The sequence below is a fragment of the Salmo salar genome, chromosome 05 (genome assembly GCF_965601325.2).
Source record: "Salmo salar chromosome 05, fSalSal1, whole genome shotgun sequence".
Lineage (NCBI taxonomy): Eukaryota > Metazoa > Chordata > Actinopteri > Salmoniformes > Salmonidae > Salmo > Salmo salar.
In genome coordinates this window covers 70958027-71102205 of record NC_138295.1, presented here as the reverse complement: position 1 = coordinate 71102205, position 144179 = coordinate 70958027, and the positions used below count along the sequence as shown (strand labels likewise).

General features: G+C 42.2%; 7 protein-coding genes and 2 pseudogenes across 12 annotated transcripts; 4 read left to right on the top strand and 5 right to left on the bottom strand.

Moving 5' to 3' along the window:
* Positions 1 to 2836: 2836 nt before the first annotated feature.
* Positions 2837 to 4810, top strand: LOC106598364 (trypsin-1-like). The gene is given in 7 exon segments (XM_045718693.2): positions 2837 to 2932; positions 3113 to 3263; positions 3399 to 3649; positions 3869 to 3945; positions 3947 to 4006; positions 4359 to 4460; positions 4642 to 4810. Coding segments are annotated over 7 exon segments (765 nt in total). The 5' UTR covers positions 2837 to 2856; the 3' UTR covers positions 4690 to 4810.
* Positions 4811 to 11595: 6785 nt separating this feature from the next.
* Positions 11596 to 12740, top strand: LOC123743046 (interferon-gamma-inducible GTPase 10-like; annotated as a pseudogene).
* A 642-nt stretch (positions 12741 to 13382) lies between these two features.
* On the bottom strand, positions 13383 to 15560 carry LOC106605700 (trypsin-2). The gene is made up of 5 exons (XM_014201596.3): positions 15440 to 15560; positions 14913 to 15066; positions 14330 to 14589; positions 13870 to 14006; positions 13383 to 13761 (listed from the first exon to the last, which is right to left on the bottom strand). Exons 1-5 carry the CDS (start codon positions 15501 to 15503, stop codon positions 13612 to 13614), a joined length of 765 nt encoding a protein of 254 aa, XP_014057071.1. The 5' UTR covers positions 15504 to 15560; the 3' UTR covers positions 13383 to 13611.
* A 4457-nt stretch (positions 15561 to 20017) lies between these two features.
* tryp (Trypsin) lies at positions 20018 to 22113 on the top strand. Its single transcript, NM_001140895.2, is given in 7 exon segments — positions 20018 to 20078; positions 20366 to 20522; positions 20899 to 20997; positions 21138 to 21236; positions 21238 to 21302; positions 21527 to 21663; positions 21802 to 22113. Coding segments are annotated over 7 exon segments (750 nt in total). The 5' UTR covers positions 20018 to 20038; the 3' UTR covers positions 21955 to 22113.
* A 101-nt stretch (positions 22114 to 22214) lies between these two features.
* LOC106605677 (E3 ubiquitin-protein ligase CBL) lies at positions 22215 to 43675 on the bottom strand. The gene is made up of 12 exons (XM_045718690.2): positions 42460 to 43675; positions 35305 to 35451; positions 33806 to 33962; positions 27733 to 27854; positions 26777 to 26914; positions 25513 to 25732; positions 24372 to 24524; positions 24108 to 24263; positions 23915 to 23973; positions 23439 to 23522; positions 23152 to 23216; positions 22215 to 22867 (listed from the first exon to the last, which is right to left on the bottom strand). Exons 1-12 carry the CDS (start codon positions 42834 to 42836, stop codon positions 22743 to 22745), a joined length of 1803 nt encoding a protein of 600 aa, XP_045574646.1. The 5' UTR covers positions 42837 to 43675; the 3' UTR covers positions 22215 to 22742.
* Positions 43676 to 49060: 5385 nt separating this feature from the next.
* LOC106605697 (uncharacterized) lies at positions 49061 to 74345 on the top strand. 2 transcript variants are annotated; one of them, XM_014201592.3, is made up of 9 exons: positions 49061 to 50143; positions 50624 to 50786; positions 64504 to 64612; positions 68223 to 68424; positions 71805 to 71893; positions 72073 to 72153; positions 72413 to 72580; positions 73261 to 73366; positions 73447 to 74345. In XM_014201592.3, exons 1-9 carry the CDS (start codon positions 49492 to 49494, stop codon positions 73944 to 73946), a joined length of 2070 nt encoding a protein of 689 aa, XP_014057067.1. In that variant the 5' UTR covers positions 49061 to 49491; the 3' UTR covers positions 73947 to 74345. The 2 variants fall into 2 exon arrangements, with proteins under 2 accessions (XP_014057067.1, XP_014057068.1); XM_014201593.3 differs by having other exon boundaries at positions 49063 to 50143; positions 72076 to 72153.
* Positions 74346 to 74425: 80 nt separating this feature from the next.
* Positions 74426 to 85564, bottom strand: LOC106605698 (mitochondrial import receptor subunit TOM40 homolog; annotated as a pseudogene). The gene is made up of 10 exons (XR_014392388.1): positions 85438 to 85564; positions 84781 to 84992; positions 78110 to 78177; positions 77817 to 77909; positions 77608 to 77709; positions 76101 to 76206; positions 75752 to 75874; positions 75574 to 75650; positions 75163 to 75265; positions 74426 to 75004 (listed from the first exon to the last, which is right to left on the bottom strand). The product of XR_014392388.1 is annotated as a mitochondrial import receptor subunit TOM40 homolog (transcript).
* A 2011-nt stretch (positions 85565 to 87575) lies between these two features.
* LOC106605696 (putative ATP-dependent RNA helicase ddx6) lies at positions 87576 to 102988 on the bottom strand. Of its 4 annotated transcripts, none has more exons than XM_014201590.3 (13): positions 102793 to 102988; positions 100137 to 101200; positions 99929 to 100033; positions 99679 to 99808; positions 98930 to 99076; positions 96370 to 96464; positions 96022 to 96144; positions 95714 to 95842; positions 90720 to 90836; positions 90537 to 90600; positions 90355 to 90456; positions 90004 to 90215; positions 87576 to 89716 (listed from the first exon to the last, which is right to left on the bottom strand). In XM_014201590.3, the coding sequence occupies exons 2-12, from the start codon at positions 100374 to 100376 to the stop codon at positions 90007 to 90009; spliced, it is 1461 nt and encodes a 486-aa protein (XP_014057065.2). In that variant the 5' UTR covers positions 100377 to 101200; positions 102793 to 102988; the 3' UTR covers positions 87576 to 89716; positions 90004 to 90006. The 4 variants fall into 4 exon arrangements, with proteins under 4 accessions (XP_014057065.2, XP_014057066.2, XP_014057064.2 ...); XM_014201591.3 differs by lacking the exon at positions 102793 to 102988 and adding an exon at positions 102732 to 102753; XM_014201589.3 differs by lacking the exon at positions 102793 to 102988 and adding an exon at positions 102270 to 102619.
* A 12699-nt stretch (positions 102989 to 115687) lies between these two features.
* Positions 115688 to 118213, bottom strand: LOC106605676 (meprin A subunit beta-like). The gene is made up of 6 exons (XM_082974940.1): positions 118086 to 118213; positions 117775 to 117953; positions 117299 to 117517; positions 117045 to 117200; positions 116664 to 116888; positions 115688 to 116578 (listed from the first exon to the last, which is right to left on the bottom strand). The coding sequence occupies exons 1-6, from the start codon at positions 118211 to 118213 to the stop codon at positions 116043 to 116045; spliced, it is 1443 nt and encodes a 480-aa protein (XP_082831066.1). The 3' UTR covers positions 115688 to 116042.
* Between the last annotated feature and the right edge of the window lie 25966 nt (positions 118214 to 144179).

Here is a 144179-nt window from a genome sequence, read left to right as displayed (position 1 = left end):
ACCTTGTCAACTCAGGGATTCGATCTTGCAACCTTTTCGGTTACCATTCCAACACTCTAACCACTTGGCTACTTGCCACCCAATTTGCAACCAAGCTTTAACTTCCTTACTGATGTCTTGAGATGTTGCTTCAATATATCCACATAATTTTTGTTCCTCATGATGCCAGCAATTTTGTGAAGTGCACCAGTCCCTGCAGCAAAGCACCCCCACAACATGATGCTGCCACCCCCGTTCTTCGGATTACAAGCCTCCCCCTTTTTCCTCCCAACATAACGATGGTCATTATGGCCAAACAGTTCAATATTTGTTTCATCAGACCAAAGGACATTTCTCAAAAAAATACAATCTTTGTTCCCATGTGCAGTTGCAAACCGTAGTCTGGCTTTTTTATGGCGGTTTTGGAGCAGTGGCTTCTTCCTTGCTGAGTGGCCTTTCAGGTTATGTTGATATAGGACTCGTTTTACTGTGGATATAGATACTTTTATACCTGTTTCCTCCAGCATCTTCACAAGGTCCTTTGCTGTTGTTCTGGGATTTATTTGCACTTTTCACACCAAAGTACGTTCATCTCTAGGAGACAGAATGCGTCTCCTTCCTGAGCGGGGTATGACGGCTGCGTGGTCCCATGGTGTTTATGCTTGCGTACTATTGTTTGTACAGGTGAACATGGTATCTTCAGGCTTTTGGGAAATTGTTCCCAACGATGAACCAGACTTTTAGAGGTCTACAATTTTTATCTGGCTGATTTCTTTTGATTTTCCCAACATGTCAAGCAAAGAGGCACTGAGTTTGAAGGTAGGCCTTGAAATACATCCACAGGTACAGCTCCAATTGACTAAAATGATGTAAATTAGCCTATCAGAAGCTTATAAAACTGTGACATAATTTTCTGGACTTTTTCAAGCTGTTTAAAGGCACAGTCAACTTAGTTTATGTAAACTTCTGACCCACTGGAATTGTGATACAGTGAATTATAAGTGAAATAATCTGTCTCTAAACAATTGTTGGACAAATTACTTGTGTCATGCACAAAGTAGATGTCCTAACCAATTTGCCAAAACTATAGTTTGTTAACAAGAAATTTGTGGAGTGGTTGAAAAACGGGTTTTAATGACTCTAACCTAAGTGTATGTAAACTTCCAACTTCAACTGTGTATTGCTGCTACAGTATACTATTGAACACATTCTGTTATGTTCTAATGAGACAAAATCCTTTTGGCTACTGGTACATGGTAACATGCTAACAAAATTATGACTCTGGACAAATCTTGGGGTTTGAAGTGAGCTAGGTTGAGTTCAGTTCGCTTCAACAGTTGCTATGTTATGTGACTGTTTGTACTGAACCAGATGTTTCCTCAAAATGGTGTGCACCGTTTTTCAACAGCCTTTGAGGCATGTTTGCTCCTGTTTGCTGGGTGTTGCCTGATCAATATGGGTGTGACCATTTATAGACGAAAAACTCATGCAGCACAATCCATATATATGGAAATCGCCCTCTGGGCCACCGTAATCACAACTTTTTTTAGCTGGTAATTTAGTACAGTACCATTTTTGTCATACTTAACACATGCCTGGGTTGAACATAAAGCTGGGGTTACGGTTGGTTTTAGTGTTAGTGTTGAGGCTTCGGTTACGGTTGAGACAAATTAAGTTATTATGAGTATGTTAAATGTTTATTATGATTTGGATAAACTGATTGATTGATTTAATTATTTTCAGTTGGGTAAACTTGTTATTTTGAGAGATGGATACATGTATTATTCTTGTATTATTCTGACTTAACTCAATATCTCTACTCAACAACAATATTTCAAATTGAGGTTGGTAAACGTATTGGGCTAGATTTGAGCTGGGATGTTGACATGAAGTTAGAGTTAAGGGTTAGGGTTGAGTCGTGATCTGGACAAAATTAGTTGGGGTTAAGGGTTGAGCTGGGGTGTGGACATGTGGACATGAAGCTAGGGTTAGGGTTGAGCCAGGATGTTGACATGAAGCTAGGGTTACGGTTAGGGTTGAGGGTTAGGGTTTGGGTTGAGCAGTGATGTGGACATGAAGCTAGGGTTAGTTAGGGTTGAGGGTTAGGGTTGAGCAGTGATGTGGAAGTGAAGTTTTTGTTAGATTTGGGGTTGAGCAGAGACTTGGACATGAAGCTAGGTTTAGGGTTGAATCTGTGGTTATGGGTAAGATTAGAGTTGAGACAGGGTGTAGACTTTAATCTACTGTCAAGGTATATTCATACCTAATATAATACATTACACTACCCAAGTGTGTGCTTATTTTGAGTGTTTTACTGTATACTAACTACATACAGTATAACTTATGTAAAGAACTCATGGCCCTAAGGTATTCAAAGTCAAATTTTAAGACAGCCTTGAATGACTTTCCAACAAAACCCCTTAAACCCAGTTTACTTGTTTACAAAGCTAAATTTGGCCTTGTGAGCAGCAAAGCTGTGTTTGTCAACTTTTCCAAGAGAACACCAATGTGTGAACCACACAGCTGTGTTGCAGTCATGTTAAGGTCAACATACAGTCTGAACTGCATAGAATACTGGTCATCTCAAACTGGCAGTTGTAGTGTACTGTACATTTATCACTGTCTCCTGTAAGAAATTCAATCAAATCCAGACATCAATAACCTGCACTTAAATGTACTGGGACTAATGACAACATATATTTAGCTTTCTGCTGCCTTTAGGGTCAACTTCATACCACACCATGATGGAAACTGCTGGGTCATAATGCTGACCTTGGCAGTGCACCTTTTGCCTCTGATTGGATTTCACCTGACCAATCAAACAGTTCCATTAAACGGGGCGGCACACCCGATTCCGCATATATACCAGGGGTGCAGATGAACCCCTTTCATCGACAGGATCATACAGCAACCATGATTTCTCTGGTCTTCGTTCTGCTCATTGGAGCCGCTTGTGAGTATAGTAATGATCATAGAATAAAGAACAGGACTGTTTTAATGATACTAACATCACAAATGTGTTTCTTTGACGTTATTAAGAAATATGTTGTTGTTGTTTTATCATAGTGCTATGCTTTTCCATCTCAAAAGCTGAGGTAATATAGCTAAGAATGTGCCTACTCTCTGTATACAGTCGCCACAGAGGACGACAAGATCGTCGGAGGGTATGAGTGCAAGGCCTACTCCCAGGCCCACCAGGTGTCTCTGAACTCTGGATACCACTTCTGTGGTGGCTCCTTGGTCAATGAGAACTGGGTTGTGTCTGCTGCTCACTGCTACAAGTCGTAAGTAGCCTACCATTTGAACTACTAGCAACATATTGAGTCAATAACAACTAGCAACAACTTGATAAGCTTAACTTTTACAAAACTAAAGGACACAAGTGAACTCCACATTCACATGAACTCTCTCTCTTTCAGCCGTGTGGAGGTGCGTCTGGGCGAGCACAACATCAAGGTGACTGAAGGTAGCGAGCAGTTCATCTCTTCATCCCGCGTGATCCGTCACCCCAACTACAGCTCCTACAACATCGATAATGACATCATGCTGATCAAACTGAGCAAACCCGCCACCCTCAACACCTACGTGCAGCCTGTTGCTCTGCCCACCAGCTGTGCCCCCGCTGGCACCATGTGTACCGTCTCTGGATGGGGCAACACCATGAGCTCCAGTGAGTGCAGAACCTGGGTCAAAGGTTACATGTGCCAGTTGGTCATTGACATGGTGACTGAGTGTGTTTACAGGCATAGCAAATGTAGACCTACTATTAAAAACACTGTTATTATGTCTAACTATAACTCTCCTCCTTCAACCTTCCTCCCTCCCTCCCTCCATCCTTCTCTCTCTCTCTCTCTCTCTCTCTCTCTCTCTCTCATCCCCCTCCTTACAGCTGCTGACAGCAACAAGCTGCAGTGCCTGAACATCCCCATCCTGTCCTACAGCGACTGTAACAACTCCTACCCTGGCCATGATCACCAACGCCATGTTCTGTGCTGGATACCTGGAGGGAGGCAAGGACTCTTGCCAGGTACTTACCACGTACTTACCACACTGACCTCAATTCAGTGGTACCAATGATGACTTTAAATGTACTTTTTCAATTGATTAGAAATTGAGAATGAAATAACCAGTTCATATCACTTGTCTCCCTTCTTTCTCTCTCTCTCTCTCTCTCTCTCTCTCTCTCTCTCTCTCTCTCTCTCCCCTTCCTCTATCTCTCTCTCTCTCTCTCTCTCTCTCTCTCCCTTCCTCTATCTCTCTCTCTCTCTCAATCTTTCTCTCTTTCTTTCTTTCTCTCTCTCTTTATTTCTCTCTCTCTCTCCCTTCCTATCTCGATCTCTCAATCTTTCTCTCTCTTTATCTCTCTCTCTCTCTCTCAGGGTGACTCTGGTGGCCCTGTGGTGTGCAATGGTGAGCTCCAGGGTGTTGTGTCCTGGGGTTACGGATGTGCTGAGCCCGGTAACCCCGGTGTCTACGCCAAGGTAAGACAGAAAACCGGTTTTCCTGTTGTGTTTGAGGAAAACATGAAAATACATACATCACTGTGATATCCCTTGGTTTTCTGAAGGAAAAAGACATTGTCTATAAAACATTGATTGATGGTTCTCATGTTGCCTCCCATTGAGTGTGTCCACTAATGTCTCTCTTCTTCTCTTCCTCCAGGTTTGCATCTTCAATGACTGGCTGACCAGCACCATGGCCTCCTACTAAGTCTGATCCTAGCTTCGGTCCTCCAGCACGGTCCCACAACTCTACAACATCCTGTGCAGTTCAATATCCACCTTATGCGCTGGACATTAAATACTAATGACAAATAAAGCATTTAACATAATTTTAGTTACTGTGTCTATTCTCTAGGTATAAAACTATACAACTATTAAAATGAATAAACTGTAGAAGGTACTTCTTACATGCATGCAGCATAGAACACATGTTCATGAATGTAGTAGTGCAATAGTATGTTCTGTATGTCATCAAAGGAGTGTTGATTGCAAGTGGAATGTCTCAATTTGTGTTGGTTCATAAATGCTGTAATTATAACAGCTTAAAACCTCTTGAGGATACCCTAGGATAGGGGGCGCCACAGCGCATTTTGAAAAAAAATCGTTCCCATTTTCAACGGCCTACTAATCAAACTCAGAAGCTAGGGCATGCATATACTTATTATATATGGATAGAAAACACCCTAAAGTTTCTAAAACTGTTTGAATGGTGTCTGTGAGTATAACAGAACTCAAATGGCAGTCAAAACCCCGAGACCGATTGAAACAGGAAGTGGAATTCAGAATTGTGGACTCGACTTCTCATCTTTCCCTATAAATCACACCGTTAACCATGGTTCAGTGAGCACTTCCTATTGCTTCCACTAGATGTTGCCAGTCTTTTCACAGTGGTTTGAGCCTTATACAGTCGAAACTCAGTGAATGAGACGCGTTGGAAATTGGTCACAGGGGATGGGCCATAACCATTATGACGCCGGCGGCCATGTCTACCCCCACCTTTGGAAACGGTTTTAAAGGCAATGAAATCATCCCCCTCGAATCTTATTGGCTCTCTTGGTGTTACAGGCCCTGAAGATTAATGTTTTACAACGTTTGACATGTTTGAACGAACCTACAGGCGGGAGAATCTCATTTTATCCGGAACTTCAGCCCTGCGCTTGGAGAGAGCCATAGGACGCGCTACCAACAGCAGGCTAATGGAACGTGAAGTATGGACTTTTTGACCGAAAATACATCTGTTGTGGACCTGGGATGCTTTCTGATGAAGACAACTAAAGGTAGGTGATTATTGACAATATTATACAAGATGAGATGTGACATGCGATTGTTTCCAAGATGGCGCCGAGCTCTGTATATTAGCTCATTTTCTGAGTATCGCATCTCCTTTTATCGCAAAGTGTGATTACCCAGTAAAGTTAATTTAAAATCTGGTATGACAGGTGTTCTCAAGAGATATTCATCTATAAATGTTAGATTGACAATATAAATTTAAAAAATCGTTATCGGATAGTAATTTAGGGAATTGTAGCATTGTTTACCGGGACGCATTTGAGGGGAAATTATTTAGTCAACGTCAGACGCCGATGTAAAATGCTGTTTTTATATATAAATATGACCTTTATTGAACAAAAGAATGCATGCATTGTATAACATGATGTCCTAGGGGTGCCATCTGATGAAGTTTGTAAAAGGTTAGTGCTGCATTTAGCTGTTTTTTGATTATATGTGATGCAAGTGGTTGGTCGGAAAATGGCTATGAAGCTGCTTTTTACGATGGACTCATCTAACATAATCTAATGATTTGCTTTTCCTGTAAAACCTTTTTGAAATCGGACGACGTGGGTCGATTCAGGAGAGGTGTATCTATAAAAAATAAAAAAATGATTTTTTTTTAATGCTAATTGGCGATATGATTTTTCGCTGGATTTTGATCCCGCTGACGGGATGAGACGCTGGAGAGGTTAAGCACTTCTAATGTACATGTACTGTAGGTGTTTTTAAGGCTTCAATAAACTATAAGGGATAAGTCTGAATACACAATGTATGCTGATAATGTCAAGAAAGTATTGATTTTCAGTTGACCAGATAGAGCATGTTAAAAGAGGGTCCTACCAGTCCCATTTATTTTCTGGCTATCAAGTATTCTAATTGGGAACATATCAAAGAAAACTTGGGTTGCTGATTCTCTGGCTCCACAGAATACAGATTATCTGACTGCACAGACTACTCTCTCTACAAATCATTAGGATTATGTTCATTCTTAATTTGGGTGAACTATCCATTTAACCTTGTAAACTGTTAGGAGGAATTATTTCTCAGTATAAACATCTTTCTATTAGAAATGTCATAGACATGTTCATATTTTCCATAACTCCATGTGGCAACATTAATTATTGGTTTTATGGGGCTATGCCTGTGTAAATGTCAGAGAGAAGTGATCACCTGATGCATAAAAATGGTTACAACTTTGTATTTTCTCCAATGCTCCAATAAATCAAAATGAACTATATTCATTGAAGAGTGTCTTTTGTATACACATTTTATATTGCTGCTACAGTATGCTATTAACATGTGTTCAATAGTGTTAGGCACCTTTAAGGGGGTTTGAAGGCTGGAACGTCAACTATAATGAAAGATAAGATCAGACAGAGGCAGCATACAGGAGCGATATAAAACGTGACTTTAATCTCTATAAGCAACCACCATCTCAATCAGTTCACGTGACAGACAGGAATTTATAGACACAGGTCAGGCATTACCAATCAATGATAATAAATTGGTAATCACACTTGTAGCATATTTCACCAACAACTTAAATGCCCACTCATGTAGTAAAAACGCTAAGGGCTCTATTCAATCAGATCCACTTTAGCAGACATCGGCATAGTCGCTGGTTGTTTTGGTGTTGTTGGAGGTGCAACTGCATTAAAGCTGTCAAATACACAAGTGGCTCCGGCCTAGTGGTTAGGATTTGCCGCTCTCACCGCCGCGTCCTGGGTCCGCTTCCTGGTCAGGGAACTGCTTTTTGGGGCTCCCGAGTGGCGCAGCAGTCTAAAGCACTGCATCTCAGTGCTTGATGTGTCACTACAGACTCTCTGGTTTGAATCCAGGCAGTAACACAACCGGCCGTGATTGGGAATCCCATAGGGCGGTGCACAATTGGCCCGGATTTTGCCAGTGTAGGCTGTCATTGTAAATAAGAATTTGTTCTTATCTGACTTGCCTAGTTAAACCTGCATTTTTTAGACTACAGTAATTCCTTTACTGATTTTTCTTTAATTCTGTTACCGATTTGGTTTTAATCACTTAATAATTCTTAAAAATGTACCCGCTCACAAAAGTATCGCTAACGTAATGACTTGAAAGAATAAGTGAATTCATAAAAAGTATTATAGTAGAACGTGTTTCGAATTTTGACTCTTTGAGCTCAAAAAGTGCCATTGGTAACATGAGTTATCGTTAGATGACTGCTAATAAACTTAGCACTTGGCGACACCTTTTGAGTTTTTACACATTAATGATGTCGATGTACCTTGCTGCTGTAAAGGAATTTTGAAAAGCCACTTTTCAAAAGGCCCCAAACTGCACACTATTACACACTACAAAAGGTAATACTTTACATTACATTGCCCTTATTACTGTGTAATTACTCATGTAATTACACTGTATTAAGTATGAATAATTATTCACTATAAATTACTAATAATTATTAAGTATTGAAATTGTTAGAATGAGTTACAATGCACTTACAGCAGTGAGCCTAACCCCAACTTTAGCCCTAACCCTAACCCTAAATGCAATGCAAACTACGTACAATGCAACAATGGTTAATAATTATAATGCGGGTTACACTGTAATTACAGGAGTAATTACACAGTAAGAAAGGCACTGTAATGTAAAGTGTAATCAACATGTAAAACATACTACATTTGATTTGCATATGAGTTTATATATAAAACATGCTACATTTGATTTGCATATGAGTTCACATATAAAACATACTGCATGAGAATTGCATATGAGTTCACATATAAAACATACTGCATGATATTTGCATATGAGTTCACATATAAAACATACTACATTTGATTTGCATATGAGTTCACATATAAAACATAGTACATTTGATTTGCATATGAGTTCACATATAAAACATACTGCATAAGATTTGCATATGAGTTCACATATAAAACATACTGCATGAGATTTGCATATGAGTTCACATATAAAACATACTGCATGAGAATTGCATATGAGTTCACATATAAAACATACTGCATGATATTTGCATATGAGTTCACATATAAAACATACTACATTTGATTTGCATGTGAGTTCACATATAAAACATAGTACATTTGATTTGCATATGAGTTCACATATAAAACATACTACATTTGATTTGCATATGAGTTTATATATAAAACACAGTACATTTGATTTGCATATGAGTTCACATATAAAACATACTGCATGAGATTTGCATATGAGTTCACATATAAAACATACTACATTTGATTTGCATATGAGTTTATATATAAAACATAGTACATTTGATTTGCATATGAGTTCACCGATAAAACATACTGCATGAGATTTGCATATGAGTTCACATATAAAACATACTACATTTGATTTGCATATGAGTTCACATATAAAACATACTACGTTTGATTTGCATATGAGTTCACATATAAAACATACTGCATGAGATTTGCATATGAGTTCACATATAAAACATACTGCATGTGATTTGCATATGAGTTCACATATAAAACGTAGTGCATTTGATTTGCATATGAGTTGACATATAAAACATACTGCATGTGATTTGCATTTGAGTTCACATATAAAACATACTACATTTGATTTGCATATGAGTTCACATATAAAATATGCTACTTTTGTTTTGCATATGAGTTCACATATAAAACATACTGCATGTGTTTCGCATTTGTGTTCACGTGCCATAACCTTGGGTCAGTTCTAAATTTCAAATTTAAGGCCTGGCCCGAAATCAGAAATAACTTCCCCTTTAGTGAATCCATTAGCTGCTCCTCCCTGTCGCTCGCTCTGCATGCGCTCTGCTCATGGCCGCTCTGTGTCTGTGACTATCAAGCAACAGCTCCACTTGGGCTGCTCTGCACAATGAAGAGACATGAGAGAGCAAATAGCTGTTAGCTACTTTCTGCCACACTTCATTCTTATTTTCTGTGAAATAATCTCTCCTGTCTTATATTTGACGAAGTTGTTATGATCTTAGTGAGATATGACAGTACTGCGCAGCACAGCGCGAGCAAATGACTCAGCTTCGAAATGTTATGATCAATTTATTGATAAACGAGCCCTGTCTGTACCCTAGCTTTGATGAAAAAAACAACCCTGTGTATAATGTCATGGCCTGTACGGGTTCGAGTTGGGTAGCAGAGCTCTTGGTATCATTCATCTGGCTAGTGTCGGACTTCTCACAGGCCTTATTAGACAGGATGGGGATGTCCTCACACTGGAGTTTAAACAGGTTGGACACTGACAGAGACAGCCACACTTTCAGGACCCCCATCAGACCCCCAGTCCCATCGCATCCCATTTTACACCCAGTCTGCATTCACACCAGAATCGGAGTTGATTTTCCCCTATTCAGACATCACACACGTCGCCAGCCTTGGGGCAGGCTGTGGGCAGGGCGATGGGATTGACAAACTTGTTGAGAGTGACAGGGTGGGCCAGCTTCAACAGCAGAATGTCGTGGTCCATGGTCTGGTAGTCATAGCTCTGGTGCCAGTAGATGGCGTCCACAGACAGAGATGATTTGTGAGTGAAAACAGGAGAGAAAACATTAAACAGAAAGAAAATATAATGCACTGACGGAGGAAGAGAGGCTTGAGGGAAAAGATAAGTGAATGTGACCTTAGTACTTCCATAATCCAGCAGTGGGAGGCAACGATGATCCACTGGTCGTTGATGAGGGAGCCTCACACTCATAACCCTGATTATTATTATCATTATTATTATTAACCCTGATTATTATTATAACCCTGAACCCCTGATCCTATTATCCATAGGAGCTGCCACTGAGGGAAAGAAGGATAGGGCGGGAGGGTGAGATGAGATGAGAAGGATGGAGAGAGGAGTAGTGTTCAGAAAGCATGACAGGAGGAAGGTGACAGAAGACAGAGAGTTGCAGAGGTTAGAGATATACAAGATGGGCAAATGGGGAGCATTAACCTTTCAGCGAGACAATAACCTACAACACAAGGCCAAATCTACACTGGAGTTGTTTACCAATAAGACAGTGAATGTTTCTGAGTGGCCAAGTTACAGTTTTGACTTAAATCTGCTTGAAAATCTATGCTGTCTAGCCATGATCCCCAACATCTTGACAGAGCTTGAAGAATGATTAAAATAATAATGGGCTAATATTGCACAGTCCAGGTGTGTAAAGCTTTTATAGACTTAGCCAAGAAGATTCACAGCTGCTTCTAGATTGTTAACTCAGGGAGCTGAATGCTTATGCAACAACTATATTTTAGTTAAACAATTTCTGTGAATCTTTAAAAAAACAACAACATTTTCTTCCACTTTGACATTACAGAGTATTGTGGGTAGATTGTTGACCAAAAAAATTATATCCCACTTTGTAACACAATAAAATGTTCCAAAGGGTATGAATACTTTTTCAAGGCACTGTAAATGCACTGTAATTTTATCTTTAAAACGGCTAAGTCTTCTCTCTGTCTCATGGCAAAATGTGTAGAATTGCAGGAAATGTGCTTTAAAACAGCAAAAAAAATCAGTTCTATAGCAAAATGTGTAGAATTGCAGACAATTCTTTTGAAAACTGGAAAACTTTCTCTGCTGATGCCAAAGAGATAGACCTTTAAACTGTTATTTCCCAGGGCCCAAAACTTGATTAGTCTGGCCATGCATTGCAGAAGTCATAGTAAAAGTCCTTGTATGCTATTTTTATTGCATTCTAAAGAAGTTGTGTTCTGATTATGAGGGGGTCCCTGGTGAATTTGCTAACACAAAAGGGGTTCCTGGCCCCAAATAGTTTAAAAAACGCTGTACTTGACTACTGTATTGTGGTCGGCAATGTTGACAACAGAAAAATTAGATGGTAATTTCAATTAATCAAAACTTTTATGAAGATCCTGATGTCATCTATGAAATTAAGAACTATGACAAGTTTACCCAATCAGAGAATGCAGCCAAGGTCAAGGAAGACCTGGATCTCCTAGAGAATGTGACCCTTAACATGGCTGTGACAGGGGAAAGTCCACTTTCGTTAACGCCTTACTTGGACTGGATGGGGACGAGGGAGCAGTAGAAACCGGAGTGATGGAGACCACCATGAAGGCCATCAGATGCTCCCACCCCACCATGCCTAACGTGAAAATCTGGGACCTGCCTGGTATCGGCACCCCAAACCTTAAAGCAAAGAAGTACCTGAAGGAGGTCAAGTTTGAAACCTATGACTTCTTCATCATCATCGGCATGGTGAGGTTCAAAGAGAACAACATCATGCTGGCCAAAGAGATCCAGAAGATGAAGAAGATATTTTACTTCGTCCGGTCGAAGATCGACAACGACAGCCGAGCCGAGGCATGGAAGAAGAACTACAGGGAGGAGGATTTGCTCTCCAAGATCAGACAGAATTGTGAGGAGAACCTGAAGACCGTAGGGAACCCCAAAGTTTTCCTCATCTCCACCATTGAGCTTGGGAAGTAAGATTTCCAGAAGCTAACCTACGCTCTGGAGGAAAACCTCTGAGAGCACAAGAGGTCTACCTTAATCCAGTCTCTGCCGGTTTGCTCAATAGTCATGATTGAGAAGAAGAGGAAATATCTTTTCAAAACCGCCTTTGCTGCAGCTGCTGGTGTCTCCACCACAGCAGCCGTACCCATCCCTGGCTTCTCAGTGGGCTGTGAGATTGGTGTTATGCAGGCCTTTTTCGGCTTTGGACTAGATGAGAAATCCCTCCAGAGACTCTCAGACCGTGTCAACAAGCCAGTGGGTGAACTGAGCTCAGCGATGAAGTCTCGCTTCGCTGGGGGAGTTGATGGGAAGGTGGTGGCTAGAATGATGCATACAACAGCCATGGTGGCAGCCAAGGCTATCGAAGCTGTGTTGACCACTGTTGTTTTTATTTTTAGTGCAATGGGGATTGCTTTTGCCACTACACTACACCTTCTGCACAAGGGAATAAAAGAGATGGTGGAGGATGCTAAAGCAGTGCTAATGGCGGCAGGCTTGGAATGACAAAAAATGGTCAGACTGAAAACGCCCTGTTCTTCAAGGTGGATGCGGTTACAATGGCTGTACTTTAGATACTGCTTTTCACAAGTAAAATGTCCGATTCATGTCTGATCACTTTTTTTTACCATGACGATATGAATAGAGCCATGAACCCAAGGTTTGAGTTTGTTTACTTAGTTCTAGTGTTGTACGTAGAGTTAGCATCATTATTCGAATTATCATTGTTATTAGCTATAGCATCATTATTAGCATTTGCATCATTATCAGCATTAGCAGTGTGTAGTGCAAAACAATGGAGGATATACATCTGTTAGCATATGTTTGTTAGCATGGTTACTTTTCCATTTAATTTGTCTTTGCCATCTAATTTCCTGCTCTGTACTCTATACCATTGTCATTATTTGATTGTACTAGCAACTAGTAGGTGGGTGCTTAGGAAATGCCAAACAGTGGAAGAGTACCTCTGTTAGCATGCTTATTTCTAAACATTTTATTAGTCTTTGTGTCATCTAATTTTCAATTATTAAATTGTTTGATGTGACTTTAAATATTGTAGTAATCTACCCTGTTATCTAAATCATTGATTGTTTGTGTATTTTTTTTTTATTGACACCGAAATTGTAATAAAAAACAAACATACAGTAGTGAAGTCAAAGATGCCATTTTATTGTCTCTTTGTCTTCCTGCATGTAACAACATCAGCCTTCTATCTCTCTCTACTTCATCTTCTTCTTCTCTCTCTCTCTCTCTATCTCTCTCTCACACACTCTCTCTCTCTCTCTCTCTCTCTCTCGCTCTCTCTCTCCCTCTCTCTCTCTCTCTCTCTCTCTCTCACTCTCTCTCTCTCTCTCTACTCTGGTGTGGAGGGTACAGGCTAGTAGTTGGTGATGATCTCGTGGATCCAGGGCAGCAGGGCACAGACCTTGGTGTAGACACCAGGATAGTTGGGCTGGGCACAGCCAACACCCCAGGACACGATGCCATGCAGCTCTCCGTTACACACCAGGGGACCGCCGGAGTCACCCTGAGAGAGAAACAGAGGGGGGAGAGAGAGATAATGAATGAATATATAAATGAATAAACAAACAAATGAAATGTTCTGTTTGTGAGGTTTAAGGGGTATTCTCCATACCTGACAGGAGTCCTTGCCTCCCTCCAGGTATCCGGCACACACCATGGTATCAGTAATCTGGCCAGGGTAGGACTCATCACAGGCCTTCTTAGACAGGATGGGGATGTCCACACACTGCAGGTTAAATGGGTTGAACACTGACAGAGAGAGAGAGAGACAGATGAGAGACAGAGAAAGAGAGAGAGACAGAGTTGGGGAGAGAGAGAGAGAGACCGAGAGAGAGAGAAGATTGGGGGAGAGAGAGCGGGGGAATGTACAGTAAGTGGTATTCTTAGAAGTAGCTACCCTCTCAAGTAAATTGACTTGCTGATCTCCCATCAACATGTAGACCTAGCGTGAGCTACAGTTTCAAGAAAATGTATTTTAGTTGATTGCATTCAATAACCCATATTTTCTCATCTCATCCCAATCTCATCCTCATTCCACCCCATCCCATACTACACCCCATCTACATAAATACCAGAGTCGGTGTAGATGTTTCCCCATCCAGACACCACACACATGTCCCCGGCATTGGGGCAGGTCGTGGGCAGGGCGATGGGCTTGACAAACTTGTTGAGAGTGACAGGGTGGGCCAGCTTCAACAGCATAATGTCGTGGTCCATGGTCTGGTAGTCATAGCTCTGGTGCCAGTAGATGGCGTCCACAGACATGTACTGCTCCGTTCCCTCGTGCTTCCAGATGTGGTGGTCACCCAGGATGGCAAGCTGACTCCAAGGACTGGAGGGAGGGAGAGAGAGGTTGAGGGAGAGAGAGGTTGAGAGAGAGAGAGAGAGAGAGAGAGGTTGAGAGAGAGAGAGAGAGAGAGAGAGAGAGATGACATGATTTATAAGGGGAAGAAGAGCAGAAAGGGATGAAGGTGAAGAAGTGGAGAGAGGAAGGCAGAGAAGACAAGAAGGAGAGAGAGGGGAAGACAGAAAGTGAAGATAGATGGAAAATTGGAGAAGGGAGAGGAGAAAAAAAATAGAAACCTTTACATGAAGAGGCCTTCGGGAGGCACAGTAAAGGGAAAAGATGGTTGACAGTGACCCTGCAGTACTCACTTCATCCAGCAGTGGGCGGCAGAGATGATCCACTGGTCATTAATGAGGGAGCCGCCACAGAAGTGGTAGCCGATGTTAAGAGAGGCTTGCCAGGGCTGGGAGTGAGCCTCACACTCATAACCCCCCACGATCCTGTCATCCATAGGAGCTGCCGCTGAGGGAGGGAAGGAGTGGAAAGGAGAGGGAGGGTCAGAGGAGAAAGAGAGTAGGATGGAGAGAGGGAGTAGTGTTCAGAAAGCATGACAGAAGGAAGGTGACAGAAGACAGAGAGATGCAGAGGTTAGAGAGAATGTTATATTATACAAGATGGGCAAAAGGAGAGCATTAAGCTGATGTCCACATTGTCTGTAAAAGATGCGAGTCTCTATGCGTGTCTCTATGCGAGTCTCCATGCGAGTCTCTATGCTTTTCTCCATGCGAGTCTCCATGCGAGTCTCTATGCGAGTCTCCATTCGTGTCTCCATGCTTGTCTCCATGCTTGTCTTCATGCGAGTCTCTATGCGTGTCTCTATGTGTGTGTTTGTTACCTGCAGCCCCCAGGAGTGTGAGTACAATCAGGCCAATCATCGTGCTGCTGAGACAAGTCTTCATTCACCAGACTGGACATGTGCACTCTGCGATTCTCTACATTTATACCTTTATCTCAACTGATATCCCTCCACCCTACCCTGCCCCTTTCCAAGTGTCTCGTGCCTGATGCCCCACCCCAAACTCTCCTGCCCCATCATGCCTCATCTTATCGCAAACTCCCCTTCCATTCTACCAGGTACTCAGAGCATGTGTTTATCCCATTCCTCACGCCAATTTCATCATGGCTTTTGAGACATTTTGCTATTGGAATAAGTCACAGCTGCAGCTGTCTCAACCTTGGGACTTTGGACAGAAAGTGTTTAGTGTTGAAACAGTTGTGCTGTTGGCCAGATTGTCAGAGTGGTAGGATCATTGAGACCTCTTGCAACACCTCAAAGAAGCGGGGAAAAAAACTTGTTGTACTTTTTGGGTGGCAGGGTAGCCTAGTGGTTAGAGCGTTGGACTAGTAACCAAAGGTTGCAAGTTGGAATCCCCAAGCTGACAAGGTACAAATCTGTTGTTCTGCTCCTGAACAAGGCAGTTATCCCAGTGTTCCTAGGCTGTCATTGAAAATAAGAATTTGTTCTTAACTGACTTGCCTAGTTAAATAAAAGTAAAAAAAAGAAGGGGAAAGAAGGTAGTAGTTCTAACATCACAGGTGGCCATTTCTCTCACAGCTCCTGATCTATATTCCAGGGCATACCAAGAGTACTAAAGACTAGTAGCAGAGATAAGGAAGGCTCTATGACTAAATGTTGAATACAACCAGACAAAAATGATTTGCACATTTAAAATGTTATGCAATCAGTGCATTCAGATGAATAATTGGTTGTTCTGTAAGATGCAACATTGGGAAGCGAATAGACTTTGTGGGATGAGCACGGGCTGTTAAGTAGCCGTGGTCCTTTGGATACTGCATATGGCCAGCCATGGGTACATGTCCTTGTTTGCCACATGTCACTTCAAAAGGATAAATGTCTGTCACCTTCAGTTTGCCAGCTACTGGTTAATCATCAGCTAGGTGTACACTCCCCTATGTATTTATTTGGGCAGCGAAGATAAAACTTTTAATTTGGCTCTAAACTCGAACATTTTGGATTTGAGGACAAATGTTTTATACACTACAAGGCCAAACGTATGTGGACACCCATTCAAATGAGTGGATTTGGCTCAGCAACACCCGTTGCTGACAGATGTATAAAATCAAGCACACAGCCATGCAATCTCCATAGACGAACATCGGCAGTAGAATTGCCCGTACTGAAGAGCTCAGTGACTTTTAACGTGGCACCGTCATAGGATGCCACCTTTCCAACAAGTCAGTTCGGCAAATTTCTGCCCTGCTAGAGCTGCCCCTGTCAACTGTAAGTGCTGTTATTGTGAAGTGGAAACGTCTAGGAGCAACAATGGCTTAGCTGCAAAATGGCAGGCCACAAAAGCAGGTGTCCAAATATATTTGGTCATGTAGTGTATGAGGTGACAGTACAGAATTTCACCTTTTATTTTAGGGCACTTTCATACATATCTGTTTTATCGTTTAGAAATGAATGCACTTTTTGGATCTAATCCCCCCATCACATATAGTGTATTTAATTTAGTCAAAAGTTTAGTATTTGGTCCCATACTCCCAGCACACAATAACTACATCAAGCTTATGACTCTACAAACTTGTTGGATGCATTTGCAGTTCGTTTTGGTTATGTTTCGGATGATGTGGTGCAAATGATAAATAATGTATTGCGTCATTTTGGAGTCAAGTCAGTTTTATAGTAAGTAAGATGTTCCCAAACACTTCTACATTAATGTGGATGCTACCTTGATTACAGATAATCCTATTACTAGCTATTCAACCTCTCTTTCATGTCGTCTGAGATCCCCAAAGATTGGAAAGCTGCTGCGGTCATCCCCCTCTTCAAAGGGGGAGACACTCTAGACCTAAACTGTTATAGACCTATAGCCATCCTGCCCTGTCTTTCTAAAATCTTCGAAAGACAAGTTAATAAACAGATCACCGACCATTTCGAATCCCACCGTACCTTCTCCACTATGCAATCTGGTTTCCGAGCTGGTCATTGGTGCACCTCAGCCGCGCTCAAGGTCCTAAACAATATCATAACCACCATCGATAAAAGACAGTACTGTGCAGCCGTCTTCATCGACCTGGCCAAGACTTTCGACTCTGTCAATCACCGCATTCTTATCGGTAGACTCAATAGCCTTGGCTTCTCAAATGACTGCCTCGCCTGGTTCACCAACTACTTCTCAGATAGAGTTCAGTGTGTCAAATCGGAGGGCCTGTTGTCCGGACCTCTGGCAGTCTCTATGGTGGTGCCACAGGGTTCAATTCTCGGGCCGACTCTTTTCTCTGTATATATCAATGATGTCGCTCTAGCTGCTGGTGATTCTCTGATCCACCTCTACGCAGACGACACCATTCTGTATAAATCTGGCCCTTCTTTGGACACTGTGCTAACTAACCTCCAAACGAGCTCCAACGCCATACAACACTCCTTCCGTGGCCTCCAACAGCATTTAAATGCTGGTTAAACTAAGTGCATGCTCTTCAACTGATTGCTGCCCGCACCCTCCCGCCCAACTTGCATCACTGCTCTGGACGATTCTGACCTAGAATATGTGGACAACTACAAATACCTAGGTGTCTGGTTAGACTGTAAACTCTCCTTCCAGACTCACATTAAGCATCTCCAATCCAAAAATGAAATCTAGAATCGGCTTCCTATTTCGCAACAAAGCCTCCTTCACTCTTGCTGCCAAACATAACATCGTAAAACTGACTATCCTACCGATCCTTGACTTCGGTGATGTCATTTACAAAATAGCCCCCAACACTCTACTCAGCAAACTGGATGCAGTCTATCACAGTGCCATCCGTTTTATCACCAAAGCCCCATATACTACCCACCACCGCGACCTGTATGCTCTCGTTGGCTGGCCCTCACTACATATCCGTTGCCAAACCCTATGGCTCCAGGTCATCTATAAGTCTTTGCTAGGTAAAGCCCCGCCTTATCTCAGCTCACTGGTCACCATAGCAACACCCACCCTTAGCACTCACTCCAGCAGGTACATTGCACTGGTCATCCCCAAAGCCAACACTTCCTTTGGCTGCCTTTCCTTCCAGTTCTCTGCTGCCAATGACTGGAACGAATTGCAAAAATCGCTGAAGCTTGAGTCTTATATCTCCCTATCTAACTTTAAGCATCAGCTGTCTGAGCAGCTTACCGATCACTGTACCTGTACATAGCCAATCTGTAAATAGCACACCCAACTACCTCATCCCCATATTATTACTTACCCTCTTGTTCTTTTGCACCCCAGTATCTCTACTTGCACATCATCATCTGCACATCTATCACTCCAATATTACTGCTAAATTGTAATTATTTTTGCCTCTAGGGCCTATTTATTGCCTACCTCCCTACTCTTCTACATTTGCACACACTGTACATAGATTTCTCTATTTTTCTTTTCTTTTGTGTTGTTGACTGTACATTTGTTTATGTGTAACTCTGTGTTGTTGTTTTTGTCGCACAGCTTTGCTTTATCTTGGCCAGGTCGCAGTTGTTAATAAGAATTTGTTCTCAACTGGCCTATCTGGTTAAATAAAGGTGAAATATTTTTATTTTTTTAAAGAATGAATGAATGAACAATGATGTTACAGATGGACAAAGGTCATGCCCACAAAACATGCTAACCTCTCACCATTACAAATAACAGGGGAGGTTAGCATTTTCTTGGAGGTATGATATTCATGCATCTGTAACTTTATCACTCATCATTATAACAAAAGTGACTCCAAAATGACACAATACATTATTTACCATTCATTTCTACTGGGCACAACATAATCTGAAACACAACCAAAACAAACTGCAAATGCATGCAGCAAGTTTGAAAAGTCACAAGCTTGATTTACCAGTGGTGGAAAAAGAATTAAATTGCCATTGAGTAAAAGTACAAAGTAAAAGTAAATGCTATACAATGAATTCCTTATATTAAGCAAATCAGATGGCACACTACAACACTCTCAATACTTCTGACACCTTCAAATGGGAGGACTAGATACATAAAGTACTATCATTTTGAAATGGTAAAACAGATATGTATGAAAGCACCCTCAAATTGAAGGTGACATTCTGTACTGTCGGTTTATATAAAACATGTGATCTCAAATCCAAAATGCTGAAGTATAGAGCCAAATGAATAGTTTTAGCTTCACTGTCCAAATAAATACGTAGGAAAGTGTATGTTGTGAAGTGTATGCAGGTGCGTTAAATAAAATATTGTGGCCCTTGTATGCTTGTATGTTTAGGGATAAGGCAGAGTAAGGGGAGGGGGAGGTGATTAGGGTGGTCAGCATGGTAGAGTGAATGTTGTGAGCATATGGGAGGGCAGTGCAGATAGGGTGTGAGGGGTAGGGCAGTGCAGATAGGGTGTGAGGTTTGGGGGAGGGCAGATAGGGTATGTATAAATAAAGTCCATGTGCGTGTCCAGGTGTCTTTGATCAGCCAGTGTTCACCGGACAGACAGACACCATGAGACTGCTCGCTCTGATACTGCTGGTTGGAGCTGCTGGTAATTAAACACACACACACACACACACACACACACACACACACACACACACACACACACACACACAGTACTTTAATATACTCTACCAATTATATATCAAAAACTATTCATAGGGAATATTAAGCTTACATAAAGCTTATAACAGCGTTCAACTTCTTTACCAAACAGGCTGTTTCTATGTGATGTAGAACAATTCTGATGAATACTATTCAGAGTGCAACAATGTCCTCATCTCTCCCCTCTTGTGACCACTCTCTCTGTATGGTGTCTCTCTCTGTGTGTTTCAGCGGCAGTGCCCCGTGAGGATGGTAAGATCATCGGTGGCCAGGAGTGTGAACCTCACTCCCGACCCTGGATGGCCTCCCTCAACTACGGGTACCACTTCTGCGGAGCCGTGCTCATCAATGAGCAGTGGGTGCTCTCTGTCGCTCACTGCTGGTACAAGTGAGTAAGGGTGGAGGGCAGGGGAGGGAAAGGGGGATACCTAGTCAGTTTACAACTGAATGCCTTCAACTGAAATGTGTCTTCCGCATTTAACCCAACTCCTCTGAATCAGAGAGGTGCGGGGGGCTGCCTTAATCGACATCCACGTCTTCGGCGCCCGTGGAACAGTGGGTTAAACGCCTTGCTCAGGGGCAGAACAACAGATTTCGGGCCAATATGGAGGGCTCTTCTATGTCTTCCACAGTGTGACACTTTGAGTCTTATCAAACTGACATGAGGTTTCTCTGTAATCATAGTTGCATCACCCTGTCTTTCCCTTTGTCCTCTTCCTCCTCTCCTTCCTCTGCCCTTCCTCTCCTTCGTCCTTCTCTCTCAGCCCCTACGCTATGCAGATCATGCTTGGAGAGCACAACCTGCGTGTGTTTGAGGGAACTGAGCAGCTCATGAAGACTCAAAACATCATCTGGCATCCCAGGCAAGCTACACCCCACACTTACCCCTTACACATTACTTTAGGGAAGCCATTTTATAACAACCAAACCGAGGCTGAATGGGGTTTTATCACATGACATGATTCAATACAAATCCCTTGGCCTATCTCTCTTCTCTCTGTAGCTATGACTACCAGACGCTGGACTATGACATGATGCTGATCAAGCTGTTCCACCCTGTAGAGATCACTGATTATGTGAAGCCCATCCCGCTGCCCACCAGGCTGCCCACACGCAGGCCTCCCCTGCTCCGTCTCTGGCTGGGGCAACATCGCCACCGGAGAGGAGGGTGAGACGGACCAAATACCCCTGCATTTTACCTTCACAAAACTATAACTACAGAAATGACACCCAAACACACTATACCAAACAAACTTCACCAACATTAATTATACCCTCAGTGCCTTTATCCACACACACTCTAACAACACACGACTCGCCCGGAGAAGAGGTATGACTACGGATAAATGATATTAAATAACTAAATCTCCCTGCCTTTTACTTCCTTCTCAGTAAACATGCCCGCCCGTCTGCAGTGTCTGGATGTGCCCATACTGGAGGATGAGAAGTGTGAGATGGCCTACCCTGGCATGCTCACCCGCAGGATGGTGTGTGCCGGATACATGGACGGAGGCAGAGACGCATGCAACGTACGTACAGTATATGACGCCTTTTTGATGAGCACTTTTACTATATTTGTTGTTTAGTCATTTAGAAAACACAGTGGTACATATTAGGATTAACCTGAATTGATTTCTTACCTCTCTCTCTCTCTCTCTCTCTCTCAGGGGGACTCTGGCAGTGGTCTAGTGTGTTTGGGTGAGGTACATGGCCTGGTGTCCTGGGGTCAGGGCTGTGCCGTGCCCGGATACCCTGGAGTCTACGTCAAAGTGTGTGAGTTCCTCCCCTGGATCGATGAGACCATGAAGGCCAACATGTAACACCCCTAGCTGCTTTCCTCCCTGTCTCTCAGACCTCCACTCCTCCAAACTCTTCCTCTCTCCCTCTCTCTCTCTCTTGTTCTCCTCCTAGTTCAATACTAAAGTGGAATCAGCACAGAGTGTAAGCATGTCAAACACAATAAAGCCTGAAGTTACACTATCTTCCGTCTGTCTGTCTTAAGAACTACACTTTCATTACTATTGCATTTTTATTGGTATGATCAGTGGGGAAACTTCGGAGTCCATTATAACAACTTGAGGGAGGTGCAAAAGTTTTATTTGGGTTTCATGTTTGATCATATTAACATACAACTATAGTATGTAGGCTATATACCGTACTAGCCATACATCCTGGACAAGGTTCTGAGGGACTCTGCCCCACTCTGTAATTTGCAGTCATGAATTAAAGCCTAGGTTTACAACATGTTTTAAGTATGGGGTAAATTATGAGGTAGCATATGTTCAATTCCCTACATACACACATCAAGCCATGAATGAATTTGACCTGTTATTGGAACTGTGCAGCAGCTAACTCTGTTTGCTGTGCAGTAGAGGGCATCAGTGAGTTATTCCATCAGTCTGTCCTTCATTCACTTTGATGTCATTATTAGTAAATTAACAGGGCATTCTCCCTCCATATTAAGGCATACATAAGATACATATACATAAGGTACATAAGATTAATAATGGCTGTTTTTCAGGAACAGTGGAAATTGACCTTTCTTATTCCTATTATCCATCCATTCTTGAGTCAGTCAGAGATGTTGTGCTTATCTTTTCTCCCAGCGTCAGGAGGACATGGTTCTCTCCCGCTCTCTCTGGCTGTACCCGAGCTCTGACGTCCTTTCACTCCTTTCTTTATATCTCTTCTTCTGTTTCACTGAATCTGAGGCCCCTTCCCAGGCTGCTCCACCTTCAAAATAAATGTTATAGATAGGTAGAGAGAGAGAGAGAGAGAGAGAGAGAGGTAGAGAGAGAGAGAGAGAGAGAGAGAGAGAGAGAGAGAGAGAGAGAGAGAGAGAGAGAGAGAGAGAGAGAGAGAGAGAGAGAGAGAGAGAGAGAGAGAGGAGGGGTTAGTGAGGGGTAAACTAACTCTCAGTGTGTGTTACAGTAAGTGAAAAAGACCCTGTAAAATACTTTATTATGGGATAGAACAGCCCTCCACTCCCTCCCTCCCCCCTCTTCTCTGATACTCACCCTCTCCACAGGACTGCGAGGAGAAGGAGCAGGAGGGGAGGTTTGGCTCTGAGACAGAATCCTCACTGTTACACAGAGAACAGAACAACAGCATTCACCACCGTCATGTTTTAACACTTTGGAAAGCTAATACTGTATACAAGGTGCTATACAAATAATGTTTACAATTAAAACATGGTATTTGTGGCCGCATTTACTATTTTATGTATAGCAAGCATATTATTGTGTTACACTAAAAATAAACACACTTTTTGAAGAAAGTCCCATTGGGGACAGGCATGGCTGACCTGTGAGAGATTGGGAGTGTAGGCGGTTGTCTGAAACCCCCAGAATTCTCCTCCTCACTACTAGCTAGCTCCTCCCACTGGCATCTTAAGGGGAGGAGACAGAACACAAGAGCTGTCAATCAAGTTCAATGAGGAAGTACTGTAACCAAATTATTTATATTTAGTTGTGGAACATTAGGTCACACACAAAGTGGTGAGGTTTCAGGTTATTGAGCAAACCATACAAACCAAAAGTGTTTATAAAAAAATGTATTCAGAAAACTGTATGGCTACAGCCAGTAAACATCAGACCAAGGGAGGAACAAACAGTGAGCTAACATTGTTTACATTGCCCTATTTTATTTGTCTATCTCCTAAGCTTCTTTAGGATGTAGGCTACAGTACAAAATTATTTTCTTTCTGACAGACATCTTCCATAAGTCTTAAAAGCCTAAAATGCAGTTATCCATATGCTGCAGTATGCATTTAGATCTCACCTGTTAGTGCTGGCAGTGTGGTGTGTGAGCACTCTGTCTGAGGGAGTGTCACTGTGAGCCTGTGGTAGAATAAGGACACACCTTTACCTGTCTACCGAAGCCCCAGTTATCAGTGAACATGGGTTAGACTTCTTCTTTCTATTGTGGTACTGTTACTATCAATTCTGTAGAGTGTGCATATGAGGGCACTTACAGAACGCAAGTTAGAGTGGGAGTATTTGGCCAGTATATCGGGCACAGAGGGCCGTAAGGGGGCTTGTGGGGAAGGGCAGTGGGAGGAGGTGCTGTGTTTGGGAGGGAGGGGTGGAACGAGGCGAGAGCTGGGGAACTGGTACTCTTCAGATGACATCTGCATCAGAGAGAGAGAGAGAAAATGAGAAAGGGGAGTCAATGCAAGAGAAAACCCCCTGAGACAGAGGCAGTAAAAGAGAACCCCACCCCACCCAACAAAACACACCCTCTTCATATAGGCCAGGTTTTTCATGACTAGCTGTACATCCTCCAGGTCATCTTCCTCTTCCTCGCTGACAGACAGGTAAGGCTCCACCAGGATGGACTCTGTCCCTCTGATGTCACAGCGACAGTATGGGCAGGTGTGTCCATCCGACTTCTGCAACACATGGAATGATCACACCAGGTTAAGCAGAATAAGCATTATCTACACATCTGTACTGTCTGTTAATGTGTGGAAACTCACGTGTCTGTGTACGTGTGTGTATTGTTGTATCAAATCAATTCACATTTTATTTGTCACATACTTCGTAACAACAGGTATAGACTAACAGTGAAATACTTCCGGGCCCTTCCCAACAATGCAGAGAGAAAAATGATTGCTATATGTCAAAAAGATCCCCGGGATGATGCAGTTGGTTCCGTCAAGAGCATTCCTGAGCAGATATATTTCCCATGCTGAAAGGGTAATAGCCATAATAATGGCCTTTCTGTGTGTTATTTGCATGAAGCTACACTTACAGTAAAGCAACTGGTTTAGCATATCAAATGAAGATTGAGCATTCTACCGTAGTTCACTTTGGTAAAAACCGGAGTATTCTGTTCAAATCTATTCTATTGTGTCTTCTTGGCCCCTGAAGTGTGACTGTGACAGTGTGTGTCAGTGTGTGAGAGTGTGTGACCAGGCGAGGAGTGGAAACTCTAAGGGTGAGTCTCCTCAGTGTGAGTGTATCATGAGGAGGACGTACGCTTCAGCTCACACAGGAAGTCCTCACCCACATGGTAGAACACGATGGCCAATAATACAGCTCTACGTGCTGCTACGCCGGTCCACCTACTGATGTGTAGTGGGCTGGCTCACTGACTGACACACAGATGGACAGACTAGCCTACTGACTGACTAACTGACAGATTAACTGACTGACTAACTGACTGACTAACTGACTGATTGACAGGTGGATGGGAAGACAATAACTGTCTGACCTAAAAACAATTCCATACAGCTAACCCAAATTGGCATGCTGATGATATATATGAATAAAAGAGGATGTGGCTGGGTGATGTCAGAGACATTGTGTGAGTGAACGATGTGTGGTTTGGCTTTGAGGGTTTTGTTGGTGACGTCGTCAATGACAGAGTAGGCATACCTGCCATCCTGTGAGGCAGGGTTGGCACAGCAGGTGTCCGCAGGGCTGGATGCGTGTGTCCTTGTCTCTCTCTGTACAGATCTTACACAGCTGGAAGGTACTACCCATCTCACAGTACATCTCATACTCATCCTCTGTGACTTTGACCCTGCTTCTCTGTGCTGGTTCACACAGACTGGTGAGGTCTGGGTTCACATCACGTCCGTCAGGGTAAAGATAGCTGCAGACAAACACAACACAGAATTACACACACATTATGCAAAACGAGTACAGGCCTATGCAAATGTTGTGTGTTAGTGTTGGTCAGCTGTTTGTTCACCTGCACACGCCCACAACTTTTAATAACCCATCAGCGCTCCTGTTCCCAAGTCAAAAATGTTCCTACATTTGGTGTATAATTTTACTGCAAGAAATGCTTAATTCTGCAGGAGTTAATATTAAGGCTATGTGAGAGGCTATAGACGTACTGTTAGTGTCCAGGTTTTGGTTTCCATTGAACCCATTTGAACAGAAGGCTACAGTTCCTTTGACTTGCCATAGGCCTATTTGAAGTCCCCATCTGGTGACTGTCAAATTTGTATAGAGTCTCACAATCATCACACATAAATCACACTGCTATCATCCTCTTTTATCACTTCACAAATCTTTCCCAAACATGACTTTTCTGGCCCTCCCTTTTCTTTATTTTCAACTCTCCATTTCACAGCTTTTCTCTAATTGAATTAAACTCTGGAATTGTCCTTTTTGCCTCCGTGTATTGAAGTGAGCTTTTTCTGCCAGTTACCATAAGTATTTGGTGATTGGCGCGTACACTATTTAGCACTCGTACAGTTAGGCCTTAAAGCTTAGGCTTATGCTCTAAAGCCATTGCCAGAAGGCCTAATATAATTCAATTAAAACCTCAATGTTTGTGGATTTTTTAAGGTATTGTTTTCTCTTTATTGAACTGCCTGCCACCCAGCCACCCTTCATGCACACAATAATTAATGACCCTAAACCCACCCCATAGATATAACCACCTTTTTTTATGAGTCAACCCGCACATCACTAGTGTGTGTGTCAGTGGAGGCTACTGAGGGGAGAACAGCTCATAATAATGGCCCGGAACGACGCAAATGGAATGGCATCAAACACCTGGAAACCATGTGTTTGATGTATTTGATACCATTCCACTGATTACACTCCAGTCATTACCACAAGCCTGTCCTCCCCAATTAAGGTTACACCAACCTCCTGCGGTGTGTCCATGTGTGTGTTTACTCACCAGCCCTCCCTGAAGCCCTGGATGAGGGCCTGGTAGAGAGGTGTATTCTGGGGGATCGTCTGTACGATGCCGCCATCACCAGTCACATGACCAATGGCCCACTGGCCCATCCGAGTGCAGCTCAGACGGAAGATGTAGCTGGACAGAGATACAGAGTTCACGTGGAAACGTCTTTACTGGAGTTCATACAGATTTGACCATGAAATACAGGTAACTGTCAAAATAAAGGAAACACCAACATAAAGTGTCAACAGGGCGTTGGGCCACCACGAGCCAGAACAGCTTCAATGCATCCTAGGAATAGATTCTACAAGTGTCTGGAACTCTATTGGAAGGATGCGACACCATTGTTCTATGAGAAATTCAATAATTTTGTGTTTTGTTGATGTTGGTTGAAAACGGTGCCTCAGGTGCCGCTCCAGAATCTCCCATAAGCGTTCAATTAGGTTGAGATCTGGTGACTGAGATGGCCATGACATATGGTTTACAGTGTTTTCATGCTCATCAAACCATTCAGTGACCTCTCATGCCCTGTGGGTGTCATCTTATGGGGGCATAGCCATAGTAGCCAAAATAATGGGCAAAATAATGGCCTGTCCAGCATTTTTGTACATGTACCCTAAGCATAATGGGATGTCAATTGCTTAATTAGCTCAGGAACCACACCTGTGTGGAAGCACCTTCTTTTATTATACTTTGTACCCCTCATTTCCTCAAGTGTTTCCATTATTTTGGCAGTTACCTCTACTTATCTAGGTATTATTCTTTACTATCACTAGAATTATAATGACAGTGTGTCCTATTAAAAGTAATCATTGCAGATATTGTTGTAGGTTAAGCTACATCTCTTCTCTTTTCTCCGGAGCCCCTCCTATCCCCCTGTTCCTTCCCAGTCATCTACTCTCTCTCGCCACACACCAACCCATTCACCCCCAAACAATCTCTCCTGTCCTCACCTCCCGGGCCGGTGCAGGTAGTTTTGGAGGCGGGCTTTGACCTGGTCGTAGGTAAGGAAGGCCATGTAGCCGGGATGGGTCACTGCCAACTGGTTCCAGTTCCTCAGAAGAGACCTCCAGGGCTGACAGGAGAGGGGAGGACACATACACTATCATTTTTTTTTTTTTGTAACAGTATTTTTATTGGAGTTTCACAATTTTCACCCATATTAAGAGATACAACAACAAGGACAAGGCAAAAAAAAAACGCACTCACTTACACATATCCGTATGTATGCATGCACCCACACACACACCCACACACATACATACACACCCACCATTTTCCTCTCCCCGCTCAGCGCTTCTCTCACCCCATCCCCCCCATTGCGTCTCTCAATACATACATTTAATCAAACATGAACAGAGAAAAAAAAAAAAAATAATTATAATAAAAATAAATAAATAAAATACAAAAAATAAAAATAATTAAATACATGAAAATAAAGAGCTCAGTTTAAACCAAGAAGTTGAGTTCCCCACATGGAACGTACAGTGTAATTCTGAAATACATAGATCACCATTCTAAGAGAATCCTTGCAGCATAATAGCTGACACTTCAGGTTCTAGGTAATTTAGGTAAGGTTCCCATACTTTGTAGAACTGATCTGTCTTAGAATGCAATGTACATGTCAGATATTCCAGCGGTACCCATTCAAATAGTATCTTATGCCAATCTTTAATAGAGGGAACCTTATCACTAATCCACTGTAAAAGTATGTTTTTCCTTGCTGCGAAGGTGAGGATGTTGTAAAGCCTCCTCTTACCCACAGAAGTTACATGCCTACTAGGTAGACCTAACAGTAGAGAGACTGGGTCCAATTCTAGATCGACCCCTAGGATCTTTTCAATTTCTTGCAGAACACCAGACCAATATCTTTGTATTTTGGTACATGACCATAAACAATGTGTTAGGGTGCCTGTATCAGTTTTACATTTAAGACATTGAGGAGAGGAGGAAGAGGGGCTAAAAGCATGTCTGCGATTTGGGGATATATGCAATCTGTGTATTATTCTTAATTGAATTGCTCTAGTACGATTACATATAGATATTGTTTTTGCATATTTCCAAATGTCCTCCCACATCTCTTCATCAATAGTAACAGACAGTTCTTTCTCCCACACTTGTTTCACCCTCTGTGTATCGACAGCGGAAAAGGACCTTAAAGCATCATAAAGCAGACTTACAGACATTTTCCTTTGTGGGAAAAAAAACATTCTTTCAATGACAGACATATCAGGGTTGCCAATTAAGGTGGTGCTCTTCAGAATATAATGCCTTACTTGTAGGAAACGGAAAAAGTCCTGCTTTGGGAGTTGATATTTCTCGACCATCTGCTCAAATGACAATAAAATCTTATCTGCAAATAAGTCATTTAGTCTGCGTATGCCCTTATTAAGCCAAACGTTAAAGCCAGCATCCAGCAATCCTGGAGCAAAATCTGGGTTGTTAAGAATTGGGGTAAGAGCAGAGGTTAGTTTGGACCTTCCCAGGAAACGTTGAACTGACTTCCATACTTTGAGTGTGTTAAGTGTAATGGGGTTGTTACAATGATCTTTTACAGACTTGAAACTTGTGAAAAACAGAAGATCCTGTAAAGGGTATTTTGAAAGAGAAGTCTCAATGTCTAACCAAATAGAGGAGTCATCGTTTGTGATCCAGTCTGAAATATAACATAGGTGGGCACACCACTGATAGAACCTGATATTGGGCAGATCCAAGCCACCCATAGAATTTGGCAGCTGCAATATTGCCATCTTAAGTCTTGGCTTGCGTTTACTCCATATAAAGGAACTTAGCCATCCATTTACATCCTTTATTACCTTATTGGAGAGTAATACTGGGATCATTTGGATTGGGTAGAGTAGCCTAGGTAAAATGTTCATTTTCAAGAGGGATATTCTACCCAACCATGAAATCGGAAGAGAGTTCCAGCGCTCCAGATCCTGTCTTATTGTGTCGAACAAGGGAACAAAATTGGCTTTGTACATTTGTTGGAATTTAGGAGTTACAAATATACCCAGATACGTAAAACCTGAGGGAGACCATTTAAAAGGGAAGGGGGGAGAAGTATTAGGTACAGAGTGAAGGTTACCAAGTGGCATAGCCTCTGATTTAGTGAGGTTAATCTTGTAGCCTGAGAATTCGCTGAATAACTCAATAATATTAAAAAGAGGTGTGATTGAAGTCTCGGGATTAGAAATGAATATCAGGACATCATCAGCATACAAGCTTATTTTATGGTGAACATCGCCAATGAGCAGCCCCTGTATAGCAGGCGTTGCCCTGATGGCCTCGGCCAGTGGTTCCATAACAAGTGCGAATAGGAGGGGGGACAAAGGACAGCCCTGTCTGGTACCTCTGTGTATAGGGAAGCTATTTGACCGTAGTCCATTAGTAAGGACAGCAGCCTGAGGGTCATCATATAAAACTTTCACCCATTTTATAAAGTTGTCCCCCAGTCCGAATTTATTTAGAGCAAAGAATAGGTAAGACCACTCCACACGATCAAATGCTTTCTCAGCATCTAGGGAGAGCACAAGACCATCCATAGCACTTCGTTGGTAGACTTCAATTACATTAAGAAGCCGTCTGACATTGTTACATGACCTGCGTCCCTTAATGAAGCCAGTTTGGTCTCCTTTCACAATTAGCGGCAGTGAGTCCTCTAATCTTGTGGCTAGAATTTTAGAAAGCAATTTTCTATCCACATTCAGAAGGGAAATTGGTCTGTACGAGGAACAAGACTCCGGGCATTTTCCCTTTTTGAGAATAAGTGATATGTTGGCTTCTCGCAGCGTTTGGGGGAGCTGGTCATTTGAAAATGAGTGGTTAAACATATCACGCAATGGCTCAAGGATCAGGCCATGGAATTCTTTATAGAACTCACTACAAAACCCGTCCGGTCCTGGGGCCTTACCATTTTGCAGATTCTTAATTGCGGACAATATCTCTTCCTCGGTAATAGGGGCATTAAGGAGAGACCTCTGTTCTTCGGAGATAGTAGGGAGCTCAATCTTAGAAAAGAAGTTCTCCATTAACTTGGCTGCGTCATTTGGCAGTTCTGAGGCATAAAGATTTGCATAGAATTTCTTAAATGAGTCATTTATCAATTTATTTTCATATAAATGATTGCCATCAGAATCAGTAATAGCTGCAATTGACTGTGAGTCAGCTCTCTTTTTAGCTAGGTACGCCAAGTACTTTCCTGGCTTATCGCCATGTTCATATAGCTTTTGCTTGACAAATCTAATTTTCTTTTCAGCGTCCTGTGTTAGGAGGGAGTCCAACGTTGATCTAATGACTGATATTTCCTTTAATAGGGCAGGAGTGGGAGTTTCAATGTAGTCCTTCTCTTTAGTTCCTAATTCACCCTCTAGTGTTTTTTGCTTTTCACGCTTTTTCCGCCTCTTAGTGGCTGCGTATGACATAATCAGACCCCTGGCGTACGCCTTACAGGTTTCCCAAAGGAGTGAGGGGTTATCTGTTGATTGAGAGTTAATAGAGAAAAATGCCTTAAACTCTGTAATAAAATATGATGTGAATGTATGGTCTTTAAGAATGGTTGTATTCAACCTCCAGTGTCTTGACTGATTGAATGCCCCGTTGAGTTTTATGTCCAGGATCACCTCCGCATGATCAGATATGACTATGCTTCCTATCCTAGCGGATAAAACCGACTGCAGTGACGTCCTGGGCATAAAAAAGTAATCTATTCTAGTCTGACATCCATGAGGTGCAGAGAAAAAAGTGAACTCTCTGTTGGAGGGATGAAAAGCTCTCCAAACATCAGCATACCCCAGATCGTCACAAATAGCCGTAAGTGACTTAGCTTGAGGAGAGAGTGAGGCTATACCACTGGGAAGCTTATCAATAAGGGGGTTCAACAAACAGTTAAAATCTCCTCCAACCACTGCAGTGTCTGAGTTTAATTCTGAAAAGTCTAGAAATACCTTAGTGAGGAAGTCAGGGGGGTGGGCAGGGGGGAAGTAAATATTCATTATGGAAATGCTCTGCCCTTGTAAAGTACCATTAATTATAACAAAGCGACCCAATTTATCTTTCACACACTTCAAGACCTTAAGTGGTAGGTTCTTTTTCACAAGAATTGCTACACCTCTACTTCTGGATGTAAATGATGAGAAAAACACTTGACCATACCCCCCTTGTTGTAATTTCAGATGCTCCTTATCATTCAAATGAGTTTCTTGTAATAGGGCAATATCAATATTTTCTTTTTTCAAAAAGGACAGTATCTTCTTCCTTTTAATGGGGTTATGGCTCCCTCTAATGTTCCATGTACATATACGTAATCTGTTACCTGCCATTGCGCTTTGACCATTCAATATCCAGACTGAATCCTACTGTAAAAATGGGGTGGTACCTTTTTCCATGTGTTGAACTCTCCTCTATCTCACTGAGCGTAAACAAACGATATGAACCCTGAACTCGAACTATACTAAACCCCAAAATTAAACATGAAAAGATCCAAAAGGGGGTTTTCCCACTAGCTAACATGCAGGGGATTTCAACTCTCCAATGTAGACTCTTAAGTCCGCATTGCCACTCAATAGCCTCATCCTTTATATATGTGGAAATTAAAATCAATAGAAGATTGAGGCTATTCCACCTAAAACCAAGCCTGGGCACCAATATAGGTTCACACATATCTCAGTCTGAGCTAAGGCGGCAGTTACTTTAGCAAGAAAAATAATAACAATACGAATGTCACTGAACAGGAGCACATGAGAACTTACACCCCTGTTTCATGATCAGATTAAAAATAAAATAAGACGTTATCCAATGCTGCGGAGGTGCAGTTTAAGGTTATTTACCCGAGAGAGTCAATAAACGCAGCAGCCTCTTCAGATGTGTAGAGTTTTTTAGGCGATCCGTTGACCATAATCTTCAATCTGGCCGGGTACAGCAGTGCGTAGTCGATCTTCATTCTCTTGAGTCGGGCCTTCACCTCATCAAACGCTTTGCGCCTTCGTACAACTGCTGTGGAATAATCATTGAAGAATGAGACCTTTGGACCTTTACGTTGACTACCATCAGAACCGATGTTTCTAGCCGCATCCATGACGCGCTGCTTGTCGGTAAAGTTGTGGAACTTTATAACCACTGGTCGTGGGCGCTGATTGGGACCAGGTATCGGTGCTTGAGAGCGATGTGCTCTGTCTAGCTTCACCCGACCAGCCTTAGTGTCCATTTGTAGGTAGCCAGGGATCCATTCCTCAAAAAATTTTACTGAACGTGTCCCTTCAGAATTTTCCGGGAGTCCCACAACACGTATATTGCATCTGCGTCCTCGATTATCCAAGTCGTCAATGTGCTCCGCCATTTCGCGCACCTGTTTCTCAAGTGCTTTTATCTTAGTGTCCATGGATGTAGTTGAAGTTTCCACAGTAGCAATTCTTCCTTCCGCCTCATCAACACGTTTGACAACCCTCTGTAGTTCAGCTGAATGGCCTGCTATTGCTTCCAGGACCGTTCTTATCTTAACATCGATCACTTTAGTAATGTTATCCGTCATCCTTTGAATCACCAGGTCCATTGTGCCTGGATCTGTAATGCTGTTAGATTCGCTAACGTTAGCTAGCTCCTCCTGCACATCTACATGGATGGCGGTTTTGGTCGACTTCTTAGTAGCTCTGTTGGGCATGTTGTCGGGGATTTTTGAGAAATAGTCGCCAAGACTCATTGTAGGGTGACTTATTTAGCCAATTCTACCACTTTTTCAAGCTAGGAGATTAATGAAAGAATATAAATTTACGAATACCGCGTGAGCTCGCTGAAACACCGTGTTCTCTCTACGGCGCCATTTTGTTCCCCCCTACACTATCAGTTTAAATGTGTTATTGTTTCCACTTTGGAATGTTTTGGCTTTCTTTAGACAGTGGGAGAGAAAGAATGGGATAGACATCTTGGAAAGTGGCAGAATGCATGTTCACTGAACATTATGTGAGGTGTCTAATTAACCAGGATGTAGGGCTACTTAGAACAGGGCTAAGATATATGGATCACATGTACCTGGAATAGCCTGGTGAAGATGTCAAACTCGAACACTGAGATGTGGTTGTTACAGGTGAGGTCTACAGTTGACTTTAGAGCCATGGACTCCATCCCCTCTTCAAAGCCATGGACTCTATAGAGATGCTGCTTAAAACTGCTCCACTGCACAATACACCTAGGAGAGAGAACGAGAGGAGGGGAGGAGAGGGAGAGAGCGGTGGGAGATAAAGGAAGAAGGAAAGTGAGAGAGAGAAAGAGAGTGAAAGTGAGAGGAGTGAAAATGCAAGTGGAGGAACAGAATACTTTTCACAAGATTAGAAAAAAACTGCCTACACCACTGGTCAAATGTTTTAGAACACCTACTCACTCAAGGGTCTTTCTTAATTTTTACTATTTTCTAACATTGTAGAATAATAGTGAAGACATAAACAATGAAATAGCACATGGAATCATGTGGTAAACAATAAATCTAAATATATTTTATATTTGAGATTCTTCAAATAGCCACCGTTTGCCTTGATGACAGCTTTGCACACTCTTGGCATTCTCTCAACCAGTTTCATGAGGTAGTCACCTGGAATGCATTTCAATTAACAGGTGTGCCTTCTTAAAAGTTGATTTGTGGAATTTCTTTCCTTCTTAATGTGTTTAAACAAATCAGTTGTGTTGTGACAAGGTAGGGGTGGTATACAGAAGATAGCCCTATTTGGTAAGGACCAAGTCCATATTATGGCAAGAGCAGCTCAAATAAGCAAAGAGAAAAGACAGTCCATCATTACTTTAAGACATGAAGGTCAGTCAATACGGAAAATTTCAAGAACTTTGAAAGTTACTTCAAGTGCAGTCTCAAAAACCATCAAGCGCTATGATGAAACTGGCTCTCATGAGGACCGCCACGGAAGACCCAGAGTTACCTCCGCTGCAGAGGATAAGTTCATTAGAGTTACCAGCCTCAGAAATTGCAGCCCAAATAAATGCTTCACAGAGTTCAAGTAACAGACACATCTCAACATCAACTGTTCAGAGGAGACTGTGTGAATCAGGCATTCATGGTTGAATTGCTGCAAAGAAACCACTACTAAAGGACACCAATAAGAAGAAGAGACTTGCTTGGGCCAAGAAACATGAGCAATGGACATTAGACCAGTGGAAATCTGTTGGAAAAGCATTCCAGGTGAAGCTGGTTGACAGAATGCCAAGAGTGTGCAAAGCTGTCGTCTAGGCAAAGGGTGGTTATTTGAAGAATCTCAAATATAAAATATATTTTGATTTGTTTAACACTTTTTTTGGTTCCCACATGATTCCATATGTGTTATTTCATAGTTTTGATGTCTTCACTATTATTCTAAATTATTCTAAAAAGTCAAAATAAAGAAAAATCCTTGAATGAGTAGGTGTTCTAAAACTTTTGACCAGTAGTGTATATACAAATAGACTGTTCCTTTTTGTGGAATGTTCTGTCAAGCCCAAGTCCCTTATTCCATTCTAGGGCCACTGTTACCCCACCCAACACTCACTTGTTTCCAAATGCTTGCCTCCAGAACTCTCCGGCCTCTGTCTTAGTCAGCCTAAAGGTGTCGCCTTGAAAGCTTCCCTCGGGAAACATGGCCCTTAGCTCCCAGAGCATGTGACTGAAGAGCAGGGACAGCTTGGTCAAGTTTCTCCTGTGAATAACAGAAAATAACATTAAGCTATTCTGAGCTTTTTACAATGTATCAACTAGGGTGATAAGGGTAGGCTTTCTGGTCCATAGCTTAAAATGCAATAGTGGCAGCTAGAATGAAAGTCAACTTTAGATTTCATAGACATAATGGTTATTGTACCCTCTAACAAGCAGTAATGTTTCCCTCTCTTTCTCTCTCTCTCAGTTAAATCCAATTTAAGGGGCTTTATTGGCATGGGAAACATATGTTTACATTGCCAAAGCAAGTGAAATAGATAATAAACAAAAGTGAAATAAACCATAACAAATTAACAGGAAACATTACACTCGCAAAAGTTCCAAAAGAATAATACATTTCAAATGTCATATTATAAAGTGTTGTAATGATGTGCAAATAGTTAAGGTACAAAAGGGAAAATAAATAAACATAAATATAGGTTATATTTACAATGGTGTTTGTTCTTCACTGGTTGCCCTTTTCTTGTGGCAACAGGTCACAAATATTGCTACTGTGGTATTTCACCTAACAGATATGGGAGTTTATTAATGTTTGATTTGTTTTCTAATTCTTTGTGGGTCTGTGTGATCTGTGGGAAATCTGTGTCTCTAATGTAGTCATACATTTGGCAGGAGGTTATGAAGTGCAGCTCAGTTTCCACCTCATTTTGTGGGCAGTGTGCACATAGCCTGTCTTCTCTTGATAGCCAGGTCTGCCTTCAGTGGCCTTTCTCAATAGCAAGGCTATGCACACTGAGTCTGTACATAGTGAAAGATTTATTTAATTGTGGGTCAGTCACAGTAGTCAGGTGTATGCTCTGTGCCACTGTGTATGCTCTGTTTAGGGCCAAATAGCATTCTAGTTTGCCCTGTTTTTTGTAAATTCTTTCCAATCTGTCAAGTAATTATCTTTTTGTTTTCTCATGATTTGTTTGGGTCTAATTGTGTTGCTGTCCTGGGGCTCTGTGAGGTCTGTTTGTGTTTGTGAACAGAGCCCTAGGACCAGCTTGCTTAGGGGGCTCTTCTCCAGGTTAATTTCTCTGCAGGTGATGGCTTTGTTATGGAAGTTTTGGGAATCACTTCCTTTAGGTGGTTGTAGAATTTAACGGCTCTTTTCTGGATTTTGATCATTAGCGGGTATTGGCCTATTTCATGCCTTATTTGGTGTTTTACTTTGTACACTGGGGACATTTTTGCAGAATTCTGCATGCAGAGTCTCAATTTGGTGTTTGTCCCATTTTGTGAATTTTTGGTAGGTGAGCGGACCCCAGACCTCACAACCATAAAGGGCAATGGGTTCTATAACTGATTCAAGTATTTTTTGCCAGATCCTAATTGGTATGTCGAATTTTATGTTCCTTTTGATGGCATAGAAGGCCCTTCTGGCCTTGTCTCTCAGATCGTTCACAGCTTTGTGGGAGTTACCTGTGGCACTGATGTTTAGGCCGAGGAATGTATTGTTTTTTGTGTGCTGTAGGGCAACGGTGTCTAGATGGAATTTGTATTTGTGGTCCTGACCACTGGACCTTTATTGGAACACCATTACTTTTGTCTTACTGAGATTTACTGTCAGGGCCCAGGTCTGACAGTATCTGGGCAAGATTTAGGTGCTGCTGCAGGCCCTCCTTGATTGGGGACAGAAGCACCAGATCATCAGCAGACATTTGACTTCAGATTCTAGTAGGGTGAGGCCGGTGGCTGCAGACTGTTCTAGTGCCCTCACCAATTCGTTAATATATATGTGGAAGAGGGTGGGGCTTAAGATGCAACCTTGTCTCCCCCCCAGCCCTGTGGAAAGAAATGTGTGTATTTTTTGCCAATTTTAACCGCACGCTTGTTGTTTGTGTACATGGATTTTATAATGTTGTATGTTCTTCTAAAACTCGTCCATCTACTCTTGTTCTGAGAAATGAAGGCTATTCCATGCGAGAAATTGCAAAGAAACTGAAGATCTTGTACAACGCTGTGTACTACTTCCTTCACAGAACAGCGCAAACTGGCTCTAATCGCAATAGAAAGAGGAGTGAGACTGGTGTTTTGCGGGTACTATTTAATGAAGCTGCCAGTTGAGGACTTGTGAGGCGTCTGTTTCTCAAACTAGACACTCTAATGTACTTTTTCTCTTGCTCAGTTGTGCACCGGGGCATCCCACTCCTCTTTCTATTCTGGTTAGAGCCAGTTTGCGCTGTTCTGTGAAGGGAGTAGTACACAGTGTTGTACGCGATCTTCAGTTTCTTTGCAATTTCTCGCATGGAATAGCCTTCATTTCTCAGAACAAGAATAGACTGAGTTTTAGAAGAAACTTCTTCGTTTCTGGCCATTTTGAGCCCGTAATCGAACCCACAATTGCTGATGCTCCAGATACTCAACTAGTCTAAAGAAGAACAGTTTTATTGCTTCTTTAATCAGAACAACAGTTTTCAGCTGTGCTAACATAATTGTAAAAGGGTTTTCTAATGATCAATTAGCCTTTTAAAATGATAAACTTGGATTAGCTAACACAACGTGCCATTGGAACACAGGAGTGATGGTTGCTGATAATGGGCCTCTGTACGCCTATGTAGATATTCCATTAAAAATCAGCCATTTCCAGCTACAATAGTCATTTACAACATTAATAATTTCTACACTGTACTTCTGATCAATTTGATGTTATTTAAATGGACAAAAAAAATTGCTTTTCTTTCAAAAACAAGGACATTTCTAAGTGACCCCAAACTTTTGAATGGTAGTGTATATGTTTTGCTGTTTGTTCTTTGTTATAGAGCCAAAAAGATTGGAGAAGTGGTTCATCCATACATCTCCATTTTGGAAAGATAACTCTTGGTATTGTTGTTTGTTCAGAGTTTTCCAATTTTCCCAGAAGTGGTTAGTTTCTATGGATTCTTCAATTACTTTGAGCTGATTTCTGACGTGCTGTTTCTTCTTTCTCCGTAGTGAATTTCTGTATTGCTCTCTCTCTCTCTCTCTCTCTCTCTCTCTCTCTCTCTCTCTCTCTCTCTCTCTCTCTCTCTCTCTCTCTCTCTCTCTCTCTCTCTCTCTCTCTCTCTCTCTCTCTCTCTCTCTCTCGCTATGTCACACACACACAGGTACACTCATGCTTGTAAAAACAGGATGTCACAGTCTAGCTCTTCCTGTCCTGGTTCGTTTTGTGCCGCAGAAACGTAATTTTCCGTTAGCAACTTGACCAACCAACAAGACACTCAAAGGTTACTGCGTGGCTCTTCTCTTGAGTGTGTGTCTATTATCAGCCTGCCAGGGACAGTAAAGATCCGGCCACAAACCTCTTACTGTGTGTTCCACTCACCGTCTCAACCATTCTCTCATCTCTCTGGCTCTATGGGCAATTGAGAGCAGGACTGAAGTTTCCATGCTTAACTAACCTGGTTGACCATGTTCATTTCTTACTTTCCACCACACTCATTCACTGCATCCTGTCTACAGTTGAGCTCAATGGTGTGTGTAAAGCATAGCAACTTCTTATTTGAAAAAAGAGCTTGAATGGCATTGATACTGTACTTACAGTACAATGTGCCTGCCTCTCACTGAAGACCAACAAGGCAACAGTGCATGTGGCATAGTTACTGGTTTTTGCAATAGACTATTATCACTAATGTAATATACAATATCTACCTTATAGCTGTTACTTATTGTTGCAACAACCGTGGTTAATTGCAATTGTACCTGCAGGGACTCTGCCACTGAATTTAGCTTTATAGCAAACTACTGCATTTTACCCAGGTGTGGGCAGTGTGTAAAAACGTAGAAGAACAGAGAAACATCTATTTTTGTTTGTGTGTTGCTTTCTACAAACAGAGAGGGGTTTGAAGGAGAGTGTGGGCGAGTAGGAGGTGTGAATGTTTGTTTCATGGTATGTGGGTGTTATTAATATAAACTAACAATAATCTGCCTCTCTCAGTTGTTAATTTAAACTTTTGTTATGACAAGGCGTAATGCAAATTAATGTGATTTCATGATACACACATTCTTTAGATTCAGAGAGCAAAATATGGATGACAAGGAGCGAAGGGAATAACAGTTATGTTAAAACTTGCCAGTCCTGCTGTACTGCACTGCACTGAACATGCATCCTTAGCCAAGCCCTGTTCTTCTTACCATTAGTGAGATTCAGCATTTTGGAAAATTACACATAGCTCATAGCTTTTTCTTGACTTCACAGATAATAAAGACTTTTTTGTATTATTGTAAAAATGTTATATGTTTAGCGGTAGATATATAATTGAGGAATATTTGTTTAATTTTCTACTTTGAGTAATTAACAAATGTAAGAAACAATATTTAAAAAAGAAAAAATGTGTAAAGAAGATACAATATTTACATAATGTTGTTCATGATTGTCTTTAAAACACCACCCTGAAACGTCTCAGAGAACCAGACTGCCTTTCTCCATGGCCCGTATATCCCAGAGAGTTGTTGCGATCACCCAGTTTCACCCAGTTGCTATTAGCATGATAAAGCCTCAGGTCCACTTCATTGTCTCTCTGAGACATTAGTAGTCTCAACGGAACAGAGGTTTGGTTCCAAATATTCAGATACACTCAGACACATTTATTTCCAAAATACCCACCTTAAAAACTGCACAACTACTGCACAACTACTAAATAACTAAATGTATCTGCAGTAGCACGAACCTAAATGCCATATTGATTCTGCGTTTATGTTTTAAGAAGCCGACTTGAAGGAACTGGGAATGGTCATTTTTGTCTCGCTGGTACTATAACTGGATGTTAATGGTTGCTCAGGTCTATTTGTGTCATTTTGGTTCTGCTCTGTCTCTGGCTGTGCTCCATAATTCACTTACTGTACATATCAAGTCTAATGCTAACCAAGTCCTTATGAATTTGCCAATCCAATACCATGCATTTTAATTTTCCTAGTTGACCTTAGTTACTTGAGAATTGATTTGAATATTGGCCATTGAGAATATTGGCGGAAAGTCTGTGTCATGGTGCTGGTGGAGTCAGATATCTCGGACATGTGCCCTGCCCTTGACCCCACAGCTGATTTATTTGTCTTAGTAAAGGTCAGCCCAGAACGGAATTGTTTTCGGGTGAAAAAGACAACATCCTAAAATGTACTCTAAATCAATGGTATCCTCAGGGTTCAATTTCTGGTATAGTACAATAGTCTTGTAGCCTACAGATGCATAATGTTTTTTGAGTAGTAATTGTTTCGCTTCTGTGGATATAAAAAAGTTTTAATGTTTATTCATGCTAGATTAAAAGTGAATGAGGAGAGCAAAAACCATGTCAACAATGTGCAGTGTTGGGGAGTAGTGAACTACATGTAGTTCAACTAGTAATTTAACTACATTTAGCAGTAGCTTGGTGGTAGTTGAACTCAATTCAAATATTGGTAGTGTTTTTAGTAGTGAATTACTTTGTTGTAATGTTGTGATGTAGCTAACTATTGGGACTAGACACTTTTTATTGGAAAAATAAAATAATATATAGGTGTAGTAGGCAATCATTTCCTTCTTTTTCGGCATCAGACCTGCCTAATCTCACTTCAAACATAGTTTTGTGTTTAATAGCCTTAATTACAAATTCTGTTAACATATGACCCCAAAGTGATCTGTTCTTGCAATTTGTAGTCTATGACATTTCAGAATTAGATATTAGAATTTGGATGTAGTGAACTACACTGAGTGTACAAAACATTTAGCTCTGAACAGGTGAATCCAGGTGAAAGCTATGATCCCTTATTGATGTCACCTGTTAAATCCACTTCAATCAGTGTAGATGAAGGGGATGAGACAGGTTAAAGAAGGATTTTTAAGCCTTGAGACAATTGAGACATGGATTGTGTATGTGTGCCATTCAGAGGGTGAATGGACAAGACAAAATATTTGAGTGCTTTTAAACGGGGTATGGTAGTAGGTGCCAGGCGCACCGCTTTGAGTGTGTCAAGAACTGCAACGCTGCTCAGTTTTTCACGCTCAACCGTTTCCTATGTGTATCAAAAATGGTCCACCACCCAAAGGACATCCAGCCAACTTGTCACAACTGTGGGAAGCATTGGAGTCAATATGGGCCAGCATCCCTGTGGAACGCTTTCGACACCTTGTAGAGTCCATGCCCCAAAGAATTGAGGCTGTTCTGAGGAACACCTTCCTTCAATATTAGGAAGGTGTTAGGAAGGTGTTCCTAATGTTTTGTACACTGTGTCTATGTTGGGAAATATTTCATAGCTTAGAATTGCTAGACAAAGTTCTCTGTATGGACTAAATGTCTTGTTTTGTCCTGACACAGTATGAACATCTGGCACTGCCAAAAAAGCTTGGCAGGAATTATATAAAAGTATTGTGGAGTGTGTTTAAGATTTTTGTTTGGGTTTACAGACTATCCCATATAGTCATTTACTTGTGATTATCACTGACAAATCAAATAAACAATTTAAAAAAAAATTGGTTCTCAGGCTTGGCAATAGACCTGTGCTAGATAACAAAACTACCCTATCTGGTAGTCACATCATTGTGGCGAGCATCATGTCTCTCAGCCTGGACTGAAATCTCCCCCTGGCTCCTCACATGGCATGAACGTATGCAGCCTGTCTGCTAGACTATACACTACAGACAGGATATCACTGTAAACTTGGGCCAGCATCCCTGTGAAACGCTTTCGACCCCTTGTAGAGTCCATTACCCGACGAAGTGAGGCTGTTCTGAGGGCAAAAGGGCGTGCAAGTTAATATTTGGAAGGTGTTCCTAATGTTTTATACATTCTGTAGTAAACTATATTTTCTTAAGGGTAGCTTTAGGGTAGCTTAATCTCTTCCAGTGTAAAGTAATTGGTAGCTTGGTAAACTATATTTTTAGAGTATTTTTAGAGTATCTTTAGAGTATCTTTTAGAGTTTGATTAGTGGATTAAGCACCAAATCCTAACTGGAGACACATGCAGGTAACTTTCTGAGCCGTTTGAGTTTTTACAAAGATATCGCTTACGTCCCCATATATCAAGTTATGGTCCGGCCCTGGTTGTTCTCTCTCACCTGAAGCTGGACATCTCCTCGAACATCTTATCGCGCCCCTCTTTAAACAGCAGCACGGCCCGGTTAGTCTTATCCAGCAGGTGTCTTGCATGGATCCTCAGGTACTCCCCCTCGTCCCCCCGGGGGGCCTGCCCCCCAGCTGCAGGCCCCCTGTACGGCTCCCACACCTGGGTGAGCAGCGTGGCTGTTTCTGAGACCACCTCGGGGAGGTACGGGGGGCTGTTCCTCAGGCCCAGCCTGAGGTTGGTACACAGCCGGTGAAGCTTCTCCAGCCTCTTCAGGGCCTTGTCCACCTGCCGCCGGTCAGAGGCACTGGGCGGCTGGGAGGTGGATTTCAGGCTCCGGTCAGATCCTAGCCCGTTCCCTCCCGTGGCCATTGTCCTGAGGAGGGATTCCTGGTTGTGGTGTGTTAGTCCGCGTGGGATCTGTTCAGTGCAGCCTGACGGTTTGTGTCTGGCAGCCCTATCTATGACAGTTGAATGAGGGAGTGGTCTAGATGTCTGTCATGTATGGCATGGACGGCTTAGTAAATGTTGTCATTGTATCTTTATGGTTGACAGCTTTGATTGAAAAGAGCACACTTTATCCAATATATCTTCACCAGTGTTCCTCGGTAATCCAAAGAATAATCCAATGAAATCAGGTAATCCAGATAGGGGCAGAGTGCCAGAATATACCATAGTCCAACAGGAATGGAGACAACTGCTGTGGTTTAGAAAGAGTGGAGGGGAAACATCTTGTCCAGAAAAGCGCAAACAAATAATCTCTCAAAACTGTTTACAAACAATCTCTCAAAAATGTTTGTTTTCAAGCCTGCATTCATAAAGTCCTCAATTCATAAATCCTCAATTTCTTTGGTCAGTTTTCCAGAAGTAGCCAAGATTTTTTAGGAACAGTCTCTTTCCAGTTCATTTTGTAAAGAGAAAGTGTAAAGAGGAAACTGAAAGAGAGAGAGCAAGGGAGGGCAGAACAAGACATACAAATAACCACTCACCCTTCCTAAACTATCTCAACACCTCTCCTCCCCTGTTCTCTCCTCCCCTTCTTACTCAACATTTTACGCTCTCATGCCCAGCCACTATCTCTCCCCCCGAGTGGCGTAACTCTCTCTGATTTCATCTACAACATACAAATGGTGTCTCAGATATAGACCCCAGGCTCTCTTTGCAGCACAACGGAAGCTTTTTTCATGTCTCAGTCTGACTCTGGCTGGCCCCTCTCTCTCTCTCTCTCTCTCTCTCTCTCTCTGTTTTGTGTCACTTTCTCATGCTCTCGCTCTCTCTTTCTTTGATGTTCTTCCGGGTTTGCAGCCAGACAAACAGGTTTGTAGTCTTTGTGTGTGAAGGTGGAGTGAGGCTGAGATAGGTTTGGGCTTAAAGGTAATCATTTACTAAGAAAGTAGGGGGGAAGAGGAAACAGGGGATACCCACAAGGAGAGTGTGTCGTGTAGAGAGTGGTAAGAAAGAGAGAGAGTAGAGAGAGAAGAGAAAAAGAGAGTATAGAAAGAGAGAGAGAGGGAGAGAGTAGTGGAAACTTATAGTGATTAGATGTCACAAAGATGGAGAGCACTGCGCTACAGGATGTATGTGAAGTCATTGCACTGCAGGTCAAGGCCCAGTGATGTCTCATGTTTAAAGCAGCCCTCAAGTGCTGTCTTCCCTTTGACAAATTGGCATTAAGTTAGCACCATATTCTTCTCTGTTGTATCATTTGTAAAGGGAAACTACCTAGAGAGAACGGGAAATGCCATCCCAATTGGGTAAAGTTGGAGGTGTCTAAACCATATTCTTCTCTGTTGTAACATTTGTAAAGGGAAACTACCTAGAGAGAATGGGAAATGCCATCCCAATTGGATAAAGTTGGAGGTGTCTAAACGCCGCCACAGACTCATGAATACATCTTTTATATTAATGTTTGTATCAAGTTTTTATAATTTTTTTGGTTGACAGGACAAAAAACACAAATCAACAGACATTGCACAAATACACACTGTCAAGTGTTATAGACCATATTTTAATATTGTCTGATTTTGCACCTTGTCGAGAAAATTACAGTTCAAGTTGAGCTCATGAATAAGTTCAATAAGTTCACAGTCCTCAAATCCAGAACAAATTCCAGAAAGCGAACAGTGTTATATAGAGCCATTATTGCATGGAACTCTGTTCCATCTCATATTGCTCAAATAAACAGCAAACCTGGTTTAATAAAACAGATAAAGCAACACATCAGTGCACAACGCCTCTCCCTTATTTGACCTAGATAGTTTGTGTATATGTAGTGATATGTAGGCTACGTGTGCCTTTTGTAAAAAATAAAACTTTTTTATGTAGTACTGTCCTTGAGCTGTTGTCTATTAAAGTTCTGTATGATGTCATGTTTCATGCTTTGTGTGGACCCCAGGTTGAGTAGCTGCTGCTTTTGCAACAGCTAATGGGGATCCTAATAAAATACAAATACCAAAATGCCATGAAAACGGAAATCCATTGCAGAGTGTGTGAGGCTTGCCATCATAAGGCAACCATTCTCTTGGCTGCTGTTTGGCCTGGATGTTAAGTTTAGTGTAGAGTTATCATTATGCAGTAGCACATTGGAAAGACGTGGGATGTGTTAAGATAAAATGCTTGATAATGATGAAGCCAAGTCACAGTTTTCCAAATGAAGAAAACCACTATGCACCTTTCCTGTATGATTAGGTCTCTACTGCCGACAAGTGGCAGAGACTGGAACTGCATTGGCCTGGTAGAATTCTTTATAACCAGGCTATACTTACAATATCCACATGATGGAGACACTGGCAACAAGTTCACAGTCAGAGCGTGTGAGGCTGCTCACTGCACCTAAGAGATCTCCAAGTGTATGTTGCAATGTTTACAGAGACTCGGGGTCTTCCCTGCATCATTCTCCAGTGCCCATCACATTCAGTTTGTTGTCAATTTACAGACAGTGGTCAGTTTATTTGGTACACCACTCCGTTCACGAAAATAGTAAGCTCCTACAGTGAGTCACGTGGCCGTGGCTTCTATATAAAGCAGGCAGACCGGCATGGAGGCATTCAGTTACTGTTCGATTGAACGTTAGAATGGACAAAATGAGTGACCTAAACGACGTTGAGAGTGGTATGATCGTCAGTACCAGTGGTGCTATTTCCAGTATCTCAGAAATGGCCGGCCTCCTGGGCTTTTCACGCACGACAGTCAGCGACAGTCCTGTGGGCAAAAACAGCTTGTTAATGACAGAGGTTGAAGGAGAATGGCAAGAATCGTGCAAGCTAACAGGCGGGTCACAAACAGGCAAATAACAGCACAGTACAACAGTGGTGTGCAGAACAGCATCTCAGAACGCACAACTCATCGGTCCTTGTCACAGAGGGGCTATAGCAGCAGATGACCCCACCAGGTTCCACTGCTAACAGCTAAAAACAACAAGAAGAGGCTCCAGTGGGCACGTGATCAACAACACTGTACAATTGAGGAGCGGAAAAACATTACCTGGTCTGAGTCCAACGAATCCGGGCTCCTGTTGCATCATGCTGATGATGCAACAGATGATACCATATTATTACTTACCCTCTTGCTCTTTTGCACCCCAGTATCTCTACATCCATCACTCCAGTGTTAATGCTAAATTGTAATTATTTTGCCTCTATGTCTTATTTATTGCCTACCTCCCTACTCTTCTACATTTGCACACACTGTACATTAAAAAAAATTATATTGTGTTATTGACTGTACGTTTGTTTATGTGTAACTCTGTGTTGTTTGTTTTTGTCGCACTGCTTTGCTTCATCTTGGCCAGGTCGCAGTTGTAAATGAGAATGTGTTCTCAACTGGCCTACCTGGTTAAATAAAGGTGAAATAAAGAAAGAAAATAAAAACATTTGGTGTAAGCAGCATGAATCCATGACCCCATCGTGCCTGGTGTCAACGCTACAGGCTGCTGGCAGTGGTGTAATGGTATGGGTGGTGTAATGGTATGGGTGGTGTAATGGTATGGGTGGTGTAATGGTATGGGTGGTGTAATGGTGTGGGTGGTGTAATGGTGTGGGTGGTGTAATGGTATGGGTGGTGTAATGGTATGGGTGGTGTAATGGTATGGGTGGTGTAATGGTGTGGGTGGTGTAATGGTGTGGGTGGTGTAATGGTGTGGGGAAAGTGTTCCTGGTGCACGTTAGGTCCCTTAATACCAATTGAGAAATGTTTGAACGACACAGCGCATCTGTACATTGTTGCTGAACATGGCTACAGAGGGGTCCAACCCGGTACTAGATGGGTGTACCTAATAAACTGGCCGCTGAGTGTATATCTAATGACTCTAGGTGGCCATGGCTCCCTTTTATGGCTGCATAATTAATCAAATTCACATCGAAATCGCAATATTGACATGTGCAATATTGACATGTGCATATAGCAAGAGATCCATATATCATGCAATATTTTGAAACACCAATAAGCCGCGTGTTTGTCGTCTCTCTACCTCTCCTCATGGCTGCTCCTCTCTGTTAGATTCACTATAAATGTTTGCATGCTGTTCTGTAAGGTTTAATGCAGTCAACAGATTGTTCCAAACAAGAATGATGTTGCTCTCCACTTTGCTTCTTAATATAAATCATTCTATTTCAAATGGTTCATCCAAGGGTTTTGATCTATATCGCAAGTCAAATTGCAATCGCAATATTTAGTTGTTTTAAAAAAAAATCGCTATTCAATTTTTTTTGCCCATATCGTGCAGCCCTACCTCCTTTCACTGTTTCAGGGAGTTGTATCTTGTCTGTCCATTCACCTCTACACCTCCACAAAACCATCCTGACAAGGCCCTGTTCTTAACAGAATGCTGCACTTTCTGCTTTTTTACAAGCTTAGTATAAAGACATAAAATAAGGGCAGAAGTCACTCATACAGTCATGAAGAGATGGGTTCTGTATGAGTGTACGATTGGCCAGGGTAGCTCAAACAGATTAAGATTAGAATCACTTTATTGGTCAATTGCGCACAAGGTCCAACCGAAATTTGACTTCTGCTTTTAACCCAACCGAAAGACACACATACACACACAGGTTCTTTTGGAGAGGTGCTCGGGGCTGCCACACTGGGCGCCCGGGGAACTGTTGTTGTACCTTGCTCAAGGGCACAATGGCATTTAGGATTTGATACTAGCAACCCTCTGGTTTCAGTTCATTTCCCAGCCAGATTTTTCCCATCGGACCCAGAATTCCAACTGGCAACCCTCTGGTTGCTGGTTCAACTCTCTAACCGCTAGGCTACCTGCCTCCAACAATTCATGGTGATGACCATCCCACCACATCCCACACAAGACACCTTGACTATCTACTGTATCCAGCAGCTGCACAACTTGTCAGCACAGATTCAGCAGGGTGTTTCAGGGACTTTAGACACAAACCATGATTTTCCGTTGGCGGTTCCACACTTCGATACATCTGAGGAAAGTCCCAAATTGTCCCTGGTAACTAAAGAATCAGCTGAGGGCGGGCACCGACAAGGTTGGGTGAGAAGTGTGTGTGTGTATTGCGGAGAGGTGTGGTGTTTGATGGAGTGAGATGTGCAATGACACAGAGGCCCAGGTCAGAAGGCTATTTAAGATCAGAATCCCTTTATTGGGCAATTGTACACAAGGTCACACTGAAATTTGACCTCTGCTTTATCTCAACCCCTCCAAAAGACACACATACAGTTTGGAGGAGGGGGCTGCCACATTGGGTGCCCGTGGAGGAGGAGTTGTGGGGGGTTAAGTGCCTTGCCCATCCTATTTCCCCCCCCATCTGATCCGAGATTCAAACTGGCAAACCTCCGGGTGGCTCACCGTCCAGAAGGTTATTTGCTCCAATGACAGAGGTCAGATGGTCAGACAGAGAGTCATCCAGTCAATGCTCCATCCAGTTACTGCTACAGGATATGAGTTTATCCCCAATAGGCCTATCAACTGTGGGGAGATCCCGCTGAATTGGTCAACCCTGGGAAACTACAGTGGAATGACACTGACAACACCATATGATTGACTGATTAGATCACAGGTGTCAAACACATTCCACAGAGGGCCAAGTGGCTGTGGGTTTTCACTCCCTCTATTGTACTTGATTGATCAAGATCAATACTTAGTAAGGAACTGCCAACACCTGGTTGTCTATCGCTTAATTGAAAGGAAAAATCTGCAGACACTAAACCCTCAATGGAATAAGTTTGAAACCCCTGGATCGGACCACATGCAAACCCTTTTATCTCACAACTTCCTGGTGCCAAATGCACTCAATGCAGAATTCGAGCATTGCGTGCCATTTTGCCATCTCTAGCAGCGTTTGTGCTAGTCCTAAATTAAAATCTGAAAAAAACATTTAGCATCGTTGACATATTAGGTCAATCCATAGCCTAAACCGGGGTAAAACAGGAATTCTAACATTAAGTGAATTAAATCAATCATATGTCTTAATTAACGTTGAACACTTAAGTTACATAGGTTACAATAAACCTTTAATATCTTAAAGGTGTTGATTAAAAAAAAAAGTAGACCGTCAGAACGCACTGTTTGAGTTTGCAAACCGGAAGGTAAAGAGTCAATTCTTATACGAAAGGGAAAGCCCCGGTTTCGCGGATTTGGTTATGTGAATGAGAGACAGAGTTTACGGACTATTTGATTCGTTGCAATAAAAGAAGGAACATAATAGCCTACTGATTTTCTTCACTTGCCTACCTGCAGTTATATTGCAGGTGTGTTACCGTCAGTTAGGTTATTCAACACATTTACTAATCAGTTGTGATTTAATTTATTTAAATGATCAGTTTACACATTTTCTCAAAAGGAACATTTATGGATTTGGAGAATAGCCTCGAGCCATTCTTGTATTGGCATGGCAAATTACATTATTAAACTCCAAATGCAAAACAACATTTGGATACTTTCGTGGAGAAGGAGACTGTGCCTAGGCTATAGAAAACATAAATTGAATTGGCATTTGAATCACTGCTATGTTTTGAGACGACAAACACCTGAGGCTGATTCCAGGATACTTGATCCGTGTTCATGCCGAGGACCATGACCATGAACGGTCACCAGACTCAAACCACAGTACCACTGGATTTGCGCACCACCAAGAGGGAGTGTGGGAACGGTGCCGAAGGGACTCCCACCAGCAAAGGTCGCTCCGTTCTGGTGAGAGTGCCGTATCCCATCGCCCCACTCACGGAGGATGGCTGTCCAAACGGAAATCCCAGCCACACTGTGGAGCCGCTGGCGCATCGTTGTGGATCATCGTTGATTAGACCTCCTGTGAACACGGGAAACCCGGCAGTTCTGGAGAAAAAACACTCCCCAGCTGTAACTTCTCACACGCCATTCACTCCGAACCCTGGTGAGCGCAGCACAACAGACACACGAACACAGGACATATCGTCCTCGAGGCTTCCTTTTAGAAAACGTCAATTTCCTACCGAATGGGAGACGCCGGAACAGTCACGTACCCCACCCGGGAGAGAGGAGCGCTTATCCCCCTACAAAAACAAAGACTTGTGCTGCAGACCGAGTCCTCCAAAGATTGTATTAAAGAGTTACGACGATGAGAGCATTGGTTCCCTGGCATCGGTCTCACACAGACAATTGTCCGTCGCCAGCGGGTTTGACAATGGACACCAAAGCGTCGATCCGGTTCGTTCAATGCAAGCACTCCGTCCTTACTGTAAGTTAGTCGCCCTTGCAAAATACACGTAAAATAAATATTAAAATGAAAGTGTACAGCCCATTACATTATTATTCAAAGTTTATCCCATCGTATTTTCATGTTTCCTAATCGAGCAAAACAAAATGCGTAATCATGACAGTCATGTTATAACTGTATTAATTTGACTATAATCAAAGTTATTGGTTTGAAAGAGAGTATACTTATGAATCAGTTAGTGGTCATTTGCCTTTGAGTCAAACTGTTTTTTTTTCTGTGGAATGTTCCTTCATAGAACGTGTGTGTCATTGTGCAGTGATGGTTAGTCCTGTTTTGGAACCCGTCATTGAGAAACTGTTTTGCCAGACCTTCCAGCGATAAATTATTGAACTGATTAAAAACTTGCAAAACATGTCAATGGGTCATCTGTAATTTCCTTATTTCACAGTATTGTACCAAACATCTCTCTCGATCTGCCCCCTCCCTCCCTCGGTCACCCAGATCCCTATCCAGGGTACCCATTCTACTCCTGGCCCAGCAGGTCACCGCTGGTTGTGAACGTGCCTGTCTCTCACCTCCAGTCCTCTCTTTACCCGACGGGACACACCGAACACCTGCTGGCAGATGTTGCCCAGGCAACGTGCCAAGATGACGACGGCGACACGTATGTTTGTTTTTGAAAACCCTACATGCATTGAACTTCAGTTAGTCTCATGAAGCAGATAGGGTCTAGTACTGTTGCCCTCTGAGGGTTCCTTGCTAACCCTGACTACCTGCTAGGCGCTATGGACTGGGTCAAGTTCAGTAGGTGATTTTTGTTTTCCATTTCAAAACATTTTACATATGACCCTGATCAGTTAGGTATGTGTTGGAGGGAGAGGAGATGTCACACAGTCTGTTTGTTTTGGTCTATGATTCCCCTGGCTGTGAGGGGTGTTGGTGGTGAGAGGAGTGTGCTGTGTGTACCCTTACCACACCACATTCTCTACCTTCATTTCACTTTCTGTCTCCGTAATGATTAATGGAGTCAATTCTCTGCTCTGCTGCTCAGTGAAAGTGTCACTGGGTGAGGGGGATTCTGGGATTGAACTTGACCTCTGATCTGTACTGTGTGTGTGTCGTGTTCTGTGTCTGTTTGCATTGTTTGTGGGCGTCTTCATATGAGAGACAGGCTTGTCTCTGGGAGGCTGGGATGACTATTACAGTAAGGTGACCAGATACCTACACACACAAAAAAATGAAGAAAGAAGATAAAAAATATCCCATGGAATAATAATACAAAAAAAAAAAATATATATATATATATTTTTTTTTAAAACCCCTTTTTCTCCCCAATTTGGCGGTATCCAATTGGTAGTTACAGTCCTGTCCTATCGCTGCAACTCCCGTACGGACTTGAGAGGCGAAGGTAGAGAGCCGTGCGTCTTCCGAAACACTACTCAGCCAAGCCGCACTGCTTCTTGACACAACGCCCACTTAACCCGGAATCCAGCCGCACCAATGTGTCGGAGGAAACACCGTACACCTGGCTACAGTGTCAGCGTGCATTGCGCCCGGCCCGCCACAGGAGTCGCTAGTGCGCGATGAGACAAGGACATCCCTGCCAGCCAAACCTTCCCATAACCCGGACGACGCTGGGCCAATTGTGCGCCACCCCATGGGTCTCCCGGTCACGGCCGGCTGCTCACAGCCTGAACTCGAACCAGGTTCTCTAGTGGCACAGCTAGCAGCGTCTTCGACCACTGCGTCACTCGGGAGGCCACCCATGGAATTATTTTTAACTATACATTTCCGCTACAATCCTTTTCAAATACTTATTTATAACATAAATGGATTAACCCCTCAAATGTTTCTTAATTTTAGCCTACCTTGGTCATTTTTGAATCACCCCAGTTTGGTAGCCTATGTGGTTGGAAAGGTTTTCTGGCTATGGGCATGGTTGTTCATGCGGTTGTTACAATGCATCACTGACCAAATGTTCTCATAGAAGGGAGCAAACAAGTTTGATACAAGTGGTGAGACAAATTTGACATTGAAATCCGATTGCATACAGCTTTTGATTACTGAAATATCAGCCTCAATTTAACTTCAGAGTTGCTTTTCTTTCTGGGGGATAATCAGGGACATTGCCAGTACTAGCCTGGGACAGGCCACCAAAATCGGGGACGTCTGGTCGCCTTTTGTTAGAGGTTAAGGAGTGGATGTGGTACATTCAACCACATGTTAATACCAACCTCACGCACCGATGCCCTCTCCGACCTTCTACACCTGAGCACTCACCTGTTCACTGACAGAAATGCGAGGACGATACAAAAATACTCATGTGACTGAAATAAGTCCTTCCAAGCATGACGTTGCAAAGTCATGTTCCTGTAGTTTAAGTGCTGTGTGTCACTGTCATTTGCATCCCATCACAACAAACACATGATCGAGAAAGTGCAGACCTGGCTGTGGGTTTCGAGCCATGGCAGTTCCGCTTGGGATGATTTCATGTGATGTAGAGCCCAGGGACCAGCACTGAAATCAATCAGGAAGAAAACACCTTGCAATCTGATCACAGGATGTTTAAGATGTATAAGAGTGCGTTTACATTTCAGTGCTCGTTTTTTTTGTGGCTTTTTTTAAATGTATATTTAAAAAAAAATAATAATAATCAAACAGTACCTAGGCGGTTGCGCTGGGGCTTTTGGTTGCTGTTCTCATGTTTGGGTGCTGTTCTTATGAAGTCAAACTACTTGTTCTTATGAAGTCAAACTACTTGATGAAGTGGTAGACTGTAAAGAAGTACATTTCCCTGGCTGGTACCTACTTGTATTGTGGTCTGTCTGATGAAAAGTTAGATTTCAGCAGAAAGACAGCGCCGCTTCTCAGCCCCCCCCACCATCCCCAAGTGTGTCTGTGTGTGCGTGTGTACTTACGTCAATGGGGTGTTGATCCTCAGTTCTCATCACCTCTGAGCCCCTCAGTTTCGGGAAAACCTCTGAGCGTGCGCCTCTCAATGTGTGACTGCGGTTTTCTCAGGTCTTTCTGTATCTCTCTGTTTTCATTTCTCTGTGTTTTTAAATGAATGAGCTCAAAAACCCAAACATCCGCTCCTCACTTCCTCATTTACCGCTTTCTCTCTCTCTCTCTCTCTCTCTCTCTCTCATATCGATCTCTCTCGCTTTTTCTTCAAATCACTTCCCTGCTTATCTCTCACTAACATTCTCTCACCCCTGTCTCATTCTCCCCTGTTCATCTCTCACCCCTCTGTGACACACTCCCCTGTTCATTGTCCTTCTAGCTGCTTGAATGAAAGACAGGTGTGTAGTCAGTGCAGTAACATGGGGGTAGTACACAATGTATTTGAGTATAGTCATGCTTATAGAATACAGGTGGGGATGAAGTTTGTTCAGCAGTTCCTTGTAAACCACATGTATTGTACCCAACAACTTTGGCTCACCGCTGTGCTTGGCCAGGGATATGCTTCCAACCTATGCAGACATGTAGGTAGGGGAGGGGTCAATAAACTGGAGGAAGTAGCTATAGTGCTGCCATGGCAAAAATCTAACTTTATTTGTATAGCACATTTCTTAGAGGATACATTTGCATTTCAAAGTGCTTAACATATTAAATAGTAAAGCAAAATAAGTGGACATGAGACTAATTGATTAAAATAAATATAGAATGGTATAAAAAAAGTAAATAGTATAACTAAAAGCACCTTAAGTAAAAGTATGGCTAAAAATGTCTTAAGATTTTTCTTAAAAATGTCTCCAGTTTCTGAGGCCGCCCTCAGATCCTCCGGCAGTCTGTTCCAAAGGCCAGGACCATAGAGGCTGCTTTAAAGATCAATGAAGTAATTTTTTTTTTCATCGTTTCCAAAACTGACAGGCAAGCATAAAGGCTATGTCAGGCTCCAGACTTAGGGTGGCTCAGTTGTTAGAGCTTGGTGCTTGCAATGTCAGAGTTGTGGGTTCAATTCCCACGGGGGTCCAATTTGCTAAAAGTAAGAAATGTACGCATTCTGGATAAGAGGATCTGCTAAATGACTAAAAGGGTTTTTAAAAAGGATTTATTGTAAGTTGGACTGTGGTGTGTTTCTGGTTCCCCTTTGTTTAATACACCTGTCTTAAAGTCATCACTCGCTCAGCTGGTCTGCTGGCCACAGCAACCCGCATTCCCTCGCCTCCCCCCAAACAGGATACCGCATGTACGCCACTGCCAGTCTCTGTGCGCGTGTGTGTGTGTGTGTGTGTGTGTGTGTGTGTGTGTGTGTGTGTGTGTGTGTGTGTGTGTGTGTGTGTGTGTGTGTGTGTGTGTGTGTGTGTGGGGGGGGGGGGGGGGAGTGCGGCCCTGCGCCTGTGTGCTTTGGATTAGCTGGTGCTGTGGTCTGCCCCACTTCCAGGAACAGGAGAGCACACAGTTTCATCTTGAGAGAAAGAGAGCGAGAAAGAGAGGAACCTTGTTCAAGTGTGTGATAATCTCACCATTGCACTGAATGGAGACACTTGTTACTAGTAGAGGTCGACCAATTATGATTTTTCAACGCCGATACGATTATTGGAGGACCAAAAAAAGCCGATACCGATTTAAATCAGCCGATTTTCCATTTTATTTATTTGTAATAATGACAATTACAACAATACTGAATGAACACTTATTTAAACTTTAATATAATACATAAATACTATCAATTTAGCCTCAAATAATGAAACGTGTTCAATTTGGTTTAAATAATGCAAAAACAAAGTGTTGGAGAAGAGCGTAAAAGTGCATGTAAAAAAGCTAATGTTTAAGTTCCTTGCTCAGAACATGAGAACATATGAAAGCTGGTGGTTCCTTTTAACATGAGTCTTCAATATTCCCAGGTAAGAAGTTTTAGGTTGTAGTTATTATAGGACTATTTCTCTCTCTACGACATGTATTTCATATACCTTTGCCTATTGGATGTTCTTATAGGCACTTCAGTATTGCCAGTGTAACAGTATAGCTTCCGTCCGTCTCCTCGCTCCTACCTGGGCTCGAACCAGGAACACACCGACAACAGCCACCCTCGAAGCAGCATTGCCTATGTAGAGCAAGGGGAACAACCACTCCCAAGTCTCAGAGCGAGTGACGTTTGAAACGCTATTAGCGCGCACCCGCTAACTAGCTAGCCATTTCACATGGGTTACACCAGCCTAATCTCGGGGGTTGATAGGCTTGAAGTCATAAACAGCGCAATGCTTGAAGAATTGTGAAGAGCTGCTGGCAAAACGCACGAAGGTGCTGTTTGAATGAATGCTTACGAGCCTGCAGCTGCCTACCACCGCTCAGTCAGACTGCTATATCAAATCATAGACTTAATTATAACATAATAACACACAGAAATACGAGCCTTTGGTCATTCATATGGTCGAATCTGGAAACTATCATTTCGAAAAATAAACGTTTATTATTTCAGTGAAATACGGAACCGGTCCGTATTTTATCTAACGGGTGGCATCCCTAAGTCTAAATATTCCTGTTACATTGCACAACTTTCAATGTTATGTCATAATTATGTACAATTCTGGCAAATTAATTACGGCCTTTGTTAGGAATAAATGGACTTCACACAGTTCGCAATGAGCCAGGCGGCCCAAACTGCTGTATATACCCTGACTGCTTGCACGGAACGCAAGAGAAGTGACAGAAATTCATGTTAGCAGGCAATATTAACTAAATATGCAGGTTTAAAAATATATACTTGTGTATTGATTTTAAAGAAAGGCATTGATGTTTATGGTGAGGTACATTGGTGCAACGACAGTGCTTTTTTCGCAAATGCGCTTGTTAAATCAACACCCGTTTGTCGAAGTAGGCTGTGATTCAATGAGAAATAAACAGGCACCGCATCGATTATATGCAACGCAGGACACATTAGATAAACTAGTAATATCATCAACCATGTGTAGTTAACTAGTGATTATGTTAAGATTGATAGTTTTTTTATAAGATAAGTTCAATGCTAGCTAGCAACTTACCTTGGCTTCTTGCTGCCCTCGTAACAGGTAGTCAGCCTGCCATGCAGGCTCCTCATGGAGTGCAATGTAAGGCAGGTGGTTAGAGCGTTGGACTAGTAACCGGAAGGTTGCAAAAACGAATCCCCGAATCCCCCCTGACCAAGGCAGTTAACCCCCGTTCCTAGGCCGTCATTGAAAATAAGAATGTGTTCTTAATCTGACTTGCCTAGTTAAATAAAGGTGTGTGTGTGTGTGTGTGTGTGTGTGTGTGTGTGTGTGTGTGTGTGTGTGTGTGTGTGTGTGTGTGTGTGTGTGTGTGTGTTAAAAAATAAATAAATCGGGAAATCGGTGGCCAAAAATACCGGTTACCGATTTGTTATGAAAACTTGAAATCGGCCCTAATTAATCACCCATTTCGATTAATCGGTCGACCTCTAGTTACTAGGTCAGTTAGGTGTTGATAGCTTTTTGAGGAATGTTGGGAGAGGCACCTCGCAAACACTCATCTGGGGACTCTTTTTAATCAGAACTGATGCCATTACTGTTGCCATCCTCATTGTGCTGCAATAATGCATGTTTGTCGTCTACTCACATACTCCACAAATACATGTTTACTACGTGACGAAAAGACTGCTGCAGATTCATTCATTCTGCTTCCTCACTGCATGGGAGAACCCAGTCAGTTGTTTTTGATGGATTACCTATTATCACCGTAATCACTTGAGTGCCAATGTTGATCTGGTGGGAGCTTTTAGGCAAATTAAGATGGTAGTGAAGTGCTGCTACTGTGAGCTGCGGACAGACATACAGTGCCTTGCGACAGTATTCATCCCCCCCACTTGGCATTTTTCCTATTTTATTACAACCTGGAATTAAAATAGATTTTTTTTTTTTGTGGGGGGGGTTGCATCATTTGATTTACACAACATGCCTACCACTTTGAAGATGCAAAATATTTTTTCTTGTGAAACAAACAAGACAAAAAAAACTGAACTTGAGCGTGCATAACTATTCACCCCCCCAAAATCAATACTTTGTAGAGCCACCTTTTGCAGCAATTACAGCTGCAAGTCTCTTGGTATGTCTCTATAAGCTTGGCACATCTAGCCACTGGGATTTTTGCCCATTCTTCAAGGCAAAACTGCTCCAGCTCCTTCAAGTAGGGTGGGTTCCGCTGGTATATAGAAATCTTTAAGTCATACCACATTCTCAATTGGATTGACATCTGGCCTATGACTAGGCCATTCCAAGACATTTAAATGTTTCCCCTTAAACCACACGAAGTGTTGCTTTAGCAGTATGCTTAGGGTCATTGTCCTGCTGGAAGGTGAACCTCTTTCCCAGTCTCAAATCTCTGGTAGACAAACAGGTTTCCCCCAAGAATTTCCCTGTATTTAGCACCATCCATCGTTCCTTCAATTCTGACCAGTTTCCCAGTCTCTGCCAATGAAAAGCATCCCCACAGCATGATGCTGCCACCGCCATGCTTCACTGTGGGAATGTGTTCTCGGGGTGATGAGAGGTGTTGGGTTTGCGCCAGACATAGCGTTTTCCTTGATGACCAAAATGCAACATTTTTGTCTCCCTATCCCTAAGAAGTTTTAGCAATGGCTTTTTTCTCGTCACTATTTCGTAAATCCTAGCTCTGTGGAGTATACGACTTAGTGGTCCAATCTCCGCTGTGGAGCTTGGCAGCTCCTTCAGGGTTATCTTTGGTCTCTTTGTTACCTCTCTGATTAATGCCCTCCTTGCCTGGTCTGAGTTTTGGTGGGTGGCCCTCTCTTGGCAGGTTTGTTATGGTGCCATATTCTATTTTTTTAATAGTGGATTTAATGGTGCTCATGGGATGTTCAAAGTTTCAGATATTTTTTTTTATAACCCAACCTTGATCTGTACTTCTCCACAACTTTGTCCCTGACCTGTTTGGAGAGCTTCTTGGTCTTCATGGTGCTGCTTGCTTGGTGGTGCCCCTTGCTTAGTGGTGTTGCAGACTCTGGGGCCTTTCAGAACAGGCATGTATACTGAGATCATGTGACACTTAGATTGCACACAGGTTGACTTTATTTAACTAATTATGTGACTTCTGAAGGTAATTGGTTGCACCAGATCTTATGTAGTGGAGTCATAGCAAAGGGGGTGAATGCATATGCACACCACTTTTCGTTTTTCTTTTTGTATTTTTTGTTTTTGAAACAAGTAATTTTTTTCACTTCACCAATTTGGACTATTTTCTGTATGTCCATTACATGAAATCCAAATAAAAATCTATTTAAATTACAGGTTGTAATGCAACAAAATGGGAAAAACGCCAAAGGGGATGAATACTTTTGCAAGGCACTGTAGCGCTTGGCTATTTGCGCAAGGGATAAGTAGTTTCCACGGGATCAGAGCATCATTTTTTCCCCCCTTTCATGCTGAGTGGTTATCAAGTGAGCAAAAAATATTTTTCAAGTAGTCTATGTTGGGGATGACCTCGTCATGACCTTGTCATTCTCAATGGATGTAAAAAGAGACTTAGTTGACTCGCTGTTTGAGGTGAAGAAAAAATTACTTTCAGAAGTTCCACTGTGGTGGTGAGTTAAGAAATACTATCAGATCCTCAAATGGGCACATTTGTGCCTTTATTTGCGTGCAGACCAGGTAGCCTAGGCCTACCGTAAATTCCGGACTATAAGCCGCAACGTTTTTCCCACACGGCTTAAACAATGACTCGGCTAATATGGATTTTTCCCTTTTTCCCGCTTTCAATTTTTTTTTCTTCCAAAAAAACACATTCTGTGACGTGCTCAGTTTTTTGCCGGCATGAAGCTTTCATTAGACCAATGAAATTGCCGAACGGGTTAAGGTCAAACAACTTTTTTGTTTACTGTTTAGATTAAATCGAGCGCTGTCAAACTTCCCATCATTCTGATTACGGTCGTCATTTTGTCACCCTCATCATGGCAAAGACACGGAGAAATGCATATGATGCAGCTTTCAAGTTGAAGGCGATTGATCTGGCTGTTGGAAAAGGAAATAGAGCTGCTGCACGGGAGCTTGGTCTTAATGAGTCGATAAGACGTTGGACCGGTAGGCACCTGTGGCTTATAGACATGTGTGGCTTATTTATGTTCAAAATAAAAATATTTGTTTAATTCAGTGGGTGCGGCTTATATTCAGGTGCGCTTAATAGTCCGGAAATTACGGTTCTTGTATGTATAATCAGGTGCTCGTCCTTGCTCAACATTAACAGAAGCGCTACAAATTACAGTTAATAAATTGACAACTCCTAAATGGAATAAAATAAACCAAAACTTGTTCCTCATAAGTGTAGCCTAGGTTGTGCGGTCCTCAAACAACGTGTCCACTCCGACAATGAGAATGGTAAAAGACTGTTGTAGTAATAAATTGAATGCATTACAGAAATTACCATAAAACATTGTAGACTAGAAATTGGGGAAATGAAAGGTAAATTTACTACTGGTGATTCAGTGAACGGATTAGTCCACTGAGACAGGTGTGAATCCATCAGGTCACTTTTGACATAAAAATATATATATTATATACTGCTCGACCAAACAATCGACAAGTCGACTAAATGTGGTCAAGCCATTTAGACAGATACACTTGTGAATGTGGTGAGTGGCATTTGTACGGTATGGGTGGTTCTCACTTACCGGTAAGGGGCGCTTTGAGGAAAGAAAACACACACGGCCAAACACAATTTCTGCTTTTCACACTGATCAGACGGCTGAGTGGCTTCACTGTGCTGTATGGCCGTTAGTCAGGTCAGATTGCGAGAGAGGGACGTCAACACTGTTGCACGTTTTACTGTTATGAGACTGTCTTGTGGTCACCTTCAGTGCACCAGCACCCGTGCCGGTTAGAACTACACTTGTATGGAGATGGGTTTCAATTACAAACTGTCATTCCTATTGTGTCTTTCTCTATGTGAAAGATTTGTTTACTCAAGTTGAATAAGAAATGAGGAAAACAAGGTTGTATTGGCTATGGTTTGTTGACATGTTTTGGTCTGTTACACTAGCTACACGGATGAGATGGCTGGTTGTGATTGGTTAGACCTGCCTTCTGCATTGACCTCAGTCAAACACCCGCCTCCAAACCTCAGGCTCTGTATAATGTTACCACATATCTCCACACCTGTGCTATGCATTATACGTGTTGTGTTGTGATTGTTTTGTGAAAGATGCATCCATCCAGCCACTCTAAGTGTGTGTGAATATGAAGGTCTATGGTGACACAGGTTGATCAGAGATGAACAATGTCTCAATGATCAGTCTGTATTAGTAACATACTGCCCTGTACAACACAATATACTCCTAATGCATAATGTTAGGTTTAATTACTCATAAGTGCAGGTAGGCACGCACCTGTCTTCAAGAGAGGCAGTTATGAGATCCACCCAAGGCTGTATGCTGATAAGTGTTCTGTTAGGACTTGCCTTAAATCAAGCTCAGAAAGAATGTAATGTTTCGGCTTGGCACCCAAATATTACTTTAGCTGTCAAGTCCGTCTCTCTCTGCCTGGCAAACCAGAGCTAAGCTGTATGACCTCTCCCTATTTCACACACGAGCCCTCCAACATAAGTTGTGAATTATTATATATATTTTTAAACCTGTGTTCACTTTGATGTTGATGCTAAGGGAATTGTTGGTTCAAGCTATGGACTAGTACTACAATTTCTACTGAACAAAAATACAAACCCAACATGCAACAATTTCAAATATTTTACTAAGTTAGTTCATATAAGCAAATCAGTCAATTGAAATAAATTCATTAGGCCCTAATCTATGAATTTCACATGACTGGGAATACAGATACGCATTTGTTGGTCACAGATACCTTAAAGGTAGGGGCATGGATCAGAAAACCAGTCAGTATCTTGTGACTGATTTGCCTCATTCAGTGCAACACAGCTCCTTCAGAGTTGATCAGGCTGTTGATTGTGGCCTGTGGAATGTTCTCCCACTCATCTTCAATGTCTGTGCGAAGTTTCTGGATATTGGCAAGAACTGGGACACGATGTCGTACACCGATCCAGAGCATAAGTTGTGAGTTATTATATATATTTTTAAACCTGTATTCACTTTGTTGATGCTAAGGGAATTGTTGGCTCAAGCTATGGACTTGTACTACAATTTCTACTGAACAAAAGGCTCTGGTGATATCAGCGGATAATTGGCACGACAATGGGCCTCAGGATCGTGTCACGGTATCTGTGTGTATTCAAATTGCCATTGATAAAATTAAATTGTGTTCGTGGGCCATTATTTGGCAAAGGCTCTGAACATTCCTGCAGTCAGCATACCAATTGCATGCTCCCTCAACTTGAGACACCTGTGGTACTGTGTTGTGACAAAACTGCAAATTTTAGTGGCCTTCTTTTATTGTCCCCAGCACAAGGCGCACCTGTCAAATCTAATTTTATTTGTCACATGCGCCAAATACAACAGGTGTAGACCTTACCGTGAAATGCTTACTTACAAGCCCAAAGCCAACAGTACTGCTCAAGAAATAGAGTTGAGAAAATATCTACTAAATCAAAATAAAGTGAAAATAAAAAGTACCACAGTAGAATGACGTAACAATAACGAGGCTATATACAGGGGGCACCGGTAGCGAGTCAATGTGCGGGGGTAGCAGCAGTATAAAAACAAAGGGCGGCCGGGGGGGAATGTAAATAGTCTGGGTGTCCATTTGATTAATTGTTCAGCAGTCTTATAACTTGGGGGTAGAAGCTGTTAAGGAGGCTTTTGGACCTAGACGTGGCACTCCGGTACCGCTTGCCGTGCGGTAACAGAGAGAACAGTCTATAACTTCAGTGACTGGAGTCTTTTGACAATTTTTGGGGCTTTCCTCTGACAGGTCCTATTATATAGGTCCTGGATGGCAGGAAGCTTGGCCCAAGTGATGTACTGGGCCGTACGCACTACCCTCTGTAGCACCTTACAGTCAGAACTGATCAGTTGCTGTGTAATGATCATGTTGTTTAATCAGCATCTTGTCATGTGGATGGATTATCTTGGCAAAGGAGAAATTCTCACTAACAGGGATGCAAACAAATGTGTAAAGAATTGGAGAAATAAGCTTTTGGAACATTTCTGGGTCTTTTTATTTCAGTTCATGAAACCAACACTGTGTTTATATTTTTGTTCAGTGTAGTTATGTGGAGGACTGTATGACATATCAACTCACAACTCTCTGAAAGAGAGTGACATGTTTTTGTCTCGGGACATTACATTTGTATTGTATAGGCCTGCAGCACATACCATTTGTGACCAGTGTTAGAAAGCCAACAAGGTAGATGCTGGAGATTAAAAAGGTTTTCTGCTAAATTTGTTTTGTATAAGAGCAATGCATGAAAGATGGTCTCTTTGTGTGTAGGCCTATGTATTTTCTTTATCTTCCCTTTCCAGTATGCAAATATGTTACTCATCTCCTCAGACTTTAGTTGTATGTGCAGTAGGTAGACATGCCAAACACCAATATGTTCTTTAGTCTGTTGTAACTGTTTAAATGGACAATAGATCAGGAAGTAAACAAAAAAAAGCTTATTACCATAAATGTGCTAACCCCAAATTCTTAGTGAAGGTACTTTTAAATGATTCTCTCTCAAACTGTCCCTACCCAATTTCCTGTCAACCTTTTTTCTCTTGTTCTGCATTTACAATTGATATTCATTGGAGGAAGCTGAAAGACATGAAAACACACAAAGCCCCTAATGGAGACCGTAGTTCTAATGGTTTAATGGTGATTATCTTCCCCAATACAGAGAGGGCCGTGCCATTGTCACAAAACAGGAAATTACATCAAACCAAACGGGTGTTTACTGAAATTAGCATATAATGTCAAAAACAAGGACATTTAAGTGACCCCAAACTTTTGAACGGTAGTGTGTGTATGTATATATTTTTGTACGATAAGTGTGTACACACACACCAAAGTTTGGGGTCACTTAAATGTCCTTGTTTTTGATTGAAAATCACTTTTTTTTTGTCCATGAAAATAACATCAAATTGATCAGAAATACAGTGTAGACAATGTTGTAAATGACTATTGTAGCTGGAAACGGCCTTTTTTTAATGGAATATCTACAGTACATAGGCATACAGAGGCCCATTTTCAGTAACCATCACACCTGTGTTGTGTTAGCTAATCCAAGTTTATCATTTTAAAAGGCTAACTGATCATTAGAAAAACATTTTGCAATTCTTAGCACAGCTGAAAACTGTTGTGCTGATTTTTTAAAAAAGCAATAAAACTGGCCTTTAGACTAGTTGCGTATCTGGCGCATCAGCATTTGTGGGTTTGATTAGACTCAAAATGGCCAGTAACAAAGCACTTTCTTCTGAAACTCGTTAGTCTCTTCTTGTTCTGAGAAATGAAGGCTATTCCATGCGAGAAATTGCCAAGAAACTGGAAACTGGCTCTAACCAGAATAGAAAGGAGTGGGAGGCCCTGGTGCACAACTGAGCAAGAGGACAAGTGCATTAGTGTCTAGTTTGAGAAAGACGCTTCACAAGTCCTCAAATGGCAGCTTCATTAAATAGTACCTGCAAAACACCAACAGTGAAGAGGCGACTCCGGGATGCTGGCCTTCTAAGCAGAGTTCCTCTGTCCAGTGTCTGTATTCTTTTGCCCATCTTAATATTTTCTTTTTATTGGCAGTCTGAGATATGGCTTTTTCTTTGCAACTCTGCCTAGAAGGCCAGCATCCCAGAGTCGCCTCTTCACTGTTGAGACTGGTGTTTTGGGGGAACTATTTAACAAAGCTGCCATTTGACCCAACCTTTGAAAAGTAGAGTATGTGTGTATATATGTATATAAAAAAAAATCTCCATGAATTCCTGTCGTTCTTCCTTGTTCCTATGTTCTTTCACTTTACATACTATATAAACAGCAGTTTCCTAGTCAACTTGAACAGTTTAACAGGCTTTGTAATGAGTCATGCACCACACTGCTCTTCTCTCAGCCTAACTGTCAGTTGTGGAGAATCAGGTCATAGGTCAAGTGAAGTTGGCCAGTGCTCGGCCATTCAGTAATGGTGCAGGGGCAGACAGGTGAGATACATTTATGGGTTAGCCTGACTTTGTCAACATATTGTAGGTTTGTGTAAAGGTTTTACACACAGTCAGCCATCACATGCCAGTTAATGTGTCAGTCTGTTTGTAGGCCATAGGATTTCTCAGGTCAGTCAATCAGTTTCTATCCTGGCCCAGAGTTAGCTGGCTTAAAGGTTAGTCAGGGTGTCAGTGGGTTTCTGTGTCATGACATATCAGCAGCCACTTTACAATCATGCTGGAGTTGTGAAAAAGTGTGTCAATTTGTGTGCATTTAAATATGAGTTTGTGTGTATAAGAATGTATGTGTACCTGTTATTTGTGTGTAGTTTTGACTCTGGTGTATGTGTTACAGGGCTCTTCACATAGCAGTGGTGCAGGGGCAGGAAGCTCAGATCCAAAGAATGATCCTTCTCCTGGGACTGGTTCACACAGACCTGGACATCTACAACAACCTAAGACAGGTGAGATGCATGTACAGCTGAGCACACAGCTGTGTTTTCAGAAATGTCAGGACTTTTGAGTGTAAAAATCCTATTTTCCCTAACCCCATAACCCTTAAGATTAAAATAGCATTTGAAAAAAACTCCTGAAGACCTGAAAAAGTAGTTAGTCTACCTTGTTAGGACATTGGGGTCCTGATAATGTAGGAAAACAAGTACACACACACTTGCCACTCACTGCAGATTTCAGATCACAACAAGGAAAGTTGTGCCCAGCCTCTTTACCGTACACAGACACACACCTCTCGGCTGCCGGTTATCAGAAGAAATGTAGTTTCTGGTTACCTGTGCTTACCGCAGGCCAAAGTCACACGCACAAAACTATTGCTTGGAAGGATGTGCTACGATTGGTATCCTTTGTTCAGGGCTGTGTGTTCTGAAGTGATGTTTTGTGCTCTGTTCTCTTTTCATCAATGCCCCATGGCCTTTTCCCATCACTTTCAAATGAGTCCTCTTCCTCCCTCCAGTGTGCCATCATGTCCTGTCAATGCCACATCCCCTCTGCAGCTTTGTTAGTCTGCCTAATCACCCCAGAGAAATCACCCTGAACCCTTCACACACACACACACACACACACACACACACACACACACACACACACACACACACACACACACACACAGAACTGGGGTTTCAGACAACACATCGCTCACTTACCAGAAATAACGTCAGTAGTTTGTGTGTTCTCACCATTGAGGTGAGACTGAGGCATTTACAGTGATATCCTGTCTGTAGTGTATAGTCTAGCAGACAGGCTGTATACGTTCATGCCATGTGAGGAGCCAGGGGGAGATTTCAGTACAGGCTGAGAGACATGATGCTCGCCACAATGATGTGACTACCAGATAGGCCTGTGCTAGATAACAAAATGACCCTATTGCCAAGCCTGAGAACAATTTTTCATTGTTTATTAGATTTGTCAGTGATAATCAAATAAATGACTATATAGGATAGTCTGTAACCCAAAATAAACATCTTAAAAACACACTGCACAATACCTTTACATTTTTTTGTCAGCAAATGTTTATTTTTTTTAATTCTCTAGCCATTCTAAGCAATTCAATGTGTTGTGCAGTCCAAACAATACTTCAGTGGTCACTTTTTAATTAAACGGTTTGACAGAGTTAATACCAGTACTGAGTTGCATGTGCACATTGTGCGACTACCAGATCAGCTGCAGCACTGGTGCTATGAAACAGCTGTTTGATACTCCCACACTGTCACTACTACTAACCAAACACTGACATCTACTAGCTGGTGCACTTCCCAATTCTCTGGCCAATGCTACTCCCATGTTAGATTATTCAAGTTCCCTGGAAACTGTTCAGATATTGCAAATTAATGACCATGGCCTTAACGCTACTGTTGCCACTTTGTACATTATGCTTTGTGTGTGTGTATGCTTGTGGCATGCAGTGTATTGTGTGAGGCTTCTACAGTACACTTCTACAGTGAGGCTTTTACATGTGCACTTAGTGTCCTCATTCTGAGAAGTCACATGACCCCGCTCTGCACTGTTTCAACATAAGTTGTTGCTGAGGTTGAGGGTAGAATCAGGGACTTTCCCTTTCTGTGCTAGTCGCCATCTCTCTGATCTTATCGCAGTACATTGAGTTGACCCCTCCTATAACTGCATAAATTATACAAAATAACTAGTAGAATGAGCTCTTCCATGGTATGTCAAAGGCCTTTGTTAGTCTTTCCTGGGCAGTTGCACAACTATAACATTAACAGGTCATACCAGGAAGTACACCCTATGCACACCTTTAGTTTCTCATATTGTTTTTACCTCCTCCTGTTCTTTGTATCCTTGTCTTTGTCTGGCACACACCCACCCGTTCAAGGCTTTTCCTCATACCTAGAACTCTCCCCTCCACTCCTCTGTTCTTCTGGTTTATCTGCTCATTTCGTCGGAATGTAACTCTGGACACAGCCAGCAGGGGAGGGAAGGGATTTTCCCTCTTATCCCGTCTATCCCCTTGCCTCCCCTCTCTACCACTTCCAGCTATTCCTCTCCCTGGCTTTCTTACCCTAGGCTCCCCCTTCTCTCCCTCCCCACACTCTGCCCCTCTTATCTGTGCTGTTTTTGTTTGTCATTCTGGAATGGTTTACAGGAAGCTAGTACTAAAGTCAATGAACTTGAGTGTTTTTGGACCATCATAAAAGCTTTGATTTGGTATTGCGACATGTTGATGGTTACGTCCTTTACGGCTTCATGTTCAGGGACATTCTAGGAAGTACAAGATGACTGAGTCAGACTGTTGGTAGTTCATGGGAGGGCAAACACTCGGGTGTGTGTGAGATCAGTCATGAGTAACTGAAAATTCAGGGAAATAGGAGTGTTTTCTCAGGAAGTGAGGGCCACTGGCATTGAGACATTTCACCAGTGTTTTCTCCCGCCAGTGCTTTGGTATTTTACTGCTGTTCTTTACTGGAACAAAGTATTTTTGCTCTATGCAGGCTGATCCAGATCGCAGTTTATTCATTGTGGAACAGACGGTTGTAGGTTACTGCTGTAGCTTACATCTTAATACTGCAATTTCAAATTTCTCAAGTAGACAATATTGCATTTATACATAAAATATTTTCATAACCATTGCAGAATAAATTCTTCAGCTTTTCTGTCCATGATGGGTTCATCTAGACTAAAATAAATTACCATGTAGATCTAATTTAATTGGGAATATTAGATATTATTTCAAGTATTTTGCATCAAAGTAAGCATGGTTTATAACATGCAGTAGAATTTAACAAGGGAACAGACAGTTAATATTTTACATTGAAGTGTGTCTACCACTAACTAAGTAGATAGTTTCAGAATAAGGGCAGTGCAGCATAGGTTTGAGAAAAAGTAAATGCAAATAATTAGGCCCTATTAAATTCAAAACGATCCGTTTACAGGTCCCGAGTGGCGCAGCGGTTTAAGGCACTGCATCTCAGTGCGCCACTACAGACCCTGGTTCGATTCCAGGCTGTATCACAACCGGCCGTGATTGGGAGTCGCATAGGGCGGCGCACATTTGGCCCAGCGTCGTTAGGGTTTGGACGGGGTAGGCCGTCATTGTAAATAAGAATGTTCTTAACTGACTTGCCTATTTAAATAAATAAAAAAAGGTCCACAGCAATTTGCAGATGTCTTTCATAAACTGTCAGCCTAGGACTACAGAAAATGTCACTGCAAAAGTTTAACATTCTACAATCCCTTCCAAAGACATTGGATCAAGTTCGCTATTGCCTTTAGAAAACGGCCTCGCCTAATTCGAATACTTCCAAACTATACAGCAAATAAGGGCGTTATTGTCACCATCAATGATGAATGGACGTTTTTCAGCCGGTGTTAACGTAAGTTCACAGCGCAGTTTCAGGACGGGTCTATAACGGGAAACATGCGTATGTATGGCGTATGCCAAGTTTATAAATCAATACTTTTGTACGTGCGCAGTATTTACATAAATGGTGACAGCAGATATTTAGTGTGAAATTTATCCAACGTTTATGAGGCTCCTGGTTTTCAAATGTTCTTGTTTAATGAGATTGTTGTTTAAAGATTAATTATCTCCCTCTTTCTCAGACCCCTCTTCATCTGGCTGTGATTACCCATCAGGCCCAGCTGGTGGGGGCGTTGCTGCATGCGGGTGCTGACCCGGGGGCTCTGGACCGTAACGGTCAGACAGCGGTCCACCTCTGCTGTGAACACGGCCAGCAGGCCTGCCTCTCTGTAGTCCTTTCCCACCCCTCCATCTTGACTTGCCTGGAGGTCAGGAACTATGAGGGTAAGTTACTACTTCTATGTTGGGATCGATTCCATTTCAATTGAGACAATTCAGGGGATTAGTTTAAATTGAATTCATCGATTCAAAATTCCCCTGAACTTTCCACTGTGACCTAATTGACAGTCTGTTTCTGCTATAGCCAGCTCCTTTGTGGTAGTCATGCCAGACATGGCTTGGCTAAAACAATAATAGATCTTTATTTAACCAGGTAGGCCAGTTGAGAACAAGTTCTCATTTACAACTGCGACCTGGCCAAGATTAAGCAAAGCAGTGTGACAAAAACAACACATAAACAAACGTACAGTCAATAACACAAAAGGAAAATAGAAAATCTATGTACAGTATGTGCAAATGTAGGGAAGTAGGCAAATAGGCCATGAGGCAAAAATAATTACAACTTAGCATTAATACTGGAGTGATATGTGCAGATGATGATGTGCAAGTAGAGGTACTGGGGTGCAAGAGGGTAAGTAATAATATGGGGATGAGGTAGTCGGGTGTGCCATTTAAAGATTGTACAGGTACAGTGATCGGTAAGCTTAAAGTTAGAGGGAGATGAGACTCCAGCTTCAGAGATTTTTGATGCGGAGAACTGGAAGGAAAGGCGGCCAAAGGAAGTGTTGGCATTGGGGATGACCAGTGCAATATACCTGCTGGAGCGCGTCCTACGAGTGGGTGTTGCTATGGTGACCAGTGAGCTAAGGCGGAGCTTTACCTAGCAAAGACTTATAGATGACCTGGAGCCAGTAGGTTTGGCGACGGATATGTAGTGAGGGCCAGCCAATGAGAGCATACAGGTCGCAGTGGTGGGTAGTACATGGGGCTTTGGTGATAAAACGGATGGCACTGTGATAGACTACATCCAGTTTGCTGAGTAGAGTGTTAGGGGCTATTTTGTAAATGACATCACCGAAGTCAAGGATCGGTAGGACAGTCAGTTTTATGAGGGTATGTTTGGCGGCATGGGTGAAGGAGGCGTTGTTGCAAAATAGGAAGCCGATTAGATTTAATTTTGTATTGGAGATGCTTAATGAGTCTGGAAGGAGAGTTTACCGTCTAATCAGGCACCTAGGTATTTGTAGTTGTCCACATTTTAAGTCAGAACTGTTCAGAGCAGTGATGCTAGTCGGGCGGGAGGGTGTGGGCAGCAATCGGTTGAAGAGCATGCACTTAGTTTTACTAGCATTTAAAATCAGTTGGGAGGCCATGGAAGGAGTGTTGTATGGCGTTGGAGGTTTGTTAGCACAGTGTCCAAAGAAGGGCCAGATGTATACAGAATGGTGTCTGTGTAGAGGTGGATCAGAGAATCACCCGCAGCAAGAGCGACATCATTGATGTATACAGAGAAAAGAGTTGGCCCGAGAATTGAGCCCTGTGGCACCCCCATAGACTGCCAGAGGTCCGGACAACAGGCCATCTGATTTGAGACATTGAACTCTGAGAAGTAGTTGGTGAACCAGGCGAGGCAGTCATTTGAGAAGGCAAGGCTATTGAGACTGCCGATAAGAATGAGGTGATTGACAGTCGAAAGCCTTGGCCAGGTCGATGAAGACGGCTGCACAGTACTGTCTTATCGATGGCGGTTATGATATCGTTTAGGACCTTGCGCGTGGCTGAGGTGCACCCATGACCAGCTCGGAAACCAGATTGCATAGTGGAGAAGGTACAGTTGGTTTCGAAATGGTCGGTGATCTGTTTATTAACTTGGCTTTCAAAGATTTTAGAAAGACAGGGCAGGATGGCTATAGGTCTATAACAGTTTGGGTCTAAGGTGCCTCCCACTTTGAAGTGGGGGATGACCGCGGCAGCTTTCCAATCTTTGGGGATCTCAGATGATACGAAAGAGGTTGAATAGGCTAGTAAAAAGGATTGCAACAATTTCGGCAGATAATTTTAGAAAGAGGGTCCAGATTGTCTAGCCTAGCTGATTTGTAGGATCCAGATTTTGCAGCTCTTTCAGAACATCGGCTGTTTGGATTTGGGTGAAGGAGAAGCGAGGGGTGGGGTGGGGGGTTGGGCAAGTTGCTGCAGGGGGTGCTGAGGTGTTGGCCGGGTAGGGGTAGCCAGAGGGAAAGCATGGCCAGCCGTGGAAAATTGCTTATTGAAATTATCGAAGATTTCAGTGGTGACAGTGTTTCCTATCCTCAGTGCAGTGGGCAGCTGGGAGGAGATGCTCTTATTCTCCATGAACTTTAGGAATTAGTGCTACAGGAAGCAAATTTCTGTTTGAAAAAGCTAGCCTTAGCTTTCCTGACTGAGAATATTGGTTTCTGACTTCCCTGAAGAGTTGCATATCGCGGGGGCTATTCGACGCTAATGCAGAACGCCACAGGATGTTTTTGTGCTGGTCAAGGGCAGTCAAGTCTGGGGTGAACCAAGGGCTAAATCTGTTCTTAGTTCTACATTTTTTTTAATGGGGCATGCTTATTTAAGATGGAGAGGAAAGCCCTTTTGAATAGCAACCAGGCATCCTCTACTAACGGGATGAGGTCAATAACCTTCCAGGTCGATTAGAAAGGCCTGCTCGCTGAAGTGTTTTAGGGAGCGTTTGACAGTGATGAGGGGTGGTCGTTTGACTGCGGACCCATTACGCACGCAGGCAATGAGGCAGTGATCGCTGAGATCCTGGTTGAAGACAGCAGAGGTGTATTTAGAGGGCAAGTTGGTCAGGATGATATCTAAGAGGGTGCCCATGGTTACGGATTTTGAGTTGTACCTGGGAGGTACCTTGATAATTTGTGTGAGATTGAGGACATCTAGTTTAGATTGTAGAACGGCCGGGGTGTTAAGCATATCCCAGTTTAGGTCACTTAACAGTACGAACTCTGAAGATAGATGGGGGCCAATCAATTCACATATGATGTCCAGGGCACAGCTGGGGGCTGAAGGGGGTCTATAACAAGCGGCAACGGTGAGATGTATACTACTGCCCCAAATAAAGCCAGTAACCCCCCCACAATGTTTACAACATTCATGCCTAATGTATGGTAATTCCCATATTCATGTGGGAATATTTGAGTTGCGACACAGATACTAACGTTATATGTAGCACACATTTCAAATGGTTGCTTGACTGACTTAAGTTGTGTAAGTTGAATAGAATTGCACTACCTATTTGATATTAGAGCTTAATCTACTGGTATTATTGATTCTCACATATCCCCCTGTTTGACTCATGCTGTGGGTCCCATGGTGGTGGGTGTGTGAGGCAGAGAGGGGAAGAGGGCATTTCCTGCTGTGGTGGTCTGTGTGACAAGTCTGGGCACAGCATGGTTTGCCTTGTACTCAAAACAGCAGAAAGCCCCTAGAATACACATGGGCTCTAGAGCGTGTGTGCATGTGATTCTCTTAACTGCTTATTGTTCCCCCCCTCTCTCCAGGACTCACCCCTCTCCACCTAGCTGTACAGGGTGGACACAAGGAGCTGGTCAGAATGCTGCTGGATGCTGGGGCGGACATCAACGCTATGGTCAGTCACCTTCCTCCCCTACCTAACTCTCCATCTCTCCCCTTAATGCTGGGGCATTTCAAATGGGCTTTGAGTTATACTGAACCTACTGCATCATCCAATTACTCAATACCAGGTAATACTCATTAGAGTAATTCCAGTTCCACTTTACAGAGTGTCCCCATTCTCCTCTCTCTAAGCAGGACATCAAGAGTGGCCACAGTCCTCTCATACACGCAGTAGAGAACCACAATATGGGCATGGTGCACTTCCTCATAGAGGTAAGGCTATGTGTGTATGTGACTCAGCTATTCTACTGAAGTCAGCTCATCTATATTTAAAATGGTCTGTAGGTCCCCCCCGTTCCCCTTTTTAGGTTTCTCTTTCCTTTCTGGGAAGATGATTTACAAGAAAAACGTTAAGTGACTCTGTTTAGTTACACATCGTCAAAGACTGACCGTGCTACTTATTTTTACCGCTTATATCTTCTCATCAATCTCCCGCTTCCTCTGTCCTCTCTCCCTGCCCCCTCCTCATCAGAATGACTGTAATGTGAATGTCCAGTCGTACAGTGGGAACACGGCCCTGCACAGTGCCTGTGGGCGAGGCCAGGTAGACACAGCCAGGCTGCTACTGAAGAACAGAGCCGACAGCAGTGTGAAGAACTACCACAATGACACCCCTGCGATGGTGGCCAAGAACAAGAAGGTGAGGGAGGAGAAAATTAATGCACTGGATCTATGGAAGAGGGTCTTTTCTTCTGTTTAACGCTAATCAATAGCTTTACGCATATGTAGGAGAATAAAAACTGAAGTTAGCGGGTTAAAAAAATGATAGTGTGGACACAGGACTAAACTAATCCTTGTGGGTGCTTCCCTCTAGTGGCTGTACCTAATAACAATTGTCATTTCTTGTCAACGGCAAAACAAACTGTACCAACAATAAAACACAAATAATGTAAGGAATGCGATCACTCAGTAGCAGGCCCCACAGATGCAGTGAACTCACTAGTTGTCATTGCAGCACTGTTGCTGTGTGTCCTCTCAGGTAACCTAACCCTTTAGATCTCTGTCCTCAGGTAACCTAACCCTTTAGATCTCTGTCCTCAGGTAACCTAACCCTTTAGATCTCTGTCCTCAGGTAACCTAACCCTTTAGATCTCTGTCCTCAGGTAACCTAACCCTTTAGATCTCTGTCCCCAGGTAACCTAACCCTTTAGATCTCTGTCCTCAGGTAACCTAACCCTTTAGATCTCTGTCCTCAGGTAACCTAACCCTTTAGATCTCTGTCCTCAGGTAACCTAACCCTTTAGATCTCTGTCCTCAGGTAACCTAACCCTTTAGATCTCTGTCCTCAGGTAACCTAACACTTTAGATCTCTGTCCTCAGGTAATAGATGTACTACGAGGGAAGGGCTCCAGAAACCAGCAGCCCAAAGCTCAGCAGTGTGTACCAGCCTCACCACACAGGAGCACACCCCACTCACAGAACAGAGGTAATGGTGAGACGAGTACACACTTATGTGCATCGTGCATTCAGGCACACAGTAAACTCATCACACCCCTCTGTCCCCAGGTTCTCCATCTCCCAGCCTAGGCCTTTCACCATTGGCCACTCCCACAGCTTCGCCTCTTCACCGCAGCGCATCCCATTCCCCTAGGGCACCTCCCACTCCCTCTCCTCACAGCCAATCAGCAGAGAGCCTGTCAGGCCGCCAGTCTCCAATGAAGACCCAGGAGAGCGAGCAGCTGCCGGTGAGGCTAGGTTCCGACAGGATGACTGCAGTGGACATCAGCCTGGCCCAGAGAAGGACGTACTCACTGACCCACAGCTACCCTCCAGCAATGCACCAGTCCCCCATCACTGATGCTCAAATAGGACATTTACTAACCTACTACTCCCCTGGAGTCCAGAGACCTCTTTATCCAGAGCCTCCCTTTATCCTCCTCCACACCAACATCCCTTACCCAGCCACTGTCTCTACTGCCTCCCAAATGACCCCTGGCCAATCCCGGCCCTCCAGCCACTGCAGCGACCAATCAGATGTCTCCATCACGAGCAAAGGTAACAGTTGACAAAGAGGTGCGCTTTCAGTGTCCCTGCCGAGTTAGGTTCCACCACTGTTTGAGTTATTGGTTAGTGACTAGAAGGACTTGAGCTTAAAACGAGGAACAGTTTATTTACTACTGTTGGACTATAGAGCCTATGCTGGTATGATTATGTACCTCTAGCGCTCAGCTGGATGCATATGGATTTGTAAAGAGACTAATGCAATGAAACCTACACTGGAAGAATAAACGTTATTGCAGTTTCCTGAATAAACTTCATTCAGAACTTATCACCGTGTGTGGAAACTGGAGCTCCACCAGGTCTTGAATGTTGCTACCTTAATTGAAATTCATGATTTCTTTTCTGGTTAACTATAATAATGTAAGTGATAAGTCCAAGAATAAATATTTTTCTACATTAAGTTATTTTCCTATGCACTGTTATTTCTTCTCATGCATAGCACCACACGGCCGACCTTAATGGTCTTTAACGTCATCAAAAGCCAAAAATACAAAAGTTGTTTATTTATGATTCTAAATACATTTCATCACGGTCTGGTGTAAACCTCAACACCATTTCTGCCAATGTTTGTTACATGTATTAAAAGCAGTAACTGCACTGTGTACTCAACATTTCATGACTCTAGGACCAAAAATGTATTCAAAATCCTTCTGAAGTTTGGTAATTATATATTTGTTAATAGTAAAATATAGCTTTTTTTTCCTTTCCTAAAGAATGTATTGTTTGAAAATTGACAAATGTATGAGGTTTTCATTGGAAGGAAATAGACTTGTGCTACAATATGTAGGCCTGGCTCCTTGGTATAGAGTAACTCTCTGCCCCACAACTCACAGCATAGGAGAGTCTCTGCATCCAGTAGATACATACATGACAAGTGCTGGTCCAAGCATGGCCCAGTGTGTCGGAGGCAGCTGGAGGTCTGTGGTGGTCTAGCCGACGTTGAAGCCACACTGGAACTTGTTCTTCTTTTGGTTAAGGAAGGCTCCCAGGGCCAAGGAGAGAGGTAGGGGCAGCAGCTTCTTCTCCAGGACCGCCCCCACCACCCAGTTACTGTCTACCGAACCTGGAGACAGGGATGGAGGGGAGGGACTGATCAGGAAATAATTCAGACCTGGGACAGCAGGTGGATGAACTCTGGCCAATCAATGACATGAAATGGATCAATTCACCCAAGAGGTCTGACTGAATAGCTGTGCTGTAGAGGGAAAGACAGTGGCTTACCTTTAAAGAGCAGGTTGGCTTTAGGGAGGTCCAGCTGGTACCCAAACGATACTGCGGTCTCCTGTGTCCGCATGCTGCCCTCAAACTCCACCCCCAGCTGCAGCTGAGTTGGTAGAAGGACAACAAGATGGTCTCGCAAACAGACTTAGCACTGTGGTGCTACATAGCCTCAAGTATTTCAGTGGGCTAACAACTCCATGTCAGAAAAGGAGTGGTCCATTAGCATGGTCAAACTTTCCACTAAGCACTCAACTCATAGGAGAGGGATGGTACTGGGCCTATAGTCGTGGTCTAGAGATGGTAGGCTACCAGTGGATTCCCAACTATTTTGCACAGTGATCCACACTAAAGCTTGGGGAGTTTTGTGGTCTAGACTGGGGGCAAGGTGATAGGATAGCTTAGTTTGGGTACCTGGTCATTGGCTCTGTGGTAGTATGTTGCATGAGCACCAGCACCTCCTAGAGTCAATGTGGCAACATAATTATTGCCTGGAGGAAAAACAAGAAGAATATTAATCAGTGACCTGACCAGTAAAAAAACTCCTGGCTCTAACAGAAGGTGAGGTGGTGTGGGTCAGAGTGGGTCTCACCTGTGTATCTGCCCATTAGGGAGGTGACTGCTCCCTCCTCCCCAGGCCTCCGGTGGTAGACCAGCTCTCCTCCCAACGCCAGGGCTGGACTGATGGACTGGAGGTAGTGAGCCACGATAATACCTGAGGACAGCAACATCTTCATCACGGTCATCATAGATGTTACAGTAGTGCACAAGAATAAAGGACTCATGTCTGAATAATAACCAGCCTGTTCACTCCGTTTACAGAGGCCATCATAACGTGTGGTCAAAAGGCTGGGTAACAAGAACATTATTGCTGTAAGTGATGAGTCGTTTTGCAGCATCATGGACCACCAGTGAAGTCTTTGATGAGAAAACAATCCTACCAGAGCCGAGGAGGACGTCTGGGTTGCCCAGGGTAACAGCAGAGGTGAAGTCGTCACCGCGGTACTCCAGGTCACACTGCTAGTTCACAAACTTGTGCTGCTGAGTCTTGAAATAACAAACATATTATTGGAAATGCACAGATTAATAAACAGTAACACTACCATTCAAAAGTTTGGGGTCACTTAAATGTCCTTGTTTTTGAAAGAAAAACATTTTGTTGTCCATGAAAATAACATCAAATTGATCAGAAATACAGTGTAAATGACTAGTGTAGCTGGAAATGGCTGATATTTAATGGAATATCTACGTAGGCGTACAGAGGCCAATTATCAGCAACCATCACTCCTGTGTTCCAATGGCACGTTGTGTTAGCTAATCCAAGTTTATCATTTTAAAAGGATAATTGATCATTAGAAAACCCTTTCCAATTATGTTAGCACAGCTGAAAACTTGTCCTGATTAAAGAAGCAATAAACTGGCCTTTAGACTAGTTGAGTATCTGGAGCATCAGCATTTGTGGCTTCGATTACAGGCTCAAAATGTCTAGAAATAAGGCACTTTAATCTGAAACTCGTCCATCTACTCTTGTTCTGAGAAATGAAGGCTATTCCATGCGAGAAATGGCCAAGAAACTGAAGATCTCGTACAACGCTGTGTACTACTCCCTTCACAGAACAACACAAACTGGCTCTAACCAGAATAGAAAGAGTGGGAGGCCCCGGTGCATAACTGAGCAAGAGGACAAGTACATTAGAGTGTCTAGTTTGAGACTAGTTTTGCGGGTACTATTTAATTAAGCTGCCAGTTGAGGACTTGTGAGGCATCTGTTTCTCAAACTAGACACTAATGTACTTGTCCTCTTGCTCAGTTGTGCACTGGGACCTCCCACTTTTTCTATTCTGGTTAGACAGTTTGCACTGTTCTTTGAAGGGAGTAGTACACAGCATTGTACGAGATCTTCAGTTTCTTGGCAATTTCTCGCATGGAATAGCCTTCATTTCTCAGAACAAGAATAGACTGACGAGTTTTAGAAGAAACTTCTTCATTTCTAGCCTGTAATCGAACCCACAAATGCTGATGCTCCAGATATTCAACTAGTCTAAAGAAGGCCAGTTGTATTGCTTCTTTAATTAGGACAGTTTTCAGCTGTGCTAACATAACTGCAAAAGGGTTTTCTAATGATCAATTAGCCTTTTAAAATGATAAACTTGGATTAGCTAACACAACGTGCCATTGGAACACAGGGGTGATGGTTGCTGATAATGGGCCTCTGTACGCATACGTAGATATTCCATTAAAAAAAAGTTTAAAAAATATCAGCCGCTTCCAGCTACAATAGTCATTTACAACGTATTTCTGATCAATTTGATGTTATTTTAAGGGACAAAACTTTTGCTTTCCTTTCAAAAACAAGGACATTTCTAAGTGACCCCAAATTTTTGAACGGTAGTGTACATAAACTTCCTGATCCTGGTGTGGCGTTCCCCGTTCTTCACAATGATGTACCTGGATGGCTATTTTGGAGCGCACAGCGCTGGTGAGCTGGTGGATAACCTGGGCGTTCAGACTACCGGTGCTGTCCATGTCTCCCACCATGACTGGGAAGGACTTGGGGGGGGGAGGGGTCAACACATGAAACAAAATTATTAGAGTATAATAATATTATGGTAAAGTGGCTGAGAGACGATTTCCAGACCAGACAAGTGACAGTTTACCTCAGCAGGTCCTGTCTGTTGAGTGCCCACGTAGGTGGCACCAAACCGGTAGCCAGATTCAGCCAAGGTGCTGAGAGTGACTGTGTGACTGACCTGTAGAACAGATACAGCAGATATCCAATAAAGTTGCAAACAATATAGTATTCTGATCCATATGAAATTGGACAATCACCGCCTTGAGGGTTAGATAGTTCCTTTTCATTTTATAATAGCTGCAACAGAATGCATACTAACGCTGGCTTTAATTTACTGGCTGCATCTAGAATATATATTCCTCTAGCTCCACAACTGACCTGGAAGTGATTACTCAGGCCCTTGTTGACCACCAGTCGCACTCCTTCCATCTGGATGGGGACCACCTCTGAAACGGCGTTATAACCACAGAGATACAGTGGGGGGAAAAAAGTATTTGATCTCCTGCTGATTTTGTACGTTTGCCCACTGACAAAGAAAGGATCAGTCTATAATTTTAATGGAAGGTTTATTTGAACAGTGAGAGACAGAATAACAAAAATATCCAGAAAAACACATGTCAAATTTTATAAATTGATTTGCATTTTAATGAGGGAAATAAGTATTTGACCCCCTCTCAATCAGAAAGATTTCTGGCTCCCAGGTGTCTTTTATACAGGTAACGAGCTGAGATTAGGAGCGCACTCTTAAAGGGAGTGCTCCTAACCGCAGCTTTTAAAAAAAAATGTTTTATTATTTTTAATTTTAACAGTAATATGCAAAACAAACATAACAGCCAGAGGGATTCGAAAGAAATGAGAAAAAGAAAAAAAAAAATATTCCACATTATATCAAATAAATTGACATTTTGTTTTGTATACGTTTTAAAGACTAAATAATTTTTTTTATCTGATTTGGAAAACAAAGAAATGGGTTAGGATTTGGATTTGTGTATGAAATATTTTCCTAATAAAAGAGATTTATGACATACTCACGTTCAATTGTGTAATCAGTGTAGTAAAATATGTCAAACTTAGACATTTCAGTGGTTGTATGCAATTTGAGGCCAAGATGTATTTTTACAGCAGTCCAGAACACTTCACTATATAAACAATTACAGAATAAGTGTTCAATAGATTCAGTTTCTAGTTCACAAAAACTGCATTCACTGGTAACATCAAGTATATATTTAGAAATCAAGCTATTACACGGATAGAATCTATGAATTATCTTAAAGGAGATCTCCTTTACTTTATTGGTCACCATAAATTTGTGTGGAGTGAGCCAAGCACGGCGCCAGTTTACATCAAACGATGAAGCCCAACAGAATATCGCAGAGGGAATAGACTTCCTGTAGAAAATATCCCTTAATAAACGATGGTTGAATTTCGTATCTAGTAGACCAATGCCATTCACCTGAATATCGCTTACAATCGGAGATATTCCAAAATATGCATTATTCTGAAGTAAAGGTTTTATCCCACTAGTTATAGCTTTAATAACAGTGTCATATTCCTTGCTTGAAACCTCAAAGTTGTATCTTTCCATAAATTCTCTCCGTGTAAATAGATTCCCACTAATATTAACTAATTGGCTGACAAGGACAATGTTTTTCGAGAACCATTTATGGTTAAATAACATCTTGTTTCTATATAATATCGACCCATTGTTCCATATAAAACATTTATGAGGTGAAAAGTTGTTTATACAACAAAGCCCAGCACATGAAAGCCTGCTTGTGAAAATCTGCCAGTTTCACAGGAAGTTTACCCACAATATATGGACATTGTAGTAAAAAATTTAAGCCCTCCGAGCTTCTGAAAAACAAAATGAGGTATAATATTCCAGAAACGATGAGGATTTTTTTTATGTATCTTTTAATCCATTTGACCTTTGATATCTGATTGAAGAGAGTGAAATCTAAGACATTTAGACCGCCATCACAAACCCTGTTGGTGATAACATCTCTTTTTATCTTATGTGGCTTGTTTTTCCTTATGAAGTTGTACAAATGCCTATCTAAGGTACAGCAAGTGGATTTGGGAATATCAATAGATGAAAAACGATAGGAGGCACGAGATAGCCCCTCAGTTTTGGATAAAAGCACCCTTCCTTGAAGACTTAAATCCCTCCTTAACCATGAGGATAATTTTTTGTGTGACAGATTCAGTTACAGGGTTCAAATTAAGATCATTCATAGCCTTAAGATTTTTGGTGATCTTTACACCAAGGTAGGTTACAGTATCTTTTTCAGAGATGTTACAATCTGCTGGATTGACAGCTCCTTTCAAAACAAACATCTCACATTTGGAAAGATTTAATGCCAAACCTGAGATTTTGGAGAACTGCTTCACGATATCCAATGCTAATCTAGCTTGAGACACATTTTTCAAAAAAAGTGAGGTGTCATCCGCCAGTTGGGATATCTTGATCTCTCTGGCCTGGAATGTAATGCCTTCAAATTGACTTTTATGAACTAATGAGCATAACATTTGAGATACTAACAAAAATAAAAAAAAGGTGAAATTGGACAACCTTGTCATATTCCTTTGTAAATGTTAAATCTCGAGGATGTTTCATGACAGAGTTTGATACAGCTATTGCCACCATTATACAGAGTTTTAATAGCATCAACAACAAAAAACGACCAAATTTCAAACGCTTAAGACAATCAAAGATAAAATTGTGACTTACTGTATCAAATGCTTTCTGAAAATCCAAAAATAGGATAACAGGGAAGTCATCTAATAGATCACAATCCTCAACCAAGTCTAACACCAGCCTCAGATTATTAGATATATGGCGCCCTTTCATAAACCCTGATTGACATTCATCAATCAGATCAATTAAGCAAGACTTTAACCTTTTTGCAAAGATTAAGGCTATAATTTTGTAGTCGTTATTTAGGAGTGTGATTGGACGCCAATTATCAATACTTAGGACATCCTTGTGTGGTTTAGGTATAAGGGTAATAACCCCTTGCTTCAGAGAGGCAGGTAGTTCTCCCTTCTTTATAGCCTCCTTAAAGGTTTCAAGTAAAAAAGGCGCTATTTCTTCAAAGAATGTTTTGTAAAATTCAGAGGTTAATCCATCACAACCTGGAGATTTGTTCTTTTTTAACTGAGCAACCCCGTACTGGATGTCCATAATGGATAAATCTTGGCAACAAGACTGATTGAGTTCTTCACTAACCGAATTAACATTCTCTATAGAATCAAGGAGATCCTTAGGAGTCACTCAAATTGTTATCTAAGGAGTAAAGATTCTCATAAAACTTAGTGGTAAAGTCTTATAACAACTCTCTATCCTCAGTGGTATCCCCATTAATCTTAAGTTTCCGAAGTGTGTTGAGTTCCCCTCTCCTCTTTTCCAAATTAAAAAAGTATCTACTGTTCTTTTCCCCTTTTTCAAGCCATTGTTTTCTAGATCTTATGAAAGCTCCTCTAGCCTTTTCCTCATACAATGTATCTAGTTGATTCTGTAAATCATTCAATTTAGCTTTCTCATTAAGATCAAGATGCTCAATCTCTGTGATATCAGCAATTGTTTTAGAGAGTTCAGCTACCTCACATCTCTCCCTTAAAGCAAGCCGTTTTCCATAAGTAATACAGGCTGAGCAGATTTTAAATTTCAGCAGTTCCCAATATTTCCCATATTCTGCATTAGATGTAGCTAAACTCCAGTAAACAGAAATTTGATTCTTAATCACATTTTTTAAATCATCATGCAATAACAATGATTTATTTAATTTCCACTAACCACCAGAGTAATTCTAACCATCATTACTGCACATTCTTGCAGTCAACCATATGACTTTATGATCAGTCAGGACTGCAGGCAGTATTTTTACCTCTACAGTGTTGGGCTCAAGACTAGAGGTTATCACCCACAAATCAATTATTGATTGTAAGGAACAATCTCTATTACTCCATGTGTATTGTATCTCTCCAAGGTTTTTTACTCTCCATATGTCAATTAAGTCCAGGCTTTGGCAGAAATTCACCAACTTGTTCACACCAATGTTAGGCAATCTATCAGTCTCATTAGAATAAACCATATTAAAATCTCCACCAACTATAATCTGACTGGATGGATATTTTCTCAGAAGACTTAAGAATTTCTTCAATTTCCTCTAGAAGTAAGTTATTTGGAGGACTAGAACAGTATCCATATACATTACACAACACAAATAATCTGTCCATGTGGTTGATGACCACTACTAGCCAATGTCCATTGGAGTCCATTTGAGTAAACAAAAATTTCCCTTTGAAATTGTGTGCTAAAATTGCAACCCCAGCTGAACGATTAGTCCCGTGGGCCAAAAAAATGTCACTGCCCCACTGATTTTTCCAATAATTATAGTATTCTTTGCATGAATGTGTTTCTTGAACGAATACAAGATCTGCGTTGCAGTCCTTACAAAACTAAAAAAAGCTTCTCTCTTTAACAGGTTTCGTATTCCCCTGGCATTGATTGACATAAACTTAAAGTCCATATCTATAGAATAGAAAGAAAAATCCTATGCAATCTCAACTTTACCCTCTCTATAAAAAGTTGCTTCATAAATGTATTAACAGAAGTCTTAACTTGTAAAACAGTAACACCATGTTTCAAAACTAGAGCGTTCAGTTTGCAGTGGGGAAGGAGCTACCTTGTAAACCTACAGACAGAACAAATCACCCCAGTCGTAATTCTTCTCCGTTGGCGAAAAAGGCTCCGATTCCCCTGTAGTATCCACCCTTTTCTTGATTTCGGGCCTGTTGTACAAGAGGCAAAGACAATTCTTTCTGTGTCTTTTTGGGTGCAGGACTATTGACTACATTTTCAGAATCAACCGAATGTCCAGAATCCTCCATTTCTTCTCCCGAGGAGTCAGGTGGCGGTTTTTCTCCTGAGTGCTCGGCTAGCAACGGCCTTCTCCTCCCTTTGCTCTTTCGCACATTTTTTCCTTCCATTTCTCAAAGTTCCAGATCAAATTATCGGTCAACTAAGCGTTGTTCTCTATTGTGTTTACTATAAGCCAAGTTCTGTTACATTTAAGTAATTTTGAGAGGGATAAAAGTTAAGGTTACTCGGAGCAAGCTGAAATCTCGTCTGCACTCGCCGCCATCTTTTCCCGGCCTCCTCCTAACCGTAGCTTGTTACCTGTAAAAAAGACACCTGTCCACAGAAGCAATCAATCAATCCAAACTCTCCACCATGGCCAAGACCAAAGAGCTCTCCAAGGATGTCAGGGACAAGATTGTAGACCTACACAAGGCTGGAATGGGCTACAAGACCATCGCCAAGCAGCTTGGTGAGAAGGTGACAACATTTGGTGCGATTATTCGCAAATGTAAGAAACACAAAAGAACTGTCAATATCCCTCGGCCTGGGGCTCCATGCAAGATCTCACCTCGTGGAGTTGCAATGATCATGAGAAAGGTGAGGAATCAGCCCAGAACTACACGGGAGGATCTTGTCAATGATCTCAAGGCAGCTGGGACCATAGTCACCAAGAAAACAATTGGTAACACACTACGCCGTGAAGGACTGAAATCCTGCAGCGCCCGCAAGGTCCCCCTGCTCAAGAATACATACACAGGCCCGTCTGAAGTCTGCCAATGAACATCTGAATGACTCAGAGGACAACTGGTGAAAGTGTTGTGGTCAGATGAGACCAAAATGGAGCTCTTTGACATCAACTAAACTCGCCGTGTTTGGAGGAGGAGGAATGCTGCCTATGACCCCAAGAACACCATCTCCACTGTCAAACATGGAGGTGGAAACATTTTTCTGCTAAGGGGACAGGACAACTTCACTGCATCAAAGGGACGATGGACGGGGCCATGTACCGTCAAATCTTGGGTGAGAACCTCCTTCCCTCAGCCAGGGCATTGAAAATGGGTCGTGGATGGGTATTCCAGCATGACAATGACCCAAAACACACAGCCAAGGCAACAAAGGAGTGGCTCAAGAAGAAGCACATTAAGGTCCTGGAGTGGCCTAGCCAGTCTCCAGACCTTAATCCCATAGAAAATCTGTGGAGGGAGCTGAAGGTTCAAGTTGCCAAACGTCAGCCTCGAAACCTTAACGACTTGGAGAAGATCTGCAAAGAGGAGTGGGACAAAATCCCTCCTGAGATGTGTGCAAACCTGGTGGCCAAATACAAGAAACGTCTGACCTCTGTGATTGCCAACAAGGGTTTTGCCTTGTTTTGCAGAGGGGTCAAATACTTATTTCCCTCATTAAAATGCAAATCATTTTATAACATTTTTGACATGTGTTTTTCTGGATTTTTTTGTTGTTATTTGGTCTCACTGTTCAAATAAACCTACTATTAAAATTATAGACTGATCATTTCTTTGTAAGTGGGCAAACGTACAAAATCAGCAGGGGATCAAATACTTTCCCCGCCCCACTGTAGTTAGAGGACACAACTTTATATCGGTCCCATTATGGCGTCTGAGAGCAAGGTCGTCGCCATTGAGGCCAACTCCATTTGGAAGTAGTGAATTTTCATCTTCTACTAACTGAGTTGGTAAACAAACTGTAAGGGTGCAATTTGCCACATGGAGTGAGTTATTTGAACAGGTATAAAATAAATGTTGGTGATTTACTGCCACCTGCAGTTAATGAATGTTTGCTCACACGCATAATTCATTGGCTGATCCCTCCTGATGACCTGGAAGGAATTATGTGATCCTTCCTTTACCAATAGCAAGTCCAACCGAGTTGATTTCAAAATGGTTTAAGCCCTCAATGGTGCTGCCCTTGCTAAAACTGGCTTTTGTGCACTAGAGTAGTCCAAGTCTATGGTCAGAACAGAAACTGTTCAATGCAAACAATGTTTTATTTGAACACAATCTAAAATATGGGGCCAACACTTTTTTAATTCTGAGGAAAAACACACCTCTCAAATAAATGATAGAGCATCAAATCTGCCATGTCATTGCCCAGCCTATTCGAACAGGAAGGATGCACCTGTACAACTCTGATGACGTACTGCATGACATGACTGTATGATCCTTACCTTTGCACTTGCGATGACACTCCTCGTAGGTACCAGGGTTGGGGAGGGGGCTCCCCGTCTCACCTGCTGGCTGTCCGGGGACAGAGGGGGGAGGGATGGAGGGCATGGAGAACCCTGGGGGGACTGACACCAACCCAGGTGCCCCCTGGACAACGCCACTGCCTGGGGCAGGGGGGGAGGCGGGGGAGCTGGCAGCCAACACACTGCCCATGCTGAAGCAGAATGAGAGAGAGAGACAAAGAGAGAGATGGGATGAGATACTTGATGTTATGTAAATAGTTAGTAGCTAGTTATCCAACTCTATGCATTAACTGGGACAAAGACTAGCACAGCTAGGTCAAGGCCAAAGGGTAACGTAACGTTAGCTGGATAGCATATGCCCACCCAAACCAACCACAATCACCTTTCGTTTTGGCCTTAAGTAACCATCTGTCTTATGCAACCATACCAAACGTAAGACACTGTATCATACTTAATGGAGTGTATTGGTTTTATGTACAGACAAATAGGAAATGCTCTGAGATCTGGTCGACTTGACTGACAGTCACTGACTGAGCTAACGGTCGCTTGCTAATGTTGCTAGCGATAACAATTGCAGCACTGTACATGCCTCAGACAAAACTGTAACACCATCAGCTTTCTATAATAAAGACATACGATTTTACAGTCGTCCGTTTCATGCAACTATCCTTCAAATGTGATAGTGAGCTAATCACGTTGACTTTTCGTGCGTGTTCGGCGGTAATTCTAGCTACACACCCGCAAAGTTCCACAACCTTCCGGTGCGCATTTAGGCCCGCCCATCGTCCCCTATAACCCCATGGATTGGGTAGTGTACCTACAAAATCAACTACCATTGGCCAGCACATCAAACTACTAGGAATCCCCTAAATATTGCGTGATGTGCTGGGTTGATCACCTAGTCAGAACTCAGAAATGACTGAGCTGCTATCTAGTTAAACACTAAGTCGTTGAACCAGAGGTATGGGTTGAATGCAACAAGTGTATAACTACAGCCATTTAGCAAGTACAACATTTACGAGTTGCCTACTTCTGACTAACACCTGAATAGGCGTATTTTGCGTCTACCAATCGGTTTCGTCATTCAATCCCACGAGGCAAGACATTCCAAGGGTAATCTTTATATGCACAGTGCTCGTCTTCTTGTGATTCTTTCTACATGTAGAATGTACAGTACCAATCAAAAGTTTGGACACACCTCATTCCAGGGTTTTTCTTTATTTTTATTATTTTCTACATTGTAGAATAGTGAAGACATCAAAAATATGAAATACATATGGAATCATGTAGTAACAGTGTTAAGTCAAAATATATTTTATATTTGAGATTTTTCAAGGTAGCCACCATTTGCCTTGACAGCTTTAATACACGCTTGGCATTCTCTCAACCATCTCTCAACCAGCTTCTTGAGGTAGACACCTGGAATGCATTTCAATTAACAGGCTTGCCTTTTTGAAAGTTTATTTGTGGAATTTCTTTCGTTAATGCATTTGAGCCAATCAGTTGTGTTGTGACAAGGTAGAGGTGGTATACAGAATAGCCCTATTTGGTAAAAGATCAAGTCCATATAATGGCAGAGCAGCTCAAAAAGCAAAGAGAAACGACAGTCCATAATTTCTTCAAGTGCAGTCACAAAAACCATCAAGCACTATGATGAAACTGTCTCTTGAGGATCGTCACAGGAAAGGAAGACCCAGAGTTACATCTGCTGCAGAGGATAAGTTCATTAGTTACCAGCCTCAGAAATTAACTGCACCTCAGATTGCAGCCCAAATAAATTAAAGTAACAGACATTAACTGTTTAGAGGGGACTGTGCAAATCAGGCCTTCATGGACAAATTGTTGCAAAGAAACCACTAAAGGACACCAATAACAGGAGACTTGCTTGGGCCAAGAAACACAAGCAATGGACATTAGACCAGTGGAAATCCATCCTTTGGTCTGACGAGTCCAAATTTGAGATTTTTGTTCCAACCACTGTCTTTAAGACACAGAGTAGGTGAACAGTTGATCGCCGCATGTGTGGTATGATGGTGCTTTGCGGGTGACACTGATTTATTTAAAATTCAAGGCAGTTAACCAGCATGGCTACCACAGCATTCTGCAGCGATACGCCATCACATCTGGTTTGCGCTTAGTGGGACTATCATTTATTTTCAAACAGGAAAATGACCAAAAACACCCAGGCTGTGTAAAGGCTATTTGACCAAGAAAGAAAGTGATGAGTGCTGCATCAGATGACCTGGCCTCCACAATCATCCAACCTCAACCAAATTGAAATGATTTGGGATGAGATTGACCGCAGAGTGAAGGAAAAGCAGCCAACAAGTGATCAGCATGTGGGAACTCCTTCAAGACTACCTCATTAAGCTGGTTCAGAGAATGCCAAGAGTGTACAAAGCAGTCAAGGCAAAGGGTGGCTACTTTGAAGAATCTAAAATATATTTAGCTTTGTTTAACACTTTTCTGGTTACATGATTCTGTGTTACTTCTTAGTTGTCTTCACTATTATTCTACAATGTAGAAAAGGTGAGTAGGTATCCAAACCTGACTGGTACTGTATATTATGGTATCTTAAACGGTTTCCCGATTTATCATTAACACATCTGACCTAGCGAATTTAATGCATTCATATAGCTAGTTTCACAACAAATAGGTTATGCATACTTCCCACAATGTTAGCTGACCACTGATACAATGTAACTTGTCAAAAATACTTGCACATAACGTTCAGTGTGATGAACCAAAACACATGAAAACTTAAGACACAGGGATGGAGAATCAGCAGGCCTTTATTTGATTCCTTCAGGTGCTGGCATTGACACAATTGGCACGAGAATAAACTTTGCTTAGCCATCCTCCTGCCACTTTACAGCTGAGCAGGTGACCTCTGCCAACACAACAACAGGAGCATTACTCAAACCAAATGAGTTGGATAGAAATAAATTCAAATCAAGTCTACCATAGTCTTCTTATAGTTGGCCCTGGAGTACCCCTGGCAAATACTGCTTCACTTAGCCATTTTATAGCCTCGTCCCAAAGCTATTGCTCATTGCTGTGGGCGGCTGGTGTGCTGAGATTAACCAATTAATAACGTTTAACACAGACACTTGACAATGCTCAAATCATAAGTCCCATTTCAGTGTTCAAGTGCCTCAACTCAGGATAATTGACAATGGAATAAGTTAGATAAACTCCAGTATTTACAGGGATACTCCAGAGCCAGACGTGGGGAAACAGTGCTCAGTATTGTAGGCTGTTTAAATAAGGGCTTACAGTACATGCATTACAATGGTTCCTGTTCTGTTCTGCTGGTGCTACACAATGCAGAGGCCAGCCCTCTGCTACATCTCTAATGTTGAAGATTGTAGGATCTGTTAGGGTTGTCACTATAAGACAAGATTGTATTTGGCAATATTTTATCCTTTTAAAAGTAGAACACTGTACTTTGGCCAATGAGAGTACTGCTACAACCTTCCTGCCACACAACCATTGCTCTGTCAGACTACCCAATATAGCTGTACGAAAGAGGAAAAAATACATTGCATAACAATTGAGAAAATGACTGAAATGCTGTGATTCCTCAACGACAATTGCCAGTATTGTAACAAATCACTTCTTGTGTTAGAGATTAGGGTCCCCCACCCTGTGTGACCATTCCTGCTCCCTGGCCTCTGGAAAGCTACAGATAGATCTAGGGTCAGGTTTTCATCCCTAAATCCTAATATTAACCACTAGGAGAGGGGATGCAAAATTGACCTTAGATCAGTTTAAACTACTCCACATTAAAAAACACTGAGGGGAGTTCTGGGAAGCTGAGAAAACAAGCACTGACTTGGTGAGAGCTAAAGAACACATTACCAGAGAAGCTCTTTTTGGAACTGAACTTTCAAGCTACTTTCTGGAGCTCTGGTTCACACAGACAGATCCTTTCAGATGTACAGTATGAACACTGAGCAGAGGTTCGATTAAGGCACACGAGTGAGTTAAGAGGAAGATTGTGAGAGATGAACAGAAGAGTCAGAGAGCGATAGAATAAGATGACTGGCTTCAGCATGTCTAATTCAGGTTTTTTTTTGTGGGGGGGGGGGGGGGGGGGGGGGTCGGTAAGTCAGCGTATCTAAATTAAATGTTTACCCTGTTTATACAGGCACATCTCCATGTCAGGTTCTACTGCCATCATCTCCTTGTCTAAGGGATCTGTTGCCCAAAGAGTTACGGGTCTGTCTGGTGCTATAGCCCACTAAGGAGGCTGTAAAATACGAAACAAATAAACAATAAGTAAACTAATCAACACTCATCATTGGACTCATCCGTGTGCGTCTGTGACAAACTATTCATGGGGGTGCCTTTCATGTATGACTGTAAAGTCACATTAGCACGAACACTTAAAAACAAAGATACTTTAAAAATGTAGTTCTATTTGTATTTCCACCGTATAGCACCATGATAGCTTTTCCCAAACAGCCGTTAAAGCAGAGGGGGTCCTTTTGGTTTTTGGAGTAAATCCATATTCCCCATCAACATGTTCAGCTTTGGTTTGGTTTCCTCGACAGTCATCTGCTCAGAAATTAGTCTATAGGAAGTGAACCTGACAAGCGAGGAGGGCCTTTTCAACAGGAAATGATGAAATGTGACTGTATAAGTCGCCACCACAGTGATACACTAGCCATACAGAAAGACAGCAGACTTAGAAAATTATTGACAGTTGACAGGTTGGGTACATATCATGTTGGTTAAAAAACAGATGTAATCTGTGCCAAAACAAACTGACCACTGCTGTAAACATTACCCCCAAAAATAAAAAAAACTGGAAGATGCATCCTGTAGAATTTTTTTATATTCAGTCAAACTAATCTGAATGTCTGTGCGCAGCAGGGGATGGTGTGATGAATGCCAGACGCCTCTTGTTCTCCTGGAAAAGAGACACGGCTCCAGTTAGGAACTAATGTAATCAAATTGCAAAAGCAGAAGTAAAGCCAATTCAACAATCCTATCCAACGAGAATCTTTTATCAAGAGCTAGGCTGAACATGAGTGAACTGTTTCTCAGTTCAGGGCCTAATGCCCAAAATGATTTTGTTTTATGACCACTGACCAGCAAGGAGTCAAAGGACTCAACAGATTAAATAAACAAAGGTGAAATAACTAACTACCTCTATGAGTAGTGGGAGACTTCTCTGCATAAGTGGAAAAACCTTACCGTTTATGCTGCGCTTAACTCGCCGTCCTTGCCTCTGATCTCATCTTCGGCGTCTGGGTCGGCTGAGTGGAACTCTGCCACGTACAGGCCCTTGTCGATGCTGCCGGGGATGGGCTTAATGTCGGTCACCAGCTGGTCCTCGATGGACTTCAGGTTGAAGCGGTCCTCAGAGGTGATCAGGTTGATGGCCAGACCCAGGTGACCAAACCTCCCTGGAAAAGGAGGTGTTAAAATAGGCAACAGGCTTATATTTGATGCTTTATTTACCCAGGAGAAAAGCAGATGGTAGCTGGAGGATGTTGTCCGAGGTCTGATTTGACGGCGTGATGAAAATGCAGTGTATGGTCTCACCTGATCTGCCGATGCGATGCAGGTACGTCTCAGCATTCTTGGGGAAGTCAAAGTTGATCACTACGTTCACCGCTTGGATGTCAATTCCCCTGGTGAACAGATCTAAGCAGGGAGGCAAGAGAATAATTTAACAATCTTTTTTATCAACCAAGCAATCATTCAACAATGGTAAAATACGTTACCTGTGCAGACCAAGTTCCTGCAGAGTCCGTTTCTGAAGTCATGGAACACACGGTTTCTGTACTCCTGTTTCAAAGGCAAAACCAGTGCAAGGGTTAGCAAGACATGGCTACACACTGTCTAATGAGAAGGTATTCCATGCTGTCTACATCTAAAGTGCAAGTGGCTGGGCCGGCTGAGCTGACCTGCATCATCTTGGCGTGGATGTAGAAGCAGGAGTAGCCCAGCTGGGTTATCTTCTTGGCCAGCAGCTCAACCCTCTGGGTGGAGTTACAGAAGATGATGGACTGGTTGATCTGGAGCTGTTGGAGAACGAAAGATGCATTGATGAGACAATGTACTCATTATGAATGAATGGATGACCCAGATGACAGAAACATGGCTTCCTGCTCTACCATCAGCCAATATCTCTACGACTGAAAGAAGTTGAGCTTTTCTGACTGCGTATGTAAAGGACCAGTTATAGAACAAGTTTCCAACCCACCTCAAGAGTTAGTCTATCTAGCAAAACATGAGGCGATAAGCTAAGGCTCCTTCAAGGTTACTCATCAAGCAGGTACAGTGCATTCGTAAAGTATTCAGAGCCCCTGAATTTTTCCATATTTCGTTACATTACAGCCTTATTCTAAAATTGATTAGGTCGTCCCTCCCCTCAATCTACACCAATATCCCATGATGACAAAGCAAAAAGTTACTTTTTTTTTTTAAATGTTAGCAAACGCAAACCTTTTTTTAATTTTTTTTTAAAGAATCACATAAGTATTCAGACCCTTTACTCAGTACTTTTGGCAGCAATTACAGCCACGAGTAGGACACTACAAGCTTGGCACAAGTGTATTTGGGTAAGTTTCTTCCATTCTTCTCTGCAGATCCTCTCAAGCTCTGTCAGGTTGGATGAAGACCGCCGCTACACAGCTATTTTTTGGTCTCTCCAGAGATGTTCGATCAGGTCAAGTCCAAGCTCTGGCTGGGCCACTCAAGAACATTGAGACTTGTCCCAAAGCCACTCCCGCGTTGTCTGGCTGTGTTCTCAGGGTCATTGTCCTCTTGGAATGTTAACCTGCTCCAGAGCACTCAGGACCTCAGACTGGGGTGAAGGTTTTCAAATAGGATCTCTGTTCATCTTTCCCTCGATCCTGATTAGTCTCCCAGTCCCTGCCGCTGAAAAACATCCCCACAGCATGGTACTGCCAGCACCATGTTTAACTGTAGGAATGGTTGCAGGTTTCCTCCAGATGTGGACAGTTGGCATTCAGGACAAATAGTTCAATCTTGGTTTCATCAGACCAGAGAATCTTTTTTCTCATGGTCAGAGTCCTTTAGGTGCATTTTGTCAAACTCCAAGCGAGCCGTCATGTGCCTCTCACGGAGGAGTGATTTCCATCTGGCCACTACCATAAAGGCCTGATTGGTGGAGTGCTGCAGAGATGGTTGTCCTTCTGGAAGGTTCTCCCATCTTCACAGAGGAACTCTGGAGCTCTGTCAGATGGACCATTGGGTCCCTGGTCACCTCCCTGACCAAGGGCCTTCAGCCACAATTGCTCAGTTTGGCCAGCTCTAAATCAAATGAAATTTTGTTGGTCACATACACATGGTTAGCAGATGTTAATGCGAGTGTAGCAAAATGCTTGTGCTTCTAGTTCCGACCATGCAGTAACATCTAGCAAGTAACCTAACAATTTCACAACAACTACCTTATACAAACACAAGTGTAAAGGAATGAATAAGAATATGTACATTTAAATATGTATGAGCGATGGCCATACCGCATAGGCAAGATGCAGTAGATGGTTTAGAGTCAGTATATACACGTGAGATGAGTAATGTAGGGTATATAAAGTGGCATTGTTTAATGTGACTAGTGATAGATTTATTATATCCAATTTTTAATTATTAAAGTGGCTAGAGATTTGAGTCAGTATGTTGGCAGCAGCCACTCAATGTTAGTGATGGCTGTTTAACCTGTTAGGGCTAGGGGGCAGTATTGACACGGCTGGATAAAAAAACGTACCCGATTTAATCTGGTTACTAGAAGATGCATATAATTATTGGCTTTGGATAGAAAACACCCTAAAGTTTCTAAAACTGTTTGAATGGTGTCTGTGAGTATAACAGAACTTCTATGGCAGGCCAAAACCTGAGAAGATTTCAAGCAGGAAGTGGCCTGTCTGAGAAGTAGTGTTTCATCTTGGCTCTTTTTATTGAAGACTCAGGATCTGTGCAATAACGTGACACTTCCTACGTCTTCCATAGGGTCTCAGAGCCCGGGAAAACGTTGAATGATATCGAGGCAGGCTCTGGCTGAAACACTTTATCGCTTTCGGCAAGTGGCCACTCAGAGTACTATGGGCTTAGGCGCACGTCCGCTTCGACCGAATGCTTTCTTTTCCTTTGTCTGTTTATCTAAACGCAGATTCCCGGTCGGAATATTATCGCTTTTTTATGAGAAAAATGGCATAAAAATTGATTTTAAACAGCGGTTGACATGCTTCGAAGTACGGTAATGGAATATTTAGAATTCTTTTGTCACGAATTGCGCCATGCTCGTCACCCTTATTTAGCCTTTAGGATAGTGTCTAGAACGCACGAACAAAACGCCGCTGTTTGGATATAACGATGGATTATTTTGGACCTAACCAACATTTGTTATTGAAGTAGAAGTCCTGGGAGTGCATTCTGACGAAGACAACAAAGGTAATAACATTTTTCTTATAGTAAATCTGACTTTGATGAGTGCTAAACCTGCTGGGTGTCTAAATAGCTAGCCCTGTGATGCCGGGCTATCTACTGAGAATATTGCAAAATGTGCTTTCACCGAAAAGCTATTTTAAAATCGGACATATCGAGTGCATAGAGGAGTTCTGTATCTATAATTCTTAAAATAATTGATGCTTTTTGTGAACGTTTATCGTGAGTAATTTAGTAAATTCACCGGCAGTGTCCGGTGGGAATGCTAGTCACATGCTAATGTAAAAAGCTGTTTTTTGATATAAATATGAACTTGATTGAACAAAACATGCATGTATTGTATAACATAATGTCCTAGGGTTGTCATCTGATGAAGATCATCAAAGGTTAGTGCTGCATTTAGCTGTGGTTTGGGTTTATGTGACATTATATGCTAGCTTGAAAAATGGGTGTCTGATTATTTCTGGCTGGGTACTCTGCTGATATAATCTAATGTTTTGCTTTCGTTGTAAAGCCTTTTTGAAATCGGACAGTGTGGTTAGATTAACGAGAGTCTTATCTTTAAAATGGTGTAAAATAGTCATATTGTTGAAAAATTGAAGTAATAGCATATCTAAGGATTTGAATAACGCGCCACAGGATTCAACTGGCTGTTAGAGGTTAACAGTGATGGCCTTGAGAGAGAAGCTGTTTTTCAGTCTCTCGGTCCAAGCTTTGATGCACCTGTACTGACCTCGCCTTCTGGATGATAGCGGGGTGAACAGGCAGTGGCTCTGCTGGTGGATGTCCGTGATGATCTTTTTGGCCTTCCTGTGACATTGGGTGCTGTAGGTGTCCTGGAGGGCAGGTAGTTTGCCCCCGGTGATGCGCTGTGCAGACCGCACTACCCTTTGGAGAGCTTTACGGTTGTGGGCGGTGCAGTTGCCGTACCAGGCAGTGATACAGGCCGACAGGATGCTCTCGATTGTGCATCTGTAAAAGTTTGATGGTTTTAGGTGACAAGCCATATTTCTTCAGCCTCCTGAGGTGGAAGAGGCGCCTTCCTCCCGACACTGTGTGTGGGTGGACCATTTCATTTTCTCCGTGATGTGTACGCCGAGGAACTTAAAACTTTCCACCTTCTCCACTACTGTCCCATCGATGTGGATAGGGGGCTGCTTCCTCTGCTGTTTCCTGAAGTCCACAATCATCTCCTTTGTTTTGTTGACATTGAGTGTGAGTTTTTTTTTCTCCTGACACCACACTCTGAGGGCCCTCACCTCCTCCCTGTAGGCCGTCTTGTCATTGTTGGTAATCAAGCCTACCACTGTAGTGTCGTCTGCAAACTTGATAATTGAGTTGGAGGTGTGCATGGCCACGCAGTCATGGGTGAACAGGGAGTACAGGAAAGGGCTGAGAACACACCCTTGTGGCACCCCAGTGTTGATCAGTGGGGTGGAGATTTTTCCTATCCTCACCACCTGGGGTCGGCCTGTCAGAAAGCCCAGGACCCAGTTGCACAGGACGAGGTCGAGACGGAGGGTCTCGAGCTTAATGACGAGATTGGAGGGTACTATGGTGTTAAATGCTGAGCTGTAATTGATGAACAGCATTCCTACATTGGTATTCCTCTTGTCCAGATGGGTTAGGGCAGTGTGATTGCGTCGTCTGTGGACCTATTGGGCCGGTAAGCAAATTGGAGTGGGTCTAGGGTGTCAGGTGATATGATCCTTGACTAGTCTCTCAAAGCACTTCATGATGACAGAAGTGAGTGCTATGGGGCGATAGTCATTTAGCTCAGTTACTTCAGTTATTTTCACTTTCTTGGGAACAGGAACAATGGTAGCCCTCTTGAAGCATGTGGGAACAGCAGAGTGGGATAGGGATTGATTGAATATGTCCATAAACACACCAGCCAGCTGGTATGCGCATGCTCTGAGGACATGAAGGAATGGAAGACTCTAGGAGGAGTCTTCCATTTAAGAATGATGGAGGCCACTGTTCTTGGGGACATTCAATGCTGTAGACATTTTTGGTACCCTTCCCCAGATCGGTGTCTTGACACAATCCTGGCTCGGAACTCTGACAACTCCTTCGACTTCATGGCTTGGTTTTTGATCTGACATGCACTGTCGAAGCTTATCTAGACAGGTGTGTGCCTATCCAATTCATGTTGAATCAATTCAATTTACAACAGGTGGACTCCAATTTGTAGAAACATCAAGGATGATCAATGCAAACAGGATGCACCTGAGCTCAATTTCAAGTCTCATAAAGGGTCTGAAGACTTATGTAAATAAGGTGTTTTAATTGTAATACATTTGCTAAAGTGTATAAAAACCTGTTTTCACTTTGCCATTATGGATTGATAGATTGATGAGGGGAAATTCAATACATTTTAGAATAAGGCTGTAATGTAACAAAATGTGGAGAAAGTCAAGAGGTCTGAATACTTATCGAATGCACTGTACGTCGCTCAAAAAACTACCTCCACAGCTTTAGACAGACTCACCCTGGAGAAGAGGGTGTTGAGGCAGTGGACTTTCTGCCTCTCAGTGACGTAGGCGTAGTACTGGGTGATGCCCTTCAGTGTCAGTTCATCCATCAGGTTGATCTCATAGGGCTTTGAAAGGTGCTTCGCCTGGAGGGGGACACAGATCGCAATTGAGAGTAAAGACAATTCAGTTGTCAATTTTTAATTCAGACTCCTCTCACTGAACTGCCATGCACATCTCCCCCTTGGTCTATCCAACCACTACCGTGGTCTCCCCCTGTTCTCTCACTCTCTAGCCCCCCAGTCATCAAGGCAAGTCCTCTCACCATGAACTTCTGCACACTGATGGGAAAGGTGGCAGAATAGAGTAGGATCTGACGACCCTTAGCCAGGAAGCTGATGATATCTTCGATGAGGACCACAAAGTCCTGAGACAGCAGCTTGTCTGCCTGGAGAGGGAGAGACATTTGTTGATGACCCAATTGAGTGCATCCTCAGCACATTAACTATTTCAAACAGAGCAGGTGGCAAAGTGGGGCTACTTTCATTTGGCTTATTAAACCAACAATATTATTCCATTAGCAAAACGAGCAACTACGGAGTCTCCCACAAAAAATATACTTCCCAGATTTCATAACATATGCCGCTTTAATAAAACAACCAGTAACGCTCACCTCATCCATCACCATCATCTGGACTTTATCCACTTTGGCCACGCCCTTCTTTATCAGGTCCAGGATCCTGCCTGGTGTGGCTATCACCACATGTACTGAGAGATAGGGGATGAGGAAGAGAAAAGAGTGAAAATGAACAGTAAGTACTAGGGATGTGCATCTTTCCCTTTTAAGATGGGTTGATACGCATCTAGACAAATTGTCACCGATACAGGGACAATACGTTTGTTTGAAACGATTCAGTTTAATTAGAGGAACGTATCGATGCGATCCACTAACATCTGTTGCATAAACACATTCATTTTCCATTCTAAATTCAAATCTGCTGCAGGTGGAGCTCATGAGCTTTTAAAATTTAACTAGGCAAGTCAGTTAAGAACAAATTCTTATTTACAATGACGGCCTAAAGGGGAACAGTGGGTTAACTGCATTGTTCAGGGGTAGAACAGATTTTTACCTTGTCAGGCTACCTGCCACCCCTGGGTATCTCGGAGTTGACTTCTGTGTGTAAATGATGCATGTAGGCATCTGATCTGAGCCATAAGGAAAGTCACCGTCACCCACTAATGAATGTCATTTTCGCTGATTACGTGTTAGAGCTAGTAATGTATAAATACTTAAATCTACTATGACAGAGCACAACTTTGGATTTCACCCGTCTCATAATCGGATCGTTTAGACCCCTGAAACGTAACTCTAGACCTCGAAGCCAGATCCACAGCATGTTTCTGTTCTTCATTCTAAATCAGGGACTGGTAGCACAGAAAACCAGCAGGCTCCAGACCTCGTAGGGTAAGAGTTGAATACCCCTGGTTTAGACCGTTTGGAAGTTGACGGACTCAGCGAGCTTGTTCTCTTCGCTAGCCTCGACCATGGAGTACAGATAGAAAAAGTGATTGCCATCGTCGTTATGAAATTAAACTTTTACCGTATATAGCTAAAAATTACAAATACAATTTGTTAAAAAAAAAAATTACAAAAAATACTGCTGATAGTGAACTTGATCAAAATAAAATATAATGTATGCCCTGATCAGTATGTAGCCTACCCACCTTTTCAAAAGTGCATTTATTTTTATTTTTTTAACTAGAAAAATTGAATTGGTTATCACTCAAGTAATAAAGGCTAATATTGTGCAAGACATTTTACAAACATTTGAATGCTGAAGATGAGTCTCAGATATACCAGATCAGGAATAGACTACCCATCGTTGGTCAGTGTGCGAAGCTGCACACAGGCCACAGATTGACCAGTCTACTGATATTGACTGGGGTTGTTGGGCATGCAAAATGACTTTTAGATCAATGACTGTCAACATAATTACATGCTTTGTTCAACACTGTAAGGAGAGGACGCAGTTGCCATAAAATATGAGGTATTTTCGTAAAGTACAAAGTAATTTGAGCAACAACAAAAAAAATGTTTATCGGCGATTTGCGGCGTTCCAATCGATTTTCTGACGATGCATGTTACATTTGGATCGGTTTGGGGTCCTGCGGATCAATGCACTCATACCTTAAACATTTGAATCAGGGAGCTATCGTTACAGCGGACCAAAGAACTCATACACTATATACAAAAGTATGTGGACCCCTCTTCAAATGAGTGGATACGGCCATTTCAGTCACACCCATTGCTGACAGGTGTATAAAAACAGCCATGCAATCTCCATAGACAAACATTAACAGGAGAATGGCCATTAGTAAAGAGCCCAGTGACTTTCAACGTGGCACCGTCATAGGATGCCACCTTTCCAACAAGTCAGTCCGTCAAATCTTTGCCTCGCTAGAGCTGCCCAGGTCAACTGTATGTGCTGTTATTGTGAAGTGGAAACATCTAGGAGCAATAACGGCTCAGCAACGAAGTGGCAGTGCTGAGGCGCATAAAAATAGTCTGTCCTCGGTCACAACACTAGCAACACTATTGTGGAGTTCCAAAACTACCTTGAAGCAACTTCAGCACAAGAACTGTTCGTCGGGAGCGTCATGAAATGGGTGTCCATGGCCGAGCAGCCGCACACAAGCCCAAGATCGCTTGGCATTGCGCATGGTGTCGGCTGGAGTGGTGTAAAACTCGCCACCATTGGATTCTGGAGCACTAGAAACGCATTCTCTGGAGTGATGAATCAAGCTTCACCAGCTGGCAGTCCAAAGGACAAATCTGGATTTGGCAGATGCCAGTAGAATGCCAACTGCCCCAAGGGAGGACTAACTCCATATTAATGAGATGTTCAACGAGCAGGTGTCCACATACACTACATGACCAAAAGTATCTTAAACATTTGAGTCGGGGACCGATCATTACAGCCCTAGTAAGTACAGTACGTAAAGGCACAATGAGGATCTGCACAACGTGCTGTTGCGTAACACATGGGCAGGTCTCTTGATCAACAGCCAAACTGGATTTAAAGTAACAAAGTTCAGTGTCAGTCACGCAAGCAAACAATATCCATAATGCATGTAGAGCTATGATCAGCTGCAATTCTTCACACATTGGTTATGCCGCTACAGCCACTATAACCCTTTCGACTGCCCATCCCCCATGACTGAGTGGTAGTTACCAGTCTCGTCCAGACGCATGATGTCGTCCCTCAAGTTGGTGCCTCCCGTGGTGGCCATGACCTTGACCCCACCCATGTGCTTGCTCACCTGGATGCTGATCTGGCTCACCTGCAGGGCCAACTCTCGTGTAGGAACCATCACCATGGCTGCAGAGATGAGAGGAAGGGCAGCGAGAAATGAAGGATAGAGCAGAGAAAAAGAGGTTTGGGGAATGAGGGAGAAGAGGAAAAAAATCTCCACAAATCAATTGGAATAAATAACCTATAACTGGAGACCATTAAAAAGCTGAATTTCACTGACAGGTGATGAGCTCAGGCACTGGCTTAAGTGAATGTAATTTATCCAACTCACTAGTTGGATAAGTGGCCTTGATATATTATGAATCTGTGGCATGCTGTTCCCTTGAGGTCCAGCACTATTAGAGCACACTGTGTGTGGGCGTTAGGTTTGTGACACTGGGTCTGTCCATATGTCAGAGATTCCGTGTCCCACCAGGCATACTGGACCGGTGTAATGTCCTCTCCATACACTGAATGTGTGCTTACTTGTGCATCAATCTAGTGAATTGTTCAGGCAACTACATAGGGGTATTCACCAGTGATTACATCACAATAGGCCAAATTAATAATAACACATTAAGTGCAGATTTCACAGATGGACTTCGTACCAAAATTGATTAAAACAAGCAAATGAGATTACATGGATTGATGTTGAAAGGGTATTGAGTAGCAGCAGGTGCAGTTCTCACCCTGTATGTGGTCCTTCTTCAGGTCTATCCTCTCCAGGAGAGGAATGAGGTAGGCTCCGCTTTTCCCGGTGCCGTTTTTAGCTCGGGCCAAGATGTCCCTTCCTGACAGAGCAATGGGGATGCTCTCCTCCTGGGGACAGACAGGCACACAGGTTGGTGAGAGAGACAGTTCCACAAACATGAGCAAACACTAACACACATTCAACAAAATTCCAAAATAGTCATGGACAGAGCAGCAGAGGGAAGTCACCTGTACAGGAGATGGTTTCTCCCAGCCCATCTCAAAGATCCCCATCAGTAGCTCCCGCTTCAGGCAGTAGTCTTCAAACTCATTCCCCTTGGTCGATGTCACATCCTGGGGAAAGAGTAGACGTCAAGGTTGAAGCTAGGGTCATTATTGATTTATGGACTTATAGGGGTCTGCTTTATTAAACGGTGAATGTGTCACTAGGACTTACTGATGTTCTAAATCTGCAGTCTTTCTGTGGAAGCTGCAGGCACTTCTTCCAGTCATCGCCAAAACGGATGCCCCCACTGCTCTGGGAAATGTTACCTCCCTTCTGGTGGGCGTCTGGTTGTGGGGCAGTTGCCAGGGATCCTGATGTTAGTCCAACTGGCTTGAGTGGTCCTCTAAACTGCCCGTTGGGCTTGTTCAGTCCCATTATGGATGTTGGGTTCTCCGTTCTTGCTGTAGACATGGCTTAGAGAGCTTTTCCTTCACAGTCTGTCAATTTCTTAGTCACTCACAGTGTAAAGCTAAACTTTTTTTAAATCCTTTTTTTCTGTCCAATGTTTCCTTAGATCTTGTTTTTCCACTCGTGGTACTAATGTCCTTGTGTTATTTAGTTCACAAAAAAAATAAAACCTTGTTTTCAGGATTTCTAATTTAAAGAATTTATGTATACACTTATACGTACAGACCTCTTGAAAAAAAGAGTCTGGCGTACGAAAATGGTATATTTACAAGACGATGCTCCCCAAAAAGGGAGAAATTAGCATTTATATGAATAAATAGATCATATATCCGCCCAAAAAAAACAAACCTTTGTGAAAGTGTTTCAGAATTCAAACATTAAAGTTATCCTGGTGAAAATAGCTTTTTTCTGAAGTCTCTTTTCTGTGTACAACAACCTGTAAAGTTTTTAATATTGTCTCTATGTTCAAAGACTTTCTCACTGTTTTTCCTGGACTGAAGTGGTCGTACGTTTCTTTGTTAGTCTCAAGTGCTTTTAGTCTTTTACATTCAAACAGACCTGTACTGTCCTCTGATTCACATGGACTATTCCTATGTTTCTCTGAGTCTTTCAACTTCGTGTTTTTTGGTGTGTTATGAAGCAAAAAATGTGTGCTCTTGTCAACCACAAAAAAATGACTTAGACAAAACACTGAGGGAAATAGTTCCAACCCGTTGTGCTGTTCACTTTGACAGTAACAATGTGTGTTCTGCTGTTGTGCTCTTCTTTTGCTGTGGTATATGTGGAGCTGACACACTCAGTCACATTTGCATTCAACTCCTGGTTACCTGCACGAAAGCAACAATACATCATAAGGACAAAAGCATCACAAATGAAAGCGTATGCCTGTGTCGCTATTGACTGTAGCCAATACTAAAAGGAAATTGAGATTGGTTTCAATAATTTAAACATGTAAATTAATCTCAATTTCTAAACAAAACAACCACTAACTAGGACTGCACTTGAAATTATAGAATGTGTTTATTTCCTGAACGTGAACTAATCGAGTCTAACGTTAAACTTGAGCATTTTAGTTAACGTGTAACTAGCGAACTGGACATATTAGCAAGGTGTTTAGCTAGCTAGTTAGGTTACGTGGTAAAAAAAAAAGTCGATATAAGAGTAGTTAGCTAACGTTAGTTACCAAGTGCAGTGGTCTGGGGCAAAAGCAAAGCACAAAAACTATTTTAAAAAGATCAAAAAACGTAAGTTACGAGCACACGTTAACTACGCACAATTTGGCTGTGCTAAAACACTACGTTAGCTAGGACTGAGTTCAACAAAATAGTTTAGTTAACGCTGAGTTGGTGATCAGTGTACTCATGAGACAATTAACAAATTGATAGCCGTATTAGCAGCCAACATAGACCCACAATTGGTTTACCAGCAAACGTTAGATGGCTAACTAATGATTGGTTGTGTGACCACAGTAACTGTAGGCAAACTTTACGTGGATAATTACTACCTAGTGGCATTAAATGCCCGGTAAAGTAGATTAGCTAAGCTAACGTAGCTAGCTAGAGTTGTGTTAGTCAACTACCGTTAGCTAGCTAGCTGTGACAACGTGTTAATCGAAGTTTTTGGGCAGAGATAGTTTGACAACTTGGAGGCTAACAGTACCTTCACGACAAGTTCGAGCTGAGGCTAACGATTTAGATAAACAGTCGACAGATATTAGAAAGTAAAATATGAAATAACCAGCTTGCACGTTTGCTTGGCAAACATTGCTGGTTAGCTAGCTATGGTAACTAAGTTAAGCGTAGGCTGACTGGTCGACTCTCCTTCAAACATACTAGCATAGGCAGCTGAGTAGCGCCCATGCACTATCGGCTACTTCAAACAAATCCAACACGTTACCTTAATGTTCATCGAACGTCTTCTCTCGTTAACTTAATTAAAGCAAATTGTCCAAGTATTATGAAACTGTTTGTGTTTCGTGAAACCCACCGACTTGTCTCGCTATTGTCTCTTCTTTAAAAAAACGACAATTCAACATGGCCGCGCGCTCGCCTTTAGCTGGTTCTCTTTCGCTTTCCTACTGGGTCGTCACTAGTTACCACAGTCATAAACCCCGCCCATTTATACAATTTACCTTATTAAAATGTGATTTTAACCTGATAGCTGTATGGCTTAATTTGCCTTAAAAGGCAAATTCGTTATTTCTATGCATTTTTACGATATAACCCATTCTGACTTTGTGGCTGTGGTAACTAATGGAACCCTTCGTTCGTCTGGCTGCGCAGGGACATGAACTACCCAATCAGCGTGTCCTGTTTCGAACTCAAATTGTTTAGCGATATCTAGGTTCTTGGGACGTACTTAACGTAAAAAGTTTGCTTGCTTCCCGGGCGAAACACTTCGGTAGAGTTCGTGCACATACCTATGTCGACATTTTGTGAAGTTTTGGACTTCGGTGAAGGTTTTTTCGGCTGTTCGGGCACACGACATTTTTTTCTGGAGGCAAGCCGAAGTTCGGAGCCAATGTCTACGCCCCTTCGTCGGTGATTGGTCAACAGTAGGGATTCTTCAAAATAGTCTTTGTTGTCATTCAACCAGAGACGACTCGGTTTTATGCCATTTTTTTCATTGAGAAATACTGCACAAAAAAACCTTAGTTAGATGTACAATTGCGCGACTAATATTTATTCGGTAAAAACGTCAACTAATGACAGATTTCTTGGGATATCTTCGATTAGTTCAGACTATTCTGAGGAATTGTAACTGGCTACGGCGTCCCAAAATGGACAATCTGTACTATTGCAATTTTTTTCTCGTTTTTCAAACGAATGTATTTTAAGGGAGTATGCTAACACTCTCGGTTCGACTAGTCGCCAACATAACTGAAGCATGCTGACGCATTTAACGCATATCCTAACCCTTTGCTTAACCATTTTACATTTCAACTTCAATGGGGTAGGGACGTCCAAGGATTCTGCATAGTACAGACTTTTCAACTAATGAAGTTAGGTAAGGCAACCACATATCACACTCAATGCAAGTAAAACGTAATTTAAAAAACAAACATCACAAGTATAGGGTCATAACAAGGTGAACGAGTCCAAGCATATTCTGACAGGTGGCTGTTTTCATCAGGCCTGCGGCAGCCTTGTGTTCTCAGGAAACCAGTGGTATTCTCAGAACCTCAGATACCCAGGTGGGGCCCAGACAGGAGGAGTATGTATGAACATAGGCGGTTTCCGCCTTCTAATAATGTCTGAAGGGCACAACACTCAAAACTGGTGTTAATACACACACAGAGGTCTCCTAGAACAGGAGACCTTACAGTTTATCATAACACAATTTATTAACCCTTTAAAAGGTTTGAGGCCTTGGTTTAACCCTCTTCAGTGAGTAACTTCATAAAAGAGGGGAATAGTTGAGTACCTGTTGTTTTCTTCAGCTTTTTAATTTTTATTTAACCAGGTAGGCCAGTTGAGAACAAGTTCTCATTTACAACTGCGACCTGGCCATGATGAAGCAAAGCAGTGTGACAAAAACAACAGAGTTACACATGGGATTAACAATCGTAGTCAAAACTACAATAGAATAATCTGTATACAGTGTGTGCAAATGAAGGAGGTAAGGCAATAAATAGGCCAATAATGGCGAAGTAATTACAATTTAGTAATTTACACTGGAGTGATATTCAGTTGAAGTTGGATGTTTACATACACTTAGGTTGGAGTCATTAAAACTCGTTTTTCAACCACCACAAATTTCTTGTTAACAAACTATAGTTTTGGCAAGTCGGTTAGGACATCTGCTTTGTGCATGACACAAGTCATTTTTCCAACAATTGTTTACAGACAGATTATTTCACTTATAATTCACTGTATCACAATTCCAGTGGGTCAGAAGTTTACATATACTAACTTGACTGTGCCTTTAACCAGCTTGGAAAATTCCAGAAAATGATGTCATGGCTTTAGAAGCTTCTGATAGGCTAATTTACATAATTTGAGTCAATTGGAGGTGTACCTGTGGATATATTTCAAGGCCTACCTTCAAACTCAGTGCCGCTTTGCTTGACATCATGGGAAAATCAAAAGATATCAGCCAAGACCTCAGAAAAAACATTGTAGACCTCCACAAGTCTGGTTCATCCTTGAGAGCAATTTACAAACGCCTGAAGGTACCACGTTCATCTGTACAACATTAGTACGCAAGTATAAACACCATGGGACCATGCAGCCGTCATACCGCTCAGGAAGGAGACGCCTTCTGTCTCCTAGAGATGAACGTACTTTGGTGTGAAAAGTGCAAATCAATCCCAGAACAACAGCAAAGGACCTTGTGAAGATGCTGGAGGAAACAGGTACAAAAGTATCTATATCCACAGTAAAACGAGTCCTATATCGACATAACCTGAAAGGCCACTTAGCAAGGAAGAAGCCACTGCTCCAAAACCGCCATAAAATAGCCAGACTACGGTTTGCAACTGCACATGGGCACAAAGTTATTACTTTTTGGAGAAATGTCCTCTGGTCTGATGAAAAAAAAATAACCATTATGTTTGGAGAAAAAGGGGGAGGCTTGCAAGCCGAAGAACACCATCCCAACCGTGAAGCACGGGGGTGGCAGCATCATGTTGTGGGGTTGTTTTGCTGCAGGAGGGACTGGTGCACTTCACAAAATAGATGGCATCATGAGGAGGGAAATTGTGTGGATATATTGAAGCAACATCTCAAGACAGCAGTCAGGAAGTTAAAGCTTGGTCGCAAATGGGTCTTCCAAATGGACAATGACCCCAAGCATACTTCCAAAGTTGTGGCAAAATGGCTTAAGGGCAACAAAGTCAAGGTATTGGATTGGCCATCACAAAGCCCCGACCTCAATCCCATAGAAAATGTGTGGGGAGAATTGAAATAGGTGTGTGAGCAAGGAGGCCTACAAACCTGACTCAGTTACACCAGCTCTGTCAGGAGGAATGGGCCAAAATTCACCCAACTTATTGTGGGAACCTTGTGGAAGGCTACCCAAAACGTTTAACCCAAGATAAACAATTTAAAGGCAATGCTACCAAATACTAATTGAGTGTATGTAAACTTCTTACCCACTGGGAATGTGATGAAGGAAATAAAAGCTGAAATAAATCATTCAACTATTATTCTGACATTTCACATTCTTAAAATAAAGTGGTGATCCTAACTAACCTAAGACAGGGAATTTTTACTAGGATTAAATATCAGGAATTGTGAAAAACTGAGTTTAAATGTATTTGGCAAAGGTGTATGTAAACTTCCGACTTCAACTGTATGTGCAGATGAGGATGTGCAGGTAGAAATACTGGTGTGCAAAAGAGTAGAAAAACAAATATGGGTTGGTTGGTTGGATGGTCTATTTACAGATGGGCTGTGTACAGCTGCAGCGATCGGTAAGCTGCTCTGACAGCTTACGCTTAAAGTCAGTGAGGGAGATATAAGTCTCCAACCAGTAATTTTGCAATTCGTTCCAGTCACTGGCAGCAGATAACTGGAAGGAAAGGCAACCAAAGGGGGTGTTGGCTTTGGGGATGACCAGTGAAATATACCTGCTGGAGCGCGTGCTATGGGTGGGTGTTCCTATGGTGACCAGTGAGCTGAGATAAGGCGGAGCTTTACCTAGCAAGGACTTATAGATGACCTGGAGCCAGCGGGTTTGGCGACGAATATATAACGACGACCAGCCAACGATAGCATACAGTTGCTGTTGACGGAGGGAGAGTGGCGGTGTCCTCAATCGTTGTTGGCGGTGTTCTCAATCGTTGTTGGCGAAGGGAGAGGGGTGGTGTTCTCAGTCGTTGTTGGCGAAGGGAGAGGGGTGGTGTTCTCAGTCGTTGTCGGAGGGAGAGTGGTAGTTTATTTGTATCCTCATTAGCTTGAACCTGAAGGTACATCTCTGGAGAGGTCTGAAAATAGCTGTGCAGCAACGCTCCCCATCCAACCTGACAGAGCTTGAGAGGGATCTGCAGAGAAGAATGGGAGAAACTCCCCAAATATACAGGTGCCAGGCTTGTAGTGTCATACCCAAGAAGACTCAAGGCTGTAATCGCTGCCAAAGGTGCTTCAACAAAGTACTGAGTAAAAAGTCTGAATATTTATGTAAAAACGTCTACAAACCTGTTTTTGCTTTGTCATTGTAGGCTATTGTGTGTAGATTGATGAGGGAAATCCTTTTTTAAAATCCATATTAGAATAAGGCTGTACCGTAACAAAATGTGGAATTGAAAAAGGGTCTGAATACTTTCTGAATTTACAGTAAGGGTTAAGGTTTGGTATACGATTAAAACAGAAATACAAAAATAAACTTTATCGCTGGATTTGAACATGCAACCTTTTGCACCAGAGGCAGATGCTTACAGCGTCAGCATGTTAGTTAGGCTGGCGCTTAGCCGAAGTCGGTTAGGTGAACCGAACGAGTGTGCTTGCATACTCTCTTAAAAGACCTTCGCTTGGAAAAAGAGAATAAAGTGTCAACAATACTGTTTGTCCATTTTTAGACACTGTTGCCAGTATATACGTTCTCAAAATAGTCAATCTAAGAAACAAAAAACTAAATGTCATTAATTTTTAAATTTTTGACGAAGAGATCTTAGTCGCACAATTTTACATCTAACTAAGATGTTTGGTGCAGTATTTGTCAATGAAATGTGCGTGAAAACCTGGCTGGGTTCACAACCTTTTTTGGTTACAATACCACAAGTACATTTTTCTCTGCCTGGAGTACCCCTGAAGTACCCCCTCATGTACATTTTTACCAGTAAGCCTATGGTCTCATGAGTCTTCTCAAGGACCCTCTGTGGATAGGTGGTAGTACGCCTGGTTGAAAACCACTTAGGTCTACTTATTGGTTGTTTTTTCATGGGGTGTCATTCTGAAAGTCCAGGTTTTCAACGTTCTCTGTCACACCACATCTCCATCAGTAGAAAGGGGTTAAGGTTCTCACATGGAAAAATGTGCTGCTGTATGTCATCTATTGCACAACTACATTACTGTGAGGGTTGATTCTTGTTGATATGTCTTGAATGAGTTGGTTGTGAGACCAGTTTGTTCCAAGTGTCGTCAGAAAAAGTACTGAACAGTAAGAGATGATGTTGAGTGACATCTACATTTGCACACATTGAGTTACACGGGGAGACAGGAAAGCATGTCACGTAAATCTCCCTCAAGCCTAATATTATGAGTATTTCCTTCATTTAATTAGATGTTGGTTTCTGAACAATTGTGCATCAGGCTCATAAAGGCTGTCATGTTATAGGGCTTTATTTGGATTTTGTAATATTAGAACCATGTGAACACTTGGAGTTATATTGAATAAAAACAAATAATACTGTTAGAGCTAAAATTCAAAGATAGGATGACACCTGCTCCAATTGATTTGATTGGTTGTAATCATAACTATACATGTTTGCATCACTTTTTTTTTAAATAAGAACGAAAGCATTGTCATTTGAATGTCAGTCTTTCATATGTATTTTAAGGTGATCAACTGTATATGCAGTTAAGAGTGGTGTTGTAAATCTAGTTTCATGGCTTCTGCTGCAGAACGTCATAAACAGAATGTTAATCACTGCGTCCAGGTGATTACTGAGCCGGTTAGTCCAGTCTTTCTCTGCTGTGTGAGACTAACTTAAATGTCAGAATACATACAGTACTTTACATTCTGTTTTCTACAATGGTGCAGTGATACATATAATTGTGAAATGAAAAAGGTACATATAAAAAGTCTGAATGCTCAATTAACTATGGGCTCACAATTATCTGCAGCAAGAAAATCAATCACATCAGTTCTTTATAACATTCACGCCTTTAATTTTGTAAATAAATATCTATTTAATTAAATTCAAACAAGTTTTTTCAAGGGCTCTATAAAGCAACATTATTGTTGCACTGTGTGATAAACTTCAGGTAAGTTTTGATGATTTGCAAAATGGATCACCTTCGTCATGGAGGTAACCAAACAAGTTCAGATTCCACCTCTCATCTTAATCTTACATTGTCATGCCAACCTTCGCCTTTTCACTAGAAATCATCCCGTCAACTCAGGACGATCACGATGATGATCATACCTGCATGTACAAACATATGACGCAAAGATGCAGCTGCTTGCGGAATAAACGAGGAATCAAAGATTAAACCGAAGGGTATAAATAAGTCGGAGCAAAATGCCTACATTATGAATTAATATTTAATAAATCTGTTTATTTGAATGCTAAAATATGACAGGTTAGATACAGTTGAAGTCGGAAGTTTACGTACACCTTTGCCAAATACATTTAAACTCAGTTTTTCACAATTCCTGACATTTAATCCTAGAAAAATTCCCTATCTTAGGTCAGTTAGGATCACCACTTTATTTTAAGAATGTGGAATGTCAGAATAATAGAGAGAATTATTTATTTCAACTTTTATTTCTTTCATCACATTCCCAGTGGGTAAGAAGTTTACATACACTCAATTAGTATTTGGTAGCATTGCCTTTAAATTGTTTAACTTGGGTCAAATGTTTCGGGTAGCCTTCCACAAGCTTCCCACAATAAGTTGGGTGAATTTTGGCCCATTACTCTTGACAGAGCTGGTGTAACTGAGTCAGGTTTGTAGGGCTCCTTGCTCGCACACGCTTTTTCAGTTCAGCCCACACATTTTCTATAGAATTGAGGTCAGGGCTTTGTGATGGCCACTCCAATACCTTCACTTTGTTGTCCTTAAGCCATTTTGCCACAACTTTGGAAATATGCTTGTGGTCATTGTCCATTTGGAAGACCCGTTTGCGACCAAGCTTTAACTTCCTGACTGCTGTCTTGAGATGTTGCTTCAATATATCCACATAATTGTCCTTCCTCATGACACCATCTATTTTCTGAAGTGCACCAGTCCCTCCTGCAGCAAAGCACCCCCACAACATGATGCTGTCACCCCCGTTCTTCATGGTTTGGATGGTTATCTTCGGCTTGCAAGCCTCCCCTTTTTCCTCCAAACATAACGATGGTCATTATGGCCAAACAGTTCTATTTTTGTTTCATCAGACCAGAGGACATTTCTCCAAAAAGTACGATCTTTGTCCCCATGTGTAGCTGCAAAAAGTAGTCTGGCTATTTTATGGCGGTTTTGGAGCAGTGGCTTCTTCCTTGCTGAGCGGCCTTTCAGGTTATGTCGATATAGGACTCGTTTTACTGTGGCTATAGATACTTTTGTACCTGTTTCCTCCAGCATCTTCACAAGGTCATTTGCTGCTGTTCTGGGATTGATTTGCACTTTTCACACCAAAGTACGTTCATCTCTAGGAGACAGAATGCGTCTCCTTCCTGAGCAGTGTGATGGCTGCGTGGTCCCATGGTGTTTATACTTGCGTACTAATGTTTGTACAGATGAACATGGTACCTTCAGGCGTTTGTAAATTGCTCCCAAGGATGAACCAGACTTGTGGAGGTCTACAATGTTTTTTTCTGAGTTCTTGGCTGATTCCTTTTGATTTTCCCATGATATCATGCAAAGAGGCACTGAGTTTGAAGGTAGGCCTTGAAATATATCCACAGGTACACCTCCAATTGACTCAAATGATGTCAATTAGCCTATCAGAAGCTTCTAAAGCCATGACATAATTTTCTAGAATTTTCCAAGCTCTTTAAAGGCACAGTCAACTTAGTGTATGTAAACATCTGACCCACTGGAATTGTGATATTTACATTTTACATTTACGTAATTTAGCAGACGCTCTTATCCAGAGCGACTTACAAATTGGTAGTGAATTATAAGTGAAGAAATCTGTCTGTAAACAATTGTTGGAAAAATGACTTGTGTCATGCACAAAGTAGATGTCCTAACAGACTTGCCAAAACTATAGTTTGTTAACAAGAAATTTGTGGAGTGGTTGAAAAACGAGTTTTAATGACTCCAACCTAAGTGTATGTAAACTTCTGACTCCAACAATATATGCAGATAAATGGGACAAACCTAACGTTTTTACTGGACAAATGACCTATACTGAGGATATTCAACTTTTCACAAACAAAATTTAGTGTCACATGGGAACGGGAAAAATACAAATCACCCAATTTGAAAAAGCTACAATGTCATAAAACATACAAGCAGTATTATGCAAAGTGTGTTTTTTAGGACAGAATTACAATCAGTGGTCAGTTATGATTCCATCCTTCCAATCCAAGATGGCGTAGCAGTCAGACGTTTTTGTCCTTCATCTTGTCGTGTCCCGTGTATATATATATATATATATATATATATATATATATATATTTACATTTTTTCTTCGCATATCTTTTTATATTTTTTTTTCTAAAAACTCAACCTCCAAAACACTCCTGCAACCCGCCTCACCTATTAAAAAAAAAGAAGTATTATTTACCTCAAATCTGAAATCCTCAACAGAAGCTAGCCAGAGGTTAGCCAGAGGTTGGCCAGTTCACTGGCTAACGTTGGAGTTCAGCTAGACACAGTTGGCGGTCATCAGCTGTCCCTTAACTCGAAAAGCTATCGGCAGTTTTGTACAGCGCGACTCAGACCAGAGCATACCGGACCTATTTTCTATCCATATCCCCGGATTTCTACCGCAGGCTCTGGACATTTACACCTGGATCTTGCAGCTAGCTAGCTGCTACCCGAGTGACTATTGGCTAACGTCGGTCCCGGAGCTAACATCAATTATTCCGGAGCTAGCCAGCTGAAGAGTTCCAACAGCCACTCCTGGGCTACAATCACCTATCCGGACCCGTTTTACTGCCGATGCGGAGCCCCATCGGGCATTCACAACTGGACTACCGACGTTATCTGCCCGAGGGAGTTATCCAACTGGCCCCTCCATCGCGACGTAACCTGAACGCCCATCTGTGGCCTGCTAATCGTTAGCTGTCTTATCGGCTGCTATCTGAATAGGTCTATCGGACAATTTTCTTGGGCCACTATAACTATTTTGCCAATTGGACTGGTCCCCCCCTACTACACGGAACCCCACTAATCTACAGACAGAAACGCACGAGGTGGCTAAAAACAGACCTCCCTCCATCTTCTGTCAGCTTGCTACCTATGGCCCTGCTAGCTGTCTGAATCTCACGGGACCCTTACGATCACTCGGCTAAGCATGCCTCTCCTTAATGTCAATATGCCTTGTCCATTGCTGTTCTGGTTAGTGTTTATTGGCTTATTTCACTGTAGAGCCTCTAGCCCTGCTCATTATACCTTATCCAACCTTTCAGTTCCACCACCCACACATGCTATGACATCTTCTGGTTTCAATGATGTTTCTAGAGACAATATCTCTCTCATCATCACTCAATGCCTAGGTTTACCTCCACTGTATTCACATCCTACCATACCTTTGTCTGTACATTATACCTTGAAGCTATTTTATCGCCCCCAGAAACCTGCTCCTTTTACTCTCTATTCTGGACGTCATAGACGACCAATTCTCATAGCTTTTAGCCGTACCCTTATTCTACTCCTCCTCTGTTCCTCTGGTGATATTGAGGTGAATCCAGGCCCTGCAGTGCCTAGCTCCACTCCTATTCCCCAGGCGCTCTCTTTTGATGACTTCTGTAACCGTAATAGCCTTGGTTTCATGCATGTTAACATTAGAAGCCTTCTCCCTAAGTTTGTTTTATTCACTGCTTTAGCACACTCTGCCAACCCGGATGTCCTAGCCGTGTCTGAATCCTGGCTTAGGAAGTCCACCAAAAACTCTGAGATCTTCATCCCTAACTGCAACATTTTCAAACAAGATAGAATGGCCAAAGGGGGCAGTGTTGCAATCTACTGCAGAGTTCTGTCCAACTATCCAGGTCTGTATCCAAACAATTTGAACTTCTACTTTTAAAAATCCATCTCTCTAACAACAAGTCTCTCACCGTTGCCACCTGCTATAGACCACCCTCTGCCCCCAGCTGTGCTCTGGACACCATATGTGAACTGATTGCCCCCCATCTATCTTCAGAGCTCATGCTGCTAGGTGACCTAAACTGGGACATGCTTAACACCCCAGCCATCCTACAATCTAAGCTTGATGCCCTCAATCTCACACAAATTATCAATGAACCTACCAGGTACCACCCCAAAGCCGTAAACACGGGCACCCTCATAGATATCATCCTAACCAACTTGCCCTCTAAATACACTGCTGTTTTCAACCAAGATCTCAGCGATCACTGCCTCATTGCCTACATCCGTACTGGGTAAACGGTCAAACGACCTCCACTCATCACTGTCAAACGCTCCCTGAAACATTTCAGCGAGCAAGCCTTTCTAATCGACCTGGCCCGAGTATCCTGGAAGGATATTGACCTCATCCCGTCAGTAGAGGATGCCTGGTTATTTTTTTTAAATGCCTTCCTCACCATCTTAAATAAGCATGCCCCATTCAAGAAATTTAGAACCAGGAACAGATATAGCCCTTGGTTCTCTCCAGACCTGACTGCCCTTAACCAACACAAAAACATCCTGTGGCGTTCTGCATTAGCATCGAACAGCCCCCGTGATATGCAACTTTTCAGGGAAGTTAGAAACCAATATACACAGGCAGTTAGAAAAGCCAAGGCTAGCTTTTTCAAGCAGAAATTTGCTTCCTGCAACACAAACTCAAAAACGTTCTGGGACACTGTAAAGTCCATGGAGAATAAGAACACCTCCTCCCAGCTGCCCACTGCACTGAGGATAGGAAACTCTGTCACCTCCGATAAATCCACTATAATTGAGAATTTCAATAAGCATTTTTCTACGGCTGGCCATGCTTTCCACCTGGCTACCCCTACCGCGGTCAACAGCACTGCAACCCCCACAGCTACTCACCCAAGCCTTCCCCATTTCTCCTTCTCCCAAATCCAGTCAGCTGATGTTCTGAAAGAGCTGCAAAATCTGGACCCCTACAAATCAGCCGGGCTAGACAATCTGGACCCTTTCTTTCTAAAATTATCCGCCGAAATTGTTGCAACCCCTATTACTAGCCTGTTCAACCTCTCTTTCGTGTCGTCTGAGATTCCAAAAGATTGGAAAGCAACTGTTGTCATCCCCCTCTTCAAAGGAGGGGACACTCTTGACCTAAATTGCTACAGACCTATATCTATCCTACCCTGCCTTTCTAAGGTCTTCGAAAGCCAAGTCAACAAACAAATTACCGGCCATTTCGAATCTCACCGCACCTTCTCCGCTATGCAATCTGGTTTCAGAGCTGGTCATGGGTGCACCTCAGCCACGCTCAAGGTCCTAAACGATAAGAAACAATACTGTGCTGCCGTATTCATTGACCTGGCCAAGGCTTTCGATTCTGTCAATCACCACATCCTCATCGGCAGACTAAATAGCCTTGGTTTCTCAAATGATTGCCTCGCCTGGTTCACCAACTACTTCTTGATAGAGTTCAATGTGTCAAATCGGATGGCCTGTTGTCCAGGCCTCTGGTAGTCTCTATGGGGGTGCCACAGGGTTCAATTCTTTGGCCAACTCTTTTCTCTGTATACATCAATGATGTCGCTCTTGCTGCTGGTGAGTCTCTGATCCATCTCTACGCAGACGACACCATTCTGTATACTTCTGGCCCTTCTTTGGACACTGTGTTACAACCCTCCAGATGGGCTTCAATGCCATACAACTCTCCTTCCGTGGCCTCCAACTGTTCTTAAATACAAGTAAAACTAAATGCATGCTCTTCAACCGATCGCTGCCCGCATCTGCCCGCCCGTCCAGCATCACTACTCTGGACGGTTCTTACTTAGATTATGTGGACAACTACAAATACCTAGGTGTCTGGTTAGACTGTAAGCTCTCCTTCCAGACTCACATCAAACATCTCCAATCCAAAGTTAAATCTAGAATTGGCTTCCTATTTCGCAACAAAGCATCCTTCACTCATGCTGCCAAACATACCCTCGTAAAACTGACCATCCTACCGATCCTCGACTTCGGCGATGTCATTTACAAAATAGCCTCCAATACCCTACTCAATAAACTGGATGCAGTCTATCACAGTGCCATCCGTTTTGTCACCAAAGCCCCATATACTACCCACCACTGCGACCTGTACGCTCTTGTTGGCTGGCCCTCGCTTCATACTCATCGCCAAACCCACTGGCTCCAGGTCATCTACAAGACCCTGCTAGGTAAAGTCCCCCCTTATCTCAGCTCACTGGTCACCGTAGCAGCACCCACCTGTAGCACGCGCTCCAGCAGGTATATCTCTCTAGTCACCCCCAAAGCCAATTCCTCCTTTGGCCATCTGTCCTTCCAGTTCTCTGCTGCCAATGACTGGAACGAACTACAAAAATCTCTGAAACTGGAAACACTTATCTCCCTCACTAGCTTTAAGCACCAACTGTCAGAGCAGCTCACAGATCACTGCACCTGTACATAGCCCATCTATAATTTAGCCCAAACAATTACCTCTTCCCCTACTGTATTTATTTACTTATTTTGCTCCTTTGCACCCCATTATTTCTATTTCTACTTTGCACTTTCTTCCACAACAAATCTACCATTCCAGTGTTTTACTTGCTATATTGTATTTACTTTGCCACCATGGCCTTTTTTTGCCTTTACCTCCCTTATCTCACCTCATTTGCTCACATTGTATATAGACTTATTTTTCTACTGTATTATTGACTATATGTTTGTTTTACTCCATGTGTAACTCTGTGTTGTTGTATGTGTCGAACTGCTTTGCTTTATCTTGGCCAGGTCGCAATTGTAAATGAGAACTTGTTCTCAACTTGCCTACCAGGTTAAATAAAGGTGAAATAAAAAATAAATAAATGATTATCAATAAACATAGGACATGTTAACACATACTGAAGCAGGATAAGGAGAGTGTGGTCAACGGGTACTAGATGTAATGCTTGCTATCAATACTGGCCTATCATAGTTAAGACTACAATAGGCATAATCTGTCCCAGGATGGCATTTAGGTGGGCAAGATGTTTACAATAAATATAGAACATCTTACAATTAAATGAATCTAAATAACATAATGACCATGGGCATACTGATTTTAAATAAATAAATACAATATTTACCTAAGCACATATATTGGAATTAATCAAATCTATGCTAATCTGTCCTTGATCTGATCTTTCTTACTTTGTGGCACATGGGCCTTCATCACGGTTGTTTGGGTTTGAAATGAAGTTCTGTGGTGACCATTTGGGACAGGGCAGGGAGTTGGTAAAACGCAGACTGGAGATATCTGGAGAAAATAAATATGATCAGTGGTGTGTAGGTAAAAACTTTGAACAGAAAATTAAATTATGTATCTTATTCAACTTAATTAAATGTTATCTGATGTTGGCCATTGATAAAAAAGAAAAATCACATCTGGATTTGATGGCTCACCTTGCATGGTGATGAGGAAGAAAATGTTGCCTCCCTTGAGGAATTCTCTATGCTTCAGGTGCGTCAAGGTTAGGAATTTTAAGTAGCCAACTGCAGGGTTTACGTAGAAGGACTCATCACCCCTGTTTTCTAGCATTCCGACTTTACGGGGATTGTTCCAGGAATCATGGTCTGCAAAATGGAGGAATACCTAGTGTCATACACATGCAAGGGAGTGGGGTCTCTCATAATATAGAAGCATTTGCATTCAGTCATATGATTCATAAGCATGGCCATTTATGTTTGCCACTGTCTCGAAATGGTTTGTTTGTAAATGTGATCAAAGTTAGGCTGGGTATTGCAAATGAGCTGTGCGCTTACTATAATCGATTGTGTTTTGGACACACTCGTATTGAATGTTTAAATTTCTCTTACCGTCCTGAAGTGAGGGTTCAGTGGTAATGCTGATTTGCTTGGACATGCGTTGCTGAATGTGGGGATTCTGGTCCAGCAGTTGAATCGTCACTTGTCGATGGTGGCAAGGCCACTGGAGTTGGTCATCATACTTTCCTGAGACTAAGCGCATATAGACTCCAAATGACATTTCACGAAGATAAATGGCAATCTGGTAGGCATAGCCCTCTGGGGAGTAGTATCTGGGGCTGTACACAACGGTGTTAAAGTCACTGGTGGTTAAAAGATTCTCAAAGTCTCTAATCTGCCAGGTGTGATGAGGGCATTCTGTCTCTGACAGGTTGATGTCATCGATAGAAAACCCACCTGAAGACTGTCCTGCTCCTTTACGCACCTTAAACTCCACCTGGAAGGTTTTGGTGCCATTCAGGGGCACGTGGTAGGGCATCCAGTGAGATCCTGGGGAACCTTCAGAGAGAGACACTAGAGATTAAACGATTACTGCTAGGAGTGAATTTTCCAAGTGGTTGATTCACCTTCTCATCATCCTAACCTGTGATCTGTCCCATGAGGCGGAGAGTTCCTATAGGGTCTCTCTCATCGCGATACTCTCTGATCCAGATGTTGAGCTGGTCTAACTCGTTACCACTGTGGTAGTAGTAGAACTGCAGACACTGGACACGGCACTTCCTGCTGGGAGTCATCTCCCTGCTCTCCAGCCGGGCTGTGTCCCCCTCCTGGCCTGATGCTGTGCTGGCATGCATGAAGAAACCAGTACCTGGGTAAAGTAGGGTAAGCATTTTTAAGAAATGTCTGATATTTGTATCTAATGGTCCTACAGCACAAGTTCAGTTTACTGTCTGTATTAACAGCATTTTCATGAAGGCGTCAACTTTTGGTAAAGTGTGAGCTGTACTACAGCGTTAAATCTCACCGTCTGTCTTCCCCAGGTTGGTGAAGTCAGAATAGGGCCCCCCAATGACAGTCTTCATTCTTTTCCAGCCACCTACCAAACTCTTGGTGCAGCGACTCATCCCACACAATCTCTGGTTGTCGAAGTTGCAATGTTCCATAAACGAAATAGATTTTTCTACAGGTGGAAAACAGAAAGGAGGAGAAGAATATACATGTTTTTCAACTTGGACATACAGTACAGTAGACCTGCATGGTTTCATGACACACACTTACTGCATCCGTATAGCTTGTTCAGCATCAAGGCATCTTGTGGGCTCATTTCAAGGCGTTGTCCAATAATCTTTTGGTACTCAGGTTGCTTAGTGATGATTGTAGGTCCCTTTCCCTTGCTGAATGATGTCTCACTGTAATGCAGCACCGAGCTGTAGTCATATGGGAAACCCAGGGTGGTCGAATAATGGGGAGAGACTTTCACAAAGTTCCTCTCATGACCTGTAGACAAGGGGTGTATTCATGACACTTAATTACTGCTTTAGTTTACAACCTCAAATTTCCTGAAATTAAAGTCTTGAAAAACAGCCTATTACGCTCATGATAAATAACCATCATTTACTTTCACGGTCAACATTTTGCTAACATCGTGAAGACATAATGTATATAAAGTGAATTTAATAACAGAAAATGCATAATATGTAGACCTAATTATTAGAATTAATAACTGAAAAATGCTGAAGAAAATGTGAACAAACCACATCTTATGTTTTTCCAAACAATGGTCACATATTCATCCCTGTCATATCTGGACTGTTCATGCCAGATTCCCAGAGCGTGTAGAAACTCATGCTCCACAATGCCAATATGATCACAGTAATTTCCAATGGAAAGAGGCTGTCCATACTTGGAAGATCTCCCTACGTGGGAGGAACACCTACATTAAAAGAAAGCAAGGACACACAAAAATTAACCTGTATCAATATCAAGCAAGCCAGATATCTTCAGTAAAAAGGGGCAAACTACCCATGTTCCCTCAAGTGATCAGGCAGTGAAAAAATTATCTTACCCTCTGTTCTTCTGGGCTGAAATGAAGTGATACTCAGAGCCTCTGGGCTTGAAGTTGACGCATGATTTTAGTCTGAACTGCTCAAAGGCCCGCATAATGATTCCTTTTGCATTCAAAGCTGAGTTCATATAGAAAACACATGGTAAAAGTGATGGCAAATTAAGGCCTTTGGGGGAACGATCCATCACTTATCCAACCTTTATTTATCGACCTGGTGGGAAAGCCTTCACTCTGTATAGGAACAGATTACATACGCACAACCACTGTTTCTGAGCAGATGCTGGATGCAGAATAATATGTTCAATAAATGGTCAAAAGAGACTCTGCAATCTTAGCTCCCATGTGGTTTATTGGAGACAGTGTTTTGGCCACTTAGGTTTTCATTAGGTCTCCATTTACAAAGAACAAGCCAACGTTCTGTGTATAGACATATGACATCCCACCTGAGGACAACCCTCAAGTGACAGGTATAATCTACCATGTGATGTTACTTGGGGATGTCTGTCCATATATGGACTTATAAATGGAGACCTGATGAAGATTTGTACTCACCAAGGGTTTCTTCTAGCACATAGGGGACGGGAAGGTCCCATAGTTTGTCCTTGTTCAAAACGGTATTCCTTGGAACCCTTCGTTTATGTGGAGGCTACATGATTTGATACACCAGAAATAGTAAATGACAGTGAAAGAGTACATCTGAAGCCAGCAGAATATTCATCAAAATTCGTCATCTTTTATACGGTGTACTGACCTCGATTATGTCACCCTCGCGTAAGTCTAAGTCTGGAAGTTTAAATGCTGTAAGTTATTATTCACTATGGAATCAAGGTAAAACAGTCTAAAATAATATTGCAGTACATACTGACAACAACCAACTTTAGTTGCATAACTCAGCTCAACCTACCCATGTTTATTCTGTTGATGTCCAAGTCGAAATCCTCAATATCTTGAAAAATAACAAAATAGACAAGTTTGAAATAGAAAAGTATTAATAATTGTTAGTATCCATTTTGTATTTGAATATAAATGAAAGGAAACAGTTTTCCAAAAGTGTAAATTAAAAAAATGGTATCAATCCCATATAGGCCAATGCAAAACCTTTGGTATAGACTACTCAAACTCCCTAGTGTATTTATTTCCCTGGTTATTATATTAAATACAATGATGTATGGCTAGAGTATACAAACTCCCTAGTGTATTTATTTCCATGGTTATTATATTAAATAAAATGATGTATGGCTAGAGTATACAAACTCCCTAGTGTATTTATTTCCCTGGTTATTATATTAAATACAATGATGTATGGCTAGAGTATACAAACTCCCTAGTGTATTTATTTCCCTGGTTATTATATTAAATAAAATGATGTATGGCTAGAGTATAAAAACTCACCTCTGAAAATTGCTTGAGTCTGCGGATGAAGAACAAAATATGATTTTGTAGCAATTCCGGGTAAATTAATAAATAACTTAACCGTGTAAATATTTCTGATCATGTCTTTGTAATTTGAAAATGTAATAAAAAATGTTATCAATATAAAATTGGTATTCAATCTCTTACCCGAGACAGCGTTATGAAGTCCACAACTAGGAAAATATAAATATACATTCTCCTATGGATACGAAACATATGTCCTTGCTATGGTCAAGTTACCTAAAATTCGAAATACTTTACAACAACACAAACACCAAACCAAATGTTGTCATGTGAAAAGAAAGTTGTAAATCATAAGACAAATGTATTCAAATCTTGTATTTCTTCCCTTCTCTATATCTTTATAGTAGTGTATGCCCAGGTATTGCAAACGATCAAGACTTGAAGTGAAGTGACTCAAAACGTGGAATTTTTACCCTCTCTTTATTAACATAGTTTTTCCTTGCAGACCTGTGAGTTAGCATGGCAAACAACTATTCATCACAAACACAATTATCATACTGTTACTTAACATTTATTTGCACAATGTAACAAATGGTGCACCTTGAACAAACATGACATCTTCATTGTCAAAGCAAATCATCTAGGTGTATGATGTATGGAGGTAAGAAAGAGGTGTCGGAATCAATGGCCAGGTAATAACTGTAGTAATTATAATGGCTTTAATTACTGAATAACAATAAGTAATTGCACTTAAGAACCATGGCTTGACTGTGGACAACACCCTGTCGTTCTCTGAAAACATCAAAGCAGTGACTCGCTCCTGCAGGTTCATGCTCTACAACATCTGTAGAGTACGACCCTACCTCAGACAGGAAGCGGTGCAGGTCCTAATCCAGGAACTTATCATCTCCCATCTGGACTACTGCAACTCTCTGTTGTCTGGGCTCCCCGCTTGTGTCATCACACCCCTGCAACTGGTCCAGAACGCTGCAGCGCGCCTGGTGTTCAGCCTTCCCAAGTTCTCCCATGTCACCCCACTCCTCCGCACACTCCACTGGCTTCCAGTCGAAGCTCGCATCCACTACAAGACATGGTACTTGCCTACGGAGCGGCAAGAGGAACTGTCCCGACCTACCTTCAGGCTATGCTTAAACCCTACACCCCAACCTGAGCACTTTGTTCTGCCACCTCTGGTCTCTTGGCCCTCTCACCCCTGCAGGAGGGCAGCTCCCACTCAGCCCAGTCCAAGATCTTCTCTGTCCTGGCACCCCAATGGTGGAAACAGCCAGGGGCGAAAATCTGATATCAACTTTGGAGGGGACAATTACATGGAATTTTCTCAAGAGCAATTCCTGACGGGGACACCAAAAGTAGTGCTGTAACACATAGCCTACATTGTAATATGGTAAATGTATATTGAGGAACCAAAGAAATAAGGTGTTTGCCGTACTCCTAACTACCGGTACCCAAAACTACACAACTAATCACAACAGCAATACCATTGCCTTTAACAAATCTTAGTTCAGTCACCAGTTTAAGTTGAGAGTGGGGGTATCCATGGCATTTTCCAATTATGTTCCTATTTTACAAGTCAAAAAAATTGAGAACCTTTCATAATGTTGCCAAACAAAGACTCAACAAACTTACCTGAGACTCCCTGTCAGTCTGTCCCTGCATATCTGTCCCCAACTCTGCTGTCTGTGTGCCATCTGTTGCCTGCTCTGCCTAATGACATCATTGTGAAACATTTCCATTAGAATTTCATTTCTTTCTTATGAACATTTTATCAACTAGTCTTTGAGATATTAGGCTACTAGGGTTCTTACTTTGCGTTTTGGTGTACTGAAAAATACTCTGATGTCCGTCTTTTATTTTTCTGCCATTTTTCTACCTGGCTGGCTACACACACACAGTGTGTAGGTTATTTACAGTAGGAGATGGGCTTCTATCATCTTATCTTGTATCATTCTATTTGGGCTTCGATCTAAAAGGTAGCTAGCAAATGTGAAACGGATTAAAATGACAAGAGTTGACAGCAGTATGAGTTCACCATTTACACAACATATGCTGCAACCTTTTGTAATTTTAATCGTTTGTTTCATATTGGCTGGCTTCCAACAATAGCTGAATTTGCAAAGCTAGCGAGCACCAATTCCGTTTCAGTGGTGTTTGCTATCATTTTTGCTACCCGGGTTAAATAAAGGTGAAATAAAATAAATAAATAAAAGTTCCCTTGCGACAATTTAGCTTTTGCAACGAGACCAATAAATATATTTATGACAATGGTAGAAGAGAGTGTAGTTCTGTTCAGTTTGGACTTCAGTTTATCGCTAACCTTATCACAGGGACTTTGAAGCACTAACTTACATCATCTGCATGCTGATCTTGGAATAAATTGACGATAGCAAAGATTCCATCTTTGACGACGCCACATAAATGGAATAGGTACTAGCTAGCTTAATAGTTAATATTTGCGCGCTAGCTCTGCATATTCAGCTAGTGTGTCTGCGCGATTGACTGGATTAACCTCACGTCAGTTACGTTCATTGAGTGCCTTTCAGACAGTGGACACGACCCCTCTGTTACCTGCCAACTAAGGAACTGGCAGTGGATCAAACCATTGTGAGGCAAAGGGTGGGGGGGGGTCGCAATCTTTTGAAACTTAAAAACGCGCTATTAACCTGTTGAGGGTAGGGGGCAGTATTTGCACGGCCGGATAAAAAACGTACCCGATTTAATCTGGTTATTACTACTGCCCAGAAACTAGAATATGCATATAATTATTGGCTTTGGATAGAAAACACCCTAAAGTTTCTAAAACTGTTTGAATGGTGTCTGTGAGTATAACATAACTCATATGGCAGGCAAAAACCTGAGAAGATTCTGTACAGGAAGTGCCCTCTCTGACCATTCCTTGGGCTTCTTGACTCTTTTTATTGAAAACTTAGGATCTTTGCTGTAACGTGACACTTCCTACGGCTCCCATAGGCTCTCAGAACTCGGGAAAAAGCTGAATGACGTCTTTGCAGCCCCTGGCTGAAAAACATTAGCGCCTTTGGTAAGTGGTCTATCAGAGGACAATGAGACTGAGGCGCGTGCACGAGGCGACCCCATGTTTTCATTTTCTCTCTCTTTGAACGTAAACACGGTTTCCCGGTCGGAATATTATCACTTTTTTATGAGAAAAATGGCATAAAAATTGATTTTAAACAGCGGTTGACATGCTTCGAAGTACGGTAATGGAATATTTAGATTTTTTTTTGTCACGAAACGCGTCGGGCGCGTCACCCTTCTTTACACTTCGGATAGTGTCTTGAACGCACGAACAAAACAGAGGATATTTGAACATAACTATGGATTATTTTGAACCAAACCAACATTTGTTATTGAAGTAGAAGTCCTGGGAGTGCTTTCTGACGAAGAACAGCAAAGGTAATAACATTTTTCTTATAGTAAATCTGACTTTGGTGAGGGCTAAACTTGGTGGGTGTCTAAATAGCTAGCCCTGTGATGCCGGGCTATCTACTCAGAATATTGCAAAATGTGCTTTCACCGAAAAGCTATTTTAAAATCGGACATAGCGAGTGCATAGAGGAGTTCTGTATCTATAATTCTTAAAATAATTATGTTTTTTGTGAACGTTTATCGTGAGTAATTTAGTAAATTCACCGGAAGTTTGCGGGGGGTATGCTAGTTCTGAACGTCACATGCTAATGTAAAAAGCTGGTTTTTGATATAAATATGAACTTGATTGAACAAAACATGCATGTATTGTATAACATAATGTCCTAGGATTGTCATCTGATGAAGATCATCAAAGGTTAGTGCTGCATTTAGCTGTGGTTTGGGTTTATGTGACATTATATGCTAGCTTGAAAAATGGGTGTCTGATTATTTCTGGCTGGGTACTCTGCTGACATAATCTAATGTTTTGCTTTCGTTGTAAAGCCTTTTTGAAATCGGACAGTGTGGTTAGATTAACGAGAGTCTTGTCTTTAAAATGGTGTAAAATAGTAATATGTTTGAGAAATTGAAGTAATAGCATTTCTAAGGTATTTGAATATCGCGCCACGGGATTACACTGGCTGTTGCGTAGGTGGGACGATTTCGTCCCACCTACCCTAGAGAGGTTAAGTGTCTATAATCAGCACAATTGCTTTCATTGCGTATTATTAATAGTATTTAAATTACATAGTTATGTTTCAGTGATATATTGGAGGGGACAAATCATATTTTTCCCAGGATGGGGGGGGGGGTCGTGTCGCCCCCGTCCCCCCCGGGATTTCCGCCCCTGGAAACAGCTTCCCCCTGAAGCTAGGGTAGCAGAGTCCCTGCCCATCTTCTGAAAACATCTGAAACCCTATCTCTTCAAAGTGTATCTTAAACAGTAAAATCGAGGCTGTTCTGAAGACAAAAGGGGATGCATTAAGAAGGTATTCCTAATGTTTTGTATACTCGGTGTACGTACAGTGCTTTCGGGAAGTATTCAGACCCCTTGACTTTTTTCACATTCTGTTACGTTACAGCCTCATTCTAAAATTGATTAAATAAAACATATCCTCATCAATATACCCTATAATGACAAAACGAAAAAAGGTTTTTAGAAACAGAAATACCTAATTTACATAAATATTCAGAACTTTTGCTATGAGACTCGAAATTGAGCTGTTGAGATGTTTCTACATCTTGATTGGAGTCCACCTGTTATAAATTCAATTGATTGGACTTGATTTGGAAAGGCACACACCTGTCATAAGGTCCCACAGTTGACAGTTCATGTCAGAGCAAAAACCCGGCCATGAGGTCGAAGGAATTGTCTGTAGAGCTCTGAGACAGGATTGTGTTGAGGCACAAATCTGGGGAGGGGTGCAAAAACATTTCTGCAGCATTGAAGGTCCCCAAGAATACAGTGGCCTCCATCATTCTGTTTTATTTGTTATTTTAGTCCCCACCCCACCCTCCTAGGCAAGTCAGTTAAGAACAAGTTCTTAGTCATAATGACGGCCAAACCCGGACGACGCTGGGCCAATTGTGCGCCGCCCTATGGGACTCCAGCCTGGAATCGAATCAGGGACTGTAGTGACGCTTCTTGCACTGAGATGCAGTGGCTTAGACCGCTGCACCGCTCGGGAGCCCGTTCTTAAATGAAGCTTGGAACCCCCGAGACCCTTCCTAGAGCTGGCCGCTGGGCCAAACTGAGCAATCGGGGGAGAAGGGCCTAGGTCAGGGAGGTGACCAAGAACCCAATGGTCACTTTGACAGAGCTCCAGAATTACTCTGTGGAGATGGGAGAACCGTCCAGAAGGACAACAATCTCTGCTGCACTTCACCAATCAGGCCTTTATGGTAGAGTGGCCAGATGGAAGCCACTCCTCAGTAAAAGACACATGACAGCCCGCTTGGAGTTTGCCAAAAGGCACCTAAAGACTATCAAGACCATGAGAAACAAGATTCTCTGGTCGGATGAAACCAAGATTGAACTCTTTGGCCTGAATGCCAAGTGTGATGCCTGGAAGAAACCTGGCATCATCCCTACGGTGAAGCATGGTGGTGCAGCATCATGCTGTGGGCATGTTTTTCAGCGGCAGGGACTGGGAAGACCAGTCCCTAACCATGAACGGCGCAAATTACAGAGAGATCCTTGATGATGATCTGCTCCAGAGCACTCAGGACCTCAAATTGGGGTGAACGTTCACCTTCAAACAGGACAACGACCCTAAGCACACAGCCAAGAAGCCCCGAAGCCAGTTCTGCGTTAACCTGTTAGGGCTAGGGGGCAGTATTTACACGGCCGGATAAAAAACGTACCCGATTTAATCTGGTTATTACTACTGCCCAGATACTAGAATATGCATATAATTATTGGCTTTGGATAGAAAACACCCTAAAGTTTCTAAAACTGTTTGAATGGTGTCTGTGAGTATAACAGAACTCATATGGCAGGCAAAAACCTGAGAAGATTCTGTACAGGAAGTGCCCTCTCTGACCATTCCTTGAGCTTCTTGACTCTTTTTATTGAAAACTTAGGATCTTTGCTGTAACGTGACACTTCCTACGGCTCCCATAGGCTCTCAGAACCCGGGAAAAAGCTGAATGATGTCGAGGCAGCCCCTGGCTGAAAAACATTAGCGCGTTTGGATAGTGGTCGGTCAGAGTACTATGAGACTGAGGCGCGTGCACGAGGCGACCCCATGTTTTTATTTTCTCTCTCTTTGTACTAAAACATAGATTCCCGGTCGGAATATTATCGCTTTTTTACGAGAAAAATAGCATAAAAATTGATTTTAAGCAGCGGTTGACATGCTTCGAAGTACGCTAATGGAATATTTTGAATTTTTTTGTCACGAAACGCGTCGTGCGCGTCACCCTTCTTTACACTTCGGATAGTGTCTTGAACGCACAAACAAAACAGAGGATATTTGAACATAACTATGGATTATTTTGAACCAAACCAACATATGTTATTGAAGTAGAAGTCCTGGGAGTGCATTCTTAAGAAAGAACAGCAAAGGTAATAACATTTTTCTTATAGTAAATCTGACTTTGGTGAGGGCTAAACTTGGTGGGTGTCTAAATAGCTAGCCCTGTGATGCCGGGCTATCTACTTAGAATATTGCAAAATGTGCTTTCACCGGAAAGCTATTTTAAAATCGGACATAGCGAGTGCATAGAGGAGTTCTGTATGTATAATTCTTAAAATAATTGTTATGTTTTTTGTGAACGTTTATCGTGAGTAATTTAGTAAATTCACCGGAAGTTTGCGGGGGGGTATGCTAGTTCTGAATGTCACATGCTAATGTAAAAAGCTGGTTTTTGATATAAATATGAACTTGATTGAACAAAACATGCATGTATTGTATATCATAATGTGTCATCTGTGTCATCTGATGAAGATCATCAAAGGTTAGCGCTGCATTTAGCTGTGGTTTGGGTTTATGTGACATTATATGCTAGCTTGAAAAATTGGTGTCTGATTATTTCTGGCTGGGTACTCTGCTGACATAATCTAATGTTTTGCTTTCGTTGTAAAGCCTTTTTGAAATCGGACAGTGTGGATAGATTAATGTCTTATCTTTAAAATGATGTGAAATAGTCATATGTTTGAAAAATTGAAGTAATAGCATTTCTAAGGTATTTGAATAACGCGCCGCAGGATTCCACTGGCTGTTACGTAGGTGGGACGATTTCGTCCCACCGACCCTAGAGAAGTTAAGTCTCTGAATGTCCTTGGGTGGGCCAGCCAGAACCTGGACTTGAACCTGATCGAACATCTCTGGAGAGACCTGAAAATAGCTGTGCAGTGATGCTCCCGATCCAACCTGACAGAGCTTGAGAGGATCTGCAGAGAAGAATGGGAGAAACTCTCCAAATACAGGTGTGCCAAGCTTGTCACGTCATACCCAAGTAAAGGGTCTGAATACTAATGTAAATATGATATTTCAATTTTTTTCGACAACAAAAAAATATGCTAAAATGTGTAAAAACATATTTTTATATTGTCATTATGGGGTATTGTGGATAGATTGAGGTGGAAAAAACAATTAAATCAATTTTAGGATAAGGCTGTAACATAACAAAATGTGGGAAAAAATCAAGGGGTCTGAATATTGTCCAAAGGCACTGTATAATTGTTTTGACTTTTCGTGAACTAACACACACTTCACTTGTTCCCCCTTACTAGCTGTGCTTTGCTGATGGCTACTTTATTGAGGGAAAATGTACTTACTATAGCTGTGATATGAATGCACTAACTAAGTCGCTCTGGATAAGAGCTCTGGATAAGAGTACATTTGGATTGTACATTTGGATTGTCAAGGACAATACGTATTATGACACCATTTGTATAATGCAAAAAGTACACGTTAGTTAAATATTTACATGTAATATACAAAAGTTAACATTTTGTTGTAAATTGTAAATAGTTACTACATTTTATGTCACATGTAAAACATACAAATCACCCGATTCCTAGTTTTTGCAATCCCATAGGCAGACTTATTATTTTACTTACTATATTGTAATCATTGGTTATAACGTATTGATTCTTTTTTATAATTACATTACATCATTTGTTTATTAAATCAGTATGACAAGGTTTGGTCCTGACTATAATGCTTACCATCAAAATAACCATACCGTTTCAAAGTAAATCTAAAATTGGATTATCTCATAAGTACGTTTCTTTAGCTAAACTATTGTAATTTCCATCAGGATGACATTAGGGTTGGTAATATACAAGGCACAAACATTTACCATACATTAATATAATCTCTCTGGTAAATCATCGTAGGTCATCGGGCTTTATAGACTGTTTTTAGCTATATGTTTAGGTTCTAATGTCGTTCAGTGAATCAACCACAACATAAGAGCCGTGACGATAATTGCTGGGGTAGACACCAGTCCAGAGGAGAAGTCAAAGAGGCTGGAAGAAAAAGGACAGAAATATCAACCTTCCACTAAATGAATGAGTCATATAGATGCTTTTAAAGGGGCAATCTGCATTTCAAACAATAACAAAGAAGATACCCCGCCGCTAGTTTTGGTAAAATGCTCAGGGATGAGGCTGGAGAAATGTTACCACTCTCAAATTCATAGGCAGAGCTATGCAAAGACTAACCATACATGATATCAAAATGATAGTTTAACCATGCTTTGAAGCTATACGGTGTTTGATTACAATTACATTGTATTAAAGCAAACTTATATTATGGTTTCTGGTGGGATACGACAGTTGACCTAAGCTCATGAGGCATTTATGTTATATTCATAAAGACGTCCTCCAGCCATTTCTGAACTTTTACTGTTAAAGTGATATCCCATGTATAAATACAGTAAAGTACACACACTTAAGGGTAAAAAAAATGTTCGGAGCAATTGCAAACTTCAAGGGGTAGGGCATTCAAGGAGTTGGTCTGATGGGAATCCGCGATGTCATCAGCCTCCTTGCTTGAGGGACAATGGAAGAGTAATAGAGAACAAAAGAGGAAAGGCGATTTACCTGGACCACCTGTTAAGGGGCAATCAGCACTTGCTACATACATTTTTGCACTTATAAATTAATGATATGGACCCATTGATTCCTGAAGAATATAACTTAAATGCCTCACGAGCTTAGTTCAACTGTCGTACCTCATCAGAACCCAAAATATATACTCCAATGTTTGCAAACAAAGTAGATGTAAACAAATATTAAATAGCCTCAACATGGTTAAAACTGTTATTTTGACATCATGGATGGTCAGTCCTTGCAGCCATAGCTCTGTCTATAAATTTGAGAATGGTCACTTTTCTCCAGCCCCATCCCTCAGCTTTTTACCAAAACAGAGGTGGGGAAAACGCTTTATTGTTTCAACTGCTGATTGCCGCTTTAATTTTTAATTTCAGTCATTTGTCAATGGTTTATAATGGTTTATAAAGGTGATATAAGTTGATAAAAGTCTACAAGTATATGTTCTGATTTCCCTCTGTGGTTGACATGTTAGTAGCAGAAGTAGGGGCAGTCTTTGTAAAAATAACAAATAAATAATATATTTAGCAAAAATATATGTTGTAAATAAAAGATCATACAATTTGTATATAGTCAGTCAGTATACATAGCATTTTGAAACGTGGTACTGTTATCCACAGACACTGGATCAGTATCTGTCAGAAATAAAAATCTATATATGAGATGAACCCATGAATTATCAATGACATCAGGGGGAAATTAGGTTCTGGCCTATTGTATATGATTCTGAATCTGATCAGCAGCATCAACTTGATCATAGCAGGCCATGAGGAATTAGTCAAGCGACATGGTTTGGTGAGTTTTGAGCCTGTAAAACATAAGATGTACCAAACTTGCCATTGGAGAGAGAATAATTGTTTTCAGGGATGAGAGTTGGCCAGTCTTCTAACAATAAAAACACATAACTGACAGTCTGCCAGCACCTAATGAATCAATGTTTAACTCCTTATATACTGCTCAAAGAAATAAAGGGAACACTAAAATAACACATCCTAGATCTGAATGAATGAAATAATCTTATTAAATACTTTTTTCTTTACATAGTTGAATGTGCTGACAACAAAATCACACAAAAAGAATCAATGGAAATCCAATTTATCAACCCATGGAGGTCTGGATTTGGAGTCACACTCAAAATTAAAGTGGAAAACCACACTACAGGCTGATCCAACTTTGATGTAATGTCCTTACAACAAGTCAAAATGAGGCTCAGTAGTGTATGTGGCCTCCACGTGCCTGTATGATCTCCCTACAACGTCTGGGCATGCTCCTGATGAGGTGGCGGATGGTCTCCTGAGGGATCTCCTCCCAGACCTGGACTAAAGCATCCGCCAACTCCTGGACAGTCTGTGGTGCAACGTGGCGTTGGTGGATGGAGCGAGACATGATATCCCAGATGTGCTCAATTGGATTCAGGTCTGGGGAACGGGCGGGCCAGTCCATAGCATCAATGCCTTCCTCTTGCAGGAACTGCTGACACACTTCAGCCACTTGGGGTCTAGCATTGTCTTGCATTAGGAGGAACCCAGGGCCAACTGCACCAGCATATAGTCTCACAAGGGGTCTGAGGATCTCATCTTGGTACCTAATGGCAGTCAGGCTACCTCTGGCGAGCACATGGAGGGCTGTGCGGCCCCCCAAAGAAATGCCACCCCACACCATGACTGACCCACCGCCAAACCGGTCATGCTGGAGGATGCTGCAGGCAGCAGAACGTTCTCCACGGCGTCTCCAGACTCTGTCACGTCTGTCACATGTGCTCAGTGTGAACCTGCTTTCATCTGTGAAGAGCACAGGGCGCCAGTGGCGAATTTGCCAATCTTGGTGTTCTCTGGCAAATGCCAAACGTCCTGCACGGTGTTGGGCTGTAAGCACAACCCCCACCTGTGGACGTCGGGCCCTCATACCACCCTCATGGAGTCTGTTTCTGACCGTTTGAGCAGACACATGCACATTTGTGGCCTGCTGGAGGTCATTTTGCAGGGCTCTGGCAGTGCTCCTCCTGCTCCTCCTTGCACAAAGGCGGAGGTAGCGGTCCTGCTGCTGTGTTGCTGCCCTCCTACGGCCTCCTCCACGTCTCCTGATGTACTGGCCTGTCTCCTGGTAGCGCCTCCATGCTCTGGACACTACGCTGACAGACACAGCAAACCTTCTTGCCACAGCTCGCATTGATGTGCCATCCTGGATGAGCTGCACTACCTGAGCCACTTGTATGGGTTGTAGACTCCGTCTCATGCTACCACTAGAGTGAAAGCACCGCCAGCATTCAAAAGTGACCAAAACATCAGCCAGGAAGCATAGGAACTGAGAAGTGGTCTGTGGTCCCCACCTGCAGAACCACTCCTTTATTGGGGGTGTCTTGCTAATTGCCTATAATTTCCACCTGTTGTCTATTCCATTTGCACAACAGCATGTGAAATTTATTGTCAATCAGTGTTGCTTCCTAAGTGGACAGTTTGATTTCACAGAAGTGTGATTGACTTGGAGTTACATTGTGTTGTTTAAGTGTTCCCTTTATTTTTTTGAGCAGTGTATAATGTGTCAAATTAAAATGTTAAGTTTTCATGTTTGATTGAAATGAGCCCTAACGATTATAACATGGAGGCTTACCACATAAAGGACCCAGCTTGGTCTGGTCTGAGTTTGGCCCCTCTTGGACACTGCCCACTCTCTCCCAGCTGGCATTGCCACTGGCAGAGAGGGTCATACCACACTCCTGGATGTCCTCAAAGCTGCATGTCTCTAGGAATGTGACTGCAGATGCTGCATAATTGGAACATAAAGATACAAGGGAAGTATTTGCATGGTAGAGAAGTAGTGATGCTGGGCAAACACATGGATTACTCATAGTGCTTAAGGCGCTAGCTAAAGGCACATCCTGCACTGTTGTTTAACCTCCGAATATCATTGGACTATGCACACTATGCACTGTTCTGAGAACCCATTAGCTTCAAATATATTTACTTTGAATGAAACACTGACCTATGACGTAACACCTTGTAAACTGCTTTATGACATTCCCATCAATGACCAATACAATATAAAAGCTATTGACATGCTGCTAATGAAACACATAAGTCCATGGTTTTGTCTCATTCCTTCACTGAGCAAAGTTCTATAGCTTACTTACTGCAGTTATACAGCGTGTTTAGTTTTAACACGTCATTGGAGCTCATGTCCAGCTGTTGGCCAACTACATTCTGGTTGCTGAGTGATGATGATGGATCCGTTGCCATTGGTGAAGTCTTCGTTTCCGTAGTGCATCGCCGAGGTCTAGTCAAACGGGATACCTAGGGTGCTGGTTTGACTTACGCTGCATTTTTCAAAATTGTGCTCCTTTTCTGAATACAAAAATAATAAGTAGATATATTCCTTTATTTGACATGGTACTTGTATTGCTGTGTCGATTGTATTTCAACACTTCCAATCAAATGAAATTGTATTGGTCACATACACTTGGTTAGCAGATGTTATTGTGAGTGTAGCGAAATGCTTGTGCTTCTAGTTCCGACAGTGCAGCAATATCTAACATGTAATCTAACAATTCCACAACAACTACCTAATACACACAAATCTAAGTGAAGGAATGGAGTAAAAATATTTTCATATAAATATTTGGATGAGCAATGACAAAACGGCATAGGCAAGATGCAATAGAAAGTATAAAATACACTTGAAGTCGGAAGTTTACATACACCTTAGCCAAATACATTTAAACTCAGTTTATCACAATTCCTGACATTTAATCCTAGTAAAAATTCCCTGTCTTAGGTCAGTTAGGATCACCACTTTATTTTAAGAATGTGAAATGTCAGAATAATAGTAGAGAGAATGATTTATTTCAGCTTTTATCTTTCATCACAGTCCCAGTGGGTCAGAAGTTTACATACACTCAATTAGTATTTGGTAGCATTGCCTTTACATTTTAACTTGTTTAACTTGGGTCAAACGTTTCGGGTAGCCTTCCACAAGCTTCCCACAATAAGTTGGGTGAATTTTGAACCATTACTCCTGACAGAGCTGGTCTACCTGAGTCAGGTTTGTAGGCCTCCTTGCTCGCACACGCTTTTTCAGTTCTGCCCACACATTTTCTATAGAATTGAGGTCAGGGCTTTGTGATGGCCACTCCAATACCTTCACTTTGTTGTCCTTAAGCCATTTTGCCACAACTTTGGAAGTATGCTTGGGGTCATTGTCCATTTGGAAGACCCATTTGCGACCAAGCTTTAACTTCCTGACTGATGTCTTGAGATGTTGCTTCAATATATCCACATAATTTTCCTTCCTCATGATAACATTTATTTTGTGAAGTGCACCAGTCCCTCCTGCAGCAAAGCACCCCCACAACATGATGCTGCCACCACCGTGCTTCACGGTTTGGATGGTGATCTTCGGCTTGCAAGCCTCCCCCTTTTTCCTCCAAACATAATGATGGTCATTATGGCAAAACAGTTCAATTTTTGTTTCATCAGACCAGAGGACATTTCTCCAAAAAGTATGATTTTTGTCCCCATGTGTAGTTGTAAACCGTAGTCTGGCGTTTTTATGGCGGTTTTGGAGCAGTGGCTTCTTCCTTGCTGAGCGGCCTTTCGGGTTATGTCGATATAGGACTCGTTTTACTGTGGATATAGATACTTTTGTACCCGTTCCCTCCAGCATCTTCACAAGGTCCTTTGCTGTTGTTCTGGGATTGATTTGCACTTTTCACACCAAAGTACGTTCATCTCTAGGAGACAGAACACGTCTCCTTCCTGAGCGGTATGACAGCTGCGTGGTCCTATGGTGTTTATACTTGCATACTAATGTTTGTACAGATGAACGTGGTACCTTCAGGCGTTTGGAAATTGCTCCCAAGGATGAACCAGACTTGTGGAGGTCCACAATTTTTTTTCTGAGGTCTTGGCTGATTTCTTTTGATTTTCCCATGATGTCATGCAAAGAGGCACTGAGTTTGAAGGTAGGCCTTGAAATACATCCACAGGTACACCTCCAATTGACTCAAATTATGTCAATTAGCCTATCAGAAGCTTCTAAAGCCATGACATAATTTTCTGGAGTTTTCCAAGCTGTTTCAAGGCACAGTTAACTTAGTGTATGTAAACTTCTGACCCACTGGAATTGTGATACAGTGAATTATAAGTGAAGTAATCTGTCTGTAAACAATTGTTGGAAAAATTACTTGTGTCATGCACAAAGTAGATGTCCTAACCGACTTCCCAAAACTATAGTTTGTTAACAAGAAATGGTGGTTGAAAAACAAGTTTTAATGACTCCAACCTAAGTGTATGTAAAATTCCGACTGCAACTGTACATATGAGATGAGGAATGCAAGATATGTAAAAATTATTAAAGTGGCATTATTAGTGACTAGTGATACTTTTATTTAAGATGCCAATGATTTCAAGTCTGTATGTTGGCAGCAGCCTCTCTGTGTTAGTGATTGCTGTTTAACATTTTGATGGCCTTGATATGGAAGCTGTTTTTTAGTCTCTCGGTCCCAGCTTTGATGCACCTGTACTGACCTCACCTTCTGGATGGTAGTGGGGTGAACATGCAGTAGCTGGGTGGTTGTTGTCCTTGATATTTTTGGCCTTCCTGTGACATCGGGTGCTGTAGGTGTCCTGGAGGGCAGGTAGTTTGCCCCCGGTGATGAGTTGTGCAGACAGCACCACCCTCTGGAGAGCCTTACGGTTGTGCGTGGAGCAGTTGCCGTACCAGGCAGTGATACAGCCCGACGGGATGCTCTCAATTGAGCATCTCTAAATTTTGTGATTGTTTTAGGTGACAAGCCACATTTCTTCAGCCTCCTGAGGTTGAAGAGGCACTGTTGCACCTTCTTCACCACACTGTCTGTGTGGGTGGACCATTTCAGTTTGTCTGTGATGTGTACGTCGAGGAACTTAAAACTTTCCACCTTCTCCACTGCTGTCCCTATGTGGATGGGGGCTGCTCCCTCTGCTGTTTCCTGAAGCCCACGATCATCTCCTTTGTTTTGTTGACGTTGAGTGAGAGGTTGTTTTCCTGACACTTTGAGTGCCCGCCCTCACGTCTCGTCGTTGTTGGCAATGAAGCCCACTACTGTTGTGTCGTCTGCAAACTTGATGATTGAGTTGGAGGCGTGAATGGTCACACGGTCATGGGTGAACAGGGAGTACAGGATGGGGCTGAGCACGCACCCTTGTGGGGCCTCAGTGTTGAGGATCAGCGAAGTAGAGATGTTTTTCCTACCTTCACCACTTGTGGGCGGCCCGTCAGGAAGTCCAGGACCTAATTGCACATGGCAGGGTTGAGACCCAGGGCCTCAAGCTTAATGATGATCTTGGAGGGTACTATGGTGTTGAATGCTGAGCTATAGTCAATGAACAGCATTCTTACGTATTCCTCTTGTCCAGACGGGATAGGGCAGTGTGATGGCATTGCATCTTCTGTGGACCTATTGGGGCGGTAAGCAAATTGAAGTGGGTCTAGGGTGACAGGTAAGGTGGTGATATGAGTCTTGACTAGTCTCTCAAAGCACTTCATGATGACAGATGTGAGTGCTATGGAGCAATATTAATTTAGTTCAGTTACCTTTGCCTTCTTGGGTACAGGAACAATGGTGGCCATCTTGAAGCATGTGGGGACAGCAGACTGGGATAGGGAGAGATTGAATATGTCTGTAAACACACCAGCCAGCTGGTCTGCGCATGCTCTCAGGAAGCGGCTAGGGATGCGGTCTGGGCCGGCAGCCTTGCGTGGGTTAACATGTTTAAATGTCTCACTCACGTCGGCCACATAGAAGGAAAGCCCACAGTCATTGGTAGCGGGCCGCGTCGGTGGCACTGTATTGTCCTCTAAGCGGGCAAAGAAGGTGTTTAGTTTGTTGTTACAGATACAGGTATCCTGAGTGTGTATCCTGTGTGTGTATTTCTTTTCTCTCCTTCTCCCCTCACAGGTGGCAATAATCATTCCCCAATCAGTCACCAATCAGGAAAACAGTGTCTAAATACACTAGTTAGAACTGGGCGGACCACCCACTGTATTTTTGGATAGTTAGCTAGCTGTTACTGAAGTAGGCTAGTCTAGTTTAGGGGTGTTTTTTGGATTATTGTTTATTTCCTTGGGTCCAGCTCAGCCTCTCTTCCCACACCCCATTACCGTGTGTTTAAGCAATAAACCAATAGAGTTTGACGGTAAATTTAAGTTGTCTGTGGTTATTAGTTCTCACTGTTTCTTTTCACTATTATGATTTGTCTTTTATCACTATTCACTATTGATGACTATTATTGATGACACCATGATGACTATTATGAGTTATGTTACGGGTCTCGTTTACATCTCCGCTGCAGGGCCAAAGGGATTCGTAACAGTCTGGAAGCAAGACATCTGTGTCCGTGATGTGGCTGGTTTTCCTTTTGTAGTCTGTGATTGTCTGTAGACCCTGTCACATATGTCTCGTGTCTGAGCCGTTGGATTGCGACTCCACTTTGTCTCTATACTGACATTTCGCTTGTTTGATTGCCTTGCAGAGGGAATAACTACAGTCTTTGTATTCGGCCATATTCCCAGAAGGTTGTGAGTAGGGTCACAGTTATTGTAGTGTTACAGGATCTAGCTCTGAAAACAAGTCATTAGTCCAACAATGACATGATTGCTCACTGTAGATATGATGAAATCATTGTTGACATGTGATGTGTTGGAATGTTTCTCATCAGTAATCATTAGATCCTCATTACCAAAACCATTAAGGATAATTCACCCAGGATTACATTTTAAACGGCACAGTATTTTCTGAGGTTTAGCACCCTGTTATGTGCCTGACCCATAATTTAAGTGACTGTTGGTTATATTTCTGGGTAAAGTACCTGCTATACCTCCTACTGTTGAAGTTGGCTGTGGAGTCACACAGAAACAGAAACACATGAACTAATCTCTAATCTGACTACAATGGTTACCTTTTAAATACATCATATTTGGTCATTTATAATTGTGATATTTCAATTTAAACACTATTGGGCAAGCTATACACAGTGACGTGATGTATCTTACCATAGTCAAAGTGTGCTGGCTAATCACACTCAGCAGGAGAAATGTATACAAAGTCATTCTCTGTGCTGGTTCTTGTCAACTGACAATTCACACTATAACAGTAGAAATAGACAAAAGAAAAACGTGTAATTCCCATTCAAAGTCATTCTAATACTGTATGTGAATGGATATTATATGAATAGTGCTTGAATGAAAACATCCAATTCCTTGTGAATACAAAAGATTTGAACAAGGAAGGACATCAAGAAATTAGAGCGATAAAATAAATGGGTTGTATTCACACTTACGTGATAGGCCAATGTCAAAGAGATGTCAGGAGAAATGGAGAGATTAAAGCCGCAACACTGATAACACAAAACCAACGGTATACTGTAACACTTATACCATCGAGTAGACCTCGGACCTGCCCTGAATACATTACAGATGTAGCATCTTAATTTGATCAGTCTTTGTTGCTGAGAATTTTCCTGCACTTAAGGTTCGTGATTTACATAAATTCACTGAAAAGCCACACTAACACACGGTTATATTAAGAGTATTTCACTTTTCATGTTGCTTACTTTTGGCCAGCTAATAGCCTAACCACCAGCGCCTGTCAAATCAAGCAACATTTTTTAAAATGTTTTTATTTAACTAGGCAAGTCAGTAAGAACAATTCTTATTTACAATGACAGCCTACAACATGCCAAACCCGGACGACGCTGGTCCAATTGTGCACCGCCCTATGGGACTCCAAATTACAGCCGGTTGTGTTACAGCCTGGATTCAAACCAGGGTGTCTGTAGTGACGTCTCAAGCACTGAGATGCAGTGCCTTAGACCACTGCGCCACTCGGAGCCCAACATTATGGGCAAATCGTTCAAATCCTGTTGCTGCACGATTATTTAGCTGTGACAATATACAGTTGAAGTCATAAGTTTACATGCACTTAGGTTGGAGTCATTAAAACTTGTTTTTCAACCACTCCACAAATTTCTTGTTAACAAACGAAAGTTTTGGCAAGTCTGTTCGGACATCTACTTTGTGCATGACACAAGTCATTTTTCCAACAATTGTTTACAGACAGATTATTTCACTTATAATTCACTGTACCACAATTCCAGTGGGTCAGAAGTTTACATACACTAAGTTGACTGTGCCTTTAACCAGCTTGGAAAATTCCAGAAAATGATGTTATGACTTTAGAAGCTTCTGATAGGCTAATTGACATCATTTGAGTGAATTGGAGGGGTACCTGTGGATGTATTTCAAGGCCTACCTTCAAACTCAGTGCCTCTTTGCTTGACATTATGGGAAAATCAAAAGAAATCAGCCCAGAAAAAAAGAAAGAATTGCAGACCTCCACAAGTCTGGTTCATCTTTGGGAGCAATTTCCAAACGCCTGAAGGTACCACGTTCATCTGTACAAACATTAGTACACAAGTATAAACACGCAGCCGTCATACTGCTCAGGAAGGAGACGCGTTCTGTCTCCTAGAGATGAACGTACTTTGGTGCGGAAAGTGCAAATCAATCCCAGAACAACAGAAAAGGACCTTGTGAAGATGCTGGAGGAAACAGGTACAAAAGTATCTATATCCACAGTAAAACGAGTCCCATATCGACATAACCTGAAAGGCCGCTCAGCAAGGAAGAAGCCATAAAAAAGCCAGACTACGGTTTGCAACTGCACATGGGGACAAATATGGTACTTTTTGGAGAAATGTCCTCTGGTCTGATGAAACAAAAATTGAACTGTTTGGCCATAATGACCATCGTTATGTTTGGAGGAAAAAGGGGGAGGTTTGCAAGCCGAAGATTACCATCCAAACCGTGAAGCACGGGGGTGGCAGCATCATGTTGTGGGGGTGCTTTGCTGCAGGAGGGACTGGTGCACTTCACAAAATAGATGGCATCATGAGGAAGGACAATTATGTGGACATATTGAAGCAACATCTCAAGACATCAGTCAGGAAGTTAAAGCTTGGTCACAAATGGGTCTTCCAATTGGACAATGACCACAAGCACACTTCCAAAGTTGTGGCAAAATGGCTTAAGGACAACAAAGTGAAGGTATTGGAGTGGCCATCACAAAGCCTTGACCTCAATCCTATAGAAAATCTGTAGGCAGAACTGAAAAAGCGTGTGTGAGCAAGGAGGCCTACATACCTGACTCAGTTACACCGGCTCGGTCAGGAGGAATGGGCCAAAAATCACTCAACTTATTGTGGGAAGGTTGTGGAAGGCTACCCAAAATGTTTGACCCGTTAAACAATTTAAAGGCAATGCTACCAAATACTAATTGAGTGTACAGTATGTAAACTTCTGACCCACTGGGAATGTGATGAAAGAAATAAAAGCTGAAATAAATGATTCTCTCTACTATTATTCTGACATTTCACATTCTTAAAATAAAGTGGTGATCCTAACTGACCTAAGACAGGGAATTCTTACTAGGATTAAATGTCAGGAATTGTGAAACATTTAGTTGAAATGTATTTGGCTAAGGTGTATGTAAACTTCTGACTGCAACTGTAGGTCAAATTAAGATCATACATCTGTATGTCTGACTACAGATTGACAGGGAGAAAGTTACAATTTAAATTAATTCACAGTCCAGTCTAATATATTTTCATGATGATTAACCCACTCAGTGTAATTATTGACACATCTTTAAATTGTACAAATGGACATATCAAATTACATATTCTTAAAGAATATATTGAATCCGATGCAATCATAATGCATGCAGATGAAACCCCTACAGACAGAATGACTGAATTAAAATTTACCTCAGTTTGTACATGGGTTGATCAACTTCCTCTGTGACTGAGCTTGGGTCTAATGTAGTGCATGGGACAGACAAACGTATCCGTTGACAACAAACCGCATCTAGAGGAGGGTCACATATGTGGGAGGGAAAAGGGACACAGCAGACGCCACTTTACCGTGAAAGGCTTACTTACGAGCCTTTACCAACAATGCAGAGTTAAAAAAGTACGAAAAATGTGCAAATAAGAAAAAAGGGAAATAATAACACAAAATATCAATAACGAGGTTCTATACAAGGAGTACCGCTACCGAGCCAATGTGCGGAGGTAAGAGGTTGTTGAGTTTATTGAGGTAATATGTACATGTACAGTGCCATCCAAAAATATTCATACTCCTTGACTTATTCCACATATTGTTGTGTTGCTTGAATTCAAAATAGATTCAATCAATTATTTTTCTTACCCATCTACACACAAAACCCCATGGTGACAAAGTGAAAACCTGTTTTTAGAAAATGTTGCTAATCTGTTGAAAATGAAACACAGAAATATCTAATTTACATAAGTATTCACACCCCTTAGTCAATACTTTGTTGAAGCACCTTTGGCAGCAGCTACAACTGAGTCTTTCTGAGTAAATCTCTAAGATCTTTCCACAGCTGGATTGTGCAAGTAGATTTAAGTCAAAACTGTAACTCGGCCACTTAGGAACAGTCACTCTCTTCTTGGTAAGCATCTCCAGTGTAGATATGGCCTTGTGTTTTAGGTTAATGTCCTGCTGAAAGGTGAATTCATCTCCCAGTGTCTGGTGGAAAGCAGACAACCAGATTTTCCTCTAGGCTTTTGCCTGTGCTTAGCTCCAATACTTTTTTTGTTAATCATGAAGAACTCCCCAGTCCTTAACAATTACAAGCATATCCATAACATGAGGCAGCCACTACTTTGCATGAAAATATGTAGAGTGGTACTCAGTAATGTGTGGTATTGTTTTTGCCCCAAACATAAAACAGTTTTCAGGACAAAAGGTTAATTGCTTTGCCACATTATTTGCAGTATTACTTTAGTGCCTTGTTGCAAACAGCATGCATGTTTTGGAATATGTTTATTCTGTACAGTCTTTGTTCTTTTCACTCTGTCAATTAGGTTAGTAGTGTGGAGTAACTATAATGTTGTTGATCCATCCTCAGTTTTCTCCTATCACAGCCATTAAACTCTGCAACTGTTTTAAAGTCACCATTGGCTTCATGGTGAAATCCCTGAGCTGTTTCCCTCCTCTCCGGCAACTGAGTTAGGGAGGACGCCTGAATGTTTGTAGTGACTAGGTGTATTGATACACCATCCAAAGTGTAATTAATAACTTCATCATGCTCAAAGGGATATTCAAAGTCTGCTTTTTTATTTTTACCCATCTACCATTAGGTGTCCTTCAATGCGAGGCATTGTAAACCTTTGTGGTTGAATCTGTTTGAAATTCACTGCCCAAATGATGTACCTTACAGATAATTGTGTGTGAGGTACAAAGATGAGGTAGTCATTAAAAAATCCTGTTAAACACTATCACTGCACAGAGTCCAGGCAACCTATGACATGTTAAGCAAATTTTTACTCCTGAACTTATTCAGGCTTGCCTTAACAACCGGGGTTGAATAGCTATTGACTCAAGACATTTCAGCTTTTCATTTTAAATTTGTAAAATATAATTACACTTTGATATTTCTGAAGGCACTGTAGGTAGGGGTAAAATTGACTAGGCCATCAGGATAGATAATAAACAGAGTAGCAGCAGTGTATGTGAAGAATGTGATAGTGTGTCTGTGTGAGTGAGGCATCAACATATGCTTTGGTGTGTGTTTTTGTGAGTGTGTGTAGGAGTGTTGGTGTAGTATGTGTGAGTGTGTGGGTAGAGTCATAGAGCCAGTGCAACAACAACAAAAAATAGTCTGGGTGGCCATTTGATCATCTGCTTAGCAGTCTTGTGGCTTGGGGGTAGAAGCTGTTCAGAATCCTTTTGGTCCTTGACTTGGTTCTCCAGTACCGCTTGTCATGTGGTAGCAGAGACAACAGTGGCTGGAATCTTTGACCATTTTTAGGGGCTTCTTCTGACACCGCCTGGTATGGAGGTCCTGGATGGCAGGGAGCTTGGCCCCAGATATGTACTGGGTCATATACACTACCCTCTGTAGTGCCTTGCGGTCAGATGCCAAGCTGTTGCCGTACCAAGCGGTGATGCAGCCAGTCAAGATGCTCTCAATAGTACAGCTGTATAACTTCTTGAGGATCTTTTGGCCCATGGTAAATATTTTCAGCCTCCTGAGGGGAAAGGGGTGTTGTCGTGCCCTCTTCACGACTGTGTTGGTGTGCTTGGACCATGATAGGTCCTTAGTGATGTGGACACAGTCATGGGTGAACAGGGAGTACGGGGGGACTAAGCACACACCCCTGTGCAGCCACTGTGTTGAGGATCGGCGTGGCGGATGTGTTGTTGCCTGCCCTCTCCTCTTGGGGCGACCTGTCAGGAAGCCCAGGATCCAGTTGCAGAGGAAGGTGTATAATCCCAGGGTCCTTACCTTAGTGATGAGCTTTGCGGGAACTATGTTGTTGAACGCTGAGCTGTAGTCAATGAATAGCACTCTCACATAGGTGTTCCTTTTGTCCAAGTGGGAAAGGGCAATGTGGAGTGCAATAGAGATTGTTGATCTGTTGGGGCGGTATACAAATTGGATGTGGTCTAGGGTTTCTGGGATAATGGTGTTGATGTGAGCCATGACCAGCCTTTCAAAGCACTTCATGGCTACAGGCCTGCGTCTTTGTGAATGTTGACCTGTTTAAAGGTCTTACTCACATCGGCTACGGAGAGCGTGATCACACAGTTGTCCGGAACAGCTGATGCTCTCATGCATGCTTCAGTGTTACTTGCCCCGAAGCGCGCATATAGGAAAAATGTAGCTCGTCTGGTAGGCTCGTGTCACTGGGCAGCTCGTGGCTGTGCCTCCCTTTGTAGTCTGGAGTAGTTTGCAAGCCCTGCCACATTTGATGAGCGTCAAAGCTGGTGTAGTACGATTCAATCTTAGTTCTGTATTGACACTTTGCCTGTTTGAAGGTTCGTAGGAGGGTTAGAGTCCCGCTTCTCCCAGGTTAGAGTCCCACTTCTTGAAAGCGGCAGCTCAACCCTTTAGCTCAGTGCGGATGTTACCTGTAGTCCATGGCTTCTGTTTGGGGTATGTCGTACGGTCACTGTGGGGACGACGTCATCGATGCACTTATTGATGAAGCCAGTGACTGATGTGGTGTACTCCTCAATGCCATCGGAAGAATCCCAGAACATATTCCAGTCTGTGCTAGCAAAACAGTCCTGTAGCTTAGCATCTGCTTCATCTGACCACTTTCTTATTGACCGAGTCACTGATTCTTCCTGCTTTAGTTTTTGCTTGTAAGCAGGAATCAGGAGGATAGAATTATTCTCCCTTGCCAAATGGAGGGCGAGGGAGAGCGTTGTATGCGTCTCTCTGTGTGGAGTAAAGGTGGTCTAGAGTTTTTTTCCCCCCTTCTTGGTTGCACATTTAACATGCTGGTAGAAATGAGGTAAAACAGATTGGAGTTTCCCTGCATTAAAGTCCCCGGGCCACTAGGAGCGCCGCCTCTGGATGAGCGTTTTCCTGTTTGCTTATGGCGGTATACAGCTTATTGAGTGCGGTCTAAGTGCCAGCATCGGTTTGTGGTGGTATATAGACGGCTACGAAAAATACAGATAAAATCTCTCTTGGGAAATAGTGTGGTCTACAGCTTATGATGAGATACTCTACCTCAGGTGAGCAAAACCTCGAGACTTCCTTAGATGTCGTGCACCAGCTGTTGTTTACAAATATACATAGACTGCCACCCTTTGTCTTACAAGAGGCCGCTGTTCTAACCTGCCGAAAAAGCTTAAAACCCGCCAGCTGTATGTTATTCATGTCATCGTTCAGCTACGACTCGGTGAAACATAAGATATTACAGTTTTTGATGTCCCATTGGTAGGATATCGTAGTGATCGTAGTTCATCTATTTTATTATCGATTGATTGTGCATTGGCTAATAGAACCGATGGTAAAGGTAGATTACCCTCTCGGTGACGGATCCTTACAAGGCATCCGGACATCCGTCTCTTTCTCCTGCGAATGACGTGGATGAGGGCCTTGTCGGGCATCTGAAGTAAACCCTTCCCATCTGTCTCGTTGAAGAAAAAGTATTCCTCCATTACGGGGTGAGTAATCACTGTCTTGATATCTAGAAGCTCTTTTCGGTCATAAGACACGGTGGCAGAAACATTATGTACAAAATAAGTTACAAATAACGTGAAAAAAACATGCGCAATTGGTTACGGGATCGTAAAATGGCAGCCATCTCCTTCGGCTCCATTATTAAGCACTAATCTATGGATTTCACATTACTGGTCAAGGACGCAGCCTTGGGTGGGCCTGGGAGGGCATAGGACCACCCACTGAGGAGCGAGGCCCAGCCAATCAGAATGAGTTTTTCCCCACAAAAGGGCTTTATTAGAGACAGAAATACTCCTCAGTTTCATCAGCTGTCCAGGTGGCTGGTCTCAGACAATCCCGCAGGTGAAGAAGCCGGATGTGGAGGTCCTGGGCTTGCATGGTAACACGTGGTCTGCGGTTCTCTAAAAGGTTGTTGGAGGTGGCTTATGGTAGAGAAGAACAATCAGTTCCATGGTAACAGCTCTGGTGGGCATTTCTGCAGTTAGCATGCCAAATGCACGCTCCCTCCCAAAAAATACATCTGTGGAATTTTGTTGTGTAACAAAACTGCCCTTTTTTATAGTGGCCTTTTATTGTCCCCAGCACAATGTGCACCTGTGTAATGATCATGCAGTTTAATCAGCTTCTTGATATGCCACACCTGTCAGGTGGATGGATTATCTTGGCAAAGGAG

What these genes read in the sequence shown, in the direction of transcription:
- LOC106605696 (XM_014201590.3), bottom strand. Translation starts at nt 100,376, where the DNA reads ATGTCTACAGCAAGAACGGAGAACCCAACATCCATAATGGGACTGAAC. An exon ending in TCAACACCCTCTTCTCCAGG is followed by an intron (nt 90,837 to 95,713) that starts GTGAGTCTGTCT and finishes GTTCTCCAACAG; the next exon opens with CTCCAGATCAACCAGTCCAT. An exon ending in CAGGAACTTGGTCTGCACAG is followed by an intron (nt 90,457 to 90,536) that starts GTAACGTATTTT and finishes CTCCCTGCTTAG; the next exon opens with ATCTGTTCACCAGGGGAATT.
- LOC106605697 (XM_014201592.3), top strand. Translation starts at nt 49,492, where the DNA reads ATGCCGAGGACCATGACCATGAACGGTCACCAGACTCAAACCACAGTA. An exon ending in GGAGGTCAGGAACTATGAGG is followed by an intron (nt 68,425 to 71,804) that starts GTAAGTTACTAC and finishes CCCTCTCTCCAG; the next exon opens with GACTCACCCCTCTCCACCTA. An exon ending in ACCCCACTCACAGAACAGAG is followed by an intron (nt 73,367 to 73,446) that starts GTAATGGTGAGA and finishes CTCTGTCCCCAG; the next exon opens with GTTCTCCATCTCCCAGCCTA.
- LOC106605676 (XM_082974940.1), bottom strand. Translation starts at nt 118,213, where the DNA reads ATGAACTCAGCTTTGAATGCAAAAGGAATCATTATGCGGGCCTTTGAG. An exon ending in GAACAAGCTATACGGATGCA is followed by an intron (nt 117,201 to 117,298) that starts GTAAGTGTGTGT and finishes TTCCACCTGTAG; the next exon opens with AAAAATCTATTTCGTTTATG. An exon ending in CCTCATGGGACAGATCACAG is followed by an intron (nt 116,579 to 116,663) that starts GTTAGGATGATG and finishes CTCTCTCTGAAG; the next exon opens with GTTCCCCAGGATCTCACTGG.
- LOC106605700 (XM_014201596.3), bottom strand. Translation starts at nt 15,503, where the DNA reads ATGAAGACTTGTCTCAGCAGCACGATGATTGGCCTGATTGTACTCACA. An exon ending in CACACTCCTGGGGGCTGCAG is followed by an intron (nt 15,067 to 15,439) that starts GTAACAAACACA and finishes TCCCTCCCTCAG; the next exon opens with CGGCAGCTCCTATGGATGAC. An exon ending in GAGGCAAGGACTCCTGTCAG is followed by an intron (nt 13,762 to 13,869) that starts GTATGGAGAATA and finishes TTTCTCTCTCAG; the next exon opens with GGTGACTCCGGCGGTCCCCT.
- LOC106605677 (XM_045718690.2), bottom strand. Translation starts at nt 42,836, where the DNA reads ATGGCCACGGGAGGGAACGGGCTAGGATCTGACCGGAGCCTGAAATCC. An exon ending in TACCTGCACCGGCCCGGGAG is followed by an intron (nt 26,915 to 27,732) that starts GTGAGGACAGGA and finishes ATCTCTGTCCAG; the next exon opens with CTACATCTTCCGTCTGAGCT. An exon ending in CCCACTCTAACTTGCGTTCT is followed by an intron (nt 23,974 to 24,107) that starts GTAAGTGCCCTC and finishes ATTCTACCACAG; the next exon opens with GCTCACAGTGACACTCCCTC.